Here is a 144,179-nt window from a genome sequence, read left to right on the forward strand (position 1 = left end):
CCGAGACAAGACCGAGACGCTCAATATGTAGTCTCGAGGACGGGATCGAGTACTACAACACTGCTTCTTACCTTTTTTAGCGCTCTACTTCTCCATTGTAATGTAACTGGACCTCACCACAACATCCTGCCTGAATGAACAATGGTTTACATTATTATCAACACCCTGGCTGAAAAGTCAGCGGCTGTCAAAGGTTTAGCCTTATTTTGTGTGGGCATGACTGACTGGTAGAGCAGCATTGGCTTGCAATATGATATCTTACTCAGAAATGGACCCATGCGTCTATGTATTTATTTCTCTCTCTCTCATGAATCTACTTTCATTTTAATATATATTGCCATATTCATCCAAATGTAATTAGTGATATACAGTATACTAGTTGAGATTGTTCAAAAGGTTCTTTCCATTTGGTTATTATACTAGTAAGTTGTCATAGTAGTAAATAGCAAGATACTGTAATTAGTGTATGCACTAAAATATCAACAGGTGGACCAGGGAAGTCATATGACCTCAGTGTTGACAAATGTAAACAAGGTAACAGCCCAAAAGGGAAAGGTTTTGAGAAAGTCCACTCGTTAGAAGTGTCCTACCTGGTCAGCCTGGTCAATATGTACCTGAAACTCAGGTGCGGAAATGACCCTCTTCCTTATAGCTCACATTGAAGCAGCATTGTCACTGAACATTTGTTTTCACCTTTGCTATAAAATGGAGTCTGAAAGGGGTGCGTTCACCTCAATCATGTTGCGAAGGACAAGTCAATGAGTAACTTTGTAACTACATAGGTGCACTCGCCTCCTACTTTCACTAGACCTGGCCTCAGTCAATATTGCCATGCAGTAAAGGAAGGTGGTTGCTTTGAAATGACATGCTTTGTCCTGCATGTCCTACTGTTTACACACAATAGCAGTCTGTTCTACAGATAACACTTTCCAGTTATCTGAGTTCACAGCTGAGAACCCATGTTATTTACACATCAATACAAATTCATATTTACACATTACATAGGCCTACTTATCAAAACACGGTCTATCCACAGTCAGGGTATGATATAGCACAGACAATACTGTACATTTAAAACCAGTTATTAAATGTAACTAAATGTGATCTATGTAACCCCAAAATAAAAGATTTATCACGAGAGGCCCATAAAAAAATAACTAGTAATTGAGCATACTCCAAGAAAGGTTAAAATCTAAACTTTCTGGTAAAAAAAAGTTAGGAATTCCTGAGGTGTAGTCCCTTTTGAGGACACAAGCTCAAGTGCACAGTACAAATATGAAAAATATTTTATATTGTATTTCATATTCAACAAAACTGTCAAATCAAATTATAAAACCACTAACTATAAGATTTCACCTTCCTTATAACTGTCAAATACATATTTGTATGTTTAGTGTTAGAGAAAATGTGCATATTTTCTAAAGGTCTCTCTTGATCAAAACGTCTGCCTCCATCGCTGTGAACTAATCACATAGCTCTAGCTTGGCTTCCTGAACTCGTTAGGAACTCACCTTTCATCTCATAATAATCTTGTCCGTCTATGACAAACAGCAAGTGTTTCTTTTCTTTAAAATCTATTCATTACTTTTAGATTAATGGCTATATATCGATCTCTGAATGTGCTACCGTGATGAAACCGCTCTCTCCTTCTGCACTACAATGTAACGATTGTAGGATTCAGCCAGGAGTCTGTGTCCGTGTGAACAAGGGCTATTGCTCAATGCAAGCCATTTCGATCGATGGTATACACAGATCGATTTATAAGCTAAAATATCGGTCGGGACTAGAACCACACAGGTCCCCTTTACGTCCCCTTTACATTTTATTAATAAATGACAAATTGGATACCCCACAGACACACCTTGCTTTGATCTCATAAAACCACCTCATCTCTGAACGTCTTGAGGTGAGAGAGGGGAACCGAAAATATATGTGTGAAGCGTTTTTTGTGTTTAGTTAAGAGGTTTCAGCCTTGAGGGAGAGAGCAGGCCTTCTGCAGCCCTGGAAGGAAAAGAGGGGTGACCCTGGAAACAATAGGGCCACATCCCAGCCTGCTCCAAACCTGCAGCATGCATTCCACGCCTCAGAACCTCTGTGTGCTTCTAGCAAGTTTCTAAGAGGCCTCAGTTGGTTTTAGGGCAGGCAGACGGGCAGGATAGTAGGGTCATATTTATTGGGAGGGTTTCAGATTGAGGAAATGTACGGCTTTCCTACACACAAAATGTATGCCATTCCTACACACGCCTGTCCTATAACCTCAGTATTTGCTATTCAGACGTATTCAGACTTATTCAGTCCTGTAATGCGCTCTACAGATGTGCCTACCTTCAGGGGAGGACTGGGACACTAATTAGTTCCTGGCATTTTGATCACACCAGCCCACATCAATGCATGCACCCCCATCCCCCTACCACCCACCCAGCTGGCAACCAACCATACACACACACACACCCCATCCCCACATGTACACCCTACAACTGACCCGACACACCCTACTTAGACAAAGGCAGTAGTGCTGACACAACATTGGCAGTACAGTACGGCGTTTCTCAACTATTTCTGTACCAGTGACTGACGAGACATGGTCCTCCTCCTCTTTTTTGAACCAGCTCATGTTAAAAGCAAATACAATATGTATTTGCTGGAGATAAAACTGACCAATATAACCTTGCCTCTGCTCTAGCCATTTTGTTTTCCTCCATGTTGTGGTGTCTATCTGTCTCAGCATCTTCTCTGCTGTCACTCTGTTCTTCTTCTTTTGTTGTCTGTCTGTCTGTCGGTTTAAGACTTATACAGTTGAAATTGGAAGTTTACATACACCTTAGCCAAATACAGTGCCTTGCGAAAGTATTCGGCCCCCTTGAACTTTGCGACCTTTTGCCACATTTCAGGCTTCAAACATAAAGATATAAAACTGTATTTTTTTGTGAAGAATCAACAACAAGTGGGACACAATCATGAAGTGGAACGACATTTATTGGATATTTCAAACTTTTTTAACAAATCAAAAACTGAAAAATTGGGCGTGCAAAATTATTCAGCCCTCTTAAGTTAATACTTTGTAGCGCCACCTTTTGCTGTGATTACAGCTATAAGTCGCTTGGGGTATGTCTTTATCAGTTTTGCACATCGAGAGACTGACATTTTTTCCCATTCCTCCTTGCAAAACAGCTCGAGCTCAGTGAGGTTGGATGGAGAGCATTTGTGAACAGCAGTTGTAAAAATGCCCTATCTTAGGTCCTTCTTAACACCTTTGAGCCAGTCAGTTGTGTTGTGACAAGGTACACAAGATAGCCCTATTTGGTAAAAGACCAAGTCCATATTATAGCAAGAACAGCTCAAATAAGCAGAGAGAAACGACAGTTCATCATTACTTTAAGACGTGAACGTCAGTCAATCTGGAAAATGTCAATAACTTTGAAAGTTTCTTCAAGTGCAGTCGCAGAAACCATCAAGCGCTATTATGAAACTGACTCTCATGAGGACTGCCACAGGAAAGGAAGACCCAGAGTTACCTCTGCTGCAGAGGATGAGTTCATTAGAGAGACCAACCTCAGAAATTGCAGCCCAAATAAATGCTTCACAGGATTCAAGTAACAGACACATCTCAACATCAACTGTTCAGAGGAGACTGTGAATCAGACCTTCATGGTCTTGCTGCAAAGAAACCATTACTAAATGACACCAATAAAAAGAACAGACTTGCTTGGGGCAGGAAACATGAGCAATGGCCACCGGTGTAAATCTGTCATTTGGTCTGATGAGTCCAAATTTGAGATTTTCGGTTCCAAACGCTGTGTCCTTTTGAGATGCGGAGTAGGTGAACAGATGATCTCTGTGTGGTTCCCACCATGAAAGCATGGAGGAGGAGGTGTGATGGTGTGGGGGTGCTTTGCTGGTAACACTGTTGGTGATTTATTTAAATTTCAAGGCACACATAACCAGCATGGCTACCACAGCATTCTGCAGCGATACGTCATCCATCTGGTTTGGGCTTAGTGGAACTATCATTGGTTTTCAACAGGACAATGACCCAACACACCTCCTGGTTTGTAAGGGCTATTTGACTAAGAATGAGAGTGATGGAGTGCTGCATCAGACGACCTGGCCTCCACAATCTCCCGACCTCAACCCAATTGAGATGGTTTGGAATGAGTTGGACTTCAAAGGGAAGGAAAAGCAGCCAACAATTGCTCAGCATATGTGGGAACTCCTTCAAGACTGTTGGAAAAGCATTCCACTTGAAGCTGGTTGAGAGAATGCCAAGAGTGTGCAAAGCTGTCATCAAGGCAAAGGGTGGCTACTTTGACAAATCTAAAAATGTGACCTGTTTCAGTAAACCATGTGTATGTTGTGGGTCACTACTTCACAGGAGAGCCGTTTGAACGTAAACTTCTTTTTTTTTTTATTATCAAAATGCTTTTTTTGTTGTTGCAGAAATGCCTTCTCGAACATGTGAACTTTCATGTGCCTTAATTACAAACTTGTATGCCATCTGTAAATACAAATTAAATTGTTAAATTATGAGCCTAGTTGGTTTATCCACAGAAAAAGCGAGCAACCTTCCCGCTAACCATGATTGGCTGAGATAATGAGTGGGCTGGACATGCCGAGAGATGGATTGGTCTGCCATATAGCATGCTTCTGTCTATTTGAACTGGTCAGTATGTCTAGGTAATCCTGTCTAACGAGGCTTTAAAAAAAATGTATCGCATAGTAAAACTGCATAAGCCTAATGTCAAGTTAAAGTCTACTGTTAGCTAGCTAAAGTTACGTACATGCTCTCCACTTTCTGGAGGATTGAGTTTTGAAATCAGTGGAATTCGAGTATGATAGCTAAGGAGATGGAGAAAACACCTGTCTGCGGATTTCATCTTTAAACTAAGGGCAACCATGGTATCCGACAGGAGACATGTCCATCCATGATGGGTAAGATAGTCTAGGTAGCTACATTTTCAGGTAATACACGTTTATAATTTTGACAGAAAGTGGCTTCATTTCATGTTAAAGTGTACTGTTAACTAGTCAATGTTAGCTGGCTGGCTCGCTAGCTAACGTTACGTGTATGATCTTATTATTCGTATCTCATAGCCATTTGCTTGACTAGTTATAGCCTAATGTTAGCTAGTTAATATTGAATCTGGTTGGTTAGCTACCTGCAGATTCATGCAGGGTAGTAACGTCATGAGTTGGGATTATGGTTCATTGTTTACCTAGCTAGCAACATGTCTTAACAAAAGACTCTCGTCTGAGTGTGCCAGAGCGCAGAATAACTGATGAATTTACGAACGCTCAACACCTGTTGAATATGGCCGGAGTCAGTAAACGTCTGCAAAAAAGCATAAATAAATAGTTTCCAGCAGCACAGTTATAGTCACCAATGCTCTGGATAACATGAAAGAAATTGAACCAGCTCTGCTAGGGCGAGTAAAATGGTCAGAATGGGGTGTTCTCTCATCATGTGTCTGGAAGTAGCTAGGAAGCCAGCCAATGTTAGCCAGTTAGCTTGGGTGCTTGAATGCTGTTGTCCGTCCGTTAATTCAGAGTTCTGACCTCACATTCTGACAGCACAGTTACAGTCACCAACGGTCTGGATAACACAACAGCCTAACAAGCTCTGCTAGTGCGAGTAATGTTCAGTGATCTGTTCTCTCATTTGTCTCTGGAAGTAGCTAGCAAGTTAGCTTGGGTGCTTGACTGCTGTTGTCTTATGGCTGCAGGGGCAGTATTGAGTAGCTTGGATGAAAGGTGCCCAGAGTAAATGGCCTGCTCCTCAGTCCCAGTTACTAATATATGCATATTATTAGTAGTATTGGATAGAAGTTTCTAAAACTGTTTGAATGATGTCTGTGAATATAACAGAACTCATATGGCAGGCAGAAACCTGAGGAGAAATCCAAACAGGAAGTGAGAAATCTGAGGTTGGTAGGTTTTCAACACAGTTCCCATTGAAATCCCCTTGAGATATGAATATGCACTTCTTAGGGCTTCCACTTGCATTCCGTTGCTCCTCAAGACACAAAGGAATTCTCTGGTTGGAACTTTATAGAAGATATATGATAAAAACATCCTAATGATTGATTCTGTACTTAGTTTGAAATGTTTCTTCGACATGTAATATCACTTTTTGAAGTTTTTGTCAGAAGAAAAGGTCGACCAGCACCAGCGTTTGGATAGGTGTACCAAACGCGCTAATAAAAGTAGCTAATTGGACATAAATAACGGACGTTATCGAACAAATCAAGCATTTATTGTGGACCTGGGATTCCCGGGAGTGCATTCTGATGAAGATCATCAAATGTAAGGGAATATTTAGCATGTAATTTATGGTTTATGTTGACTAAAACATGGCGGCTAATTTGACTTGATTGTTCTGAGCGCCGTCTCAGATTATTGCATGGTTTTCTTTTTCCGTAAAGTGTTTTTAAAATCTGACACAGCGGTTGCATTAACTACTTACATCTGCTTCCCCAGTAATGTTTTGTTAGCAATCTTTGTTGAAGAAAGCCACCAAGGACGGGTGGCCCGCGTCAAATTCATCATTGGAACCACTTGATATGATTGGTCATATAAAAGCCTTGGGACCCAAATGCATATTGAGTGCTCTAACTCCCCCTTGTGGTGGTCTGAAGCAATGAAGCCATGACGCTGGGTATCTCTAAGTCCTGCGGTGTAAGGTCCCTACTATTAAAGGAGGAACCACGGTATGCAATTAGGCAGAGCTGGGTTGTCGCCAGCGGAACGGCAATACAGGATCAACACGAAGAGTTGTCTTTATTGCGGGACTCTTGGTCATTTTGTGTCCTCTTGTCCTTTAAAAGACCAGGCTCACCGGTAGGAGCGAGTACTCTGGTGGGCCATATGGAGAACTGTTCTGCTTCCCTTGCTCGCATCCCTTTTCATGCCATTCTGCTGTGGGGAAACCAGTCTAAATCTCTCAATTGGCTCATTCATCCCCCTCCTCTCCCCTGTAACTATTCCCCAGGTCGTTGCTGCAAATGAGAACGTGTTCTCAGTCAACTTACCTGGTAAAATAACGGATAAATAAAATTGAAAAACTGTTCAGAACCGCTACCACTAATTTACTCGGCCTTCAAGTCACTCCAGGGGGCCACTTTTCCAAGCTGGATCTACGGAATGCCTACCACCTGGTGCGGATACGAGAGGGGGACGAGTGGAAGACCACCTTCAACATGGGCAGCAGCCACTACGAGTATCTGGTCATGCTTTTTGGCCTCACCAACGCCCCTGCTGTGTTCCAGGCTCTGGTAAATGATGTTCTCTGTGACATGTTGAACCGGTTCGTCTTTGTCTACATTGATGACATCCTTGTCTTCTCCCGCTCTCCCCAAGAAAATGTGCTCCATGTCCGGCAGGTTCTTCAATGCCTTCTGGAGAATCAGTTGTTTGTGAAGGTGGAGAAGTGCGAGTTCCATCGCTCCACCATCCCCTTTCTGGGTTACTTCATCTCTCCTGGGAGTGTCCAGATGGACCCCTGGAAGGTGAGCGCCATGGTGGATTGGCCTCAACCTACGTCCAGGGTGCAGCTGTTTCCTGGGGTTTGTCCATTTTTATCGCCACTTTATCCGGGGTTACAGCACCTTGGCTTCCCCCCTGTCTGCACTCACCTCTACCAAGGTTCCATTCACGTGGTCCTCTGCCAGTGACCGGGAGTTCCGGGACCTAAAACACTGCTTCACCACTGCTCCTATCTTGGTTCATCCTGACCCTTCCCTTCAGTTCGTGGTGGAGGCCGATACTTCAGATGTCGGAGTGGGAGTGTCCTGTCCCAACGTTCTGCCCTGGACCTTAAGCTGCATCCCTGTGCCTTCGTCTCCCACTGCCTCAGCGCCACGGAGAGGAACTACGATGTGGGGAATCGAGAGCTTCTCGCTGTGAAGATTGAGCTAGAGGAATGGAGGCACTGGATGGAAGATGCGGAACATCCGTTCATTGTGTGGACCGACCACAAAAACCTGGCAGATAACCGGTTGTTTGTGCCTGACGCTGTCCTGGAGGAGGCCCATTCCTCCAGGCTTGCCTGCCTTCCGGACTCCCGTCAGAAACCTGGCCTTCGTGCGACAATGCTTTTAGTGGCCTACTATGGTTCCGGATGTCGCCGTTTTTGTCGCACTGTCTGTGCTTAGAACAAGACTCCTCAGCAAGCTCCGGCTGGTCTTCAACCACTGCCTGTCCCTCACTGTCCCTGGTCCCACATATCCCTGGATTTTGTCGCGGGTCTCCCCCCGTCTCAGGGCAACACTGCCATCCTGACTATAGTCGACCGGTTTTCCAAAGCTGCCCACTTCGTTCCTCTCCCCAAACTACCCTCGGCCAAGGAGACGGCCCAGCTCATGGTGCAGCACGTCTTCCGGATCCATGGACTGCCCATGAACATGGTCTCTGACCGGGGTCGTCAGTTCTCATCCCGGATCTAGAAGGCATTCTGCACCCTCATTGGGTCGTCGGCCAGCCTGTCCTTTGGCTTCCACCCCCAGTCCAATGGCCAGTCATAGCGAGCTGACCAGGATCTTGAGACTACTCTGCACTGCCTTGTCTCCGCCAACCCCACCACCTGGAGCCAGCAGGAGGTGTGGGTGGAATATGCCCGCAACACCCTTCCCTGCTCTGCCACGGGCCTATTGTCATTTGAGTGTTCCATGGGGTATCAGCCCCCACTCTTCAATGAGCAGGAACAGAAGGTCAGCATACCTTCTGCCCAGATGTTTGTACACCGCTGACGTCGTACCTGGAGGAGAGCCCGGTCGGCCCTCCTCAAGACCACCTCCAGGTATTGACGACAAGCGGATCGCCATCAGACCCCGGCTCCCCGGTATTGTCTCATACAGAAGGCATGGCTATCTACCCGGGATCTGCCCCTCCGTGTGGAATCCTGCAAACTCTCACCCCGGTTTATCGGCCCGTTTCCCATCTCTAAAATTATTAGCCCCTCTGCCATTTCGTCTTCTGTTGCCCCGTACCCTTCGTATACATCCCACCTGTCATGTGTCCAGAGTTAAACCCCAGTCTTACAGTCTCCTGTTTCCAGGCCCACCACTCTCCTCAATCTCATCGAAGTCCAACCGGCATACACGGTGAGGCGTCTCCTGAAGGTTTGACCTCAGGTCAGGGGATTCCAGTACCTTATTGACTGGGAGGGTTATGGCCCAGAGGAAAGGTGCTGGGTCCACACCAGGGACATCCTGGACCCAGGCCTCATCGTGGATTTCCAACACTGTCACCCCGGTCAACCAGGTATACGCCCAAGTAGGACGTCAAGTGGACGCCACACTGATCTGTTTCACCTGTCTTTGTGATTGTCTCCACCCCCTCCAGGTGTCGCCCATCTTCCCCATTATCCCTTGTGTATTTATACCTGTGTTCTCTGTTTGTCTGTTGCCAGTTCGTTTTGTTTCGTCAAGCCTACCATTTTTTCCCCCTCTGTTCCTGTCTCTCGATTGTTCCTGTTTTCTAGTTTTTACCTTTTCTGCCTGCCTGCCGTCCTGTACCTTTGCCACACCTATCTGGATTACTGACCCCTGCCTGCCCTTGACCTGTCTTTTGCCTGCCTCTGTTGGATTAATAAACTGTTGTTAATTCGACGTTGTCTGCATCTGGGTCTTACCTGAAACGTGATACAGCATCCAGCCCAATATCATTGTGAATAGGTTTAGAAGTTATTTAAAAGAGAGCCCACGGAAATAAAATGGTGATTAAATGCATCAGTGATGAGGTAATGAGGTGTCTGAATTAATTTGTTGTGGCAAAGAGGAAGAAGTAGAACCCTTCAGGATTTAGCCAGGTTATCATTTTAATCCAAAAGAGTGGTTATTTAATAATCAGATTTATTCATTCTGATTTGTCTTACACAATTATTCCTCAGTTGCTTAAAAGCTTGCCAGTCCGGGCCTAAGCCTGTGTTCCTGGCCTTGAACCAAGCATCATCGCTTTTTTGAATCACTTCTGATAATTCCGGAGTGTACCAAGCATTCAGTCTACCTTTAACCTTATTTTTTGAAGGGAGCATGATAATCCACAAAAATATTGAAGACATTGGCAAAAAGAATTCTCTTTGTGATGATGCAAGCCTTTGATTTTTGTATTCTCACATCACTAACACAAACATTTGGGGATCAATGAAAGAAAGTAATCTAAATATATGCATACTCGTCTCAATTTCAGCACCAATTGATATATATTTAAAAATACTCTGATCTTGTAGATTATTTAACTTTAGGGAAGTATTTATAAATCATTTAAAAAAAACAGGTTTTGAAAAAGACAGAAAACGGTAGTTTGAGTCATTCTGAAAATTACCACATTCAGTTCTTCAACCCTTGCTAATGTTGGATGATTAATGTATGTATAATTATAGTAGGGAGAATACTGTACTCTACCCTCATCTATTACCTGCACTAACCATGGAACTGTGTGATGACACGACCAAGTATTGCGCCATGCAAACGGTTTCAGCTTGGTCTGCGCTCCGCTCCATAACGATTTAATTTAGCCTACATTTCTTTTTTTTTTATACATTATCAACTGTTACTAAGGATCCTCAGCCACAACTACACGTTCATGCCAGCGATTACAGAGGAAGCAACACATATTTTCTTTATGGAATGACAATGTAGGTTGTACCAAATGAAGCGAACTAACAGTAAATTGGCAGTTGAATATGTGTGGTTATTATGCCTACTGACGGTCGATACTGATAGTGGCTAATATTTAACATGATAGGAAACAGAGAAAGTCAGGGTAACCTAAAATTTTAGAAATTGTTGAGTGGCCATCCCTTGAGGTTAAAAGGCAGTACAATTAAAAAATCTGCATAATGGCACAGCATTTCATAAGTTGATATGTTGATATGCTTCAGTTTGCTGCCATATGACTGTTTTTTTCCATTTGTCTGAAATAGATGTCATTGAAATGTATATTTATATTTAAGATTCCCTTGTCCAAATGGATTACTCATCTACTTGCTCTTATAAATGGCTCTTATCAAGTTGTATATTGCAGTGCACGAATGGTGTTATTTAAGTGCAATATATGCTTTTTCCACTAGGAAAAGGTAGGTTGGCTAGTCTTTAATCATTGTTTCCTCAATGAATAAAGGTGGTGGAATTGTTAGGGAATTAAGTCGAGGTCAGAATATGCTGTATCTGTAGAACACACCTCTGTCACACCTTCATTTATTCCACCTCCATCCCAAACGAATAGCGGGTGAATAGCATAATGATTGTTTGTTTTTGTCTTCCTTTGCAAAACAAAATCTGCTCCGATGTGCCCTAATTAATGTGACCTTGCAATCTGGCCACTCAGCAGTCAAGCAATCAGGTTTCTCCAGGGGTCGAGTGCTGTTTGTCCCACTGGTATGGTGGTTGCCTCTTTTAAAGAAGGGCAAATAACAACACATGTACATGTGTATAGTATATTACAATGGAGGGCTGGGGGGGGTTCTAGCTGTTTGCATTTCACACTTAAAATGTCATTAAGAGATTAGATTAGACCTGTAGTTTAGATTCAAAACCAGAGCTGACATTCCACTACCTGTGCATCAACATGCATCACTATCACCACATCACACTGTTCTTAGATACCTCATCTTTAGCTTTTGGGAACTACATAGTCCCTTCTCCCTGGGCGGAGGGCTGAGCAAGCACCCAGAAGACCGAGAGGAGACCCACAGGATTTCCTGTCTCTGCCCCTGCTCCAGGCTGCCCATGCCTGGTTCTGTCTGACTGGGCTGCACACTGGGTGAATCCTGCCCTGCGCTCCAGCCACTTCCTAAACACATATCAGCACCTGCAGCACAACGTCCTGTGCTCAAGAGCATTCCACTGGCTAGAGCGCGAACTGACTAGCAGAGCTCATAGTTTTGTCTCTCTCACTGACATTCTTTAGCTCTGTCACTCTCACTTGTTCGCTAATTTCTTCTCGCTCTTTTTTTTGTCCTGAGTTAAACTTTTCTCTCATTTTTATCTTCTCCTTCCCTTTGTTCTGTGTCCTCGGGAACACATTCTGTTTCTTTTTCTCTTGTTTTATAGCCCTACTGCTATATTTACTACTCCCTTCTCTATTTATTTTTTTCTCTCCCCCTCCCTTTTGTCTTTCAGCCAACAACTCTCCAAAGTGTTATTCAACTTCCTAATCGACGGTAATATTCCAGAGACATTTTGGCTGGATAAAGTATCACACCACTCCCCTTCCTTGTTAATAATAATATTCCGATGGGAAAGCTATTCTATTCCTGTAAGCCTAATTACAATTTCAGCCTATCAGGCTGAGAAAGCTAGAATTTTAGTAGAACTAAAAAGTGCTGATTTGATGGCTACTCATACAACACACACAGTAATACATGTTGTTATGATTAGCACTTCCTTCGTTTATCTGCTGATTTTCCATAATCACATCAGTGGAGGTTTTGGGTGGTGTGTGTGTGGAGTTTTTGGGTGGTATGTGTGTGTGTGTGTGTGTGTGTTTGGAAAGTACATGCTTATGAGAGTGTATATGCAGACATTAGGTGTGGCCATTGTAGATTCAGGTTTGTGCAGTAAGAACAGTCTCCGTGCCTTGCCCCTGTTTGGTGCTCTGTTGCCCCGGAGCTATGGGTTAACCCTGTTCCAGAATGGGACCCATGTCACCCAATCCTCCTCCTTCCCCACCCTCACCCTCTCCTTAACCCCATCCTCCCCCTGCCCCACCCTCACCCCGGGGCAGCAGCTGGGGGGGCTCGCTGGGCCTAATGAGTACCATGTTGTCTTTCCAGGACAGGACAAACTAAGGGTGGGAGGGTACGGCTGGAAACATGGCGCCCGGTTTCCAAGTACATGGAGCAATAAAGTGGAGGCTATTTCCACTCAACTGTCACAGTACAGAGGAAACACAGAACGTGTCTAGAATGGTTTGTAATGAGAGAAGCCAGTATAAAAACCATTGCACTGTCTCAGTCCTTGTAGAGATCACTGAACTGTAGAGATGCACTTTCTTATTGATTGATAACTGATAAGTTGGTGGCAATGGATTGTGGAATTACATGAATGTCACGTTCGTCATAATGATCGGACCAAGGCGCAGTGTTGTAAGCTTATATTTTTCTTTATTAAAGAACGAACACTGAACAAAATAACAAAACGAACCGTGAAGCTAATATGAGTAGTGCAGTCGGGCAACTAAACATAGAACACGAACCCACAAACACAAAAGGGAAATGGCTACCTAAATATGATCCCCAATCAGAGACAACGATAAACAGCTGCCTCTGATTGGGAACCATATCAGGCTACCATAGACATACAAATACCTAGACCTACTAAACCCCTAGACATACAAAAACCCTAGACAATACAAAACGAGCATACCCACCCTCGTCACACCCTGACCTAACCAAAATATAAAGAAAACAGAGATGTTAAAGGTCAGAGCGTGACAATGAATGCCAATTACTTAATTGGAAAAATGTGTAATTGTAAGTTCACAAGAAAGCTGTCTAGTAAATCAATCTGATGGAAAAACATAAATATGTATTGTCATTCTACACATAAAAACAACAGTTTTACTGCAGCTGGAAAAACCTGGGATTGGGCATCGGATAGGTCATAGGATAGCTGTGTGTTGTGTTGAGCATGCTGTAAGATATACCCTATCTGCATGACTCAACACATTTGTTTGGCGATAAGAAGGCTGCTGAGGAACAGAGGAAATGGGAAGGATGGAGCAAAACCGAGCAGAGCATTCTTTCCATGGGCACTTCACTTGATTCATGAGGAGTGTGTAGTGTTTCAGCTGAATGTAAACTGTTTTATCACTGCACATTGTTTTAGAGTCTTAGAGTGATACTGACATGATATGATCATGGTGTGTGTGTGTGTTTGTGTGTGTGCAGCTTGCAGGACCCTAGACTGTTACAAGGCCTTACCCCCAATGCTGAGTGCCAAGCAGAGATGCACCTTACCATGTTTACAGTCTTCGGTATGACTCGGCCGGGGATTGAACTTGCAAACCTTCCAATCTTCCAATATACTACATACTAGCTATCGAAGCATTTAGGATGGTGGTTCACTCTACATTATGCTTACCTTAAATCCTCTTTCCACAAGACAGTGACACACGCCAACCTCACATCCCTCTGCTGACTGTCACTTCACTCGGTGTCACCCCATCTGACTAACCACAACACTGTCTTCATCTCCTCTGATGATGGAGGCGGCTGGGTGGAGGCTGTTTATTATTACACAGAGCTGTGGCCGGATAACTTCTCCAGAGCAGGCGTGGGATTCGCTGAGTGGTTTATTCCACTGGCTGCCCGGAGGAGCGGGAAACATGACAAGGCAGGCGAGATGACAAGTGTCATCACCATGCACCATGGTAAACACACACACACACGCAGACACAGACACAGACACACAGACACACAGAGAGAGAGAGAGAGCACTAGAAGTCTCCTTGACTTGTTGTTCAGCCATACTGATGACAGATAGACAGCACTCTGACTATGAAAGTGTACAAAACACAGGAGCCCCACGGCTTGAGATTCCGAGCCCGGCCATAGATTTCACTTCTTTATCTCTGGGTAACTTCCTACATGTTATATACACACTGAGAGAGGTTTAATGTAATCACTGGTTGCCCTGAAGCCCCCAGGGGTCTGGGTTAGGGTCCCAGGAGTCGATTTCCTTCCCAGACTGAGGAGAGGGGGCAAGGGAGGTAGGTGGTCTCAAGGGGCCAGAGAGGTGTACACTGCACCCCTACCCCAGTTCACAGGGGCTTGCGCGAGTGAGTCAGTGCATGTGGAATTCTGCCAGCTCTTCACACAATGGGTGGAAATGGGAATTTAATACAAAAGTTCTCACAGTCTCAAGGACCTTACCCCCTCCCTCCTCCTCCCCCTCCTCCTCACTTTCACCCCCACTCCCGACACCACTAAAACCACAACTAAATGTCCAAAAAGTACTAAAACATGGAGGGGAGTGCACAGCTATAAATTCACCTCTACGGTTTGAGATTTATTCACAGACCAGCTTTTGTCCACTAGATTTTGAGGTTTGGTGTTTTCAATTCAGATTACCTTCAAGTAATAAAATTGTAATACAGTTACAGTGCAATATGCACGATAATGGATGCTGCTGTCCAGCATATCCTACACTCTTGGGGAAAAACCTGCTATCTAAGAACATAAAAGGGTTTTTCCGGCTGTCCCAGTGGGAGAACCCTTTGTGTTCAAAAGAGTTCCACCTAGAACCAAAAAGGTTCACCCTTTTCTAAGAGTGTATTGCTCTTTACAATAACAGTAACAGAATACAATCGTCATGTGATATGAGCCAATGTAAACTCCATAAACTTGAATGTTTGCTCTCCCACTGATGACCTTGTGTGAGGCAAGCGGAGAGACGGGGCGCTTTGCCTTTTGTCTGGCGGTGCCATCTAAAGCGAACCCAAAGTAATCAGCAGAAATCGCTCTTACAACAAACACTACTGATAATTACCTCAGGACAACAAAAGAGCTCGCTGGACAATGGACCATGTCTGAGGAGGGCCTGGGTTCCACCGTTTATATCCCCCTAAAACACATCCACGCAGGAAAGCACACACGTACATGCGCACCACACATCCATGTAAATGTATGGGTGCGCACACACACACACACACACACACACACACACACACACACACACACACACACACACACACACACACACACACACACACACACACACACACACACACACACACACACACACACACACACACAAGCGCACACACAAACACCCTGTCTCATGCTTCTTGAAGCCTCACTGCAGCCAGCAGTCAAAAGTAACTATGTTGACACAGCATCCAGTCTTTTCCCCTGTGGGCTTCCTCTCAGAGTACACTCTCCCTGCAACTAGCAAGACGTCTGTTTGTCTCCCTGCATGTATGTCTGCCCATGTGTTCTACCCTCGCTCCAGCTACCTCCTGAGAGCACATGTATGAAAATGATTTATTTATTTGCATTTTTATTTTCTTCTGGGAACTAGTGGTGCAACGTTTTTCATTCTTTCTGGGAACAAGCAGTGGTAATTCGGTACTGATGCAAACAAAAGAAGTGTGGAATTCACGTGACCCTGAAAGAGTCTAGTAGTGTGGCTGATGAGATGAGTCTCTGTCCTCATTGTCTTCAGAGATAAGTCGGGTCTTGCGAGCGTCATTTTTGTGACCTTGTGTCGGGGAAATAGGAAGGCCCTATTAAGGTGATGGTCTATTTACATTTATCAGGGACATGGAGGTCTCTGTCATAGAACCAAAGAGCCAGCAAACCTGAACCAACACGGTATAGTCCTCTGTTTAGATTGTATCCAAATCTAAACGTTCTGACCTGGAGACATAACAATAGTCTCCTGCTCTGGGCACCTCATCATAGTCTTTGTATTTTCCTGTGTGTGATCACATACAATGGCACAGTGAAACGTTGTTTCCTCACCTATTTCAAGCTGTTTAGTACAATGCCATAAAACAAGCATAACAAGTGAATTGTAGATTACATCAGAAGAGTATTTATCTGAACCAAACCCTCAGAAATAATTACGCTCCGTATAAAAACAGTTACATGTAACTAAATGCAATCGAAAATGTGACCTACGGTCATCCCCAAAAGTAACTATTTATCATGAGAGGGCCATAAACAATAACTAGTAATGCTGCATACTCCAAGAAAGGTTAAGATCTCACCTTTCTGGAAAAAAATAGTTGTAAATTGCTGAAGTGTTGTCACTTTTCAGAACTCTCTCATCGAATACAGGACATTTCAAACAATTAGAAGTTGGGTCAACTTCAATTGTCTGGGGCCATCAGGAAACATAAAGAAAACATTCCATTTCAAAGCCTGCCCCTCCAGAAATGAGAGAAGTGTGTGGTACTTTAGTGTTTCTCATAATGAGTGTTAAAAAGTGAGAGAATGGACATGATCCATCTGATTGCAGCTGTAAGCATAGATACAACACGCAGAATGTTCATAATCTTTTGGACCCTAACCGAAAGGTTGCTGGATCGAATCCCGAGCTGACAGGGTATATTTATGTCGTTCTGCAAGGCAGTTAACCCACTGTTCCCCGTGCGGCGATGACGTGGATGTCGATTTAAGGCAGCCCCCCCCCCACACCTCTCTGATTCAGAGGGGTTGGGTTAAATGCGCAAGACACATTTCAGTTGTGAATGCATTCAGTTGTACAACAGACTAGGTATCCCCCTTTCCCTTCCCTGTCATCAGACTGGTTGGAGCAGTGAAGTAGAGGCCAAATAACCACAATCTGCAGGGATCACAACTAACTTACTTGAGGGAAAGAACACAGCTATTACATTACCCGGCTGTTGTTATTTCATAGATCTGACTTTGAAGTTTCGGAAACATATCTGCAGAACAACAACATTTGTGCATACTATTTGCATGGCAAAATGATGCGTCAGCATTGTGCATGTAGAAGCAGAGAGTGATAGAATATGTCTGAGAGAAATTAAAAACGCATGCATTCTTTTTTTTGGGGGGGGGGGGGGGGGGGGCATCTTCAAAAAAGTGTGCAAATACATAAAACAATGAAGGCATTTGTTCCTAGATACATTTTCTATGATTGACTAACAATGCATTTGGTGGACAAATGGAAATTGACTGTGCAAATAACTTAAATTCTATGACAAGTATAACGTCTACTCTATAAAATGGTGCAACATTCTTCTCCAGTTCCTGAAATCAAAACCAATCTTGGCTGGAGAGTAAAAGCGACCTCTTTCCCCTCGTGACGCTCTTCCTTCCTCTCCCACCCAGAGTATCCCCATTTCACGAACAACAGATTCAGAACACTCAGATTGGAGAGGAGAATGTGAAACGGCCTGGAACAGAAACAGGGACAGAGTTATCGTCAAAAACAATTACTGGAATTTATGGAAATGCGCAAAGACGCGCGCGGTTCTTTGGCACACTGGGGACCATCGATGGAATGTAGAAGTGTCTACTTTTAAGTCAATCATTGGACACAACTGATTTCGGAATTGTCGCTGTGAGGATTACAATTATGATATACGTCTTATTTTTGTTGTGCCTCGTCCATGTGTCAGGTAAAAGTCAAACTATCTTATTTGTATCCTAGGAATAAAAGGTCAATCAATTGTTATCTTCTAAAAATACAGTACATTACTCAAGGTGCTTGTCCTTATTATATTAATCATGTCGACAGAGAGTGTAACCGACAGTAACCCCAGAAAGTATAACTTTTGCACGGCAAACCTAACTACGATTTCTGAACATCAAAATGAATTTGACACAACAAATGACGGGCTACAATAAAAGTCAAAGTGAAAAGCAGAAGGCAGCAGCCCCTTGAGAGAGCAGGATCTCATAGCAGTTTCCTGCCATTGTTCTGTAGATCAGGGCTAGAATGCCACAGGGATAGAATGCCACATTTGGATTTAATGGAGCAAAATGGCCCACCATATGACTGGTTTTGTTATTTAGCTCACAATGATTTAAGATGGGGGGGAACTGATCCTAGGTCAGAATGTAACTGGAATGTGTCAAAAGGTTGTTGTGTTATGCCTCGCCTAAGGCCTTCAAATTAAAATCTGGGCCTCAAGCCAGTTCCACTGCTTATTTTCATTATTTCCTTGAAATCAGGCACTAATTTAGACCTGCGACACCATGTGGGTGCAATTCATTATTAGGTAGAACAGAAAACCAGCAGTATTCTGGACCTGGTAGTCGTAGGGTAAGATTTAACTACCCTTGCCCTAAGGTCTAGTAATGTTCATTTGGATTAAAATATATAAACTGATCTCACATCAGATTGTAATAAGCAATAGGTCATTACAGTAGCTGCCCTTTGTTGTTTTATCTCATAACAGTTTAGATGACTGTATCAAATGAGTGGCGCCATCTCGTCCCTACAGGTGCGGTGACAGACCTGACCGTCATCTCCAACGCTGAGGCCTCCACCCCTCAGCTCTTCTCCATCTCCTGCCTCACTGGGGAGCGGGATGCAGCAGAGCTAGACCTGGACATCAAGAAGGACAACAGCATCCTCATCCTCTCCTCACGGCCACGTTACAGAGTCAAAAGGCCCAAGACCAAGGAGGTGGTGGCGAACGAGTTCGTGGGTGTGATGGACCTAACAGGCATCTTCTACTGCCATGCGTCCCAGGGAACTGATCCTCTTATAAACCTGGGTAAAGTGACTCTCATCAACAACTTTGCCAAAGGTAAGAAAGAGGCTCTAACTGAAAGAGAGTGTGTGTGTGTGTGTGTGTGTGTGTGTGTGTGTGTGTGTGTGTGTGTGTGTGTGTGTGTGTGTGTGTGTGTGAGAGAGAGAGACAGAGAGTTAACTTGTCTTCTTCTGTATTGCTCCTTTCAGCCCTATTTGTCCCGGCCCACCTCACGGTGACAGCAAACAGAGGAGACACAGTTCACCTGGCCATGCAGGTCCTGAGCTCCCAGAGACGAGACGTCACCTGGAAATACAACGGTGAGTCACACAGGGATGGAGGGAGGCATGGATGGGTGGATGGATGAATGAAGGGCAGGCATTTATGTGTGAGCAGGGAATAGATTTATCTAAATGAGACGATGGCAATATAGGCATTGTTGAATCATTCCCTTTGTATTTTAGAAACAAGTATCAAGTATCCCCACCATGTGGATTATAATGTGTTCACATTATTAAGAGCTTGTCCTAAGTGCTGACTCGCTGTGTCGTAAAACCAGGTAACTATCACTACACGACCCACTGGGGTGATGTGTCCAACAGTACGGCTGTACTAACCCTGGAGGATGTGGCTAAAGCCAACGAGGGCATCTACAGTGCCAGCTTCGTGGGAGACAGTCCCATCAATGGAGCCTGGATGAGGCTGATTGTCAGAGGTGCAGTAGGGCTGTTCTCATTACACACACCTCCCACAAGACATACACACTTGATATGTGTGGATGATGGTGTTGATACACTTTACTGATGGTACACTAGTCTGTGCTGTTGTTTATCTATTTTCCATCTGGATAGAAGCTTGACCAATAAGTTTAGTTGTTTTTTTCTCCTCTGAAACATTTTTGATTGGTTGTGTCTTTGAATGTACATTATTAGTACTCAGTTAATAGTGTTATTAATGTGTTTATTACTACTGACCATGAGAAGAGTATGTATGGTGATTCACATATGGATGAGGTGCTTGTATCTGGGTGGGTTGGCCACTGACGCTCCTCCACTGTCCTGCACAGACTGTGGCAGTAAGAAGTGGGGTGCCGACTGTGACAAGGACTGTCCAGAGTGTCTCAACGGAGGGGTGTGTCACCACCGGGACGGGGACTGCATCTGCCCACCGGGGTTCATGGGGATGCGCTGCGAGACAGGTGGGTGTGTGTGTAAGGGGGGGGGGGGGGGGGGGCAATATGTTTAAAGCATAAGATTATAGTCGTTGAAACTGACACATACGACAAATTAGCAATAGTGTGTGTGTGTGTGTGTGTGTGTGTGTGTGTGTGAGAGTGCGTATAAGTGCATGTTTGTAAAGACAAGTATATTATATTGCCAAACTGTCTGAAGAAACTGTACCTGTACTGTATCTATGTGTACTGTATTCCCACCCAGCCTGTAGAGAGGGAATGTTTGGGCTTAACTGCCAGGAGTCATGCAAGCCAGAGATGGACTGTAGAGGGCTGAGGTTCTGCCTGGCTGACCCTTACGGATGCTCCTGTGCCAGTGGCTGGTCTGGAAACCACTGCAACAGATGTGAGTTAATTTGTTATGCAGTGCAGTCGGAAAGTATTCAGAGCCTTTGACATTTTCCACGTTTTGTTACCTTACAGCCATATTCTAAAATGTATTGTTTTTTTCCCCTCATCAATCTACACACAATACTCCATAATGACAAAGCAAAACAGGTTTTTAGACATTTTGCGAATGAAGCTCTTTTGGCTGGGATTACAGCTTCCTGTCTTGTTGGGTATGACGCTACAAGCTTGGCACACCTGTATTTGGGGAGTTTCTCCCATTCTTCTCTGCAGATCCTCTCAAGCTCTGTTAGGTTAGATGGGTCGCTGCACAGCTATTTTTAGGTCTCTCCAGAGATGTTAGATCGGGTTCAAGTCTGTGCTCTGGCTGGTCCACTCAATGACATTCAGAGACTTGTCCCAAAGCCATTTCTGCGTCGTCTTCGCTGTGTGCTTAGGGTCGTTGTCCTGTTGGAAGGTGAACCTTTGCACTGAACCTTTGCCCTGAACCTTTGCCCTGAGCGCTCTGGAGCAGGTTTTCATCAAGGATTTTTCTGTACTTTGCTCCGTTCATCTTTCCCTCTATCCTGACTAGTCTCCCAGTCCTTGCCACTGAAAAACATCCCCACAGCATGATGCTGCCACCACCGTGCTTCACTGTAGGGATAGTGCCAGGTTTCCTCCAGACGTGAGCTTGGCATTCAGGCCAAAGAGTTCAATCTTCGTTTCATCGGAACAATTAGTCTTGTTTCTCATGGTCTGAGAGTTCTTTAGGTGCCTTTTGGCAAACTCCAAGTGGGCTGTCATGTGCCTTTTACTAAGGAGTGGCTTTCGTCTGGCCACTCCACCATAAAGGTCTGATTTGTGGAGTGCTGCAGAGATGGTTGTCCTTCTGGAAGGTTCTCCCATCTCCACAAAGGAACTCTGGAGCTCATTCAGAGTGACCATCGGATTCTTGGTCACCTTCCTAACCAAGGCCCTTCTCGCTAGATTGCTCAGTTTGGCCGGGCGGCCAGCTCTAGGAAGAGTCTTGGTGGTTCCAAAATTGTTCCATTTAAGAATGATGGTGGCCACTGTGTTCTTTGGAACCTTCAATGCTGCAGATATTTTTGTTACCCTTCCCCAGATCTGTGCCTCGACACACTCCTGTTTCGGAGCTCTACGGACAGTTCCTTTGAACTCATGGCTTGAATTTTGCTCTGACATGTACTGTCATCTGTGGGACCTTATATAGACAGGTGTGTGCCTTTCCAAATCATGTCCAATCAATTGAATTTACCACAGATAGACTTTTACCACAGATGGACCAATCAAGTTGTAGAAACATCTCAAGGATGATCAATGGAAACAGGATGCACCTGAGCTCAATTTCGAGTCTCATAGCAAAGGGTCTGAAAAGTTATGTAAATAAGTATTCCGTTTTTTATTTTTAATACATTTGCAAAAACTTCTAAAAACATATTTTTGCTTTGTCATTGTGGGGTATTGCATGTAGATTGATGAGGAACTGTCACGTTTGTCGTAATAATTATCAGACCAAGCTGCAGCGTGATCTGGGTTCCACATCTTTATTTGAAATAAGTGAACCACACAACAAAACAATAAAGACTCAACGAAACGTGACGACAATGGAGTGCTGACATGCAACTACACATAAACAATATCCCACAAACCACAGGTGGAAAGAAATCACCAACATAGAAACAAAACTAGAACCCCACATAGAAATTATAAACTAGACTAACCCCCAGTCACGCCTTGACCTACTCTACCGTAGAAAATAAGGGCTCTCTATGGTCAGGACGTGACAGGATTTTTTTGTTATTTAATACATTTGAGAAAAAGGCTGGAACGTAACAGAATGTGGAAAAAGTAAAGGGGTCTGCATACTTTCCGAATTAACTGTATGTAGGGCTATGGCATATCTTAGATGTTCCAATTAATATTGATTGTAATTGTACAACCGACCTATCAACATGACTGCATGTGTTGAAATAGATACACAGAGTACATAACATGCATAGCCATATCAGGTAGCAATTCCATCACGACAGATCCCAACACCTTGGTTTTCCCATCCTAATGTCACCTCTCCCCCTCTTCCCCAGTCTGCCACAAGGACATGTACGGGGCAGACTGCAGGCTGCGCTGTAAGTGTAAGAACGGTGGAGTGTGTAACCACTTCAGTGGATGCCAGTGTCCCACTGGCTGGAGAGGACGGCACTGTGAGAAATCAGGTAGGTAAGCATTGCTTCCTCCTCCTCTTCCTCCTCCTTTTCCTTGCCCTCCTCCTCTTTTTCATCGCCACTGACACTACCAACATCAATACTAATAACGCCATCACCAGTTGCAGTAGCATCTTCATCATCAACACCATTAATCATCACCTCATTTATCTTCCTCTTCATCATCTGTTTCTTTCCCATCAGACCGCGCCCCCCAGATCTTGGACATGGCCAGTGGTCTAGAGTGGAACCTTCACTCCAGCCCCAAGATCCTGTGTTCCGCCACAGGCAACCCCCTGCCCAGTCACGGCAGCATTGAGCTGCGCAAACTGGACAGCACTGTGCTCAAGGTAGAGGCAATGGAAGGATGGGCGGCCATTTTTACATTTGATTATTCAATTACTGGGAAACAAACTGTGATGGTGTAGTCAGTGAGATTTGTGAAATTCAATGTTTTTGTAATAGTGAAAATATGTAAATATTTTTTATGATAATGTCAGTTGGCTCAGCATTACATCAGACTGTAAGCAGCCTTATCAAAATATTTTTGGACCTCTAATTCAGGCGTCTCGTACTACCATGGACTCCAATAAGAGCACAGCCCAGTTTGATATTCCCCGTCTGTCCACTGAGCATGCTGGGTTATGGGAGTGTAGGGTTTCCACCAATGGGGGACAAGACTCAAGGAAGTTCAACCTCAGTGTCAAAGGTGAGAAGAAAAAAGTATTTTACTGGTCTATATCAGTCAATGTGGGGTGCTTAACATTGAGGGCAGGTTTCCCAGACAAAGATTAAGCCTAGTCCTGGACTTGAACATGCTTTTTAGTCCAGGACTAGGCTTGATTTGTGTCTGGGAAACCAGCCCTAAATATACACTGAGAAATGGTCTGGCGATAAAGATTTAATGTTCTGGTTGAGACTCATCAGATCACCCATTACTCAAATTCTCACCCACTTTTACTCCGCTCTCTCGCCAGAGCCACCATGCCCCAGCACCCCTCCCAAGCTGCTGGAGAAGAGGAGTAAGCAGCTGGTGGTGATGCCTGTGGAGTCCTACAGAGGAGACGGACCCATCGACTCCACCAAGCTCCTCTACAAGCCCATGGAGACAGGAGACTCCTGGTCCTCCATCATAGGTGCATACAGATGGCGTTTGATCTCATGTAAAGTCATGGGAGTTACAACTACTATCCTGGCAACATAACATATCATCCATTTCACAGGAAAAATTGCCTTGCCTAAAAACAACGCAAGACAATTTGCCAATTTGTCATTATCAATATTAGATCCCTATTCTATATGGCTAATCCTGTCTGATTCTCTATGTCTCTGTGTTCCTGTCTTTTAGTGTACAGTAGAGAGCCTATAACTCTGATGAATCTGAAGCCATCTACACGCTACCACGTCCGTGTCCAGCTGACCCGTCCTGGGGAGGGAGGGGAGGGGACTCTGGGGCCTGAGGCCATCATGGAGACTGACTGTCCAGGTGAGCAGCAACAGTATGCCAGGGTTCATTTTTGCGGTGTTGAAATGCTATAGTCAGAGCAGAGGTTTGTAGGTAATTGGTGATGTTGCAGGTGTGTGTGTGTGTGTGTGTGTGTGTGTGTGTGTGTGTGTGTGTGTGTTTCTAAGTTGTTTCTAAGTTGTAGTAGAGCTGAGTGCAGGCTCTAAATCTGAAAGAATGGTTCTTTAATTCTGTCTAGTGACCTAATCAGAATGTTCTTTGCCCATCTGTAAACGAGAGGCTGTGTCTAAGTAAATAGGAGAAGGAGAAAGTATCCCAGGCTGGAGGACCTTTCCATGACTGCGTGTTCTGTGTTGCTGCTGTAGAGCCCACTCTTCGACCAGAGATTGACTTCAGCTCGCTGGAGGGCCGCAACGCCACTGTGCGCTGGCTGTTGCATGGCAACGCGGACAGGGCCAGCGGGTTCTTAGTGCAGCTCTTCGGGCCCTCCCCCTCAGGAGAGAAGCTGAGAGAGGAGACCACCCTGCTCAATGTGCTCTCCACCAAGTTCTACAACCTGCAGTACCACCAAGACTACACAGTGGTCGTCAGGCTGCTCAACTGTGGCAGTCTGGGGCCCGCCTCTAAGCCGTACAATATCCGCATAAACAGCCAGGGTAACTAACAAGAGCTCCTCCTATTGACTTAGCAGTGAGTGTTGACGACCGTCATTGGTGGATGGTTGGTGGATCCCCCCTGCCCTCATATTGTGTCATATTTAAAGATGGGTGCATAAAGAAAAGGACATTTAGGAATGGATGACTTACTAAGGAAACACAGAAAGAAATTCAAGCACTTTAATGGTACAATTTGGCAATCGCCATGTAGCCTAAGCTAACACCTTCTGACCAATACTAACCCAGCTGATGTCTCCTCTCTGTCCCTCTCCTCCCCTCTTTCCCCCAGGTCCCTCATCCCCTCGGAACGTCCAGGCTCTGCCCCTGTCTGTGTCTGCGGTGCAGGTGAAGTGGCAGCCCCCTGAGGACTCTAACGGGGGCATAGTAAAGTACATCATAGAGTACCAGTCGGTGGGACAGGGCAGCCTGCACCCCTGGGTCGACACAGACGATGGCAACAAGACAGCTAAAGATGTGACAGCGCTCAACGGGAGTACTCTCTACCAGTTCAGAGTGAGGGCCTTCTCTAAAGTACCCGGGGAGTGGAGCAAGTTTGTCCATGCCAGGACCCAGGGAGATGGTGAGAGACGGTTTAAATCAAAAACATGTATGGAGTAAAAGGTGTTAAACAGGTTAAAAAAAAGGCTTCAAAGTACATGGATTTAAAGTTTTCCACTTGAAAATCTTTTTTTTTTTTTTTTTACCTTTTCAGTACTCAAAAGGGGTCAAACGTCAAGGTTGGTTTGAGTCTCACACGATCTGTTGTTTAGATCAAGCAATGCTGTAATCCCAAATGAATAACAAAGAAGGGTACCTCCATCTCATTTAATCACTTTAGATTGCCAATCTTTCCCACTCGTTTGGGATTGAAGTGTAATGCTGGATGTAAACAACAGATCGTATGGGACATGGACTACTTTTGACATTTGAACACATTTGAGGTCTGAAAATGTCCCAAAAACGTTGAGTGAAATTTTAGAGTGAACATAGATTTTTGTTGTTGTTCTGAACTATCACTTTAAAACGTGAGAATACTTACATAATAAATAGGATATTGTCAATGTTCATCTGCATAAGAGTGTGCATCTCCTCATATCACCTCTCCCTCTAGGTCCCCAGGACTTCACTCCTACCACCCAGGGTGTGGGGGGGCTTCCAGGCAGTGAGGGCTACCATTTGTTGGTAGCTGTGGTGGGGTCTGTGACGGTCACCTGTGTCACCATCCTGCTGGCCCTGCTGGCTCTCTTCTGCATCCGCAAAACTCTGCTCAACCGCAGACGCACCTTCACTTACCAGTCTGGATCGGTGAGAGATAGAGAGAGAGGACTCACAAACACACAAATACGCCATAAAAAAAGCACCTAAACTGCAGTACCAGTCAAAAGTTTGGACAGACCTACTCATTCCAGGTTTTTTCTATATTTTTACTATTTTCTACATTGTAGAACAATAGCGAAGACATCAAAACTATTAATACCACATATGGAATCATGTATTAACCAAAAAAGTATTAAGCAAATCAAAATATATTTTATATTTGAGATTCTTCAAAGTAGCCACCCTTTGCCTTGATGACAGCTTTGGCATTCTCTCAACCAGCTTCATGAGGTAGTCATCAGAAATGTTTTTCAATTAACAGGTATGCCTTGTTAAAAGTACATTTGTGGAATTTCTTTCCTTCTTAATGCGTTTGAGCCAGTTAGTTGTGTAGTGACAAGGTAGGGGTGGTATACAGAAGATAGCCCTATTTGGTAAAAGACCAATTCCATATTATGGTAAGAACAGCTCAAATAAGCAAAGAGAAACAACAGTCCATCATTACTTTATGACATGAAAGTTAGTCAATCCAGAAAATGTCGAGAACTTTCTTCAAGTGCAGTCGCAAAAACTATCAAGTGCTATGATGAAACTGGCTCTCATGAGGACCGCCACAGGAAAGGAAGACTGCTCTGCTGCAGAGGATAAATTCATTTGAGTTACCAGCCTCAGAAATTGCTATATAAATGAATGCTTCACAGAGTTCAAGTCACAGTCACATCTTAATATCAACTGTTCAGAGGAGACTGCGTAAATCAGGTCTTCATGGTCAAATTGCTGCAAAGAAACCACCACTAAAGGACACCAATAAGAAGAAGAGACTTGCTTCTGCCAAGAAACACGAGCAATGGACATTAGACTGGTGGAAACCTGTCCTTTGGTCTGATGAGTCCAAATTTGAGATTTTTGGATCCAACCGTCTTGTCTTTGTGAGGCGCAGAGTAGCTGAACGGATGATCTCTGCATGTGTAGTTTCCACCGTGAAGCATGGAGGAGGTGGTGTGATGTTGAAGCATGGTGGAGGAGGTGTGACGGTGTGGGGCTGCTTTGCTGGTGACACTGTCTGTGATTTATTTAGATTTCAAGGCACACTTCACCAGCATGGCTACCACAGCATTCTGTAGGGATATGCCATCCCATCTGGTTTGCGCTTGGTGGCACTATCATTTTTTTTTAGACAGGACAATAATCCAACACACCTTCAGGCTGTGTGAGGGCAATTTGACCAAGAAGGACAGTGATGGAGTGCTGCATTAGTTGTCTTGACCTCCACAATCACCCGACCTCAACCCAATTGAGATGGTTTGGGATGAATTGGACCGCAGACTGAAGGAAAAGCAGCCAAACTGTCCAAACTTTTGATCGGTACTGAATATTCCTTCACTAACAAGTTGGATAACCTGATTAGATAAATAAACATTCCACACTATCTCAAACTTCACATATACGTAGACATGTGATGAGAAACACACCGCAAATCTGATCATTTCTATGCTTTGATTAAAAACAAATCCAACAAAATTATCATTGCAACCCGTAGGGAGAGGAGACCATCCTTCAGTTTAACTCTGGGACCCTGACCCTGACAAGGAGGCCGAAGCCTACCTCTGAGCCCCTCACCTACCCCATCCTGGAGTGGGATGACATCAAGTTTGAAGATGTGATCGGAGAGGGCAACTTCGGACAGGTCATCAAGGCCATGATCAAGAAGGACGGGGCCAAGATGAGCGCTGCTATCAAGATGCTAAAAGGTAGTAGATACCACACACACATGTACCAACGCACGCACGCACGCACGCAGGCAAGCACTCACTCACACACCAGTGGTGGTCGGTGATGTTTAAGATGGAGGATGGAGGATCGATGATATATTTTTTATGAGCATGGACTTATTTCTATTACAGCATATTGGATGACTGTCATTCATATTCCATTCACCCAGCTCAATGTAACATCGATAGGTTTAGCCTACTACATGACACTTGAATTTTCCCAATACCCATCATGATGTTGCTACAACTTAGTCTATGAATGACAGTTTACAACGTAGGTGCACAGGTTGAGAGAACATTTTGAGTAATCAAGGTGACACATTCAATACCGGCTTGCACACTATTGCTTGCATCTAGCTGATCTAGGGTGTAATCATTAGTCCAACAGTTGCAAACAAGAGTTTCTAATGGACAAATTCCGGTATGTTTATCCCAATTTTGTTCCGTTTGCTTCCGTTTAAGAAACGTTTTTCAACAGAATCGGTGGAATGAATACACCCCTGATCACACGCAAACACAGTTCACTTTCATAGCAGCCACATACAAACAGTATAAACATTTTGCTTGTTGTATAATTCCTTCTCGCATCTACACTCTCTCCTCTCAACTTTTCCCTTCACTTGTGGACTTCAGCGCACAACACATCAGCTGTCTGTGACCAGGGGAAAAAACCTTTCCAAGCCAAACCTAATAACTGCTAACCACTAAACACAGCCTACATCGTTGTCACCATATTAGCTAAAGACATTAGCAATGTCATAGTCAACATAGCTAATAGAACTAACGTGTTAGTAAACCCGCTACAATCATGCAGTACAGTATACAGTCAGCATCAGTTTAGCAGTTACACCGGCGGGCCCCGGTAGCAATAAATGAATAAAACCAAAAGCTTACCATGACTTGGAAGAGTTCCAGTGTTGGATAGCCATAGCCAGCTAGCTAACATAGCATCCCTCTCTGTTTGAGCTGGGTGTTTGAGTAGGCTAGCTAAGTGAAAGTGAAAAAGAAAATCTCTCTCTCGCATCACATTCATTTTTAAAGAAATGAATTTGTTCAAAACTGTTCAACTATTGTTTTTCGCTCTCTTTGCGTCAACTACTGACCACATTTTATGCACTGCGGTGCTATCTGTAGCTTATGCTTTCAGTACAATATTCATTTTCTGATCCTTTGATTGGGTGGACATCATGTCAGTTCATGCTGCAAGAGCCCAGATAGGTTAGAGGATGTAATCTGTAAGTTGTCATAATAACTGTGTAAGTCCATGGAAGGGGGTGAGAACCATGAGCCTCCTAGGTTTTGTATTGAAGTCAATGTACACAGAGGAGGACGGAAGCTAGTTGTTCTCCGGCTACGCTATGGCCCTACCCTACAGAGTGCTGTTGAGGCTACTGTAGACCTTCATTGCAAAGTAGTGTTTTAATTAATTATTTGGATTATTATGTGAATATACAGTATCGTTCAAACGTTTGGGGTCACTAGAAATGTCCTTGTTTTTGAAAGAAAAGCAACTTTTTTGTCCATTAAAATAACATCAAATTGATCAGAAATACAGTGTAGACATTGTTAATGTTGTAAATGACTATTGTAGCTCGAAATGGCAGATTTTTTAATGGAATATCTACATAGGCATTCAGAAGCCCATTATCAACAGCCATCACTCCTGTGTTCCAATGGCACGTTGTGTTAGCTAATCTAAGTTTATAATTTTAAAATAATAATTGATCATTAGAAAACCCTTTTGCAATTATGTTAGCACAACTGAAAACTGATGTTCTGATTAAAGAAGCAATAAAACTGGCCTTTAGACTTGAGTATCTGGAGCATCAGCATTTGTGGGTTCGATTACAGGCTCAAAATGGCCAGAAACAAAGACTTCTTCTGAAACTCATCAGCCTATTCTTGTTCTGAGAAATGAAGGCTATTCCATGCGATACAGTGCCTTGCGAAAGTATTCGGCCCCCTTGAACTTTGCAACCTTTTGCCACATTTCAGAATTCAAACATAAAGATATAAAACTGTATTTTTTTGTGAAGAATCAACAACAAGTGGGACACAATCATGAAGTGGAACGACATTTATTGGATATTTCAAACGTTTTTAACAAATCAAAAACTGAAAAATTGTGCGTGCAAAATTATTCAGCCCCTTTACTTTCAGTGCAGCAAACTCTCTCCAGAGGTTCAGTGAGGATCTCTGAATTATCCAATGTTGACCTAAATGACTAATGATGATAAATACAATCCACCTGTGTGTAATCAAGTCTCCGTATAAATGCACCTGCACTGTGATAGTCTCAGAGGTCCGTCAAAAGCGCAGAGAGCATCATGAAGAACAAGGAACACACCAGGCAGGTCCGAGATACTGTTGTGAAGAAGTTTAAAGCCGGATTTGGATACAAAAAGATTTCCCAAGCTTTAAACATCCCAAGGAGCACTGTGCAAGCGATAATATTGAAATGGAAGGAGTATCAGACCACTGCAAATCTACCAAGACCTGGCCGTCCCTCTAAACTTTCAGCTCATACAAGGAGAAGACTGATCAGAGATGCAGCCAAGAGGCCCATGATCACTCTGGATGAACTGCAGAGATCTACAGCTGAGGTGGGAGACTCTGTCCATAGGACAACAATCAGTCAGTCGTATATTGCACAAATCTGGCCTTTATGGAAGAGTGGCAAGAAGAAAGCCATTTCTTAAAGATATCCATAAAAAGTGTTGTTTAAAGTTTGCCACAAGCCACCTGGGAGACACACCAAACATGTGGAAGAAGGTGCTCTGGTCAGATGAAACCAAAATTGAACTTTTTGGCAACAATGCAAAACGTTATGTTTGCCGTAAAAGCAACACAGCTCATCACCCTGAACACACCATACCCACTGTCAAACATGGTGGTGGCAGCATCATGGTTTGGGCCTGCTTTTCTTCAGCAGGGACAGGGAAGATGGTTAAAATTGATGGGAAGATGGATGGAGCCAAATACAGGACCATTCTGGAAGAGAACCTGATGGAGTCTGCAAAAGATCTGAGACTGGGACGGATATTTGTCTTCCAACAAGACAATGATCCAAAACATAAAGCAAAATCTACAATAGAATGGTTCAAAAATAAACATATCCAGGTGTTAGAATGGCCAAGTCAAAGTCCAGACCTGAATCCAATCGAGAATCTGTGGAAAGAACTGAAAACTGCTGTTCACAAATGCTCTCCATCCAACCTCACTGAGCTCGAGCTGTTTTGCAAGGAGGAATGGGAAAAAATGTCAGTCTCTCGATGTGCAAAACTGATAGAGACACACCCCAAGCGACTTACAGCTGTAATCGCAGCAAAAGGTGGCGCTACAAAGTATTAACTTAAGGGGGCTGAATAATTTTGCACGCCCAATTTTTCCGTTTTTGATTTGTTAAAAAAGTTTGAAATATCCAATAAATGTCGTTCCCCTTCATGATTGTGTCCCACTTGTTGTTGATTCTTCACAAAAAAATACAGTTTTATATCTTTATGTTTGAAGCCTGAAATGTGGCAAAAGGTCGCAAAGTTCACAAAGTAAAAGTAACTTCAAAGTAACTTCATTTCTCAGAACATCAATAGAATGACGAGTTTCAGAAGAAAGTTATTTGTTTCTGGCTATTTTGAGCCTGTAATCAAACCCGAAAAAGCTGATGCTCCAGATACTCAACCAGTCGAAAGAAGGCCAGTTTTATTGCTTCTTTAATCAGAAAAACAATTTTCAGCTGTGCTAACATAATTACAAAAGGGTTTTCTAATGATCAATTAGCTTTTTAAAATGATAAACTTGGATTAGCTAACACAACGTGCCATTGGAACACAGGAGTGATGGTTGCTGATAATGGGCTTCTGAGCACCTATGTAGATATTCCATCAAAAATCTGCCGTTTCCAGCTACAATAGTCATTTACAACATTACCAATGTCAACACTGTATTTCTGATCAATTTGATGTTATTTTAATGGACAAAATATTTGCTTTTCTTCAAAAAAACAAGGACATTTCTAAGTGACCCCAAACTTTTGAACGGTAGTGTATGTGATGTATATTTAGTATAGTTTTATCTAAAAAGGATATATATATTTTTTTAAATGTTTCACTATTTTTATTTTTATGAAATTCACTGAGGAGGATGGTTCTCCCCTTCCTCCTCTGAGGAGCCTCCTTTGACACACACTTACACTACCACACAAGCATGTACACACACACACACACACACACACACACACACACACACACACACACACACACACACACATCAATAACTCATACTCACACACATCACAGTCAAAGAAACAAAACACACATTGTAACACAGTGATATAATGTCACAAAGCTTCTTTCTCTGTACATGTTTGTAACTTGCTGTGTGTGCTGTTTTGTTTTAAGCAGAGTTTGCCTCGGAGAATGACCACCGGGACTTTGCAGGAGAGCTGGAAGTGTTGTGTAAACTGGGCCAACATCCCAACATCATCAACCTCATAGGAGCCTGTGAAAACAGGGGTGAGCACACCACCTACTGGCCATGCTGGGCAATGCTCTTATTTGATACTATACTAATGTATGGACATTGTAATCTCAAGGGAAGACTTTTAAAGTACTGTATCTCTTTAGGAAACATTTAAATAAATACGTCTGTATTCTTATATGATAGCTATAGTATTCTGATAGTGATTTTAATATTTACATTTGAAACTCTGTTACACTACATTGTGTTAACGTATAGCCTTACTTTATATACGTTTGGACCAAGCTCTGAGCATGACATTTCTATTTCCTAGCCACATCTGACAGTTTTGGGAAATAATTGAATTGCCTGTTTCACTTTGTATAAAGATCTACGATTGATAACATATGGTGGGGAGGAAGTTTAGAGTGGAAAGTACATTACCGGAGATAAAAAAAATTTTTAAAAAAAATATATATATACATCCTACTAAACCACCGTGGTTCTCAAGTAGCCTTGACTCTCTCTCTCTCGCCCTCTCTCTCTCTATACAATTATGATGATTACAGCACAGAACTCGAATTCTATGTCTATGGATTACAGTATGATACTCAGTTAATGCCTTCCTGCCTTGAACATGATATTCTTATGGAGGCACAAATGGAACTGTTAGCGGGCGTAGGTGTGTCTGTGATGGCCAATACAGCACGGCTTGGAACACTGCTCGTCCAATCAGCATCCAGGATCCAAACAACCAGTTTTATAATGACGATCAAAGCACAGGACGAGAATTATATTTCTATGGAATACAGTATGACAATCCATTAATGCCTTCCTACCTCTCCATGGCAAACTTTAATGCAAACGGTGTCTCGCTAAACAACCTTCTCCATACAGTGTACCAGTAAATCATAAACGTTCTTTACTTTCCTCCAACTGCTTCTCTCTACCCGTGTAGGGTACCTGTACATTGCCATTGAGTACGCCCCATATGGAAACCTGCTTGACTTCTTGCGTAAGAGCCGGGTCCTCGAGACAGACCCTGCCTTCGCCAAGGAGCACGGCACTGCCTCCACCCTCACCTCACAACAACTGCTGCAGTTCGCTGTCGACGTGGCCACTGGCATGCACTACCTTAGCGACAAACAGGTAGAGTATACACATGGGCATAGCTGTGGGAAGGAGCAGTGCAGAGGGTGCGGTAGCACCCCCTGAAAAATCAGAATTGTAAAAAATGTATTGAAAAAAAAAAACACACAAAAGTAGTGGACTTGGCCTTTACTAGTCCTGTATTAGTGAACCAGTAAAAAAGGTATATTACCAAACTTGGATATAAACAACATTGGAAACGAATTGGAAACACCCCCCGCAAACTACTTCCCGCGGCTATGCACACAGGTACAGTTGAAGTCGGAAGTTTACATACACTTAGGTTCGAGTCACTAAAGCTTGTTTTTCAATCACTCCACAATTTTATTGTTAACAAACTATAGTTTTGGCAAGTCGGTGATGACATTTACTTTGTGCATGGCACAAGTCATTTTTGCAACAATTGTTTACAGACAGATTTTTTCACTTATAATTCACTGTATCACAATTCCAGTGGGTCAAACGTTTACATACACTAGTTGACTGTGCCTTTAAACAACTTGTAAACTTCTAGAAAATTATGTCATGGCTTTAGAAGCTTCTGATAGGCTAATTGACATAATTTGAGTCAATTGGAGGTGTACCTGTGGATGTATTTCAAGATCCTACATTCAAACTCAGTGCCTCTTTGCTGGACATCCTGGGACAATCAAAAGAAATCAGTCAAGACCTCAGACCTCCACAAGTTTGGTTCATCCTTGGGAGCAATTTCCAAATGCCTGAAAGTACCACATTCATCTATACAAACAATAGTACGCAAGTATAAACACCATGGGACCACACAGCCGTCATACTGCTCAGGAAGGAGATGCATTCTGTCTGCTAGAGATGAACGTACTTTGGTACGAAAAGTGCAAATCAATCACAGAACAACAGCAAAGGACCTTGTGAAGATGCTAGAGGAAACCGGTACAAAAGTATCTATAGCCACAGTAAAACGAGTCCTATATCGACATAACCTGAAAGGCTGCTCAGCAAGGAAGAAGCCACTGCTCCAAAAACCGCCATGAAAAAAGCCAGACTACGGTTTGCAACTGCACATGGGGACAAAGATCGTACTTTTTGGAGAAATGTCCTTTGGTCTGATGAAACAAAAATAGAACTGTTTGGCCATAATGGCCATCGTTATGTTCGGAGGAAAAAGGGGGAAGCTTGCAAGACAAAGAACACCATCCCAACCATTAAGCACGGGGGTGGCAGCATCATGTTGTGGGGGTGCTTTGCTGCAGGAAGGACTGGTGCACTTCACAAAATAGATGGCTTCATGAGGTAGGAAAACAATGACCCCAAGCATACTTCCAAAGTTGTGGCAAAATGGCTTAAGGACATCAAAGTCAATGTATTGGAGTGGCCATCTGTGGGAAGAACTGAAAAACCGTGTGCGAGCAAGGAGGCCTACAAACCTGACTCAGTTACACCAGCTCTGTCAGGAGGAATGGGCCAAAATGCACCCAACTTATTGTGGGAAGCTTGTGGATATGCCTGTGAACTCTAAGTTGTGTCCTTGAGTTGGGAGGGTGGTTGCCAATTCTATGTTGTTTAAATCCAAGTTTGGTAGTATCCTTCTTTTTTTTTTTTACAGCAATGCTATTCAATACACAAATGATTGATACATATGACAGGGAATCTACAGGATCCTACATCAATGTAGATTTCCTCTCAGCATAAATTCATATGATATTCCCAGATGTGAGCTTCATATTTTCACCCTCTCCTCTCTCTCTCTCTCTCTAGTTCATCCACAGAGACCTGGCAGCGAGGAACGTTTTAGTGGGAGACAACCTAGTGGCCAAGATAGCAGACTTCGGTCTGTCCCGAGGGGAGGAGGTCTACGTCAAAAAGACCATGGTGGGAGCTCAGTCACATACAGCACAGCGCATTAAGGAACAATAGCTAGGATTCTAGTGTGTATCATCATTGGTCAGCCAACATCAAGTAGCCCATTCTGAAGAGAATGTGAAAATATTGCACGGTGCCTCACACAAGAGCACTTGTGTGCATTTGGACACAGAAGCTACATTTTTATATTTGTCTCTTTACTCCAGCATTTTGGATTTGAGATGAAATGTTTAATATGAGCCGACGATACAGATCATCACCTTTCATTTGAGGGTATTTTCATGCGTATCTGTTGTACCATTTAGAAATTAAATCACTTTATGCATCTAGTCCCGCCTTTTGAAGAAGTCCAAAGTATTTGGACAAATTCACTTAGTGTATTCAAGTAGTCAAAAGTGTAGTATTTGTTCCTATATTCCTAGCACACAATGATCTATGCCTCTAACTTTCTCACTTGTCATTACTCACAATTCAGCCATGATTATCCATAACCACATTAATGTAGAAGTGTTCAGAAACATCTTCTATTCTTACTTACAATAAAATGGACTCCAAAATGACACATTATTCACCATTTTGTTGCTATTTGATCAAATATAATCCGAAAGACAACAACAAAAAAAACTGCAAATGTATCCAATGAGTTTGTGGAGTCACGAGCTTTGATGTAGTCATTGAGTGCAAAGAATATGGGACCAAATACTAAACCTTTTGAAAAACATTGCTGGAGTATAGAGCCAAATGCTAAAATGTTGCTTTACTGTCCAAATACTGTACATGTGGAGGGGAGAGTATGTCAGAAATGGGAAATAAGTCTGACATAAAAGTATCAACTGAAGAGGGCAGTAGTGTGTTTGACATGGCAACAAGTTACCTTACAAGTCCAATGTTCCCTTACAGCTAGCGATGAGAAGAGAGAAGCACAGGACTTGGACCATTATAATTCTGTACCAGACATACTTCATACTGTCAGTTAAAACCAAATTTTACAACTGAATTATACCACGTTTTCCAATGGGATGTCTTGGCTTTTTCTCTTTGTGCTGCAGGGGAGGTTGCCAGTGCGTTGGATGGCGATAGAGTCCCTAAACTACAGTGTGTACACCATCAAGAGTGACGTGTGAGTATCTGACTGGGAAACGTATATTCAACTATACTGAACAAAAATATAAACGCAACATGTAAAGTGTTGGTCCCGTGTTTCATGAGCTGAAATAAAAGATCCCAGAAATGTTCCATACGCACAAAAAACGTATTTCTCTCAAATTTTGTGCACAACATTTGATTACATCCCTGTTAGTCAGCATTTCTCCTTTGTCAAGACAATCCATCCACCTGACAAGTGTGGCATATAAAGAAGCTTATTCAACAGCATGATCAATACACAGGTGCATCTTGTGTTGTAAACCTTAAAAGGCCACTCTAAAATGTGCAGTTTTGTCACACAACACAATGCCACAGATGTGCCAAGTTTTTAGGGAGCGTGCAATTGGTATGCTGACAGCAGTAATGTCCACCAGAGGTATTGCCAGAGAATTTAATGTTCGTTTCTCTACCATAAGCCGCCTACAACGTTTTAGAAAATTTAGCAGTACACTCAACCAACCTCACAACCACAAACGTTGTGTAACCACACCAGCCCAGGACCTCCACATCCAGCTTCTTCACCTGCGGGATTATCTGAGACCAGCCACCCGGACAAACTGTCAGAAACCGTCTCAGGGAAGCTCATCTGCGTGCTCCTCGTTCTCACCAGGGTCTTGACCTGACTGCAGTTCGGCTTCGTAACTGACTTCAGTGGGCAAAGGCTCACATTAGATAGCCACTGGCACGCTGGAGAAGTATGCTCTTCACGGATGAATCCAGGTTTCAATTGTACCGTTTTAGATGGCAGACAGCGTGTGTGGCGTCATGTGTGCGAGCGGTTTGCTCATATCAACGTTGTGAACAGAGTGCCCCATGTTGGCAGTGGGGTTAGGGTATGGGCAGGCATAAGCTAAGGACAATGATCACAATTGCATACATTTCACCCATTGAGCATGTTTGGGATGCTCTGGATCGACGTGTACGACAGCGTGTTCCAATTCCAGCCAATATCCAGAAACTTTGCACAGCCATTGAAGAGGAGTGGGACAACATTCCACAGGCCACAATCAACTGATCAACTCTATGTGAGGTGGTCACACCAGATACTGACTGGTTTTCTGATCCATGCCCATACCTTCTTTTTTAAAGGTATCTGTGACCAACAGATGCATATCTGTTTTCCCAATCATGTGAAATCCATAGATGAATTTATTTCAATTGACTGATTTCCTTATATGAACTGTATCTCAGTAAAATCTTTGAAATTGTTGCATGTTGCGTTTATACTGTATTTTTGTTCAGTATAGAACAGATCTTTTAATTTATCTTTAGACACTTATGCCATGTCTTACACAGCTAAGGGCTAGAAGAAAATACAATGCCAGCAGTCACATCATTTCGCTCTCTCTCTCTTCCCGGCTGTCCAGAACAACAAATAATGTTCCCCTCCATTCTCCTCCCCCCCAGCCGATGGTGAACTGCTAATTTAGTGCAGAGGAACTGATAACAGAACCCAGGGAGCCTAGAGGCATGGCCGGCCCACTCATTAGGCAGGATTAGGATTAGGTTTTTTAGGTGAGCGCTGATGCCACCCTGTGATAAGCAGTGGCCCACTTTGTCAAAGGCAGGGGCGCAAAGTATTTTGCTTTGTCCATTCCCAGCCATTCCCAGCTCTCCTCTCCAGGCTGCTGTTCTGTCAAAGAAAAAAATAAACTCTAACAGAAATCACCTAGCAGATCGGAGGATGTGATAGAACGAGTATTGTGGCCTTTTCTGTCATCTACAGGCTGGAGATAAAAATGTGTGACAAGGTAATGAGACGGGACACTTTTGACACCGTGCCGGTTTCTCCCATCAAATAGCCAAACCTAAAATGGCGCCCAATCAACAAAAACAAATGTGCTGTCATGTTAACAAACAATATATCCTAAAAACAGGACTGGTCAAAGTAGAGTGAACAATATGGAAACGGAACGTTACAACTGTTGTCAATGAGTTTCACCCCGTTGTCATGATAAGTGGTTTCAAGTTTGCATCTGTACATTTTGGACAAGCTGATCGTAGCAAAAAAGAAAATAGGCCCGACTTCTGCATTTCCTTCTATGTAAACACATTGCAAATAGGCTCACGATAACTCCTGATAAAGTTGGGGAGCTGATATTCAGAGCTTAAATAACCACATTGATTAGTAACAGGAATCAGGACTAATGAAGCCAATGCAACAGCTTGTTTTACAAATGGTTGGCCTACTACATGGATGGGAGTTCATAAAATTCCATAGTGAGCGACATGGATGGGCACTACACCACAGTAAGCACAAGTCAATATCTTTTTGGGGTGTTTTACAAATGTTTGGCCTACCACATAGACGGGCATTCATAAAATGTTATTTCAGTCAAGCTGTAAGCACGGACCAACACTGACGCTTTTTGGATGTCCTTTTTTTGGTGCTGACCGGCCTTGATTTCTACATCCATGGTGGCTGGTTTTTGGTCTGGTCCGTACCACATCTGAGCCAGTCGTAGACGTTTATGTTTGGTTCAGATTCTTTCCGGTCTGGACCAGCCTTGACTTGGCCCAAACATAGATGTCTCTAAATGACGTATTTTCAACTTTCATTCAGAATCAAAAAGGAACCTGATTTCAATGTCCGGAAGATACAAATTTTCAACATCTGGAAAATACGTATTTTCTACTTTCATTCAGAACTTAAAATGAACCTAACTTCATTGTCTGGAAAATATGTATTTTAGACGTCTTTGACTTCATTTTGCTTACTGGGACATTTTTAGTTTTGCAGGGGCACATATTTTGGTCTTAAATAGGGGGGCACAATGGCAAGGAGCCTGCCAAGAGGAGCATAGTGGAGCGGCCACACTACCACATAGAGCCTGTCAAACACAGACTATTTATACCCGAATCAGAATTGACTGGAAGGCCTGAGGACAGCTACAGGAAGTGGAACGAACAAGGCTGGTTAGGTTAGCAAAGAGGAGAGACGTTTCTGTAGTAAATCAAATCAAATCAAATCAAATTTATTTATATAGCCCTTCGTACATCAGCTGATATCTCAAAGTGCTGTACAGAAACCCAGCCTAAAACCCCAAACAGCAAGCAATGCAGGTGTAGAAGCATGGTGGCTAGGAAAAACTCCCTAGAAAGGCCAAAACCTAGGAAGAAACCTAGAGAGGAACCAGGCTATGTGGGGTGGCCAGTCCTCTTCTGGCTGTGCCGGGTGGAGATTATAACAGAACATGGCCAAGATGTTCAAATGTTCATAAATGACCAGCATGGTCGAATAATAATAAGGCAGAACAGTTGAAACTGGAGCAGCAGCACGGCCAGGTGGACTGGGGACAGCAAGGAGTCATCATGTCAGGTATTCCTGGGGCATGGTCCTAGGGCTCAGGTCCTCCGAGAGAGAGAAAGAAAGAGAGAATTAGAGAGAGCATATGTGGGATGGCCAGTTCTCTTCTGGCTGTGCCGGGTGGAGATTATAACAGAACATGGCCAAGATGTTCAAATGTTCATAAATGACCAGCATGGTCAAATAATAATAAGGCAGAACAGTTGAAACTGGAGCAGCAGCACGGCCAGGTGGACTGGGGACAGCAAGGAGTCATCATGTCAGGTAGTCCTGGGGCATGGTCCTAGGGCTCAGGTCCTCCGAGAGAGAGAAAGAAAGAGAGAAGGAGAGAAATAGAGAACGCACACTTAGATTCACACAGGACACCGAATAGGACAGGAGAAGTACTCCAGATATAATAAACTGACCCTAGCCCCCCGACACATAAAATACTGCAGCATAAATACTGGAGGCTGAGACAGGATGGGTCAGGAGACACAGTGGCCCCATCCGAGGACACCCCCGGACAGGGCCAAACAGGAAGGATATAACCCCACCCACTTTGCCAAAGCACAGACCCCACACCACTAGAGGGATATCTTCAACCACCAACTTACCATCCTGAGACAAGGCTGAGTATAGCCCACAAAGACCTCCGCCACGGCACAACCCAAGGGGGGGGGGGGGGGGGGTGGCGCCAACCCAGACAGGATGACCACATCAGTGAATCAACCCACTCAGGTGACGCACCCCCTCCAGGGACGGCATGAGAGAGCCCCAGTAAGCCAGTGACTCAGCCCCTGTAATAGGGTTAGAGGCAGAGAATCCCAGTGGAAAGAGGGGAACCGGCCAGGCAGAGACAGCAAGGGCGGTTCGTTGCTCCAGAGCCTTTCCGTTCACCTTCCCACTCCTGGGCCAGACTACACTCAATCAAATCAGCCCTTGCTTTGACAGGAAGCCAGTGTAGAGAGGCTAGCACTGGAGTAATATGATCAAATTTTTTGGTTCTAGTCAGGATTCTAGCAGCCGTATTTAGCACTAACTGAAGCCGGAAAGTAGAGCATTGCAGTAGTCTAACCTAGAAGTGACAAAAGCATGGATTAATTTTTCTGCATCATTTTTGGACAGAAAGTTTCTGATTTTTGCAATGTTACGTAGATGGAAAAAAGCTGTCCTTGAAATGGTCTTGATATGTTCTTCAAAAGAGAGATCAGGGTCCAGAGTAACGCCGAGGTCCTTCACAGTTTTATTTGACACGACTGTACAACCATTAAGATTAATTGTCAGATTCAACAGAAGATCTCTTTGTTTCTTGGGACCTAGAACAAGCATCTCTGTTTTGTCTGAGTTTAAAAGTAGAAAGTTTGCAGCCATCCACTTCCTTATGTCTGAAACACATGCTTCTAGCAAGGGCAATTTTGGGGCTTCACCATGTTTCATTGAAATGTACAGCTGTGTGTCATCCGCATAGCAGTGAAAGTTAACATTATGTTTTCGAATAACATCCCCAAGAGGTAAAATATATAGTGAAAACAATAGTGGTCCTAAAACGGAACCTTGAGGAACACCGAAATTTACAGTTGATTTGTCAGAGGACAAACCATTCACAACTAGTAAACATGTTGTTAACAAGCTAGCTGCAGCACTGTGTGTGTGTGTGTGTGTGTGTGTGTTGAGCCTTGTGTTGAAGAGAGCAAAGGCACTAATTTGGTGACACACCACAGAATATAAACAAAGATAACCAGACCGCTACTCTGTGTTTATGTTCTAGAGAAAGGTAGAGCGAGAGAGAGAGAGAGAAAGAGAGCAAGCGATAGAGGGAGAGCAGAAGAGATTGTTTACCTCAAGCTGAGTCAATGGGTTCATCATTGTATTTGTACAGAGTGACTGGCAGTTAACTGATTAACTTGCAGTGAGTTGGCTACATTGTCTTGTTAGTTGACAATCACATAGTCAGATGGTGGCTCTGTACAGATAGTGAAGAGTACTTGTTGTTTCTCTCTCTGCTTTTACAGTTGTGAGGCTGCTCTAAAGTCCTCTGCTTTTACTAGGATGCGTTTACATTTCGTGCTATTACAAAATTATTCGGCATCAGTCAGTTGCATTCTCAAGCTAATGTAAAAATATGTCATTAACATATATAAATAATTGAATTACAAGGCCACTAACTGTTCAATATCACTTAGCTCTTCCTCATTCTCTTCCTATATTTTCCCTCTCTTTCCACTCCCTCTTTCTTTTTCTCAGGTGGTCTTTTGGTGTACTTCTATGGGAGATAGTGAGTTTAGGTAAGTTGACGTATAGTGATGCTGTGCGAATGTTGTACATATTATTAAATGAGGAATAGTAATAGTCCATATTCCTAGCAATGTGGGTTGTCACAGTGAGAAAATATATAACCAGTTCCCCCACAGCTTTCACACCAGAGCGAGAGGGGGAAGGTTCCCCAGCTGAGAGTTAACAGAGTAGGCATGCACAGAGAGTCAGCAGGACATCCCCCCTCACTCTGGGAAATATACTGTATCACATGAAAGGAAACATCTACTTTGCATGCCCGCCTGATGATGATGATGATGATGATGATGACAATCATGACCATGACAAAGAATGACTAAGACAAAGATGAGTCAATCAACTCCTTTCTCTGTGTCATTGTATCAACGTAAAAGTGACCCGTTCCCCCTGTTCTCTCTTTGTGTATCAGGTGGTACTCCTTACTGTGGGATGACCTGTGCTGAGCTCTATGAGAAACTCCCTCAGAGCTACAGGATGGAACAGCCCAGGAACTGTGACGACGAAGTGTAAGTGATGACCTGTGCTTGGACCTGTGTGTTTGTGTGTGAGAGAGAGGGAGGGAGGGGGTGTGTATATGTGTATACTGTTTGCGTGCACCGTTATAGCTGGTTCATTGTTTATTTTTTTTCAGGTATGAGTTAATGAGGCAGTGCTGGAGAGACCGGCCGCATGAGAGACCTCCTTTCTCTCAGATCTCTGTACAGCTCAACAGGATGCAGGAGGCCAGGAAGGTAAGGAGACATTCACCTACAGTTTCACTTAGGACTCATATTTTCAATAAGCTAGCAATTCCCTGATCTATCCCATAGGGCACAGAGGTAACCTGGTTCCAGACCTGTTTGTGTTGTCTTTCAGGAGTTGGCTGAGAGGGTCCTAGTTAGATAGAATTCCTCTTCAAATTGCATTCCTCACCCTAGTTCTCTAAATCATTCTACAGTCGTGGCCAAAAGTTGAGAATGACACACATATTAATTTTCCCAAATTCTGCTGCCTCAGTTTGTATGATGGCAATTTGCATATACTCTAGAATGTTATGAAGAGTGATCAGATGAATTGCAATCAATTGCAAAGTCCCTCTTTGCCATGCAAATGAACTGAATCCCCCAAAAAACATTTCCACTTCATTTCAGCCCAGCCACAAAAGGACCATCTGAAATCATGTCAGTGATTCTCTCGCTAACACAGGTGTGAGTGTTGATGAGGACAAGGCTGGAGATCACTCTGTTATGCTGATTAAGTTCAAATAACAGACTGGATGCTTCAAAAGGAGGGTGGTGCTTGGAATCATTGTTCTTCCTCTGTCAATCATGGTTACCTGCAAGGAAACACGTGCCGTCATCATTGCTTTACACAAAAAGGGCTTCACAGTCAAGGATATTACTGCCAGTAAGATTGCACCTAAATCAACCATTTATCGGATCATCAAGAACTTCAAGGAGAGCGGTTCAATTGTTGTGAAAAAGGCTTCAGGGCACCCAAGAAAGTCCAGCAAGCGCCAGGACCGTCTCCTAATGTTGATTCATCTGCGGGATCAGGGCACCACCAGTATAGAGCTTGCTCAGGAATGGCAGGAGGAAGGTGTGAGTGCATCTACATGCACAGTGAGGTGAAGAATTTTGGAGGATGGCCTGGTGTCAAGAAGGGCAGCAAAGAAGTCACTTCTCTCCAGGAAAAACCTTTCTGCAAAAGGTTCAGGGATTGGACTGCTGAGGACTGGGGTGAAGTCATTTTCTCTGATGAATCCCCTTTCCGATTGTTTGGTGCATCCGGAAAAAAGCTTGTCCTGGAGAAGACAAGGTGAGCACTACCATCATTCCTGTGTCATGCCAACAGTAAAGCATCCTGAGACCATTTATGCGTGGGGTTGCTTCTCAGCCAAGGGGGTGGGCTCACTCACAATCTTGCCTAAGAACACAGCCATGAATAAAGAATGGTACCAACATGTCCTCAGAGAGGAACTTCTCCCAACCATCCAGGAACAGTTTCCAGCATGATGGAGCACCTTGCCATAAGGCAAAAGTGATAACTAAGTGGCTCAGGGAACAAAATATCACAATTTTGGGTTCATGGCCAGGAAACTCCCCAGACCTTAATCCCATTGAGAACTTGTGGTCAATCCTCAAGAGGCGGGTGGACAAACAAAACCCCACAAATTCTGACAAACTCCGAGCATTGATTATGCAAGAATGGGCTGCCATCAGTCAGGATGTGGCCCAGAAGTTAATTGACAGCATTCCAGGGCGGATTGCAGAGGTCTTGAAAAAGAAGGGTCAACACTGCAAATATTGACTCTTTGCATCAACTTTGTAATTGTCAATAAAAGCCTTTGACACTTATGAAATGCTTGTAATTATATTTCAGTATTCCATAGTAACATCTGACAAAAGTATCTAAAGACACTGAAGCAGCAGACTTTGTGGAAATTAATATTTATGTCATTCTCCAAACTTTTGGCCATGACTATACACAATTAGAAAAAAAGGTGCTATCTAAAACCTTAAAAGGTTATTTGGCTGTCCCCATAGGAGAACTCTTTGAAGAACTAGTTTTGGTTCGAGGTTGAACCCTTTTTGGTTCCATGTACTGTCCAGCCCTTTCTACAGAGGGTTCTACCTGAAACCAAAAAAGGTTCTACCTGGAACCAAAAAGGGTGCTCCTATGGGGACAACTGAAGAACCCTTTTAGTACACTCGTAGAAGAAAGTGTTCCATCTAACTACCATTGTTTCTCCTAACCTCCCTCCCCAGGCCTACGTGAACATGGCGCTCTTCGAGAACTTCACCTACGCCGGGATAGACGCCACGGCCGAGGAGGCCTGACTACCAGCCCCCACAGCCCCCGGCAGGTCTCGTAGCCCACAGGAGAGGCCCCGTGGCTCAGCCCTGCGTTACTGCCGCCCCCCAGCTGCTGCCCAACGTGGGGACCGATGGAGTAGCAGACAATCCACCTGGACCACAAGGGTAAAGAGGGAGGACTGTGAAAGGACACTGTGGAGGTCTTATGGGGGCTGGGAAGGGAGATGTGGAACTGGACACTGCAGTCCTTTCTGAAGGAAAGTATAGAAGAATGAGGGGCTGCATGACGTGCTTAACAACCCTGCCAGGTGGGTTGGCGGGTGGGGCTGAGGGTTGCCTTTGGGCGTATTTGGGAAATGTGACACTAGTCTTGGGACACGTTGTGGTCCTTGTTTGAAGGACAGGATGGACAAGGAAGATGCTCCATGACATGATACTACACTGCCGGAGTCACATGCTATTACACTGCCAGAGTCTGACGGGTGCTCAATGAACTTACAAGCCCTTCATCAAAACGGAGAGAGGACTTTTTTTGTGGACATATGCCCACACGTGTAGTTAGCCGTCCATTCTGAGATGGATCCGACTGGGGGAGAAAAAAAACAATGTTGCACTTGTCTATTCACTTATTTCTTGTTTTGTTTTAGGGGAGAGTGGGGTAAGTTGAACACTTTTTTACATTCATTATCACTCCGTTAAGGGAAATATAGTATCTTTCCATCAACGATATCTACATATATTTCCGGATGTTGTGTATCCCTGGAAATAATAAATATGCATGTAAACATTAGTTTTGAAAACATAGCGTGAGCAAAAAAAGTAGGCTCTTGGTGCCACCTACCTCTGTACTGAATGAACTATTACCACTACATTTTTTAAATCATCAAGCATATTTTAACACAGGCTTAATACCGAACAAACACTTTATTCTCGTTTTTGACACTTTTAACATAGGCCCTGTCGTCACCTCATATCCCAGTGATAATGCCATGCATTATGCCTGGAAAGAAAACACTTGAATTTGCTCAACTTGCCATTGGCTCAACTTAACCCAAGGCAAACATTTTGACTATATTAGCCCACACAGCTACAAGGATGCACTTTCATGCTCGGTTTAGGCCCTCATTGTAACGGTTTTCTTCATCTGAAGGAGAGGCGGACCAAAATGCAGCGTGGTGGTTATTCATGTTTTTAATAAAGACAACTATACATGAAATAACTAACAAAACAAGAAATGGGAAAACTCAAAACAGCCCTATCTGGTGCAAACACAGAGACAGGAACAATCACCCACAAACACACAGTGAAACCCAGGCTACCTAAGTATGATTCTCAATCAGAGACAACTAATGACACCTGCCTCTGATTGAGAACCATACTAGGCCGAAACATAGAAATACCCCAAAACATAGACTGCCCACCCAACTCACTCCCTGACCATACTAAATAAATACAAAACAAAGGAAATAAAGGTCAGAACGTGACACTCATATTGAAGCTCCTGTAGGGCGGTGCACAATTGGCCCAGTGTCGTCGGGGTTAAGGTTTGACCGGGGTAGGCCGACCTTGTAAATAATAATTTGTTCTAAACTGGCTTATCTAGTTAATTAAAGGTTAAATATAAAAAATGTAAAAAATCTAGAAACCCCAACTGATGCATAGAACAATCTTAAAATGATCTACTTTGGTTTAGATAAAAGCATCATGAAATCTCTAACACAATAAATGTATTTGACTTTTTTTTTTTACCTAACTTGCTTATCATTTTTCCCCCCATGTGGTTTCTTCCTTCACAGACTCCGTGAAATGATGACCTCTTCCTAAATATTAGGTCAAAAATGATTCATTTTGTGTATTGTTCCCTAGAAACAAGGGTGGCTCAACTTACCCCACTCTCCCCTGTATCGCTTGCTTTACATAAGGATGTACCTCCTGTACTGTATTTGTTCCTTAACGTGTCCTTATCGAATTATATCATCCTCTTGTAAAAGTGTAGTATAAATCTTCTATACAGACAATTTGTTTACCTTTGTGACATACTGTATGCTACCTGTATCCCTTTGGATGGTGTATCTACTGGAACTACTCTGTGAGAAAAGGTTTTGTTTTCAGTTTTCTTTAATAAAACCTCTCAGTGGTGACTGACTGGACTGAGGCACATAAATAACTTGAGCTTTGAATCTAAAGTAGTACATTTTACTCTTTCATCCCCCCCCCCTGTTGGATCTAACCTAGCATCGCCGGGAACCCGGTTTTGTGACAATGACGTGATTTTGGAGGTATGCCAATGCGAGACTAGATCTAACCCATCAACTATGCCCCTATTGCCACTGTTTCTCAGAGTCCTGAAGTAAGGTAGAATAAAGTGTTGTTTTTACTCATGGTGGAGAGTGGGGGCACACTATTGGCTTACTATTGTCCCTCTGAATGTCAGTGTGTTTGGTGTCAGGGCTAAACCGCAGCCCATGCTCTGCCCGGGGAGGTCTGAGGTTGACAGGGCCCTGGCCTCTTCCCTGGTGCAGAGAGCTGATCTTTTAGGACATACACCGACACCAACACACACACACAGGGCCTGGCCTCTTCCCTGCTGCAGGGAGCTGATCTGTCAATGTATTTCCTCCTGCTGACAGGCAAAGCACTGAGGACTGACACGCAGGGCCCCGCTGACTTGAGCTTCCTGACAGCAGAACACACACACACATACCGTAGACGGTCACACACACACAGACAGACACACACGCTTGTTTTACCAAACAATTGATTCCCATTCAAACCTCACCTTCACCCTGAACCTAACTCCTAACCCTTAACCCTAACGGTGAATGTGCTTAAAGATGGCGGCTCCCATGTACTTACCACAAATGCATAGTTTGCTAAGTTCGCCATATTCTACATTGCTCTCCATTGGCACAGAAAACATTATCCAAGATGGAGTCAGTAAAAAAAATAATGAAAAGGTAGATTGTGCTGATTTACTGGCACATTGAACCAGAGCATTGTAGTTTAACTCTGTGGGTAGTGCTAAAACGATGACATCATATCTGAATTCCTCCATCTTGATGTACCTTTGCCATTCTAACCCTAACTGTAAACCTAAAATAGCCTTTTTCCTTGTAGGGCCCTTCAAAATGTCACCACAAATTTTCCTTGTTTTACTGTTCTTAGGACTTCTGTCCCCACAAGGATAGTCAAACCAAAAACACTATAACATAAACTGGACCTAAGAGACAGTGCACACAGGAGAAACGCACAGCTGTATCCTACTATCGACACAGATGACCCTTTCGAGCGATTTAAGATTTCAGCCCTTCTACCAGGAAATAGGAACTGAAAAAGGATGCAACTTCTATAGAAGCACCCCTGTCTATCATCCCTGTCTGCGGTCCTCTTTGAGGCAATGCTCCAGCTGGTCCTATGGACCTAGCTGTCTCCGGTCAACTGACCAATAGATTCGTTGGAAGAGATAGTTGCTGAATTGTGGTCACAATGTGTTGACACAGTGCCTTCAGAACGTATTCACACCCCTTGACTTTTTTCCACATTTTGTTATCTTACAACCTGAATTTGAAATGGATTACATAGAGATTTTGTGTCACTGGCCTACACACAATAGCCCATAATGTCAAAGTGGAATTATGTTTTTAGAAATGTATACATATGAATAAAAAATGAAAAGTTGAAATGTCTTGAGTCAGTAAGTATTCAACCTGTCTGTTATGGCAAGCCTAAATACGTTCAGGAGTACAAATGTGCTTAAGAAGTCACATAACATGTTGCATGGACTCACTCTGTGTGCAATAATAGTGTTTAACATGATTTTGGAATGACTTCCTCATCTTTGTACCCCACACATACAATTATCTGCAAGGCTCCTCAGTTAAGCAGTGAATTTCAAACACAAGCTTTGTTCGAATACCCATACTAACATACTGTATACTACATACAGAACGAGAATATATAACATACTATATACTATTAGTTCATTTTAGTATAGTGTTAACAACCGGTATCCTTTCAGTTGAGTGTACTAGCGCTATGTCTGTTTACCAGAAGTTGATGCTGTTGCTATGCAACCTCTTGCTAGCATGACAAATTACTAGCTAGACATTTTACAACTTTGAGTATATTTCGTAAATTCAATCTGGAGTGCCAGAGTGCGCTCTGGGCGTTCGTAAATTCAGAGTGTTTCGCTCTTGGAGCATTCAGAGCTCACACTGGACGCTCTGGCCGAGGAGTAGGACCTCACAACGGCGGTCAAGCACCCAAGCTAACTGGCTAATGTTGGCTAGCGAGAGAACACCTCAGACTGACCATTTTACCCGCCCTAGTATAGCCGGTTAGGCTGTTTTCATGTTATCAAGAGCGTTGGTGACTGTAACTGAGCTGTTGGCAACCATTTAATTATGCTTTTTTACTGACACCGGACATATTCAACAGGTGTTGAGCATGCATAAATTCAGCAGTTATTTTGCGCTCTGGCGCACTCAGACGAAAGTGCTCTGAAACCGGAGTAGATAGCCAAAGTGAATTTACGAACGCACCGAATGTTAGCATATAGTTAATATACTGGCAAGTTCGATGTATTAGTAGCCAACAGATTGTCAGCCAGCATGACATGTAACGTAACTTATTTGAAAAGTCATTACTTTATTACATTGCTCAACATTTTCTTAACATGTGTCATAATTAGTTAGCAATGAATTTGTATCCACTCTCGTCGGACTTCGGCTGTATGTTTTCCACCATTTTCTTCAAATCTGAAAAAGTTATGAAGCCATGCCCATATTCGGAAGAATTGCATTATGGGCCTAACTGTCCACTGCTTGTATTTAGGCGAATGTAGTACCACATCCGGGAACTTCTGGCATACTAACTATATCCATACTAGGACCAACAAGCATACTACATACTCAATTTACTTCACAAATAGTAGGGTTATTGCGGTTAGTATGAGTATTCGAACACAGGTACAGATTCAACCACAAAGACCAGGGAGGTTTTCCAAATCTTCGCAAAGAAGGGCAGCTATTGGTAGATAAACATTTTTTAAAAAGACATTGAATATCCCTTTGAGCATGGTGAAATTATTAATTACACAATAGATTATGTATCAGTACACCAAGGGTCTACAAAGTTACAGACCTCCTTCCTAACTCAGTTCCTGCTCAGGGATTTCACCATGAAGCCAATGGTGACATTAAAATAGTCACAAAGTTTAACGGCTGTGATAGGAGAAAACTGAGGATGGCTCAACAACACTGTAGATACTCCACAATATTAACCTAAATGACAGAGTGAAAAGAAGGAAGCCTGTACAGAATAAAAATAGTTTAAAAAAACATGCATCCTGTTTGCAACAAGGCACTAAAGTAATAATGAAACAAATGTGGCTAACCAATTAACTTTAAGGGCCTGAATACAAAGTTTTATGTTTGGGGCAAATCCAATACAACACATTACTAAGTAACGCTTTCAATGTTTTCAAGCGTATTGGTGGCTGCATCATGTTATCGGTATGCTTGTAATCATTAAGGACTGGGGAGTTTTTCAGGATAAAAAAGAAACAGAATGGAGCTAAGCACAGGCAAAATTCAAGAGGTAAACCTTCCACCAGACACCGGAGTTGCTTAACAAGTAGTCAGTGCATATTCCTGAGTGGCCAAGTTAACATTTGATTTAAATCTACTTAAAAATCTATCGCAAGACCTGAAAATTGTTGTCTAGCAATGATCAACAACTCATTTGACAGAGCTGGAAACATTTTGAAAATAATAATGTGTGGAAAGCTCTTAGATACTTACAGAGAAAGACAGCTGTAATCTGTGCCACAGGTGCTTCTACAAAGTATTGACTCAGGGGTGTGAATACTTATGTTAATTAGATATTTCTGTATTTCATTTTCAATACATTTGCACACACTTCTAAAAACATATTTTCACTTCGTCATTACGGTGTATTGTGTGTAGATGGGTGAGAAAAAAATGAATTTGACCCATTTTGAATTCATGCTGTAACACAACAAAATGTGAATAAGTCAAGGGGTATGAATACTTTCTGAAGGCACTGTATGTGTCATATAACTGACTTTTTCTGCAGACTCTGAATAAAGGATGACATGTTCAAAGATTTCCATTTCATCTGAGATGTTTGGTGAGAGAGTTTAGAGTAGCCATAATGGCTTATAGTGTAAGAGAGGTATGTATTGAGTGTGTGAAAAATATCAACTAAGTTTACAATGTGTGTCAGAGGCCAACCTCTCTTTCACCCCCATCTGGGTGCCGGACTGGCTCAATCCACACAACACACACTTCCTGTAGCATGAGGACCTGTCAGATAGGGCCTCCCCTCATTACTAACCCCCAGACCACAATGCTGTGTTGACACACAACACACTGACACTCTCGGACATAGAAGTTAATGGATAGTGATGGGGTAGGTTAGACATACCTGTCTGGATGTAAATGTCATGGATCTCAATCTCTGCGTCTGGCTCTGGACCATATTATGCTGGGTGGATGTTCTGGGGCAGGGGACCAGGGATGGGGCTGTCCCTCATCTGTCAAAGAAAGGTATGACATTGGAGCACCTGTTTTATCTTAAACAACAAAATCCAATAACAATAGTAAACTGTCCACCAGTATGTACAATATCTGAAATAGTGTCACTGTCAAAGCTACCCAAATCAAGGCAATAATGTCGATCCTCTCACAGCTGTCCCTTGTTCTCTGCTGAGGATTTATGCCAATTCGTCTGTTAAGCACTGATATGACATGTTCACAAACAAGTGCATCGGTAGACTAAAGGAAATATAGAACTTTCAGAATACAGAAAGTGTCACAGTAAGCCACAGAAAAACGCATCATACTGTGACACTTTCTGTATTCTGAAAGTTCTATATTTCCTTTAGTCTACTGATGCACTTGTTTGTGAACATGTCATATCAGTGTATTTTTGAAAGTTCTACATTTTGAAAACTTGATCGCTGACATGCAAAACATTTTGGTACTTTATCAACAGTGGACTAATGAAACAAATACCAAATGATTGTTTTTTTTGAGTAGTATTTTCCTTTAACGACCTGGGGAATTCTATGTTAACGTGTTATACTAAGTGTTATACATTATACGCATCATTTTTATGACACGGTATATTTCATGAAACCCATCCTATCGGTATGTACTACACTCCATAACAGATGTTCTGCTGTTGGCGGATGATGCAAATCCAAAGTGTTTTACCAGGACACAGTATGACTTCACCTGTTTCTGGGAGATGCCAGACAACAAGTCTTATGACTTCGTCTATAGTAACGATGAGTATGCTCAGTGTATTCTGGTCATTCACAAAACAACAATAATTTCAGCAAGAAATGAAATACACTAACAGTAGAAGTGAACCTGACACTACACTCCATTCTGCCAGTCACCGATGCCAGTCATATTCTCTCTGTCTGTTCAGTCGGGAGGAGAAGAGGTGTAATCTGATTCTCCAGAGGACAGAGGAGGGGACAGTCCTCCATGTCTGCTCCTTCCCTCCCTCTGAGGTCTTCCTGTTCACCTTCACACACATCAGAGTGATGGAGGGCAGCTCCAACTACACACTATACGCACGCACGGTCAGCGTCGAGGACCAGGGTGAGAGAGAGCGAGAGAGAGAGAGAGCGAGAGAGAGAGAGAGCGAGAGAGCGCGAGAGAGAGAGCGTGAGAGTGAGAGAGAGCGAGAGAGAGAGAGAGAGAGAGAGAGAGAGAGAGAGAGAGAGAGAATGCAAATTTTAGTCGTTTGAAATCTAAAGTTCTTACTTCCCAGTAATGGCATATCCTTTCTGCTTCATTCTTTCTTCTCTCTTATTTCTCCTCCGCCTCTCCTCAGTTCTCCTGGACCCCCCTGTGAATGTATCCCTTCACCCGACAGGGCAGACTGGGCAGATCCAGGTGGAGTGGCACACACCCAGAGAGTGGGAGAACAACATGCAATATGGGATATGTTACTCCTCCCAGAGCCTGAGGGAGAGAACTGAACTGGTAGGCCTACTGAAACTCGAGAACATCACCAATTGAACCCGTGAAACACGAAATCAACACCAATTGAACCCGTGAAACACGAAATCAACACCAATTCAACCAGTCAGATTAGCTGCAAGGGGAAAAAGACAGATGAACGGCTGGTAAAAAAAAAAAAATCTAGCATGACTGGGACATTCACTATTAGTTTGTCTACTCAACTTGATGGTTGGCTACAGGGCATCCATTTGTGCCAGAAAGTCATCATCACCCAAACCCCATGCTGGTGTAGAACTCCTATGATATCTGTACCCTCCCTGTCCCCAGATAAAGCCATTGAGGTCCCAAATCCACAGCCTGGTCTCTCTGGCGCCAGGGGAGGTGGTCAGCGTCCAGCTGAGGGTCAAACCCAACGGCTACAGCGAGAAAGAGACCAGTGGTCATTGGAGCGACTGGTCGGTCCCCAAAACTGCCATGGTTCCTCAGAGTGCAGGTCTGTGGTAGTGTTGCTGTAAATGTGGTGTAGAGAAAGTAAATATGGTCACTTTACATGACTGAGTTAGGTGATGGAGTTTTACTATAATTTTTCCCCAGCTGATATCTCATTGTTGTGCCACACTTCTGACCTGCAAAACATCACCTGCCAATGGAATGGGCAGGCCTACAGAGATGATACCTACACCATATACTACAAGCTGGGACCCAGGTATTTACAAATTCATTTATCCAAAGAGCTTAATGCAAAGCCCTCCTCAAAGTATGCTAAATGTAGTTTTACAGCCAAAACATGATCATTGGCTATTTAACCTCTCTTGTTGTGTATTCTCTGCAGTGAAGGTGAGGGCTGGAGAGAGTGTATGCAGAATGAGAACATCTCCTACCATTGCAGTTTCCATGGAGCAGAGTCCAGTGAGATACGGGTCAAACTCAGCGCTGGTCCTGCTACTCCCAGGCGGACCTTCTACACTGAGCCTTTCAGACTCAACAACAGCAGTGAGTCACACTGATAAAATACCGCTGTGAAATCCTCCCTTCATTAAAAAAGGAGGCTACCGTCTACCGGTATTCTACGTTTCCATTGAGTAAAAAAATTGAAAGTGGTCGAGTCTAGCATGCCTCTTGCTGTATTGCTGACAATGAAGTAAGATATTGATAGTCATCTGTAACAGACAGTGCACTCTGTATTGCTGGACATGCACTAATCATCTCTGCAAAACTCCTGTTATGTCTCTCTCTCCTCTCCCTATGTTGCGGTCAGTTCAAACAGCCCCTCCTGGGAGGCTGAGGGGACAATGGGAGAAGGGCAGGCTGTGTCTGAAATGGGACACACCCTTATTGGCCCTGTCTGTCCACCTGATGTACCAGCACCGCTACCAGCCTCGAGAGGAGACTGTCTGGAAGGTACAGTATTATCTAAATGATCTTCTTCTGTTTACTTCATTCTGTTGTGTGGTAGAACCCTGCCTCTGTCCATATGGCATGTAAACAGAGAACGACATGTTTTGTCACGAGTTTGTATTTATGCAGTACAGTACACATACCAATCACCCACCAATAACTGGGTGCAATTGTGTGTTGTCCTCTCTCCCCAGCTGGTGATCCTGCCGGGCCCAGAGACCAGTACCTGTCTAGACATTCAGACTGGAGTTCAGTACTATATCCAGGTCAGAGCCAGACCCAACGGGTCAGTCTACGCTGGCTACTGGAGCGACTGGTCACCCCGACTCACTGTGGACACGCCCTCAGACATAGGTACAGTAAAACAATCACTTATTATGTTTAACTTCTGGAGATATCCTCCTTTTCAAACTCTTCTAGAATTCTTTAATGTAACTCAACAGGTGCCCTCATCTCCTGCATCCCTCTCATGATGCTCGTTGGATCAGTCGTCTTTATCTCCATGTTCTACAGGTATCTCAGGTAAAATGCATTTTTTAACATTTTGTTTCATAACAAAAAATCTGTTTTTACCATGAATGTATTCTTACCACCCTATTCATGGACATGTGTGCTGAAACATGTTATCTTCTTCCACCAGTAAGCTCAAACAGTATCTGTGGCCACCAGTCCCAAACCTTGACAAAGTACTCCACGGCTTCCTGACAGATATCAACGGACAGACTTGGGTAAAAACGTAATTCATTACAGTACACCGTGGATTAACGGACCTAGATCAATTGAAAGGGTCAAGTTTTAACAATGAAATGTGTTCAATATGCACATTTAGTTTATCGTTGTGCGCACGCATTGGAAACCATTGGATCTGAGTATATCTGTACGCTCCTGTGTGACCTCCATAGGACCCTCCCTTCAACATCAAGCAGTGTTCAGAGGAGACCCCAGCTTGTGTCGTGGAGATCATGTCTGAGAGGGAGGCTCCAGGCAGAGGGATGCTTCCTTTACTACTCTCCCCAGAGCAAGGCACTTCAGGCGGGGAGGAGGAGAGCCTGCCTACCCTGGTCCTGGAGGTCAGTCCGGACTACGTGACCCTGACCACGGATGACGTCATCCCCCGTCTCGGAGGGAACGAGTACGTGTACGATGGGGAGGTGGGGGCGGAGTCTCAGAGCCTGTGGGTGGGGGGAGAGGAGGTGCTCCAGGTGAGGTGTCACTGCTCCTTTACTAGGTCCTCCAGCTTCCCATCTTCCTCCAGTACCACGGACATCCTCAACCACTCCTACCTACTGCTGGCCGAGCACCCCATTAAGAGACTGGACTATCCAGGGCAGCAGTGCGCCCCCCAGGGCAGCAGGGTCTATGTCAACCTGGAGGACACAAGCTCAGCAAACACAAATGCCTGATTGGCACTCTGGCACAGCACAACACAACAAGGGCACACAAATTCATGAAAAAGACATGGGGAAAAATAGATGAAACCAAGTACAAAATACAAGGGGGAGGCTTTAAATATCAAATGTGCTATTCTCAAAACAAGGATGTATTTAGGATATTCAACTTTGCACAATGCTGGATGAAATATCTTTACGTGCCTAGGAAAAATGTAAGACACAGCTCAAGTGTGCTTGTGGATATAAAAGGGGCTTCAGAATGGACAGTTACAAAACATCAACACAATATCCATTACATCACTAATAAAACAGGTCATTGAATATGTCATTCATTTGTAGCATGTACAGTACATTGTAAAAAGGTGTGACTATTATTATAGATTTAGTTTGGGATTTGTGGGATAACATGCCAGGTGTACCCAAATCTGGATGAACCGAGAGGGACTTTGATATTTTCCTTGGACATACTCTAAATATGTAGCTATTTTGCTTGTCTTACGCCTGGCTGTACAGTATATGTCTATCGTTATCTTTTCACCCTACAAACAATGCTTTCTTCATTCTAGCCATCAACACAATGAGTTAGCCAGATCTAAATATCCTTCCAATAGTTTGTGACAAGGGTAATTTTCAGCAAACACACACAAAACCAAGTATGTCATGATCTCTTGTGTGCTTGGATTAGAACAGAATTCCATAATAAAATACGATGCCGTTTCCCTTTCAAATGCTTCCAAAAACGAATGGTGCTGACAACAATGACAACATTGAAAAGCATTTGTAAAATAAATATTAAAAACAGAGGATCCTTGTCCTTAAAAAAACAACCTCTGCCTCTCAGAAGACAGCATCAAACCAAACTGTGAGCCTCTAAAAGAGCCACCATATCACCTTGTATATATGGTCAGATTCATTGACACAGTAAGGGGTGTCTGTGGGATTCATGTTCCCAGTCCTGAGTGGTACAGTAGTATTGGCTATGGTCAAGGGCAGGCATGGGACTATGTGGTCCAACAGTTGACATGGAGAGTTTCAGTGTGAGAGAGGGATCTTGGTTCTCACAAAACAATACATTGATCAATTGACAGAGATAGTGCTAATAGAGCCAGTTTCCTTTCCCTATCTGGCTCAGGAACTGATATACTTACAGTTTAATGCTTGACTGCAACTGAAACCTGGTGATACTGCAGCTCTCCTGAACTGAGATGTTTTGTTGTTGTTATGTTAGGACCAACCTTGTCAGAAAACACAGGGTGGACCCCTGCCTGGACCCCTGGTGGTCTCTCTGTCGGCCTTGCGTGCGTAGAGCACGTCGTCCTGGCTGACGTCGAGTCTGACCCTCTGTAGTACGTCTAGATGGCTGGCCTCCAGCAGCGGCAGACAACACGCCCTCGGGTGCTGACACACGGCTAGACCCTTGGACACACTGATGGGCTGCAGGCCCTCCACACGACACAACGCCTGGTGCTGCACTAACACCTAGAGGGAGGGTGGAGGACTTTAGATAAGGGAATCTCTGGAAAAATTCACAATGCAGGTAAAAGAGGGAAAGATGTGTGTTGAGCAAGAGCTGTAGTAAGTCAATGTTGACCTCAGTAGGGTCTATACCTGTTGGAAGGTGACCGCCTCCAGTCACAGCTGCCTGAACTCAGCGATGACCGCCCTCAGGAAGAGCTGCTCCTACACCAATGCACACCGAACACACATCGATTTCACATAGATCGACAGCTCTCTGGGCCAATGGGAACCAATTGACAGCTCTGTGGGCCAATGGGGTTTATCTTACCTGATGGCTTTGATGTAAGAGGAAGAGAACTTCTCATCCAGGGCCTCCATCACATGATACCCACCAATCCTGTGGAGGACGGGAGAGGGACAGCGGTCAGAGACAGACACACCACTCACCGATAGGTACTGCCAAATAAAACACTTCACAGTATCACTGGCAGACCTTTCCAATCCATGGTTCTAATCGATGACATTAACTGATCAATTAAGAGGCAGGAAGAAAAACAAACAGAAGGACTGGAACGCAAGGACCTGAGATGTGCACCCCTTGGGATGGATAATAAAATGACAAAAAAAGGCCTACCTTTCTAGAGATAAAGTTGAAGACCTGTCAGAAGCTCATTAGTAAGCTCCTTAATAAGTACAAATGCATATGTAATGAAGGTAGAGGTGATTGCGAGCTTGGACACACCAGTAGAACAGCGCCCTCATGTGGTGGTGGACGTGGCGCCTCTTTGGCCAATCAAACAGGTTGTACATGCTTCCTGGTCCACAGCAATTCCAGCTAAGGAGTGGAACACAGGGTCAGTCATAGAAATGGAATGACTAGAGCAAGCATCCCCATTCAAGTCAATGATGTGTAATTCTATTGCAATGGGTCCAAGAAATGTGTAGAGTAGAAATAATGAGACAAATATGGAATGGGCATAATCCTCTGTCTTGATATCTATCATCGGCATCTCCCACTTGGGGTCAACGATGGTTACAACCAAAATAAAAAGACATTCTCCTATCCTTACAGAGTCGAGACAGAGTCTCAGCCAGTGGTCTACTTCTTGAGGGCGGGGTTACTGAAACTCTTTTCCAATAGGGCTGCAGTGTGGTCAGCGGTTGCCTTCTGGTCAGTTTCTGAAGGAGGAGACCCGATCAGGACTTACACTGACTGATACACTATATATACAAAAAAAAGTATGTGGACACCTCTTCAAATTAGTGGATTTGGCTATTTCAGCCACACCCGTTGCTGACAGGTGCATAAATTCCAGCTCACAGCCATGCAATCAGTTTTATATCTTTATGTTTGAAGCCTGAAATGTGGCAAAAGGTCGCAAAGTTCAAGGGGGCCGAATACTTTCGCAAGGCACTGTATATAGCTAGCATGCTAACCTTATTCAGCTAATGTTATCTGTTGTTGCTACACCTTATTCAAAAGATTAGCCAGCTGGCTATAGTTGGTTCTGGAGCTGGATTTGTCATAAGCAATTTGTGAAATGTTCACCAGATGGATAGGGGAAACCAGTATCTTTGACTTTGCCATCTATTGTTATAGCCAAAGTCCTGGCATATTTCATAAATTGCAGCTCTGAATCCGCCATAGATATAGAAAAATCAATATGGATAGTCTAATTATTGAACGATTTGGATTAGTGTCGCGTTGTTCTACATTGTAATGGACACGGTGCCACCTTCGGTAGGCTGCTGGCAGGCTATTCAGCTGTGCTATAGCAGTGATAAGTCAGCCTGTGCTCATGTCATGGTTCTCACAGCTAGGGGAAGTCAAATCATAGGCTACAATGACTTTGCTCATGATGCACGCCGCAAATGATATGTAAAACCACCCAGTTTATAATACAGGATAAACACTTGTGATTTCTAGCTGCACCAATCAAAAGCAGTGAAGCGTGGTCAAAACCATTCATCTTGGGGTGGTGGGGGGAGCGGAGTTCCAAAATACAATACATGCAAGTTTACCATTTATAAAATGGTCATATACACTAAGTGTACAAAACATTAAGAACACCTTCCTAATATTGAGTTAGTTTAGTGTATATAAACTCAGCAAAAAAAGAAACATCCTCTCACTGTCAACTGTGTTGATTTTCAGCAAATTTAACATATGTAAATATTTGTATGAACATAACAAGATTCAACAACTGAGACGTAAACTGAACAAGTTCCACAGACAAAACTGTGACTTGTCAGTGAAGAGCACTGTTTGCCAGTCTGTCTGGTCCAGCGATGGTGGGTTTGTGCCCATAGGCGACATTGTTGCCGGTGATGTCTGGTGGGGACCTGCCTTACAATAGGCCTACTGGTGTAACTCGGGCAGTTTTTGTTGCCATCCTGTACCTGTCCCGCAGGTGTGATGTTCGGATGTACTGATCCTATGCAGGTGTTGTTACAAGTGGTTTGCCACTGCGAGGACGATCAGCTGTCCTCACTGTCTCCCTGTAGCCCTGGCCACATCTGCAGTCCTCATGCCTCCTTGCAACATGCCTAATTCATGTTCATGCAGATGAGCAGGGACCCTGGGCATCTTTCTTTTGGTGTTTTTCAGAGTCAGTAGAAAGGCCTTAGTGTCCTAAGTTTTCATAACTGTAACCTTAATTGCCTACCGTTTGTAAGCTGTTAGTATCTTAACGACCGTTCCACATGCGCATATTCATTAATTGTTTATACTTTATTGAACAAACATGGGAAACAGTGTTTAAAAGTTTTACAATGAAGATATGTGAAGTTATTTGGATTTTTACGAATTATCTTTGAAAGACAGTGTCCTGAAAAAGTGACCTTTCTTTTTTTTTGCTGAATTTATATAATTTTTCGCTGATATGAAAGATAGCGTCAGGGCTTTTAACAAACTTCCTCGGCCAGAAAATACTATTGTCAATATGTGCTAACTAGCTAGCTGCCTTCCTCACAAAGCGACAGGAACTCATATCTGAGTAAACGGCTAAATTGATCAAATTCCAAGCAGTTTAAAAAAAATAAAAGACAGGGCAAATAATAGAGCTAAATGAAGATGCACATATAATGTAGCCACAGGGCTCCCGAGTGGCGCAGCGGTCTAAGGCACTGCATCTCAGTGCAAGAGACATCACTACAGTCCCTGGTTTGATTCCAGGCCGTATCGCATCCGGCCGTGATTTGGAATCCCATAGGGCGGCGCATAATTGGCCCAGCGTCGTCCGGGGTAGGCCGTCATTGTAAATAAGAATTTGTTCTTAACGGGTAGGCCATCATTGTAAATAAGAATTTGTTCTTAACTGACTTGCCTAGTTAAATAAACTTTAAAAAAAATAGTTATCCTTAACACGTGTAACACCTTACACGAGAAAATTGCGTGTTTGGCATGTGACTGAAAAGTTTCATCCAATGAACGCCTTCACAATCTGCCCCGGAAGTGTAAATTGTTGCACCGGAAGATATACTGTAAAAATGCGAATTCGTTTCGCACAGGAAAACATTTTCATTCCGTTTTGAGCTGTGAAGATGGCAAATAGGACGGTTAAAGATGCCAACAGTATACATGGAACAAATCCACAATACTTGGTAGAGAAAATTATTCGTACTCGAATCTATGAATCAAAATACTGGAAAGAAGAATGCTTTGGACTGACGGGTGAGTTGTGGCCATAGAGAATGATAGAGGCCCTGTGTGGCCAAAATGACTTTTTAGCATGGGCCGCGCCATTGAGTGCTTCCACCATTTTAAAGTAGTCAAAGTAGTGAACCGGGTGGGGATGTAGCCTCACTGGCACTGCCCATAGACGCAATAATAACACAGATATAAGATGAGTCCTCTAACAATCTCTATGGTCTTAACTAGCTAATGCTAGTTAGCTTGAAATACAAATACCACAAATGTAAACAGAAAGTGCGCTAGTTAGCATCTAGTCAATTTTACCCTGTTACATTTGATTTGTTACTCTCAATTGAGGTTTGTGCACATCAGAAGTAATAGCTAGCGAACTATGCCTGGTACATATTGATTATTTCTTCTCACTGGTTTCTCTCTGATCAACAGCTGAGCTTGTCGTTGACAAAGCCATGGCGCTGAAGTTTGTCGGTGGAGTTTATGGCGGAAATATCAAACCTACACCGTTCCTGTGTCTCACTCTGAAGATGCTGCAGATCCAGCCAGAGAAAGACATCATTGTAGAATTTATCAAAAACGAGGATTTCAAGTAAGTTTTGGCTTTCGGGCAGGTTGTAGTATTTTTTTTATTTTATTTATTTTACCTTTATTTAACCAGGCAAGTCAGTTAAGAACAAATTCTTATTTTCAATGACGGCCTGGGAACAGTGGGTTAACTGCCTGTTCAGGGGCAGAACGACAGATTTGTACCTTGTCAGCTCGGGGGTTTGAACTCACAACCTTCCGGTTACTAGTCCAACGCTCTAACCACTAGGCTACCCTGCCGCCCCGAAGCATTTCTGTATTTAGTGTTTAAAACTTCTCATTTATCACTATCTTCTAACTCCCAGCTTGACAAATGTGATAAAAAAAAAAATCGGAACCTAAATACCTTACACACCCATTGTGGCAACCTCACTGTGATGGTTTCCACACCATAGATATGTCCGCTTGCTTGGCGCCATGTACATGAGGTTGACTGGGACATCAGTGGATTGCTACAAATACCTGGAACCACTGTACAACGACTACAGAAAAATCAAGAGTCAGAACCGAAATGGGGGTGAGTGTTTACGTGTATCGTGGAGTGATTATACAATGCAAAATTGCCTACTTTTGAGGTAAATGGCACTTTCTCCTCTCACCCTCTGTTTCAGAGTTTGAGCTGCAACACGTCGATGAGTTTATTGATGAACTGCTACACTCTGAGAGAATGTGTGACATAATCCTTCCCAGGCTTCAGGTAAGTCTTCTACCCGTGTACGTGCTCACGTGCGTTGTTTCACTGACCTAGATCACTGATTTTGTGTGTGTGTGTGTGTTGGACTACAGAAAAGGCAGGTTCTTGAGGAGGCGGAGCTGTTAGACACACGCATCAGTGCCCTGGAAGAAGACCTGGATGAGGTGGAGACCAGCGAAGAGGAAGATGAGGAAGAGGAGAAGGTAGTAGTCTTAACTTTATCCCCCTATCTGCCAATAAACTGCATAAACTTACACTAGTGTAAGTGGGTGGATGAATTCTGTTTCACTGTCCATGTCTGTCTGTTCAAATGTCTACAGACAGAGAGAGTTCAGACCCCAGAGCCCCACAGACGGAGTTACCGAGACAACGATCGGCCTCGCCGCTCGCCCTCTCCACGCTACAGACGCAGCAGTCGTTCACCCAGACGGTAACTAACCAGCCATGCATGTATCTCAGTTTATAGTAGGGATGTAATGAATGTTTAAGATATGAGTGTGTCGATCCGCGAGACCCCAAACCGATCCAATTCTAGCATGCGTCAGTCATAAAATCGATTCCAACGTTACAAATCACTTCCTTTAAAAAAATAAAAGCGAATTTTCTTTCTCCTTTCTGAAAATAACAAATCTTTTGTGACAACTAATGTCATTTTTAGATTTCTTGGGTAAAGTTAATAACTTCCATAACGGGGACCACAATCACTTTGTGAACTGCACTGCATGACCAAAAATGGAGAGAAGAGAAGCTCTGTAAAAACTTCCAAATGTTTAATAACTTTTTGTTTTTTTTAGACCGGGGAGAAATCCGAAGTTGTGCTTTTCACTGAGTGTACAAAACATTCGGAACACCTTCCTAATATTGAGTTGCATCCCCTTTTGAGGCATGGACTCTACAATATGTCAAACATTCCATGTTGATGAATTAGTAGGTGGTGATTTAAGATCAAAAGTGTGGGGGCAAACCTGCATGCCCCCCCCTTCTCTTATGGTTCAGTTTAGGTGCCGACATACACCAATAGGTGTCTTGAAAGCTTCCTAGTTCGTAGTCATTTCCTATAACATCCTCAAGACACTAAAGATTGTGCATCCTTTTTATTCCGTCTAGGAGGAGCAGATCACCTAAGAGACGAAGGTATGTAGCCATGTTTTCTGCTTGGATTCTTCTCTGCTGGATTTCATATTTTCCTTTGTTTGAATTCCAAACGGATGGTATTGAATATAATAACACAGAGCCTACTTGGAAGTGTTTTAAATTATACATGAACTGAGACTTAATTCACTAGGGTCCATGTTATTTGCAAACGGTGCCCTGTATGAATGCTGCGTGCATTGCTTGTCTCCCCTTTGCACAACAGCCCATCCCCCAGGCGAGAACGTCACCGCAGCAAAAGCCCCCGTCGCCACCGCTCCCGAGAGAGACGTCACCGCTCAAAGTCCCCAGGTATCATAGCGATGGCTACCATACCGTCCTGCAACGCACAAGATTTAAAAAGTCAAACCAGTGTTTATATTTGTGATGTGTGACATATTTTCAGCTGTACTCATTAAACTTTAAGATGTTTGGAACAATCGTTCCCCCTGCCCAGTCTGACCTCGAGCTGTCTCCATTTTGTCCCAGGGCATCACAGAAGCCACAGGCATCGCAGTCACTCCAAAACCCCAGAGAGGTGAGTGATGAAAGAAGAGAAAGATCCTCACCACTATTCTAGGATCTCCAATATATAAAAACAAAAAAAAAGCTGCTCTGTGTTCATGGTGTAGTTGAACTGTCTGAATACCATCAAATGAGAGCGGGAGACATTTTAGTGAATATATCACCAACTTTTGTCTTTCTTCATCTCTATTCAAGGAGTTCAAAAAAGAGCCACAAGAAGAGTCGAAGAGGAAACGTGTGATCCACTTTGTATTTTGTTCTCTTTGATAGTTCCCTTTTCTGACTTGGACATTAATGTGGCCAAATTTGTACGGAATCCCTTGTATTTTGTTTTAGAAAGTAATTGCATTTCAAGATATTTTCAGACCATGTAGCAGAAAGAATCCATTTCAATTTTATTTCTAAAATCTGCAGCTCATATAGAATTGTCCACAACCCTATGTATCAGTGAATAAAGTTGCTTGGTGGTTTGAACATAAGACTGAGAATGTCATGTCTGCACAGTCTCCTTGTATGCATTTTCTGGCCAAGCAGGTTAGGGACCATGGTAACAATGGTTGTTAATCCCAATTATATTAGTTTTACCAAAACCATTATTGTAATGTGATGCGTCTCACTACAGAAGTTGGGACATAGTTGCATATTATTATGGATGTCTGTCATCAATGCATATAACGATGTCCTCGTTTTGAATGTGTGATTTGTTTGTGGTATGAGTTGCACCCTGAAGGTGTTAGCCACATTTATACAAAACTTTTTTTATGTGCTTTTGACAGAACATTTGTCACAAATTGCTTAACAGTAACCCGGCAGCGACCAAAGACGATGGGCGGGAGGGACTCTGTTCCGTTTTTATCTATACAAATGACACCAGACTTTTCAGACGGACTTTGCAAGCCGCATTTTTCAGGTAACGCACATTTGGATGTCTTTCCAGAGCCTTGTGTGCAAGGTCAATCTCATCATCATGTGAAGAAATATTGCCTGTAAAAGCAAAGTAAGGGTCTAATACCATTATAGCAGCTGACAGGCTTCTTTAAAATTTGCTTCGCTAGCCATTGTGCTTCCTCTCTTCTCACCTGGCCACTCCTGCCAAGTCTTTAACAGGTAAACAAACACTTGCTACATACAAGTTGTCTGGATCATGTTCCTTGGCAAGTCTCAAGTTCTCTAGCAACTCAGACTCCTGCTTTTTAGAAAAGATAACAGAGTCTAGGACCAAGACGTGGTTCGATTGCCACTCCTTTCTCCCAGGCTCCATCCTAATAGCCATTTGGAAGTACTCTTATCGCTTTCTGTCTTTTGTCCTGGCCACACTTCATAAGGGTCCAGGCTTTTTCAGCACATACCTCAGGGTGCAGTTCTCGCTGGGACGGTGAGGGGTAATCCCGTAGCAGTGCCTCGACCTTTGTCACATACCCCTGGCTCTCTGCCAGGTTTATCCAGGTGATAGTGAAGCCAGGCTAGGTTTCCATAGAGGACCAGCAGCCAAGGACCCATTGTGTCTAAAGGACTGTTTTGGTGAAAGGCCTCCTCTGTCTTATTACTGAGGCACTGCAGGGCCATGTTAGTGGAGCACATAAGCCCACATTTTGTACTTCTGGCCCAGCCACGGATAGCTCTCGTCGCTGCCAATGTCCTCCAGGTGATCTCTGATACTGAGCAGCTTGTATCTGCTGACCTCCAGCCCCCAGGTGAAGTGACACTCCAGTTTAGTCCTCGGGGCTGTCTGAGTAGGGCTGGTTAAAACAAGGGTTTGAACAGGGCAATTCCATGGTAACGTAATTACATTGAGACTCGGGATGTTTCACTTTAAAATATATACCAAACAAAAACCATTGATTTCAAAATGTAACAACTCATACAACTATGAACAAGGATGACTTTGAAAAAGTTCCACCTGAAAACTTTACAGAAACACATTTACAGGAAGAAATGTGCAGATAATGTTTGGCAACCGAATACATCTGAGGGAGATTTTACTGTAATTGTGCATCAGCATAGTTTTTCCAGTAAATGTTTATTTTATTGTTCAAAGTAGACATTGTGCATAGAGTTGTATGGTTTGTTAAACTATAAAAAGCAATGGTTTTTGTTTGGCATACATTTCAAAGTGAAAAATTGTAGTTGCAGCGTAATTCCGTTTCATGGAAATGAACAGCATTAAACTATGTTAACATTTTAGCAGAGACTCTTATCCAGAGTGACTTACAGTAGTGAGTGCATATATGTTTGTACTTCATTCATAGTTGGGCAGTCAAGTAATTATTGTGGATGTCCCTGAGTTTCCTGGACAAGTGAGTGTCAGTGAACAGTTATTCTGCCCTGGAATTGCGTTCCCATGCAAAACTAGACAGATCGCTAATAACTGAGTCTTCAATAAAACTCCCAATGCGTGACTTTTCTTTAGAGAATATATTGAAAACGTTTATGTTGTTGAACTGCAAAAATACAGAAAATAATAATCCATTTTGAATTCAGGCCGTAACACAACACAATGTGGAATAAGTCAAGGTGTATGGTGTCTATAAAACTGTATGTAATAAGCTCACATAGTTGTCACAAACTCCAAACCACACAGTTGTCACCGAATAGTTGGATATTCATTTCCCACTGAGCAAACCATTTCTGTACTTACAGAGTTAATATAAATACATTTTCATCAGGGTTTTACATTGGAAGACTTTTTATTTATTGACATTTGTCAAAACTCATAAATGCAACTGTTTATGTTAATGTTTTGTGTTTTACGTGTAGCCCTTGTTATCCTGAAAAGAAAATTGTAAAACACTTCATTGTGAGGTGAAAAATAAGGGCTGGACATGCAGATACAGTGGGGCAAAAAAGTATTTAGTCAGCCACCAATTGTGCAAGTTCTCCCACTTAAAAAGATGAGAGAGGCCTGTAATTTCCATCATAGGTACACTTCAACTATGACAGACAAAATTAGGGAAAAAAATCCAGAAAATCACATTGCAGGATTTTTAATGAATTTATTTGCAAATTATGGTGGATTTGTATTTGGTCACCTACAAACAAGCAAGATTTCTGGCTCTCACAGACCTGTTCTCACAGACCTCTTCTTTAAGAGGCTCCTCTGTCCTCCACTCGTTACCTGTATTAATGGCGCCTGTTTGAACTTGTTATCAGTATAAAAGACACCTGTCCACAACCTCAAACAGTCACACTCCAAACTCCACTATGGCCAAGACCAAAGAGCTGTCAAAGGACACCAGAAACAAAATTGTAGACCTGCACCAGGCTGGGAAGACTGAATCTGCAATAGGTAAGCAGCTTGGTTTGAAGAAATCAACTGTGGGAGCAATTATTAGGAAATGGAAGACATACAAGACCACTGATAATCTCCCTCAATCTGGGGCTCCACGCAAGATCTCATCCCGTGGGGTCAAAATGATCACAAGAACAGTGAGTAAAAATTCCAGAACCACACGGGGGAACCTAGTGAATGACCTGCAGAGAGCTGGGCCCAAAGTAACAAAGCCTACCATCAGTAACACACTACGCCGCCAGGGACACAAATCCTGCAGTGCCAGACGTGTCCCCCCTGCTTAAGCCAGTACATGTCCAGAGGCCCGTCTGAAGTTTGCTAGAGAGCATTTGGATGATCCAGAAGAAGATTGGGAGAATGTCAAAAGTTAAATCGTACCTGAATAAATTATACTGCTATCTTTAGGACATCAGGCACCATCAGTTTGCTCTATCAGTGTTGCTGTGGACAGGTTAATTAGTAATTAGGGAGGTGTATTCATTGATCAGCAATTTATAATTAAAAGTGGCTGCATGGTTCTGCAGATTTGCAGCTTGTTCAGCATTCTTCTGTCACATTTTGTCCAAAAGAAAATTCTTACCAAGCATTGACCCACACAAGGCATAGGTGTTCATTTTAAAATTGAAAACATACTTATTTTAGAAGATAATAGCTTTAGCCAGCAAAATGTAGACATGTGTTCATTCTAAAATCGAAAACTTACTTGACAGTGCTTTTCCCGCCTACCCTCTTGGAGCTGTAGCTGTGACTCTTCAGTTGTTCATTCAAATAAAAATAAAAATCCTGTTTGGAGCAATGACATCCCCGTGTCACTTTTGAATGATCAATGTAGCCTTTTCTGAAATATAAACTGCTGTCTTTTTTAAAAAGAGTAAACTTTGCAGTATGTAGTACTCACTGGCCCATATGACATACAGTAATTGCCCTCTTTTAACATTCACCTTTGAACTCTGAAATCAAGTATGTGGCTGGACAAAATATAAAATGTAATCATTCTTACGTGTACTGTTTGGGCGTCAATTAGGGTGTTGTCAGATACTGTACAGGTGGATATTTTGCAACATGTTGATGAAAGGTTGATTGTTTCATGATCCGGTCTGTTGTTTAAAAAAAAATTTTTTTTAAACCTTTATTTAACTAGGCAAGTCAGTTAAGAACAAATTCTTATTTACAATGACGGCCTACCAAAAGGCCTCCTACACATTACGACAAGAGACACCACAACACGACATGGCTTGTTTCAGGATGCAACACTTTATCTCTATGACTTCTATGAAAGGGAAACTTGAAAATAGAACACATCTCGTGACCAGACCAAAACTGACTCCACATGAAAAAGGAATTAGATGTCAATAGATCTTCTCTTGGCCTACTCCTTTCATCTTCAATGACGTGAAAGAAGTCATACTACCATATAAAGTAGATGAGATCTGTTTTAGATCCTCAGCTTCCTGAAGTAAATGATGCTCTCTATCAATAGTAGAGGTAAATTATTATTCAATTCAACTACAACCCAGTGAACATAAAACAGGAGTGCAAAGCAACTTCTATTTTATAAGACCTTATTGTGTAACTAATCTATTTCTTATTCTTTGGCGCTCCCTGCTGACCATAACATTGTTGAACATAGCTTGCATTTTTTTTCTATGTAGTACCACATTCTGACCAGTTTGAAGAGCTGTTTGTGGAATGCTGAGTATAGGCAGGAAAGATGTATGCTACCTTTCATATATACATTCACTGATGCTACCAAAGCACTTAGCTTGCCTGGCTAGCCAGACTCCTTGCTCCGGCCAAACGCTACGCCACGTGAATGACTAGCCTCACAAAGCCACCTGATCCTGCGAGCTTACATAAAATGCAGTGCAGCGTTTTAATGCAGGGGAGAACAACTACCCCCTCTCATTGAAGCCACAAAGTTCAAGGCTGACCGACTTCATGGTACCAATAATTACTTCTATTACACCAGATGTAAGTCCTTGAACCGATTATTTACAAAAATCAAACACAGGGCCTCCCGGGTGGTGCAGTGGTCTAGTGCCACCAGAGACTCTGGGTTTGAGCTGCTTTGTCGCAGCTGGCCGCGACCGGGAGGTCCATGGGGCGACGCACAATTGGCTTAGCGTCGTCTGGGTTAGGGAGGGTTTGGCCGGTAGGGATATCCTTGTCTCACTAGCGACTCCTGTGGCGGGCCGGGCACAGTGCACACTAACTCCTTTGGTAGGATAGTCTTGACTGGATCCAGTTTATTCTCCAATGATTGCACGTTGGTCAATTGGACGGATGGTAGAGGCGGGTTAACAACTTGCAAGTTAATTCTCACAAGGCATCCAGACCTGCATCCCCTGTATCTGCGTCTTCTCTTCACAGGAATTTGGGCCTGGTCGGGTATCTGGAGTAAATCCTCCGCGTCCGACTCGTTAAATACATTTTTTTTGGGGGGGGTGCAGTTCGAGATGAGTAATCGCTGTTTGATATCCAGAAGCTCTTTACAGTCATAAGAGTCCGAAATGACAGAAATATTATGTACAAAATGAGTTACAAATAACTTGAAAAAATACATTAAATATTACTATTATACATTTTATGCATACAAATTATACCCATACACCTGATGACCATGTCAGCGTGCATGCGCCTGGCCCGCCACAGGACTCACTACAGCGCGATGGGACAAAGACTTCCCTGCCGGGCCAAACCCTCCCCTAACGGACGACGCTGGGCCAATTGTGCGTCGCCTTATGGGTCTCCCGGTCATTACCGGCACGGGTATCGAACTAGCATCTGTAGTACTGCGGTGTGGTGCAGTGTCTTAGACCTCTGCGCCACTCAAGAGGCTCCATCCACAAAGTTTTTAATGCTTATCAATTGCTTTGCACAAAGTATCAAAATACTAAAGTACTACTTAAACAGGACTCTTAAAGTATTTAATTTAAATGTTAATTACATTTTTTTGATCACAGAAACAATGAGAAAATGTGTAAAAATAAATAATGAAATGTTATATAAAGCAGCCCGTGTAATCATCTGCCAGAGAGTAGCCCCAATCGGCCCGAGACCCAAGTAATACATTTGGGCCAGATAACTCACACCGGAATCGCCCCGCGCTCAATCCCTGCATCCTAGCCGACATGGAACAAGAGGAGTGAGAGATACACTACCGTTCAAAAGTTTGGGGTCACTTAGAAATGTCCTTGTTTTTGAAAGAAAATAAAATGTTTTTGTCCATTAAAATAACATAAAATGTATCAGAAATACAGTGTAGACATTGCTAAGGTCCTTGTGTAATGTGATATTGTACCCTAGCCTAATTGTCCTTTGTATATTATTTATATATACTTGTGTTCCCACATGTACTTCCAGTATTGATTTGTTGTTAAAAAAAAAAACTCTGCCCTCACGCACGCTGGTTTGGTGCTTGTTCATTGGGCAACAATGTTACCAAAAATAATACAGCAATTACAATATACAATCTACTATTTTAACAATGTACCTGATAGAAACAGCACAAAATTGCACGGCTCACCTTCCAACTCTGCACTCCTGGTTTGGTGCTTGTTCACTGGATGGGTGTGGATGATTGATTGTCCACAACGCAAGAAGAGTACTGTTACACTCACACTCCAGTACAGTAGGAGGCGGTGTAAGCATCCCACGATTGCGATACGCCAATACAAATTTGAATAAGAAGAACGAATCGTTCATGAACCTCACGTCACTAAAGCTCGCAGGATCAGGGTGCTTTGCGAGACTAGCGGCCGACAGAGCAGCGGAAGAATTTAGTGTGAGAGTCGTCAGTCTAGCAGTTGGCAGCAGATAGCCAGCTTCCATTTACAGAAAAGCAACTCCAGCGATTGTCCTGCAAGCTACGGCCGGCGTAAGTGTTGAGTTATTACTTGCTAGCTAGATAGCTACTACAATTTAACTTGAGTTGTTATGCAAATAGACACATATCAGAAAACCAGTCAGCAACGACTGCTCTTGTTACCGTTAGCTAGCCAGCTAACGTTAGCTGCATTGGTTTGTTAAAACCTCATTACCGTTCTCCTGGCAGCAGGATATTGTTCTGGCAGGATGATCGCGGATATTTATTCAAAATAAGAGTCCCCATACAAAGACATGCTAAACTTTGGCAATATCGTTTTTTTCCACTCTAGTGCAATACAACTGTTTTCACAGCGTTGCAACAAAAGTGTCAATCAGAAGTTGAAACAATAACAAAGCCTAGTCCCCACAGTTTTTTACTGAAACAGGGAAGGGATGGGTCTGGAGAAGTGTTCCACTCTCAACTTAATTGACCGAGCTATGGATGCAAGGACGGACCATCCATGTTATCAAAATGATAGTTTTAAAGCTAAATTATTGGAACATATGGGCAACTTTTATTTTTTATATTGTATTATTTATACCAGATTTCTGTAGAAAGTGTACACCAGTACTAGTATGTTGAAAGCTATTATGTAAGGCTATATGTTGCCTAGTTAAATAAAAGTCATGTAAATAAATACACTTTTAATAAAAATACAAATATATATGTAATTGGAACTACTCCAGTCTACAAAACTTTAATTGGTCTATTGTGTTGGGCAAAGGGTTTAATAGAGTGTGCTGATGACTCCTTGTTTCCCCCTCACTCCATTCACTGCAATGCAATACGCTGCAATGCAATACGCTGCATATGAACTACATATCGGCTTATAGAGAACAAAACGACTCTGCCGATGTAAAAGTAGGGTTGGGATTACTCGGTAGGGTCTGTAGATATGGTGTTATTTCTTGGGGGACTGAGATTTACATACCCAGCAGCACTTTCAAATCCACCCATTCCAGTGGTCCAATGAAATAACTGTAGGCCTATAAATTACATATTGGCCTACATAAAAAATAAGTCCTGTCTAAAAGTGGGGTTGGGAGTACTCTAGGATCTGTAGAAACTATATATAGTGTTATTTCATGGGGCACTGAATAATACGTAGTGTTGCTGACCTTGTATGCCACCCATTACATTGGCCACAATGCAAGTCACTGTATATGCATTACATATTGGGTTAAAGATATATTATTTTTTTGTACAAATTATTTGTGCCAATGTAAAAGTGGAGATGGAAGTGTTTTAGTTGTCGCTGGTTGGCCATCAGGTGAGGTTTTAGGCTGGGGTCCCTGGAGATCTGTCCGACCTTGTCCCCACCACCATTATTAACCTTTCTGGCGCAGGCGTTTCGCTAGCGACCCACCTCGACAACATCCTGTGAAATTGCAGAGCGCCAAATTCAAAATACAGAAATAGTCATAATAAACATTCATAAAAAATGCAAGTGTTATACATTGGCTTAAAGATTAATTTCTTGTTAATCCAGCCACTTTGTCAGATTTAAAAAAGGCTTTACGGTGAAAGCATACCATCTGAGGACAGCGCCCCGCATACAAAAGCATGAAAAACATTTTCCAACCAAACAGTCAGAAATGGCGATAAAATAAATCGCTTACCTTTGAAGGTCTTCATCTTTTTGCAATCCCAAAGGTCTGTTACACAATGAATGGTCGTTTTGTTTGATAAAGTTCTTCTTTATATCCCAAAAATGTCTGTTTATTTGGCGCGTTTGATTCTGAAATACACCGGTTCCAACTCGCCCAACATGCCTGCAAAGGATCTAATAATATACCTGGAAACTTGGTCCAAACATTTGAAACAACATTTCTAATCCAACCGCAGGTACCCTAAAATGTAAATAATCGATACAATTTAAGATGGAATAAACTGTTTCCAATGCCGGAGAAAAACAACACGGCGTGCGCTCTCATTCACGCTCACCAAAAGACTAGAGTCCACCTGAGTGACACTTAGAAAGAATACGACTACTTCTTCATTTTTCAAAAATAAAAACATTGAACAATTTCTAAAGAATGTTGACATCTAGTGGAAGCCATTGTCTTTGAAATTGTTTGTCATGTTTTGACGCAACTAGTAATGGTAATTAAGGATTTACCTGAGTCCACTTCAACAGAGCAGCACAGAGAAGTTCTCTAAATGCCTTTCCTGCATTATAAGGTTGTTGCCAGGAGCTAATAGACAATGTCCGGGATAAGGCTTTGTGGGGTACAGCATTGAAGCTCTAGCTCCAGGAGTGGAAGCCAAAAGCCAGGCCAGCATGACCTGTGCGACCCTTGCGATTTGGCATCGGCACAATGCCATCCACTAAGGCACCAAGGTGGGAACCACCAGCACAAACTGAAAGAAAAGGACGCACATTATATTTAGAGATGAATGCTAAGTTTTTGTGACACTAATTATTTTATGCAAATTAAACCACTTCTCACCTCATTATTTGAGATCTGTCTCTCCATCCCCTGGTGCATGTTTTGGTTTTTGCCCTAGCACTATACAGCTGATTCAAATAATCAATTCTCGATGATGTTGGTTATTTGAATCATAAATTCCTTCTTGCATTCTTCAACACTGATTAAAATGTAATATATTTTCAATGAGTTGGCCATCTTGCAATATTTTGAAATACAGTTTTTTATTTTAAAGGTTTTTTCATTACCATAGGAAAGTGACATCTTTGTTAGTTTTGCTAGCAAAGACATTGTTAAGACCTCCTAGCTAGCCAAATACAGTATTTATGGGCGTGATGAACCTGTGGTGGTGTTTAAAAAAACAAAAAAAACAATTATAATAAATATTTCCTTTTTTTTTTTATATCCTTCATTAGTTCACTTGAATTATCTTTGTGTTGGCTAGTAGTATAACACATTAGTAGCTATGTTATGTTTATTAACATTAATGGGATATTTATTTTGCACAATCAAACATTTGTTGTTATGCTACCATTTGCTAACTGTGCACATAAACTAGCTAGCTACCGCATTCTTCAACTTCTGCTCTCTCTGCTTTCAAGATGACGATGTGATTGCAGCTAATTGGTCACTGCAACTGGTCATCAGCTTGGACTGGATGCTGTGTAGGCATATGCGTTATTGTTGTAACGTGCTCAGCAGTAGGAGGTGGCGAGGGTTTGCAGTCTCGTGCCACAGTCAGGTATGGACACCTGGACACCGAATCCTCGAGCAAAACCGTTCATCCCTCGCCAGCAACGGAGCCTCTATCTCACCTGGAAGTACAAATTAACTAACAAGCGAGCTCTCCGCAGAGGCTGCCAGGTGAACCCAGATACATGTTGTTTTGCCAGTTCAGCTACCATTCACTGTCACTTTTGGTTACCCTACATTTTGAGGTATTTTTGAGAAATCAACTTGACTTTTTCCTCTGTGCAGGCTGGAGCGGTTCTATTTCTGCTGGTCACAGTCATTGTAAATATAAAATTAATCTTAGACACAAGAAGAGTAGCCAATGAGGAAGAGGCAGTGCAGGAGTATGGTGAGTTCTTGTCAATTCTTCCATTTGTTTCACACTTTTCCATTTTCGATGTCAAAAGCTGTTTCTCACTTACTATAGCCTAACAAAGTTGTTGATCAATGGAATTCGTACTGCTGAGCAATGTTACGTCAACTTATGAAGCAACTTTCCACAATTCAAAATGGCTGAACTTTCCCATGCTCGTTTAAAGACGACGCCCTGCCCAACATGGAGACCCCGCGGAAGACGGCAAGCGGTAGGAAGGTCCTGGACATTGAGGTGTACTCCAGCCGCTCCAAAGTCTATGTGGCAGTGGACGGCACCACTGTGAGTACTTGTAGGCATTTCACTATAAGCCTACCCTTTTCACACTACTGAGCCAAACCCAGCTGAACTCCACTTTTCTGGAAAAGACAATGAATTTGAATGAAGAAAGGTCTGAGCCAGTGCAATCTGGCTCTAGTGTGAATCTGGCTTATTGTTGATGTGTGTCCTATAAACTGGGTTTCATAGTGTGATTTATGATGTAACTATTGATATTGTGTTGTCTGTGTGTCCCTCTCCAGGTGTTGGAGGATGAAATGCGGGAGCAGGGCCGAGGCATTCACGTGATAGTCCTCAACCAGGCTACAGTGAGTAAGCGTTTTTGACTCTTCACCTAGAGACACACCGAAACTGATGTTTTTTTCCCTCTGCACTTGTGAGCAGTGTTTCAATTTAGCCTTTTGTTTTTCAAGCATTCATGAACATGTCGACGACATAGTGAGATGAAACTACTAGTCTTGATAGTAGGCAATTCCATGGTAAGAGTGATACTGAGACTCAGGTTTTTCACTTTAAAATGTCAAACAAAAACCAATCACTGCAAAGTGAAACAAACCACACAACTGTATGCACAAGGTCTACTTTGAACAATTCCCACGTTTTGCTGAAACACGTTTACTTGAGGAACAGTTAAGATACAAAGTTTGTTACGGGAATGGTTTGGGCTGTTTGTGCCGTCATTCAGTTACCAAACTTTTCATTTGCACTGTTCTCCAAGTAAATGTGTTTTTGTCAGATGTTCAGTGGAAATGGTTAAAAGTAGTGCTTGTGCATAGAGTTGTATGGCTTAACTTTGCAGTCATTGTTTTATAGTTAAACATTTTAAAGTGAGAAATCGTGTCTCAGTTTGTTACTGTGGAATCGCCCTATTGCTAAACCAACCTCTCCTCTCTAGACAACGTCTATTTGTTGGTCTGCAGCATAAATGTCACTTTCTTGTGTGTGTGCAGGGCCATGTGATGGCCAAGAGGATATTTGACACCTACTCTCCCCATGAGGACGAGGCCATGATCCTCTTCCTCAACATGGTGACGCGTGGCAGGGTCCTCATTTTCACCATCAAGGTGAGTCACTCACTAACTCCCTTCCGGTTTTGCGTGTGTATATACTATAGTAATAAGCTAGTTCTTGATGCACCAGTAGTGACTTGCATCAAAGCTATTGTATTTGCATGCAATACACTTGAAGCACTCAATGGGCTAATGTAGACTAAGGCTAATAATTTAGCCTGACGACGCAGTGTTTTGTGCCTGTCTGTTTGTGTTGTATTGTTTACCTTTAGGATGAGGGGACGTTCCACCTGAAAGAGTCTGCTAAAAACTTGCTGAAGGGGCTTGGGAGCCAGGCGGGCCTCAACCTCAGCTGGAGAGACATGTGGACCTTGGTGGTGAAGAAAGGAGGTATAGGAACAGATGTTCACTCACTCTTGAAACACACACACACACACACACACACACACACACACACACACACACACACACACAGAGAGATCCATTTTCACACAAATTACAGTTACTGCTAGGGGTGTGAACGTTTTAAATGTTAAAACGTTTAAATGAAATTGGGATCTTTACGTTAAGAAAAATCCCTAACCAAAGACTTGTTTTTTCCCCCACAAAATGTAAATCAGTGCAGTTATCACAAAACATATTATTTTCCGTGTTATAGCCTAACTTGATTACCGGCTATAAAGGCCTGGGGAAAGTTGTAATTTAAATAAAACCAGAGAGGAAGAAGCGAACATAAGGCTACTTTTGGTGAATTTGCAAGGCATACCTTGACATTGCAAGGAATAGAGTAATTATTTCTGCCTGCCCCCCTCCTCCCTCTCCCACGCGCTGGCTGGCCTGCTCTTTCTCTTCAAATAATAATGTGAGTGTGTTCAGTCTTTGGTCTGTTGCATGTGGAATATCCTAAGCTATTCATTGATGATAAGCCCTGCTTTACTGAAGTTGTGTGAAATTGCAGCATATTGCATTGCGAAATACAGCTTTTTTTTTTAATGTATTGAAGATGGGCCTAGTGCACGGTCCTGACTCTGCCTGGTGGCCGACCTGCCTGTACTGTGCCCCTCCCCTCTCTCTCCGTCCCTCGCTACTTCGCTATAAAATATGCAAGCGTTTGATTAGTTGCTGTGCTAATTCCTAGCGGAATCGAATCTTGATATTCAGAAATGGGAGTCGACACCAGGAGTATGGACTCCACCGCTACGTCATTGTCTTTAAGTTGGAAAAATGCCAGAGAAAAGCAAGCGACCGCAGTGATTTCCTGTATGGCAATACTTTGAGAAGTAAATGCAAACTTTGTGAGGTGGAATTGAGGTACAGTAATGGTATTATTATTATTTTTTTATAATAATAATTGAACCTTTAACTAGGCAAGTCAGTTAAGAACAAATTCGTATTTACAGTGACGTCCTACCAGGGAACAGTGTGTTAACTGCCTTGTTCAGGGGAAGAACGACCAATGTTTACCTTGTCAGCTTGGGGTTTTGATCCAGCAACCTTTCGGTTACTGGCCCAACGTTCTAACCTCTAGGCTACCTGTACTACCATTACAACAGTAATGGTTGTACAGGTGCAATGCTGATCCATCTGAAAGGGATGTACTGTGAGACCCAAACCGCTGCTGGCAGCAGCGCAGCTGCATTGTGAAACGTTATGACATTTTTCTTATCGTTTTATCCTAGGTTTTTGTCCATTTGCGTGTCATGTGGTGTGGGTGTGTTGACGATGAGCTGCTTGGGATGTTTGTTTTCAGGTCAGTTGTATGGTGAGAAACACTCCAAGTCCCCAGCCCTGTCCACCTGGGGAGATCCTGTTCTGCTGAAGACTGAGGTGCAGCTCACTGCTTCTGAAGGTACCTACCTAGCCTCCCATCATCTCATCTCCCTCCTCACCTTGCTCCACGCTCACAAATGACCAATCATCCTTTATCTGCAGCTATTAAGAGAAATGATCTTAAATATACAGTCGCTAGTGAAAGTCTACACAACCCTTGTGCAGTCTTCACATTTTGCTGCCTTAAAAATATATCTTAAAAGGGATTACATTCGAATTTTGTTCTACTGATCTTCACACCCTACTCCATACTTTCAAAGTGAAAGCAAAATAATATAACATTTTCCATATGAATAATCAAGATGTGTTGATTGCATATGTCTTCTCTCCCCATAGTTCATAATTGGTGGAAGCTTCTTTTAAAAACGGAATAATTTTGAATAAGAGTCTACCAACCTTGCACTATTCTTAAGTCAATGTATATCAATTGTTTTTGTCAAAAATGGCTCAAACTCAGTAAATATGGTTGGGAATCTTTGATGGACAGCAATATTCAAACCTGGTCTCTAATCTTCAAGCAGATTTAAGTCAGGGCTGAGACTGGAGCATTCAGGAACGTCTCACCAGCTCTTGGAAAGTCATTGTGGTCTGTCTTTGGCATTAAAATGTATGTAATTGTCTCTCTGAAAAATAAAACTATTCTTGAGTTAGGTTTTCAAATCAAATTGTATTTGTCACGCTTTGTAAACAGGTGTAGACTAATGGTGAAATACTTAGTTGTGTGCCCTTCCCAACAATGCTGAGAAAAATAATAACCCGACAAATATACAATGAGTAACGATAACTTGGCTATATACATGGGGTACCAGTACCGAGTCGATGTACAGGGGTACGAGGTAATTGAGGTAGAGTAGTATTCACACCCCATGTCTTTTTCCTCATTTTGTTGTTACAAAGTGAGATTAAAATACAGCAAAGCAGGCTGAACCAGGTTTTCCTCTTGGATTTTGCCCCCATTAGGTTTATTTTATCCTGAAAAACTCCCCAGTCCTTAACGATTACAAGCATACCCATAGTATGATGCAGCCATCACCATGCTTGCAAATATGGAGAGTGCTACTCTGTAATGTTTTGGATTTTCCCCAAATATAACACTTTGTATTCAGGACAAAAAGTGAATTGCTTTGCCACATGTTTTGCGGTATTACTTTAGTGCCGCGTTGAAAACAGGATGCATGTTTTGGAATATTTTTATTCTGTACTGGCTTCCTTTTCTCTCTGTCAATTAGGTTAGTGTTGTGGAGTAACTACAATGTTGCTGATCCATCCTCAGTTTTTTTCCTACCACAGCAATTAAACTATGCAACTGTTTGGGATACCGGAGAATGACAACAGCAGAGGCTGTGAGGACACAGTCCGAGACTTTATGTCAACTAAACTAAAACTGCTCACCGATGTTGTGCGTAATGTCACTTTCTCCAGAGTCCATAGAATAGGTAAGGCCTCTGGGAATAGGCCACGGGCTATTATTGCATGTTTTGACAAATTTAAGCAAAAGGAAATGACGAAGAACATGGGCAGAGAACTGAGACACTGATTTTGGAATGAATGATCACTTCCCCACCGAGATCAAAGGAGAAAAAAAAAAACGATATCCCATGAAGGAAAAGCGTTGCCTGAATCAACGAGTCTCCATGGTGATGGATAAACTTTATGTCAACGGGCAATTGTATCAGGACTCTGGAGTAGCTCCCTGGCTATTTTAATTTAATGTTCAAATTTGAGTTTGTGTGTTGTGTATCATGACAACTTCAACTATAACAGATACATCCTCTATTGATCTCCACTTGACAAGGAAAGGGTTGCATATAGCTCAGGTTAATGTATGTAGCCTTCCTAACAAAATACATGAGGTTTTTAACTTGGTCATATTTTGGCTTTGAACAAAACACATTTAGATGCATCTGTAAATGATGGGCAAATTAACATTCATGCATATGGTCTACTGAGAAGAGATAGGAATGGTGGGGGTGTAGCACTGAACATTCAAAATCATATACCTTTTTAAGAGAAGGGATGACCTTCGTGTTTGTCAAGTAGAGGCACTATGGGCTCAAGTACATCTGTCTCACCAGGCACCCATATTGGTAGGATGTGTGTATATGACACCTTAGAGCTAGGTGGTCTATCTGGATAACTTATGTACTGGGTTTCACCAGGCCACAGATAGCAACAGAGATGTATTTATCTTGGGTGATTTTAATATACATTTAGAACAACATTGATGAGATATACCAAGAACTGTGGTTTGAAACAAATGGTTAATGATACTACTAGATCATCAATTAAGTTGGGTCATTGTTCAGACACATGCATTGATCTGATTTTCTGTAATATACCATTGCAATGCTTAAAAGCCAGATCAATGCCAGTGGGCTGGATAGACCATAATATTGTGACCATAACCTTGAACACCAAGGTTCCAAAGAAACCCCCAAGGATTGTGGTCAAGAGAAATTTTAAAATATTTAATCATGAGCTATTTCTAAATGATTTGGCTGCTGATTTATCTAGAGGATGATTTAAATCACGCTACACAATGTTTTATTGATTTGCTCATGGAGGTAATGGACCATCATGCCCCGATATGAAAGAGTACAGTTGGTGCTCGTCCATCTCCATGGATTGATGATGAACTGGGTGAGGCTTTTTCTCAAAGAAATATGGCAAAAGTCTTAGCAGCCAAGTCAACATTAGAAATTGATGAACAGAATTATAGAACATTACTTAATTATGCAGTTAAATTGAATCAAAAGGGAAAAAAAGTAGTTTTATTGGTTGTAAAATTGATTCTAAAAAGGTATGGAACACAGATGTACCAAGTAAGCCCTTAACTATCTCATCATGCCCATCTAGTGTGGAGGTTGACGGGATAATAATAACAAAACCAGTTGATATTGCCAATCATTTTGCAGATTTTTTTACAAAGAAAATTAATTTACTGAGCAACAATGTAAACATACATTCATCCAAACAAGCTATTGTCCAATGGATTGATGATCATATTATGAGCAACAAGACCTGCTCTTTTAGTCTGCACATGGTGCACACACCTTTTGAAGTAATTACCTGATTATAAATCTACAGGTTATGGTCTTATGGACAATTTTTTGCTTCACTGTGCTGCTCCCCAGATTGCTGTTCCACTGAGATGCATATTTAATTGATCACTGGAAAAGTGGATGTTTGCAAATGTATGGAAGCATGCGAAACTGTCCCCTATTCCGAAAGACTGCAAAGAACCCATTACTCCTGCCAATAGTCGACCAAGTAGTCTACTCCCTACACTCAGTAAAATATTGGAGGGTATTGTGAGTAGACAAATATGGGAGTACATGGAAAAGAATGATCTGATTACAGCCAATCAGCATGCGTATCGCAAAAAACATTCCACTACCACTGCATTGGTTGACATGACTGACCAGTGGCTCAATACTATGGATAATGGAAAGTTTGTGGGTGTACTATTTTTAGATTTCAGTGCAGCATTTGATTTAGTGGATCATGAAATAATTTTGACAAAATTAATGCATTATGTTTTTAAGGAGGTAGCAGTCATATCTAACTGACAGGAAACAGTCCACTTATATCAATGGTTCATTTTCTTCCCCTCGTGTTAAACTGTGGAATACCGCAGGGCAGCTGCCTTGGGCCACTATTTAATATATACCAACGACCTTCCCTATGCCTTAGCTGAAACTCAAGCTACTATATTTGCAGATGATACTACAATTTATGCAGCAAGACAATCGGTTCAACAGGTACAGCAAGCTTTACAAGGAGATTTGGAGAATATTAGGGAGTGGGTTTGCCAAAACAAACTTGCTTTAAACACCAAGAAAACCAAAGTTATGTTGGTCTGTTCCACTAGGAAAATGCCAAAACAGCTTGGGATACAATTAAGTACAAATTGAAGAAGTGGCAGAAACCAAACTATTGGGAGTGCAGCTAGACAACTGCTTATCATGGTCGTCTCAAATAACTAATCTATGTAAAAAAATATATATATATATTAAAACAGCATGCATAATCAGAAGGATAGCTAAATATTTACCAGTAAAAATTATTCAGCAAATAACACAAGCATTAATTGAGAGTCAGGTGAACTATTGTTGTGGTCTGGTGAAATGCATCATCAAGTGAAGTTAGGAGGCTGCAGAATGCACAGAACAAAGCAGCCAAGGATTGTTTTAAGGTGGCGATATGGTTCTTCTGTTGCAGTCATGCGCAATGTTCTTGGTTGGTCATCAATCGATAAGATAATTGAAAAAAACATGCTTATTTTATTTCATAATATACATAATTTACGGACAAGTTCTATTCACAACGGTATTCAGTTGGTAAGAGGCAGACATTCTGTAAATACTAGGAATATATTGCCCACCATCTATGCGTTATCCAGACAGAAAAGAGAAATAGGCAAAATAACATTGATTGAGAGCAGTAAAGAAATTGAATAAATTCACTGAGCAAACCAGAAACCTTTCAAGATATACATTTAAACATTATTTTAAAACAATTTAAAAATAATGCATAGAAATGTTGTGGGACTATAGTAGATTGAGTATTTATTGGGTCATTATGTATGTTTGTAATAGTGTGTCATATGGAAATTTGATTTGTCCAAATGGGGACTAAAAGAGATCCAAATCAAACCATCACTCCTGTGTTCCAATAGGACGTTGTTAGCTAATCCAAGTTTATCATTTTAAAAGGCTAATTGATCATTAGAAAACCCTTTTGCAATTATGTTAGCACAGCTGAAGACTGTTGTTCTGATTTAAAGAAGCAATAAAACTGTCCTTCTTTAGACTAGTTGAGTATCTGGAGCATCAGAATTTGTGGGTTCGATTACAGACTCAAAATGGCCAGAAACAAATACTTTCTTTTGAAACTTGTCAGTCTATTCTTGTTCTGAGAAATGAAGGCTATTCCATGTGATAAATTGCCAAGAAATTGAAGATCTCGTACAACGCTGTGTACTACTCCCTTCACAGAATAGCGCAAACTGGCTCTAACCAGAATACAGAGGAGTGGGAGGCCCCGGTGCACAACTGAGCAAGAGGACAAGTACATTGTTGTGAGGTGTCTGTTTCTCAAATTTGACAAGTCTTCAACTGGCAGCTTCTTTCAAATAGTACCCGCAAAATACCAGTCTCAACGTCAACAGTGAAGAGGTGACTCCGGGATGCTGGCCTTCTAGGCAGAATTCCAGTGTCTGTGTTCTTTTGCCCATCTTAATCTTTTCTTTTTATTGGCCAGTCTGAGATATGGCTTTTTCTTTGATTTGATTTAGATTTAGTGTCATGATTGTGTTATTTATCAGCAGCAAATAATTTGACCACGTGTCTTGCTGATTTGATATCGTTCTGCTTTACGTTATGAAAATAAGCTGTTAATGGACTGTTTTATTTACTGTAACTCTCTTGCTAATCACATTTATTGTAAGGGACACACACACACTACGTGTTGCAGTAGGCCTTTTAGAATATTGCAAAACATATCCATCACTCTATCCAAGTTGATGAGCAGGAAACAAACGATGCCAGTCAGCCTGCGCAGCCGGCCCATCGAAACTACACCTAAACCACATGAGGTTGGTGGCACCTTAATTGGGGAGGACGTGGTAATGGCTGTTGCGGAATAGGGGGAATGATATTAAATACAGCAAACACATGGTTTCCATGTATTGATGCCATTCCATTTTTTTGCTCCATTCCAGCCATTATCCTCCCATCAGCAGACTCCACTGACCTAAACTATACCGACACAAATTTCACACACAAATGGTTGGCCTATAGATGAGATTAAATTGACAATCTGATGAGTGACAATATTATCAGTTGTCAAATTGTACATGAAGAGAGAGGTGCGTCTTGTAATTGACAGATGCAGGGAAAGGAGCATAACTTTTTCAAATCACATGCAGGTAAAACATTTTGATTTCTATATAGTATCAGAAAGAAACTGCAGAATTTGCTCTGACACTTACCTTCGTCAAATATCGCAAAATTCTAGAGGTGCAGCTCCATTTCCAAATGTAACTTTTTCCAAGAATATCCGTGCTGACAATGTGTTCAGCACATGACCACTCGCGCGGCAGCATTGCTCTGACTACGAAGCAAAAACTAGTAACTTAATAAAATATGCTATTTTGTCTTCAATGGATGAATGGGTGATAGAAACCAGAACTGATAATGGTGCATGTGACTTCAATGAACTGAATGATGAGGGTGATTGAATTTGATTCTGTTAAGTTCATGTTTTAAGTATCCCTATATTTCTGTTATTACGGGGCTATCACTCTGTCAAGAGTGCGCCTGCGCAGGAAGTTTGGTTGTTGATGGACCTAGCCTTGAGTGGAATGGCTACATTGTAGTGTGTTCATACAGTATAGTAAACTTAGTTAAACTGGAACCTTGTCGTTGTTATTTCGAGTTAACAGACTGATCTGAATGTTGAGGGTGAAGAGGATGATTGAAATTAGAACAGTTGTGTAATGATTAAGAATTGTGAGCGGTCTACTTTATTTGATTATGAAAGCCTGGAAATGGTGTATATTTAGAACAGGGGTGGGCAAACCTTTTGGCTCGAGGGCCACATTGGGATTAAGAAATTCAATGGAGGGGCGCATTTTTTTAGGGGATTAATTGTTTGTTAAAAACAATTTGCGGAGGACTCCTGAGTTACGCAGCGGTCTATGGCACCGCATCACTACAGACCCAGGTTCGATCCCAGGCTGTGTCACAGCTGGCCGTGACCGGGAGACGCATGAGGCGGCACACAATTGGCCCAGCGTCGTCTGGGTTAGATTGTCCCGTCGCGCTTTAGCGACTCCTGTGGCGGGCCGGGCGCATGCATGCTGACACGGTCGCCAGGTGTACGGTGTTTCCTCCGAACATTGGTGCGGCTGGCTTCCGGGTTAAGCAGGCATTGTCAAGAAGCAGTGCGGCTTGGCTGGGTCGTGTTTCTTAGGACGCACGGCTCTCGACCTTCGCCTCTCCCGAGTCCGTACAGGAGTTGCAGCGATGGGACAAGACTGTAACTACCAATTGGATACCACGAAATTGGACGAAAAAAGGGCTAAAAAACATTGGGGTCGTACTTTGCCCCCCCCCCCCCCCCCCCCCCGATTTAGAACCTAACTTATTTTCACTTTATCATACATGCCAGTAATGTGGCGTGAATGCATTGTTGTTGATCCTCTGTATCTTTAAGTATTGTGGTGGCAGCATCATATTATGGGTATTCTTGTCACCAGCAAGGGACTGGGAAGTTTGTCAGGATCAAAATAAATATGAGGAGCAAAGCCCAGTTAGAAAAGTTAGAGGAAAACCTGCTGTAGTCTTCTGGAAAATTGACACTATCCCGGGGTTAGGTTTTCAGCTGGACAATGACAAATGTTAATACCAAAGGCACACCAGAATGGCTTTCCAAGAGGTGGTGAGTGTTCCAGAAAGGTGCATTCTCAGTCCTAGTTTAATCTGCTTGAAAATCATTTTTAAAAAAAATGATATTGCTGTCCGTCAATGATTCCCAACCAAGTTTACTGAGCTTGAGCAATTTTGAGAAAAACAATTGATTTGTGTTTCTCTAAGAGTTGTGCGAGGTTGGTAGTCTTATTCAAAGTGATTTACAGCTGTAAATGGCTGCCAAAGGCGCTTCCACAAAGTATTAACTTGGGTGTTGAAGGCAAATGCAATCAATACATCTTCATTTTTTATGAAGATTCATTTTCAATATTTTGTCTTTTACTTTGAAAGTGTGGACTAGGTTGTGTAGATCGGTTAAAAAAAATAATAATTTGAGGCAGAAAAATGGGAAGACTGCAAGGGTTGTGTATACTTTCACTATGCATTGTCAGGTGGTTTTATGCTCCTGCACCATGTCAACCACCATCTCAACTCCTTCTACTTGTCGTGTGTGTTTTTATACTGAATGCCACACTCGAAGTTCCCTTGTGGGGGGAAAAAATAAAAATGAAATGTGTCAGTGAATTGTAATTAATTGGGTATCATTCTCCTCTCTCTCCCCCTGCAGATGCAGAGTGCCATTGGGCTGACACAGAGCTGAACAGGAGGAGGAAACTCTTCTGCAGTAAGGTGGAGGGCTACGGCAGCATCTGTAGCTGCAAGGACCCGGCCCCCATTGAGTTCAACCCAGACCCAGTAAGGCCCACGTCCCAAATGGCACCCTATTCCCGATTTAGTGCACTACTTTTTAAATATTTTTTATAAGGGCCCGTCTGGATGATTGAACTCAAGCTTGTCCCCCCTCCCCCTCCTTTCTCTAGCTCCCCAACAACAATGTGTTCAATGTTCCTGTGGCGGTCATCGCTGGGAACAGACCTAACTATCTGTACAGGTATGACTGTGATTCTGATGGAAAGGGACAAGTCTGGAAGTAGGGTTACGACCAGCTCTTTCTTCTCCATGTTAGGATGCTGAGGTCTCTGCTCTCGGCCCAGGGGGTCAACCCACAGATGGTCACAGTCTTCATCGATGGATACTATGAGGTACGGAGTTCCTTCTCTTTATCTTCACCCTCCTCAACCATCTTCTCAACTGTATGGTATTTCATTTATTGCGCTTAAAGCTGTATGTGTGTGCTTGCGTGCATGTGTGTGTTCGTACAGGAGCCCATGGATGTGGTGGAGCTGTTTGGACTGAAGGGGGTTCAACACACTCCCATCAGCATCAAGAATGCCAGAGTATCACAGGTGAGATGTCTGTCAGCCAACTCACTCATCACACTCCGAGCAGCCTCCATCACAGACCAGCTGAAACGGAGTCAGTCACACAGTCATTAGTCAACTAGAAGTCACTTATTTTGTCAAACACCAACAAATGAGACAATCAAAGGCAATGTTGTGTTGTAATGCACACCAGTGTTTTGGCAACCATCACCCACTCCTTACCACCTCTATACATCTGTCTGCTCTCTCCTTTCAGCACTACAAAGCCAGTCTCACTGCAACCTTCAACCTACACCCAGTGAGTATTTTCACCTTTCTGTCCACCAAATCCAGGTTATTATGGTTGTGGTTGATTTCTGCCATTGTGGTCGATTTGTGATTGATTTGCAGGATGCCGACTTTGCCATAGTCCTGGAGGAAGACCTAGATATCTCCATAGATTTCTTCAGGTAAGATCTCTGTAGTTTTAGATTGAATGGATTTGGATTTCACATGACTGGGAATCACAGATACCTTTAAAAAAATAAAGTAGGGACGAAGATCAGAAAACCATAGTTTGATCGGGCTGTTAATTGTGGAATGTTGTCCCACTCCTCTTCGACTGCTGTGCGAAGTTGCTGGATATTGGTGGGAACTGGATCACAGTGTTGTTCATGTCGCTTCAGAGCGTCCCAAACATACTCAATGGGTGACATGTCTGGTGAGTATGCAGGTTGTGGAAGAAATGGGACATTTTCAGCTTGCAGGAATTGTGTACAGATCCTTGCGACATGGGGCCGTACATTATCATGCTGAAACATGAGGCGGTGGCGGTGGATGAGTGGCACGACAATGGGCCTCAGGATTTCATCACGGTATCTCTGTGCATTCAAATTTCCATCTATAAAATGCAATTGTGTTCGTTGTTTGTAGTTTATGCCTGCCAATACCATAAACACATAGCAACATGGGTCACTCTGTTCAAAACGTTGACATCAGCAAACCCCTCGCCTACACGATGCCATCTGCCCTGTACAGTTGAAACCGGAATTCATCCGTGAAGAACACACTTCTCCAGTGTGCCAGTGGCCATCGGAGGTGAGTATTTACCCACTGAAGTCAGTTACAACGCCACGGTCAAGACCCTGGGTAGGACGATGAGCACGCAGATGAGCTTTCCTGAGACGGTTTCTGAGTTTGTGCAGAGGTTCTTCGGTTGTGAAAACCCACAGTTTCATCAGCTGTCCGGGTGGCTGGTCTCAGACAATCCCGCAGCTGAAGAAGCCAGATGTGGAGTTCCTGGGCTGGCTTGGTTACACATGGTCTGCGGTTGTGGGGCCGGTTGGACGTACTGCCAAATTCTCTAAAATTACATTGGAGGCAGCTTATGGAATAGAAATGAGCATTCATGATGCAGTCAGCATGCCAATGCACGCTCCCTCAACTTGACATCTGTGGCATTGTTGTGTGACAACTGCACAGGTGCACCTGTGTAATCGTGCTGTTAAATGAGTTTCTCGATATGCCACACCTGTCATGTGGATGGATTATCTTGGCAAAGGAGAAATGCTCACTAACAGGGATGGATGTAAGCACAGCATTTGAGAGGGCAGCTTTTTGTGTGTATGGAACATTTCTGGGATCTTTTATAGCAGCTCATGAAACATGGGACCAACACTTTACATGTGTATATACAGTGCATTCGAGAAAGTATTCAGACCCCTTCCCTACTCCACATTTTGTTATGTTACAGCATTAGTCTAAAATTGATCATTTCCTCATCAATCTACACACAATACCCGATAATGACAAAGTGAAAACAGGTTTTATTTTATTTTGGCAAATTTATAAAAAAACCATACTTAATTATTCAGACTTTGCTATTGAGCTCCAGTGGATCCTGTTTCCATTGATTGTCCTTGATGTTTCTACAACTTGTGCTAAATTCAATTGATTGGACATGATTTGGAAAGGCAAACATCTCTCTATATAAGGTCCTACAGTTGATAGTGTTTGTCAGAGCAAAAACCAAGCCATGAGGTTGAAGGAATTGTCCGTAGAGCTCTGAGATGACAGGATTGTGTTGAGGCACAGATCTGGGGAAGGGTACCAAAACATTTCTGCAGCTTTGAAGGTCCCCAATAACACAGTGGCCTCCATCATTCTTAAATAGAATAAGTTTGGAACCACCAAGACTCTTCCTAGAACCCTAACCCAGCCAAACTGAGCAATCAGGGGAGAAGGGCCATGGTCAGGGAGGTGAGCAAGAACCCAATGGTCACTTGTGATAGAGCTCAAGAGGTCCTCTGTGGAGATGGTTGTCCTACTGGAAGGTTCTCCCATCTCTGCAGCACTCCACCTATCAGGCCTTTATGGTAGAGTGGCCAGACGGAAGCCACTCCTCTGTAAAAGGCACATGACCGCCCGCTTAGACTTTGCCAAAAGGCTCCTAAAGGACTCTGACCATGAGAAACAAGATTCTCTGGTCGGATGAAACCAAGATTGAACTCTTAGGCCTGAGTGTCAAGTGTCACGTCTGCAGGAAACCTGTCACCACCATGGTGGTGGCAGCATCATACTGTGGGGATGTTTTTCAGTGGCAGGAACTGGGAGACGAGACAGGACCAAGGGAAAGATGAACGGGGCAAAGTACAGAGCGATCCTTGACTAAAACCTGCTCCAGAGGGCTCAGTACCTCCGACTGGGGTGAAGGTTTACCTTCCAACAGGACAACGACCCTAAGCACACAGTCAAAACAACATAGGAGTGGCTTCGGGACAAGTCTCTGAATGTCCTTGAGTGGTCCAGCCAGAGCCCGGTCTGGAACCCGAACAAACATCTCTGGAGAGACCTGAAAATAGCTGTGCAACCTGACAGAGCTTGAGAGGATCTGCAGAGAAGAATGCGAGAAACTCCCCAAATACACGTGTGCCAAGCTTTTAGCGTCATACCCAAGAAGCCTCAAGGCTGTAATCGCTGCCAAAGGTGTTTCAACAAATACTGAGTAAAGGTTCTGAATACTTATGTAAATGTGATATCAGTTCAAAATTGTATAAATATTTTAACATTTCAACAAACCTGTTTTTGCTTTGTCGTAATGGGGTACTGTATAGAATGAGGGGGAAAACTACATCCATTTTTTAATAAGGCTGTAATGCAGTAAAATGTGGAAAAACTGGAGTCTGAATACTTTTATTCAGGCCCTAAGAATTTCCCCCTTTTTTTTATGTTACAGCCTTAAAAAAAAATATATATATATATATATATATATATATATATATATATATATATATATATATATATATATATATATATATATATATATATATATATATATATATATATATATATATATATATATATATATATATATTTTTTTTTTTTAAATACAAATTGCTCATCAAGCTACGCACAATAACCCATAATGACAAAGCAAGAACAGGTTCAGAAATGTTTGCAAATATATAAAGAATACAAGTAAGTGAAAGTTAATTTACATAAGTATTCAGACCCGCTTTCAACACCTTTTAGAGTCTTTGCCCACAACGATTTGAGGCTGTTCTGAGGGGTGAGGCGCAACTCAATATTAGGAAGGTGTTCTTAATGTGTAGTACACTCAGGTGAGAGGGAGCGAGAGAGAGCGAGACTTCAATCTCAGCACAAAGATCATTGGAAGTTTGTCAGTGAGTTTAATGTAGCTGAGTATGTGCTTTAGAATGAATATGACCATTATTGACCAAAAGGGGGCAGTAGATCCACATGCTTCCTGCTTTACTAAATCTCTCTCTCCTTTGTGTGCCCCAATCCTTAAATGTATTAACTGTTGAACATGTGCTACTTCTCCAGCTCTGTCCTCCGTTAACTAATGAGAAATGGCTGACAAACATTTGGAGTATGGGGCCAACTGAATTCAATGCTTGTTTAACCTCGCAAACATGCTCTTCGGAAGAGCTGGTAGAGATGGTTCAACTGTCCCATACTGGAATGGAATGTATTTGTGGTAGGGAATCATAGACTTGGATCAACTTTATTCATCCCCAGCATGAAGACATCTATGCGACTCTTGTCCCTCAATCAATGTGACAGATCAGTGCAGGCGGAATCGACGCGACATCTGAAATAAGACAATGGTTGGTGACATGTTATGGTTGTTGTTCCTGTCCAGTTTCCTGAGCCAGACCGTCCATCTGCTCAACGAGGACGACAGCTTATACTGCATCTCGGCCTGGAACGACCAGGTCAGTGTCCTCCTCTCGATACTTTCCACACTTTAAACGTTTTCCTTTCGTTGCTGTAGCTCAGTTGGTAGAGCATGGCTAGTGGGTTAGGGGGCCCGCCACCTCAACATTTGTGGCTCGTCTTGATGACGGACAGAGACATTTACGTTTTTAAAGTAAATTTCCTGCAATTCTACACATTTTCACCATACAGAGAACATTTGTTTTAAATGCCCACGAGTAGAATTTCACTTTTTTTCAGCTGAAAGACGATGCCAATAGCTTACCAATGATGTTGCACAACCATTTAAGTCAAGTCATTGTTTTAGTATGATATACTGTATTTGGAGTTGAAATGGGAAATCCCGAAGTGATATTTTCAGTGCCAATGCCGTGTGTTTCCCCTATATGACGTGCTAATACTTTTCAGTCTCTTTCTTTTCTGAGCTGGGTTTTATTTGAATGTTACCACCCACCAGCATGGCATTGTTTATTAATCAGAAACACCTGCAAAGTTCTTTCTCAAGTTGCGACTGAGCTGAGCAATATAATAGATAAAGATTGGCTGAGCCAAACAGCTTTTCCCATAGCCTGCACTTGGCTGCCTGAGATAGGGAGCAAATTACATTTATGTTTTTGCACCTCCATTTTTTTACCAGGAAATTATCATAATCCATTGGTTCATTTGTCAAGTTTCACTTAAATTTGAGCCAGTCCGTATAAAAATATTAACTCAGTAAAAAAAGAAACATCCCTTTTTTAGGACCCTGTCTTTTTAAAGATAATTCATAAAAATCCAAATAACTTCACAGATCTTTATTGTAAAGGGTTTAAACTCTGTTTACCATGCTTGTTCAATGAACCATAAGCAATTAATGAACATGCACCTGTGGAACGGTCGTTAAGACACTAGCAGCTTAGACGGTAGGCAAATAAGGTCACAGGTATGAAAACTTAGGACACTAAAAAGGCCTTTCTACGGACTCTGAAAAACACCAAAAGAAAGATGCCAAGTGTCCCTGCTCATCTGCGTGAACGTGCCTTAGGCATGCTACAAAGAGGCATGAGGACTGCAGATGTGGCCAGGCCAATACATTGCAATGTCCGTACTGTGAGACGCCTAAGCTATAGGGAGACAGGATGGATAGCTGATCGTCCTCGCAGTGGCAGACCACGTGTAACATCACCTGCACAGGATCGGTACATCTGAACATCACACCTGCGGGACAGGTACAGGATGGCAACAACAACTGCCCGAGTTACACCAGGGAACGCACAATCCCTCCATCAGTGCTCAGACTGTCCGCAATAGTCTGAGAAAGGCTGGACTGAGGGTTTGTAGGTCTGTTGTAAGGCAGGTCCTCACTAGACATCACCGGCAACAATGTTGCCTATGGGAACAAACACACCGTCTCTGGCCCAAACAGGACAGGCAAAAAATGATCTTCACTGGTGAGTCGCGGTTTTGTCTCACCAGGGGTGGTGGTCGGATTCGCGTTTATTGTCGAAGGAATAAGCGTTACACCGAGGCCTGTCCTCTGGGGCGGTGTGTCACGGCATCATTGGACAGAGCTTGTTGTCATTGCAGGCAATCTCAACGTTGTGCATTGCAGGGAAGACTCCCTTATGTGGTACCCTTCCTGCAGGCTCATCCTGACATGACCCTCCAGCATGACAATGCCACTAGCCATACTGCTCGTTCTGTGCGTGATTTCCTGCAAGACAGGAATGTCAGTGTTCTAGCATGGCCAGCGAATATCCCGGATCTCAGTCCCATTGAGCACGTCTGGGACCTGTTGGAACGGAGGGTGAAGTTCCCAGAAGTGTCCGGGAACTTGCAGGTGCCTAGGTGGAAGAGTGAGGTAACATCTCACAGCAAGAACAGGCAAATGTGGTGCAGTCCATGAGGAGAAGATGCACTGCAGTACTTAATGCAGCTGGCGGCTACACCAGATACTGACTGGTACTTTTAATTTTTACCCCCCCGCCCCTTTGTTCAGGGACACATTATTCAATTTCTGCCACGTCTGTGGATCTTGTTCAGTTAGTCTGTTGTTGAATCTTGTTATGTTCATACAAATATTTACACATGTTAAGTTTGCTGAAAATAAGCGCAGTTGACAGTGAGAGAACGTTTCTATTTTTGCTGAGTTTATATACACTAAGTATAGAATCTTAAAAAAAAAAAAAAAAACATTTAAAAATCGATTTCTTTCCGTGTCATAGACTGACCAGGTGCGCAACTCAATATTAGGAAGGTGTTCTTAATGTTTTGTACACTTAGTGTATATGACCATTTTAAAAATGGTAAACTTGCATGTAACTTGATTGCATTTTGGAACGCCGCTCCCCCCACCACCCCAAGATGAATGGTTTTGACCACGCTTCACTGCTTTTGATTGGTGCAGCTAGTGTTTATCCTGTATTATAAACTGGGTGGTTTTACATATCATTTGCGGCGTGCATCATGAGCAAAGTCATTGTAGCCTATGATTTGACTTCCCCTAGCTGTGAGAACCATGCCATGAGCACAGGCTGACTTATCACTGCTATAGCGCAGCTGAATAGCCTGCCAGCAGCCTACTGAAGGTGGCACCGTGTTCACTACAATGTAGAACATCGCGACACTAGTCCAAATCGTTCAATAGTTAAGACTATCCATATTACTTTTTCTATTTCTATGGTGGATTCAGAGCCACAATTTATGAAATATGCCAGGACTTTGGCTATAACAATAGATGGCAAAGTGAAAGATACTGGTTTCCCCTATCCATCTGGTGAACATTTCCCTAATTGCTTATGACAAATCCAGCTCCAGAACCAACTGTAGCCAGCTGGCTAATCTTATGAATAAGGTTAGCATGCTAGCTAAATACACTGACAGCTGTCAGGGCCCTACTTGTGATTTATCTATACCACCTGGAAATCAACAGAACATTCCCACCCCCAATTCGTGAATATGTATTAGCAGGCTTCGTCATTCTTCGGGAGGTGGAACCTAAACGAGAATTTCCTCTTTTGGACAGTAATCATGTAGAAATAGGGGTGGAATTGCCCTCTGGTGGGGGCCTTTTTAAAGTTACAATTCTACACATTTTGCCATGACTTGTGCCACGTTAATGTGATATCTGAGTGAGAATGACTAACAAAAATCAATGGGGGGCCCATGGAGGACAGGGCCCCATTTGGCTGGCGGCGAGCCGAACCAACGAGTGTGCTGACATACTCCCTTAATAGACCGCTTGAAAAAATAAAAATTTCCTCAAATTAGTCAATCTAAAATAACTCAAATGTCATTAATTTGTATGTTTTAGCAGAGGATCCTAGTTGCATATTTTTACATCTAACTAAGCTGTTTGGTGCAGTATTTCTCAATGAAAAACTTTGCATGAAAATGAGTCTCTCAATGAATGACAACAAAGACTTTATTGAAGAATCACTACTCTTGGCCAATCACTGACGAAGGGGCGTAGACTTCGGGTCCGCACTTCGACTTTCCTCTAGAAAAAATGTATTGTGCCCGAACAGCCTTAAAACCCACACCAAAGTCCAAAATGAACAAAAACGTCACGAAATGTCCCAATATATGCACAAACTCTTCCAAACTGTTGGCTGGGAAGCATGCAGACACCGCTTATTTCGCTTATGCCTTGAGCTGGCCCTGCACGCATGACACTAAGTTGCTTTGGATAAAAGCGTCTGGGAATTGGCATATATTACTGTAATGTGTGGAAATTGTGTTTTATGTAGTTTTTAATATCTGCTATGCAGGGTTATGAGCACACCGCAGAGGACCCAGCTCTCCTCTACAGAGTGGAGAGTATGCCAGGCCTGGGCTGGGTGCTGAAGAAGAGTCTCTACAAAGACGAACTGGAGCCCAAGTGGCCCACGCCTGAGAAGGTACTAGCGTGTGTGTGTCTGTGTGTATATGCGTGCGTGCAGTGTTTCCAAAACTGATAGTTAATATTTTCTCTGTGTGATCATGACAACGCGTGCGTGTAGCTGTGGGACTGGGACATGTGGATGCGTATGCCAGAACAGAGGAAAGGCAGAGAGTGTATCATCCCTGACGTGTCCCGCTCCTACCACTTTGGCATCATCGGACTCAACATGAACGGCTACTTCCACGTAAGGCCCTCTTCTTCACTACTAGAATACTATGGTATAGCCTTTCATGCCATCTGCTCAGGCTGGTATCCATTTTAAAGTGAACTTGATGATGAATCAGGATACTGACATTTTCTCAGTGGGTTTTCATAAGCTGGTTATGGGTTTGACCTGTCTTGCATTTGAGTGTTTCTTCCTAATTTATCCTCTCTAGGAAGTGTATTTCAAGAAGCACAGGCTCAACACGGTTCCTAATGTCCAGCTGAAGAATGTTGACGGCTTGAAGAAAGATGCCTACGAGCTGGAGATTCAGAACTTACTTAAGTGAGTGAGCATGTATCAGATATAGTCCACAAATTAAGCTGTGTGCGCATGTGTGGGTTTTAAAAATATATATTTCCACCGAGATTTGCTTTCAAATGGATAGTCGTTGCCTCAATAACTAAGTCTATGGGAACAGCTAGCATGTCTGCGCTGACGCTAGTAGCAAAGTACACAGCAAAGTACCCTTGTCACCACTGCTGTGAAAAAAATCATAGGGAAAACTTTTCAGTGACTAACATGTGTGTTATTCTGTGTTGTGCTCAGGGAGGCTGATGTACTGGACCACAGTAAGAACCCATGTGAGGACTTGTTCATCCCTGATACAGAGGGGAAGACCTATGTCATGTACATCAAGATGGAGCTGGAGACTGACACATCCACCTGGACTGAGCTTGCCAAGGTAGAGGGGGAGGGGAATTAAGGGGGATGGGAGATATAGAGACAAGCTCTTCACATTTCAATAGACAGTGCCTTCGGAAAGTATTCAGATGAGATGTTTCTACTTGATTGGAGTCCACCTGTGGTCAATTCAATTGATTAGACATGATTTGGAAAGGCACACACCTGTGTATATAAGGTCCTACAGTTTGCAATCCAAGCCTCTTCCTTGAGCTGGCCACCTTGCCAAACTGAGCAATCAGGGGAGAAGGGCCTTGGTCAGGGAGGTGACCAAGAACCAGATGGACACTCTGACAGAGCTCCAGAGTTCCTCTGTGGAGATGGGTGAACCTTCCAGAAGGAAAACCATCTCTGTAGCACTTCACCAATCAGGCCTTTATGGTAGAGTGGCCAGACTGAAGCCACTCCTCAGTAAAAGGTACATGACCGCCCATTTGGAGTTTGCCAAAAGGCTCCTAAAAGACTGTCAGACCATGAGAACCAAGTTTCTGGCAAAATAGAGAGATATCCTTGATGAAAACCTGCTCCAGATTGCAACAGGACAACGACTTTAAGCACACAGCCAAAACAATGCAGGAGTGTCTTTGAGAGCCCGGATTTCAACCTGATCGAACATCTCTGGAGAGACCTGAAAATAGCTGACAGCTTGAGGATCTGCAGAGGAGAATGTGAGAAACTCCTCAAATACAGTTGTGCCAAGCTTGTAGCGTACTACCCAGGAACACTTGAGGCTCTAATCTCTGCCAAAGGTACTTCAACAAAGTACTGAGTAAAGGGTCTGAAAATGTATGTAAATGTGATCAGTTTTTTATGTCTACAAACCTGTTTTTGCTTTGTCATTAAGGGGTCTTGTGTGTGTGTATATATTGATGACGAAAATAAAATGTAATCCATTTCAGAATGAGGCTGTAACGTAACGAAAAAAAGTCAAGGTTTTTCACCTTAAACTGAATCTGTATCAAACTGTTGCTGATTTGTTGTCACATGAGAACTTTTTTTTTTTGCGGACTAACGTGTGTGCTGTCCTCCTCAGTGTCTCCATGTGTGGGATCTGGATGTGAGAGGGTACCACAACGGCATGTGGAGGCTCTTCAGGAAGAGGAACCATGTCCTGGTTGTGGCCGTTCCTATCTCGCCATACTCGTAAGTTATTATAGTGTGTCACTGTGGTTATGGTTAAGACCCCTCGGCACATTTTATTCAACATTTTATTTAACTCGACAAGTCAGTTAAGAACAAATTGCAGTACTTCACAATAGAATGACAATGTATACTCAACTAAACTTTTTTTTTGAACCAGAACAGAATCCCAATCCAACTTATTTCCACCGCTAATATCTATATTTTTTTCTTCTGTCTTCACTTTGGTCAGTGTGAAGAAGCCAGTGAACGTTACACCCATCCACCTAGAGCCTCCGCCCAAAGAAGAGGGAGCTCCCATGGAGCAGCGTTAGCCCAACACCACCACACACCCTTTCACATTGCGCTCGACTGGTATTATGGTAATTCTTGCAGAGGCTTGGGGCGTCAGAGAGCCATTTTCTTTACACTACAACAACAGGGGGGTATGTGGTGTAGAAGTGATCCACACTGCCTACTGAGGTAGCTTGAGAATCTTGATTCCTGAGGTCAGATTTGGCGCCAGATCCGTTTCTTTACACTAAAAATAGTCTCTTTTGAAACCGGTTTCAAAATAGTGTAAAAGGTGGAGTAGCCCAACGCTCTCTCTAGCCTGGCCTTAACGCCTGCACCCTTACCCTACTACCAACATCACCCTCCTGGCCTTACCACAGACAGCAAGGCTTCTTGGAAGTGGTGTTTTTATGGTGGTGGTCAGATACTGACTGGACTGCACCACTGATCATCATTGGTCTTTCACTGTGTGGAGGTTCACTAGAAGAAGGTTTTTGACGAAGTGGGAGATTGACCGTATTAGGCTGTGCCACAGGATTCCGTCCAAATGGTTACGTATATAGCTATGCCACTTACTGACACTCTACCTGTGAATTCTCTGAGAAGAGGAGAGGGGACAGAGGCTGGACCAGGAATGGAGTACAAAAGGGATCCGTTAACATTTACTGCATCTTTGATGCGTCTCTTTTACGACGGTTGGATGATGTATGGAAGAAACAAACTGGATGAAAAGGAGAGGGAGGATAATTGACACTCAAATCTCACCCCCAGCTTTGTGGGGACACACCCGGATAAATAAGTGGCTTCCGATGAAACTTGCCCAACCAGAAAATATTGTATTTTTATTTTATTTTAAGTGCTTTGTCAATCCTGAATACATTTTAACTTATGTTTATTTATTTCACTTGCCAGTATATCAACCAACAAGTGGTTGAAATGTTTTATTTTTAATCAGATTTTTAATATCAAATTTTTTACTTTTTAAATTTAAACTTTTAGGCCTAACGTTTACAGATCTGATATACTAATGTAAAGTTGAAGTCAGAAGTTTACATACACCTTAGCCAAATACATTTAAACTCAGTTTTTCACAATTCCTGACATTTAATCAGAGTAAAAATTCCCTGTCGTTTCAGGTAGCCTTCCACAAGCTTCCCACAATACGTTGGGTGAATTTTGGCCCATTCCTCCTGACAGAGCTGGTGTAACTGAGTCAGGTTTGTTGGCCTCCTTGCTCACACATGCTTTTTCAGTTCTGCCCACAAATCTTCTATGAGATAGAGGTCAGGGCTTTATGATGGCCACTCCAATACCTTGACTTTGATGTTCTTAAGCCATTTCGCCATAACTTTGGAAGTATGCTTGGGGTCATTGTCCATTTGGAAGACCCATTTGCGACCAAGCTTTAACTTTCTGACTGATGTGTTGAGATGTTGCTTCAATATATCCACAATTTTCCTACCTCATGACGCCATCTATTTTGTGAAGTGCACCAGTCCCTCCTGCAGCAAAGCACCCACACAACATGATGCTGCCACCCCTGTGCTTCACGGTTGGGATGGTGTTCTTCGGCTTGCAAGCCTCCCTATTTGTCCTCCAAACATAACAATGGTCATTATGGCCAAGCAGTTCTATTTTTTTTCATCAGACCAGAGGACATTTCTCAAAAAAGTACGATCTTTGTCCCCATGTGCCGTTGCAAACCGCAGTCTGGCTTTTTTATGGCGGTTTTGGAGCAGTGGCTTCTTCCTTGCTGGCCATTCAAGTTATGTCGATATAGGACTTGTTTTTCTGTGGATATAGATACCTTTGTACCTGTTTCCTCCAGCATCTTCACAAGGCCCTTTGCTGCTGTTCTGGGATTGATTTGCACTTTTCGCACCAAAGTACGTTCATCTCTAGGAGACAAAACGCGTCTCCTTCCTAAGCGGTATGACGGCGTTGTGGCCCCATGGTGTTTATACTTGCGTACTATTGTTTGTACAGATGAACGTGGTACCTTCAGGCGTTTGGAAATTGCTCCCAAGGAGGAACCGGACTTGTGGAGGTCTAAAAAAAATTTGAGGTCTTTGCTGATATCTTTTGATTTTCCCATGTTGTCAAGCAAAGAGGCACTGAGTTTGAAGGTATGCCTTGAAATACATCCACAGGTACACCTCCAATTGACTCAAATGATGTCAATTAGCCTATCAGAAGCTTCTAAAGCCATGACATCATTTTCTGGAATTTTCCAAGCTGTTTAAAGGCACAGTCAACTTAGTGTTTGTAAACTTCTGATCCACTGGAATTGTGATACAATCTGAACGGTGTAAACAATTGTTGGAAAAATGACTTGTTTCATGCACAAAGTAGATGTCCTAACCGACTTGCCAAAACTATAGTTAACAATACATTTGTGAAGTGGTTAAAAAATGAGTTTTAAATGACTCCAATCTAAGTGTATGTAAACTTCTGACTTCAACTGTACATATAGATACATCTATCTATCTGAATAAAAAGGCTCCGCTTATTTTTTATTTTTTTCATTAACCTGTGTTTAAAGTGCTAGTCGTTGCAGATTAGGCACATAAGAGATATGGCACCCTATGTCCCCATATACTGCACTACTTTTGACCAGAGCCCTGTGTGCCCCGGACAAAAGTCGTACACTCTTTAGGGTGCCATTTGCAACGTAAAGAACAATGGTTAACATCAACCCGTGAACACTAAAGTCTTGTGTCTGTTTCTGCACATATGATGGTCTCTGCACAGTGTGGTTGAGAGACATTAAGGTACTACTGGTGGAGGCTTTCTGAAATACTATCACTTTTTTGAAATGTTGGATATGTTATCAATATCTACTGTAGGGTTGAATGGTGATGAAATTGTTTGTAAAAGTAGGTATATTGTATCAGTTTTTTTGCAGAGTTTTTTTTTGGTGTGTGTGTGCTGCAGTGCATTTCATCAGTGTGTGTGTGTGTGTGTGGGGGGGGGGGGGGGGGGGGGTGTCGTTGTCTAGCTCTACAGTCCTCTAATTTCAAAGAGAAATCTATTATAATGGAGGTTTGTCTGTTTGATAATGGTCCATAAACATTTTTTTTGCAGTTTGACTTACATGTGAAGTATTAGTCTCTCAATGAAATGAATAAATATGTTTTTTTTTAATTCTGGTGTCCAGTTTTTCTTGTAGTGTTTGTATTATTGATTTGGGGGAGTTGCGGTGAAAGAATGCTTAGGTGTGTGTGATTAACATAAGCATGCTTTGGAATATTTGTACGTTTCTCGTTCTCGGTGAGGTTCTCTCATATTCTGTCTCCATTACGGTGTGTAAAGTAATACATCAAGATTAAACTGGGCACACACTTTTTGTAGTCAACTTTCTCCATCTATAAATCAGTATATGTTGTTTTGCACTGATTCAATACTCGAGTGTGTATTATCTTTCATATGTAGGAACATACTGTTTAAAAAATAAATAAAAAATCAACATCAAGGCAACCTGACCAGGTAACAACACGTGTACATGGACCCCACCATGGCTGTCACCAAGGAGAGGGGAAAAGTGTTCGGAAGATTTAGATTACAGCATTAATGACATGGCTTTAATTACATGTAACAGCCTCTGTTTCCAACACCAGCTGTCATGGCCACAATGTTTTCCTGACAACATGACCAGACCCACGTATAACTGAACCATAACAGGACAAAGTTCTTAGTCCTCCCCTAGTCAAAATATCCTATAGGATTAGTGATTTTCCAATAGGATATGTCACCTCTATCAGAATCCTATTGGATGACTTTTTTCCCTATTGTAAATCAAAAGGTATACATCTTGTAGTGTTTTGTCACCCCATTCAGAATCCTATTAGTCATTTTTTTCTTAATTGAACCCAATACATTATAGTTTGTCATAAGTTCCAGCAGAATACAACATTAATTACATCATTTTCGTTGATCGGAAAACAACAGTTAAAGGTGAATAATTCATACTAAAGACTGACGATGTCACTGCTAGCGTATTTATTTAACAGTTAAGAACAAATTCTTATTCACAATGACAGCCTACCGGGGAACAGTTGGTTAATTGCCTTGTTCAGGGGCAGAACGACTGATTTTTACCTTGTCAGCTGGGGATTTGATCCTGCAATCTTTCGGTAACTGGCCCAACGCTCTAACCACTAGGCTGCTACCAGCCGCTCCCGTGTTAATTAACTACCAACAGCTCGCCACCTATTACCAGAAATCATGAAAAGCTAATCAAAATAATCAATCACATGTTTGAACTCAATCAGCAGTTTTCACCTCATTAAGTAGAATACCATTGAAAATAATTCTTGAAAGTTCCATTTACATACCTAAAAAATGTGTTTAAAACGATGCTGTCGCTGCTTCCCGTTGACAATAACTTTTGACAAAAAGCCGAATGTCAAAACACTGTTTTGAAGTGGCCAAATCAATAAACAGTTTGTGATATATTGAAAACCTAAACAAATTTGCCGCACTAGTAATCATATTACTTGTATTTTTATTAAACAAGCACCTTATATACTGCACGTGCACCAAAAACCCTGTTTTGAGTGGCAATTAATCAATCATATTGATTATGGGCGGAAATCAGGTTGTATGCGCTGTTGAAACTAACACAACTCAAAAACCACATGTAAACTGGAAATATTATTTGCATCACTCGTTAGAGGAAAACCTGCTGAAGAAAGCCAACTACATTTTGGAGTGATGCATTTTCACTTAGGAGGTCACCAAAACAGAAAGAGAAATGCAACACTTATTTGTTAATCACTCATTGATATCACACTCAATAGAATGAGAGGGGGGAGTCATGTTCAAACTAACCTTACTTAAAAAATCCACACACAATCTGGGAATAATATGTGCAGTACCAGTCAAAAGTTTGGACACACCTACTCATTTATGGGTTTTTCTTTATTTTGACTCTTTTCTACATTGTAGAATAATAGTGAAGACACCAAAACTATGAAATGACACATATGGAATCATGTAGTAACCAAAAAAAGTTTTAAACAAATCAGAATATATTTGAGATTCTTCAAAGTAGCCACCCTTTGCCTTGATGACAGCTTTGCACATTTTTGGCATTCTCTCAACCAGCTTAACGAGGTAGTCACCTGGAATGCTTTTCCAACAGTCTTGAAGGAGTTCCCACATATGCTGAGCACTTGTTGGCTGCTTTTCCTGCTTTTCCACTCTGCGGTCAAACTCATCCCAAACCATCTCAATTGGGTTGAGGTCGGGTGATTGTGGAAGCCAGGTCATCGGATATAGCACTCCGTCGCTCTCCTTCTTGGTCAAATAGCCCTTACACAGCCTGAAGGTGTGTTGGGTCATTATCCTTTTGAAAAACAAAATGATAGTCCCACTAAGCCTAAATCAGATGGGATGGCGTATCGCTTCAGAATGCTGTGGTAGCCATGCTGGTAAAGTGTGCCTTGAATTTTTTTTAAAATCACAGACTGTCACCAGCGAAGCACCCCCACACCACCTCCTCTGTGCTTCACGGTGACAACCATACATGCAGAGATAATCCGTTCACTTACTCTGCATCTCACAAAGACATGGCTTGATGTTTTTTGCGACTGCACTTGAAGAAATTTTTAAAGTTCTTGAAATTTTCCGGATTGACTGTCCTTCATGTCTTAAAGTACTGATGGACTGTCATTTCTCTTTGCTTATTTGAGCTGTTCTTGACATAATATGGACTTGGTCTTTTACCAAATAGGGCTATATTCTGTATACCACCCCTACCTTGTCACAGTACAACTGATTAACTCAAACACATGAAGAAGGGAAGAAATTCCACAAATGAACTTTTAACAACGCACAACTGTTAATTGAAATTCATTCCAGGTGACTACCTGTCTTAGGTCAGTTAGGATCACCACTTTATTTTAAGAATGTGAAATGTCAGAATAATAGTAGAGAGAATGATTTATTTCAGCTTTTATTTCTTTCATTACATTCCCAGTGGGTCAGATGTTTACATACACTCAATTAGTATTTGGTAGCATTGCCTTTAAATTGTTTAACTTGGGTCAAACATTTCAGGTAGCCTTCCACAAGCTTCCCACAATAAGTTGGGTGAATTTTGGCCCATTCCTCATGACAGAGCTGGAGTAACTGAGTCAGGTTTGTAGGCCTCCTTGCTCGAACGCGCTCTTTCAATTCTGCCCACAAATTATCTATAGGATTGAGGTCAGGGCTTTGTGATGGCCACTCCAATACCTTGACTTTGTTGTCCTTAAGACAATTTGCCACAATTTTGGAAGTATGCTTGGGGTCATTGTCCATTTGGAAGACCCATTTGCGACCAAGCTTTAACTTCCTGACTGATGTCTTGAGATGTTGCTTTAATATATCCACATAATTTTCCTGCCTCATGATGCCATCTATTTTGTGAAGTGCACCAGTCCCTCCTGCAGCAAAGCACCCCACAAAATGATGCTGCCAGCCCCGTGCTTCACGATTGGGATGGTGTTCTTCGGCTTGCAAGCCTCCCCCTTTTTCCTCCAAACAAAACAATGGTCATTACGGCCAAACAGTTCTATTTTTGTTTCATCAGACCAGAGGACATTTCTCCTAAAAGTACGATCTTTGTCCCCATGTGCAGTTGCAAACCATAGTCTGGCTTTTTTATGGTGGTTTTGGAGCAGTGGCTTCTTCCTTGCTGAGCGGCCTTTCAGGTTATGTCGATATAGGACTCGTTTTACTGTGGACATAGATACTTTTGTACCTGTTTCCTCCATCATCTTCACAAGGTCCTTTGCTGTTGTTCTGGGATTGATTTGCACTTTTCACACCAAAGTACGTTCATCTCTAGGATACAAAGCTTTATTACAGTCCCATGGTGTTTATACTTGCGTACTATTGTTTGTACAAATGAACATGGTACCTTCAGACGTTTGGAAATTGCTCCCAAGGATGAACCAGACTTATAGAGGTCTACAATTTTGTTTCTGAGGTCTTGGCTGATTTCTTTTGATTTTCCCATGATGTCAAGCAAAGAGGCACTGAGTTTGAAGGCAGGCCTTGATATACGTCCACAGGTACACCTCCAATTGACTCAAATGATGTCAATTAGTCAATCAGAAGCTTCTAAAGCCATGACATAATTTTCTGGAATTTTCCAAGCTGTTTAAAAGCACAGTCAACTTAGTGTATGTAAATTTATGACCCACTGGAATTGTGATACAGTGAATTATAAGTGAAATAATCTGTCTGTAAACAATTGTTGGAAAAATTACTTGTGTCATGCACAAAGTAGATGTCCAACCGAGTTGCCAAAACTATAGTTTGTTAACAAGCAATTTGTGGAGTGATTGAAAAACAAGTCTTAATGACTCCAACCTAAGTGTATGTAAACTTCCGACTTCAACTGTATTAGCATTTTCCTTTAGATAAATGTAAGGTTTTTGAGGACGTGAGTGAAGAAGGTGTAACAAATATAGGTTTTTGCTTTGTCTTTTCTATCCCTTTTATTCATGGGGAAAACAATGGCACAAAAAACAGGTACATCTGGACTATTGTTCGGTATCCCTCTGTGGGTATCTCACCCTATTACGTTTATGGGATACATCCCAAATGGCACCCTATTCCCTATATAGTACACTACTTTTGACCAGAACTTTATGAGCCCTTGTCAAAATTAGTGCACTATATAGGGGATATTGAACTATTGGCAGCCATAATCTCACCTGAACAGCACTGAGCCGTGCCTGATCCTGGCTACAGGGGCAGTGTCTAGTCAGCAGCAGTTGGGTGGGTAGCTGCCTCACTCTTTTCGGAGTAGTACGAGTCAGTAACGTCTGTGTAGTTGGTGAAGCAACAGCAGTTCATCTTCAAGGACAGGGAGAGAAAGAGAGAAAATCAGAGATACTCTGTAATGTTGTAGCATTTTCTCAGCAATCCCTTGAGTGACATGCTAACAACAATGACTGGGGAATTGAAAAGTGTTTTAGATGGATGGGTTTACTAGCTAGTGTTCACCACAATGACGGCATTCTTACATGAGTAGTTATTGATTTAGCGCTCAATAAAAAGCAACATGACATTGACAGTTATGTAACAAACAGCTTTTCTTTGGCACTCTGTGTAGGGCAGAGGTATCAAACTTATCTGTCCCGCGGGTGGTGTGTACTTTAAATGACTGAAACTGTGTAGAAATAATGTACTTACAGTGCCCTCAAAGTATTCACATCGCTTTACTTTTTACACATTAGGTTATGTTACAAAGTGGGATTCAAATGTATTTAATTGTAATTTTTTTGTCAACAATACACACACAAATCTCTGTCATGTCAAAGTGGAAGAAAAATGATATATTTTGTTTATATATGAAAAATAAAACACTAATATACACTATATATATAAAATCGAGCACACAGCCAAGCAATCTCCATAGACAAACATTGGCAGAAGAATGGCCTTAAAGAAGAGCTCAGTGACTTTCATAGGATGCCACCTTTCCAACAAGTCAGTTCATCCAATTTCTGCCCTGCTGGAGCTGCACCGGTCAACTGTAAGTGCTGTTGTTGTGAAGTGGAAACGTCTAGGAGCAACAACTGCTCAGCCACAAAGTAGTAAGGCACACAAGCTCACAGAACAGGACCGGCGAGTGCTGAATCATGTAGCGTGTAAAAATTGTCTTTCCTCGGTTGCAACACTTACTACCGAGCTCCAAACTGCCTCTGGAAGCAACGTCAGCACAATAACTGTTCGTCTGGAGCTTCATGAAATGGGTTTCCATGGCCGGACAGCCACGCACAAGCCTAAGATTACCATGAGCAATGCCAAGCGTTGGCTAGAGTGGTGTAAAGCTCGCTGCCATTGGACTCTGGAGCAGTGGAAACGTGTTCTCTGGAGTGATGACTCACACTTCACCATCTGGCAGTCTGATGGACAAATCTGGGTTGGTAGATGCCAGGAAAATGCTACCTGCACGAATGCATAGTGCCAACTGTAAAGTTTGGTGGAGGAGGAATAATGGTCTGGGGCTGTTTTTCATGGTTCTGGCTAGGCCCCTTAGTTTCAGTTTGTTTGTTTTAGTGTACTTCGTATTTTTTCCGTCTTTTCATTAAAAGATGTATTCACGTCACGCTGCGCTTTGGTCTCCTCACTATGACGGTCGTGACAGAACCTTGTTGATGACAGAATGTGGCCCCCGGGGCAAAATGAGATTGACACCCCTGGTTTAGGCTATACATTTTCCTCTGTGCTTTCTTGCCGTTTGGCTGCTTATAGATGCTTGTCATGGTTGTTGAAAATTACATACTATTCTGAACAAAAATATAAATGCAATATGTAACAATTTAAAACGATTTTACTGAGTTACAGTTCATATAAGGAAATCAGTCAATTGAAATACATTCATTAGGCCCTAATCTATGGATTTCACATGATTGGGACGGCATAGGCCCACCCACTTGGCAGCAAGGCCCAACCACTGGGGAACCAGGCCCAGCCAATCAGAATTGTTTTTTCTCCACAAAAGGGCTTTATTACAGACAGAAATACTCCTGTTTCATCTGCTGTCCGAGTCGCTGGTCTCAGATTATTCCACAAGTGAAGAAGCTGGATGTGGAGGTCCTGGTCTGGCGTGGTTACATGTGGTCTGCAGTTGTGAGGGATTCATCCGATGGCATTGAGGAGTATACCACTTCTGTCACCGGCTTCATCAATAAGTGCATTGACCGACATCCCCCCCCCACAGTGACCGTACGTACATATCCCAACCAGAAGCTATGGACTACAGGCAACATTCGGACCAAGCTAAAAGCTAGAGCTGCCACTTTCAAGGAGCGGGACACTAATCCGGAAGCTTATACATTTATAATAAATCCCGCTATGCCCTCGGATTAACCATCAAACAGGCAAAGTGTCAGTACAGGACTAAGATTGAATCCTACTACACTGGCACTGACACTCATCGGATGTGGCAGGGCTTGCAAATTATTACGGACTACAAAGGGAAATCCAGCCGCGAACTGCCCAGTAACAAGAGCCTACCAGATGAGCTAAATGCCTTTCATGCTCGCTTCGAGGCAAGCAACACTGAAGCATGCATGAGCGCACCAGCTGTTCCTGACGGATTACCAGGACGTGTACTCAGAGCATGCGAGGACCAACTGGCAAGTGTCTTCACTGACATTTTCAACCTCTCCCTGACCGAGTCTATAATACCTACATGTTTCAAGCAGACCACCATAGTCCCTGTGCCAAGAAAGCGAAGGTAACCTGCCTAAATGACAACCGCCCTGTAGCACTCACGTCGATAGTCGTGAAGTGCTTTGAAAGGCTGGTCATGGCCTCCATCAACACCATCATCCCGGAAACCCTAGACCCACTCCATACCGCCCCAACAGATCCACAGATGATGCAATCTCAATTGCACTCCACACGGCCTTTTCCCACCTGTACAAAAGGAACACCTATGTGAGAATGCTTTTCATTGACTACAGCTCCGCATTCAATACCATAGTCCCCTCCAAGCTCATCACCAAGCTCAGGATCCTGAGACTGAACAACTCTCTCTGCAACTGGATCCTGGACTTCCGGAACAGCTGGTGCTCCTCCCACAGGCATAAAATGAACACTCACCACCTGCCCAATGCAGGTAAATGTAGGTATTGGCAGATAAGAATGTCTATTTCACCAGCCACGTTGGCGGGTGGTCGATTTGCAGGGTTCTACATTGCGAGCATTACATTCGTGAATAAAAATAGTCAAAAGTCAAATAGAAGCACATGTACGATTTATAGTAGAACAATTCTGCAGTAGCTGTTTCCAAAGTATTTCTGCTGTTTTGTTTCATAGCTGCTAAATCGCGCAAAGAATTACAAATACAAACACAAATCTGCCTGGCAGGAGAGCTGTGCACTCTGAATGAAGTGCTGAAAGATACATTTTTGGGAGAGCTGCACACAGGCATAAAAGTTGGTCTAATTCCTCGTTCTTGGCTATTTACATTTTGTTCACAAGCTCAGTTGTTTTTCAACAGTAGTTTGAATCTGCTGCTTCAAATAATAGTAAAGAGATGCCCTAGTCAGATCCCAAATCTCACACAGACACAGGTGACATGACTCGAGTTGCCCCATTACTTACCACTGTCACCTCGTGCCCTTAAAGGGGCAGCTGAACATTTGGTCTCGTCCGATACGTTTGGCTCAAATGAAATGAAATGTCCCACCTAGCTATCTTAACGTGTAAGTCTGCTAAATGACTAAAATGTCAAATGTAAAGCATGGTCATCTGTTTTTTTGTGTGTATCTGTATGAACAGTGCTTTTTCCACATTTTGCTATGTTTCAACCTTGTTCTAAAATGTATTAAATACATGTTTTTCCACATCAATCTACACACAAAACCCAATAGCAAAGAAAAAAACAGTTTTTTAGAAATGTTATTGCAAATTTATTGCAAATAAAAAAAACAGATACCTTATTTACATAAGTATTCAGACCCTTTGCTATGAGACTTGAAATTGAGCTCAGGTGCATCCTGCTCCCCATCCACCCTGACAGAGCTTGAGAGGATCTGCGAGAAGAATGGGAGAAACTACAGGTGTAATACAGGTGTACCAAGCTTGTAGTGTCATACCCATGTGGACTCGAGGCTGTAATCGCTGCCAAAGGTGCTTCAACAAAGTACTGAGTAAAGGGACTGAATACTTACGTAGAGATGATACAGTGGGGCAAAAAAGTATTTAGTCAGCCACCAATTGTGCATGTTCTCCCACTTAAAAAGATGAGAGAGGACTGTAATTTTCATCCGAATCCCAGAGCCAACTAGGTGAAAAAGGTGTTGATGTTCCCTTGAGCAAGGAAACCCCAATTACTCCAGGGTTGCTGTCAATAATGTCTGATCCCTGGCCGTGATCCCACTCTCCGATATACACATTTCCATTTCACACGTGTATAATACACACTTACTACCTGCATTTACCCTTTTTCTGCACTGACTGTAAGCACACACACTGGACTCTACCCCCCCCCCCCCCCCACACACACACACACACACAACATGCAAACTGATGCCACATACACACACACACTTTCACACTCGCCGCATACACTGCTGCTACTGTCTACTAATCTATCCTGTTGCCTTGTCACTTTACCCTAACTATATGTATATAACTACCTCAATTACCTCATACCCCTGCACATCGACTCGGTACTGGTACTCCCTGTATATAGCCATGTTATTTGTTATTCACTCTGTATTTATTGCTTGTGTCACTTTCTACTTTTGTTTTTGTGTGTCTTTAACTCTGCATTGTTGGAAAACGACCCGTAAGTAAGCATTTCACTGTTAGTCTAGACCTGTGTCGTGACGTTGGTACCATTAATGCGATGACGATTATTTTATCAAATCAATTAACTATGTTTAATTATTACGATGATTAAATTAATACACAGAACAATTTTGTTTATTGAGTTACCGTTTCCTGAATTAACTCTAAAGACATAAATATGTTGTTATACAAGTCATCCAATACCTCATCAAACGCATTCTGAACCTTGTTGACTTCATATCTGCACAAACCCTTGTCTCCATGATGAATCAGCGATACACAAATTGGCTTAATTATTTATTTACTAACTAACTAAAGAATCACACAGAATTACATAAACACACACACAGGATAGATATACATTGGTTACTAACATGATGCAATGAAAAGTCCCTAGTGGACTAACCCGATATGATGGCTTGTTACACAATGAAAGGGAGGAGGGAAGAGCGGGAGGAGGAGAGACAGAGGAATTCAACTATCGTACATACAGTTGAATAATACACTCATTGTAAATATGGATATTTAGTATGCCAACAACCACTCATTCAGATTTAGAAATGCAAGGTACATATTTACGCTTGTAAGTCTTTGTCGTCTCGCTCTGTTGAAAACGCCCAATCAGTCTGTGGAGTCAGTCGACAGAAAGTCTCTGGTTGTATAAGTCTCTGGTCGTCGTAGCTTCTTGGCCTCGGAGAGTCTGGTAGAACGGTTCTTCCAGAGGTGTATCATGCAGTGTTCAATGGGCCTTATTCTTCACTCTGTTTGTTTAGAATAGATACCCTAGAGATACCGATACTGGTGAAAGGAAATTGTTCTATGTCTCTCGTCTTCAGTCGTGTTTCCTAGTCTAACAGTGCATAAGCAGCTGGAGAGGGTCTTTGTGTTGGGGATATTGTCTCAATGTCCAATCTTTTGATGTTACAGTACTGCAAAGTCTCTCTCTCTGTTGTAACAAAGGCATTTTTTACTTCCATTTCTGCAGAGATGGAGAGAGAGTTCCTGCAAGGTATTTACGACCATCATAAAACTGGCCAACTCCCCCCCCCTCCCCCTCCTCTTTGGTGGGAGGGAGGGGGGCTCTCTTTGATCCTCACCCAGGAGGGAAAGTGATGACACCTGTTGTTCATGAAGCATGTGACAAATACAATTTGATGGACTTGAATTGTGTGCAAGTGAAAACCCTATTGATGGTAAGGCACAATACAGGAGCCCTATAATAAATGAGTCAAAGCCATGTCATTATTACAGGTTAGAATGCGTTGACTAGTATATGGCAAACTCAGCAGGTATGGGTCAAAATATCAGTCATGAGGACTCCTCAAGGACTTGGATGGTTCAGGCTCACCATTCTCTAAGAACGATGGTACCTGTCTGTCTTGCTTTTGGATATACTGTGGGTAGCTGTGAGTTCACTCTGATCAGGGCAGTTAGATTTAGGTAAGCATACCTCTGTCATGGCATTGTTCCAGATCTCGGTGACATATTGCCATACTGATTCTTCAGGGCATAGGTGGCCCATGCTTTCAGGATTCCCTCGGCCTGGAGACAAGACACACACACACAAATACCTGTAGTGCACATACACACACTGCAGCACATAGGGCCACTAAACTCCTACTGTCAAGGACCGCAACACACACACAATTCACGCCACCGAACAAACCCACAATATATAGGCTGCTTTTATTGGCTTGGAGGGAAGATCTCAGGCAGTCACCTATGCATCAATAATGAAATACATTTATATCTGAACCCAACAAAGCACCTGGGAAATAAACAGCCATAGCCTGAACCTCAGAAAATTAAGTGGGCCATTTTTTCCATTTTCTCTTTTGTGCTTGTAAGTGGGCACATTTACATATATATTGATGCTTCTGGTCGTTCAGTCAGGACATTTTTTCCCCCACTGTGTTTTATACCATATCTATTTCATGCAGAGAGAGCACATCTATAAAATACAAAGGGATAGGTTCATGCCAGGGCTATTATTGTAGAGAGAGTGGATTCCTGCTTGTCATCAGCAAGGACTAGGGATTTTTTTTTAAACTCAGGTTTGTGAATACTTAAGAAAATTATATTTTTATATTTTTCATTTCTAAAAACATGTTTTCACTTTGTCATTATGGTGTATTGTGTGTCGATGGGTGAAAACAATATTTAATCCATTTTGAATTCAGGTTGTAACAACAAAATGTGGAATTAGTCAAGGAAATTGAATACCTTCTGAAGTCAGAGGGTTTTATTTAATGGAAACCAGATAGAGTGTGGTGTTCCTCAAGGCAGCTGTCTTGGTCCTATACAGTTCTCTATTTTTACGAATTACCTACCACTAGCATTGAACAAAGCCTGTGTGTCTATGGGCTCCGATGACTCATGATGATACATGTAAGCTACTATAGCAAGTTAAATAACTGCAACCCTTAACAAAGCACTGCAGTCAGTTTTAGAATGGGTGGCTAGTAATAAGCTAGTCCTAAATATATTTAAAAACTTAGCATTGTATTTGGGACAAATTATTAACTAACCTCTCTAGGATAATAACTGCAATCTCAACAGTGTTACCCAGTTCCTAGATGGCCGTACTTCTTCATTGCACAAAGAAATAACCTCAACCAAATTCCAAAGACTGGTGACATCCAGTGGAAGTGGTAGGAACTAAAAACAAAGAGACATATCGTTTCCCAATGAGAACTCACTGAACAGACAGAGACCTCAAAAAAAAGAATCTGAACGGTTAGTCCTCGGGGTTTTGCCTGCTGCATAAGTTATCTTATACTCACAGACATGATTCAAACAGTTTTAGAAACTTCAGAGTGTTTTCTATCCAAATCTACTAATAATATGCATATATTATATCCTTGGAATGAGTAGCAGGAAGTTGGAATTGGGCACGCTATTTATCCAAAAGTGAAAATGCTACCCCCTATACCTTAAGAAGTTAAACCCTAAACCTCCTCTAAATCTAGTAATCTAGTAATTAATAATGTGGTTGAGGAGAAGACTAAACTGCTTGGTGTAACACTAGTGTAAGTGCTGCAAAGAGGGACATAGGCTAATTTCAGTTGGCCCAGAACAGGGCAGAACGTCTGCCCTTAAATGTACATGGAGGGCTAATATCAACACCATGCATATCAATCTCTCCTGGTTTAATATAGAGGAAAGATTGACTGCATCACTACTGGTCTTTGTGAAAGGTATTGATGTGTTAAAAGTACAAACTGTCAGTTCAATCAGTTAACGCACAGCTCAGAAATTCATACATACCCCACAAGACGTGCCTCCAGAGGGCTCTTCACAGTCCTCAAGTCCAGAACAGAGGCTAGGAAACATACAGTACTACATACAGTACTTGGTCGACTCCATGGCTAATTGGAGCTGACCCCGCCCCCTCGTCAAGTTACAGCTGTATCCCATTAGACTCCTTCTGAAGCTATATAAAAGCCAGTGTTCTGTTGTTCAGTAGAGAGATGATTGCTGAGAGAGGAGGCTGATGGCTGTGGGTTATATACTGTGTTGGTTGTTCTCAGAGGGAGAGGATGCCACGACTTTGTTTTCCAGGTTACATTTTTTGATGACCACCAGGACCTAAGCTGCAATTTCCTCTGCTGTTTCTCCTTTCAATTCATCAAAATCAAGCAGTTTTGTTTCCACAGATGTGCTGCCATCATATATCTTACAATATCTGACTAGTATTGGCAGCAGCTTTACATGTGTCCATGATTGGACGCATCAATGGACAGGGACACAAATTCAACCTGGTCTAGGTCCTGTGTTACCTAAGTAGTTGCCCATGGTGCTAACACGTTACTCACATTGTGTCCTTAGCACATGTAAACTTTGGCTCATAAAGCTTCCGTGTGAGTTGTGCTGTGCAGTCCATAGATCTGTAACTATGATTGTGTCGCATGGTGTGGTATGCAAAGACACCCTCCTGCACAGCTAAATCATATTCTTCTTGGGAAGGCTCTACCTTCTTGAAAAATGTGGTGACAGAGGGCATACCAACACGGGCAATCAGAGAGGCTTTATGCTTTTTCGTCTGCTGATGTTCTACCACTGCCGTTCTTCCCCCGCTGCCAATTGAAAAAGAGGAATTACAAAGGGTGCAGTTAACCATTCTATCGTCTTGACCTGAGCGTATAAATGGAAATTCTCTCATCATGTTGTCATTAAAATGGCATTTCCATTTCTTGGAAAGAGCCATTGTACCTCCTCTGTCTGCTCTTCTTCACTCTCTTTGTGTCACTCTTCTTACTCTCAAATTTTTCTTCTCCTCCAATCTTTCTCCTCCTCTTTTCATCACTCGTCTTCCTGCTCTTTCTTCCTTTCCTTCTCTTTACCTTTCCACCTCACTCTTCCACACTCTCCTTGCTTCACTCTTTACTCCTTTAATTTTTCCTTCTCCTTCCTCTCCAATCTTTAATGATAAATAGTACACTATTCGATAAAATACTTTGGTTAACAGATTCCCATTGCATGCCTCATTTAAAACATAATTTAAACTCAAAAACATTATTTGGAATAATAAATTGGCAGGCTCTGCAATCATATCTTATCTTTCCTCTCTTTCACTCTTCTTCCTATCCAGTCTTCCTCCTCTCCACTCTAACAGAAAACAGTATGCTAATGTTATCCATGAAAATGTCTAAATATATTTTCACACTACTTATAATGCCAAACCATTAAAATTGTAATCTACAAATAACCTAGCTACCATGAAAGTAGCTAGTTAACCTAGCTAGATAACGTTAACTTAGTCAACATAGCTAATGTTAGCTAGCATAACCTATTTAAAACCTTATAAAGAACATAATCTATCTATATAATAAATTGTGACATAACATCATTAGCTAGTATCTCAAACAATTGTAACTTACCTGGCTTGAAAAGACGTTAGTGGTGATGTGGATGAGTTTTCGGCAGAGTTTTCCACAGCAGTTTTCTCTAAAACTAGCGCGAGCAAGTAGTCAATAGAAGAGATAATGAAGCTGCTATAGCGAGCAGCCCCCTCTGCTGGACAAAACAAGCACAACTTGATTGAGACGTCAACCGGTAGGCTTTGCTGCCCGGTCTTTCTTGCCACGTAAAATATTATTTCACTTTGCAGTCTGTTTTTAACGCACAGTTAAAAACTGGGACATTTCTGGGAACAGCTCCAGCATGATGGGACAGGCCACCAAAAACGGGGACTGCTGGTCACCCTATGTTAGGGGCCATGCCAAATTTCTTGAGGGAGAGGCTATTTTCCTGCCACCACTCCGCCAGGGCTCGTCGTTGTTGGTAATCAAACCTACCACTGTCATGTCGTCAGCAAACTTTAATCGGTGCGTCAGGAAGCCTAGAACCAGTTGCACAGGGAGGAATTCAGACCCAGTGCCCTGAGCTTAGTGACAAGCTTGGAAGGCACTATGGTGTTGAAAGCAGAGCTGTAGTTAATGGACAGCATTCTCATTTAGGTTTCCTCTTGTCCAGGCGGGATAGGGCGGTGTGCTGTGCAACAGCGATTGCGTCGTCCATGGATCTGTCTAGGTTGTCTGAGGTTGAATTTGTCCATGAACACTCCAGCCAACTGGTCTGCGCATGCACTGAGGACGTGGTTTGGGATGCCGTCTGGGCTGGCAGCCTTGCAACGGTTAACACGCTTGAAAGTTTTTTATCTTTTACAACCAAATCTCTATTGTTGACATAAATTACATGTTATAGAAGGAACCAAACACATTTTCTGTGATTTCACTTTTGATGAACTAACCCCAAACAGCAAATCAGTTCCTCATTGTCGTTGTGCAGTACGGGGGCCCTCGAAAAACATGAACAAAGGCTCCAATAACATATATGTCATTTTAGAAACAGCAAAGCTCTCAGTATAGTGATACAGGTCTTTAGATGTTGTACACATTAAATTGTGTAATCCCCAAATTTATCCGCACCGATAATTTAATGCGCCGGCATACTTGTACTTCCTCGTTCCCAATTCCTAAGGGAGAGTGCTACCGGCACAGGTATACAGTGCCTTGCGAAAGTATTCGGCCCCCTTGAACTTTGCGACCTTTTGCCACATTTCAGGCTTCAAACATAAAGATATAAAACTGTATTTTTTTGTGAAGAATCAACAACAAGTGGACACAATCATGAAGTGGAACGACATTTATTGGATATTTCAAACTTTTTTAACAAATCAAAAACTGAAAAATTGGGCGTGCAAAATTATTCAGCCCCCTTAAGTTAATACTTTGTAGCGCCACCTTTTGCTGCGATTACCGCTGTAAGTCGCTTGGGGTATGTCTCTATCAGTTTTGCACATCGAGAGACTGACATTTTTTCCCATTCCTCCTTGCAAAACAGCTCGAGCTCAGTGAGGTTGGATGGAGAGCATTTGTGAACAGCAGTTTTCAGTTCTTTCCACAGATTCTCGATTGGATTCAGGTCTGGACTTTGACTTGGCCATTCTAACACATGGATATGTTTATTTTTGAACCATTCCATTGTAGATTTTGCTTTATGTTTTGGATCATTGTCTTGTTGGAAGACAAATCTCCGTCCCAGTCTCAGGTCTTTTGCAGACTCCATCAGGTTTTCTTCCAGAATGGTCCTGGTCCTGTATTTGGCTCCATCCATCTTCCCATCAATTTTAACCATCTTCCCTGTCCCTGCTGAAGAAAAGCAGGCCCAAACCATGATGCTGCCACCACCATGTTTGACAGTGGGGATGGTGTGTTCAGCTGTGTTGCTTTTACGCCTAACATAACGTTTTGCATTGTTGCCAAAAAGTTCAATTTTGGTTTCATCTGACCAGAGCACCTTCTTCCACATGTTTGGTGTGTCTCCCAGGTGGCTTGTGGCAAACTTTAAACAACACTTTTTATGGATATCTTTAAGAAATGGCTTTCTTCTTGCCACTCTTCCATAAAGGCCAGATTTGTGCAATATATGACTGATTGTTGTCCTATGGACAGAGTCCCCCACCTCAGCTGTAGATCTCTGCAGTTCATCCAGAGTGATCATGGGCCTCTTGGCTGCATCTCTGATCAGTCTTCTCCTTGTATGAGCTGAAAGTTTAGAGGGACGGCCAGGTCTTGGTAGATTTGCAGTGGTCTGATACTCCTTCCATTTCAATATTATCGCTTGCACAGTGCTCCTTGGGATGTCTAAAGCTTGGGAAATCTTTTTGTATCCAAATCCGGCTTTAAACTTCTTCACAACAGTATCTCGGACCTGCCTGGTGTGTTCCTTGTTCTTCATGATGCTCTCTGCGCTTTTAACGGACCTTTGAGACTATCACAGTGCAGGTGCATTTATATGGAGACTTGATTACACACAGGTGGATTGTATTTATCATCATTAGTCATTTAGGTCAACATTGGATCATTCAGAGATCCTCACTGAACTTCTGGAGAGAGTTTGCTGCACTGAAAGTAAAGGGGCTGAATATTTTTGCACGCCCAATTTTTCAGTTTTTGATTTGTTAAAAAAGTTTGAAATATCCAATAAATGTCATTCCACTTCATGATTGTTTCCCACTTGTTGCTGATTCTTCACAAAAAAATACAGTTTTATGTCTTTATGTTTGAAGCCTGAAATGTGGCAAAAGGTCGCAAAGTTCAAGGGGGCCGAATACTTTTGCAAGGCACTGTAGATTTAAATGGCATTAATATTAATTTTCATATATTTCTGTTAATTCCCACGGAAAGTTTCCACCTCCCCAAAATGTACAACATTGTCCTCTTACAAGCATTTATTTTTCCACGTGTATTAGATTGCGTCTAATTTGTATACCTTACATCTCACACCCTAACATGTGGGTAGATTAACATGGTCTACTTATCTGGCATTCTACATCATGACTGCCAAGGCATAACACAGCATAGTTACCTGCAATAATAATAGATGCATATTGTACTGAATGATTACATAGGCAGTTCAGTAAAAACCTCACCAGTCATAATATATCACATTTTCTTATTCATCTCAGGCGTGTAGAAGAAGTTGCTGGCCCTGTCCAAGAAGAAAGAGAACCATGAAGTTGTTCTCTGGCTAAGGTCCATTGGGAACCATTTGTGGTGGTTGTGCTCAGCATGCAATAAAGACCCAGAGGTGAGAAATTAAAACTTGTACATCAAAACAGAAGTTTTGGGGCATAAGCAACTGTTTATTTTCCCGGGTAATCAAGGTGTTTTGCCTAATTCAGACTGCAAAGCCATTTATCAAGTTAGACACTATACAGCCAGTCACTGTTAATCAGGGGCCATGTCTTTGAAGGGTCTCAGATTAGATTGTTGATAGGATCAAGCCATCCCCGTCTATACACTGACATGGAATAATATACGAGACAAGGCTAACTTTTATTTTCAGGACTTAAAACGCCTGTGGTCAACGCTGCTCAACCATACCTGTGGAGTCCACCGCTGCATAGAAGATGGAGAGGAGCAGACTTGCAAGCACCCAAGTCTAACTGCAGATCAACAGAGGAGAAAAAAAGGGGCTACAACAAGATTCACCTGCAAACAAGGCTCTCTCCTCTGTGGTGTTTGACAGAAACCCTCAGAAAGTCCTCAATCAAATGGCCCTCTTCAAGCACACCGGTGTGTTCTCTCTGCACACAGTGGAAATGAAGGAATGTTTAGCCAAAGACAGAGAAACACAAACTTTGCTTCAAGCTCACCCTCTTCCTAACGAGCATTGTGAATAAAACACACACATTGAGGAAGTGATGAGGTAGTGAGTCACTGTTTGGGGTAAGTTTATCAAAAACAAGTGAAATCACAAAAGGTGTCTGGACCCTTCTATAACATGCCATTTACATCAAAAATAGAGATTTGGTTGTAAAAAATAAAACTACTCCTTTAAGTTTGTCTGGGAGTGAGATGTTGTTGTTCACAACGTGGCTGGTTTTTCCTTTATAATCCGTGATTGTCCCTTCCACATTTGTCTCGCATCTGAGCCATTGAATTGAGACTCCACTTTATCCCTGCAATGTATTTTAGCCTCTTTGACTTACAGAGGTCATAGCTGGTCTGTTTGTACTCATCCATGTTCCCAGTCACCTTAGTAGTTAATTGGGGTGGTTGGCACTTTCAGTATGGCTGCCATCTATCCACAGTTTGGATAAGGGTTTTGGTATAACATACAGGTTGCCTTTCTCTCGCCTCCCTCTCATGCCCTCACTCTCATTCACTCTCTCTAAGTCCCTCCCTTCCACTCACTCTGTCCCTGTTTTTCCCATTTCGATTAATAAGCCGTTGGCGTACAGGCACCAAATACTAATTTGAAGGGGAGGAAGGGTGTGTGAGTGTGTGCATGTGTATGTGTGTTCAAGGAGCGAGTAGCCCGAGGGGACGTGGAGACATGGTACAATTAAAAGTGCCCCAAGAAGCAGGAAGAGGAGCTCAGATCAGAGGGGTTATTACCAGCTAGATAATTCATCACTGTCACACTGCCTGCCCATGCCTCGCTACACTGCATTCCCTCGCACACACATACTGTACACATGCAAGCGCACACACTCAAACACACACACGTGTACACACACACACACGCAGCGCAGGGGCGCAGCTTTGGTTTTAGAAGTGGGGGGGACATAACTTGGCAGAGGGTCTAGGGTTCATCCCAGTTTTGGGAGCATCTAAAGCTCATTTCCTGCATTTCTACACAATCTAATGTGACACGCGGCCCTTCTAGCTGTCTCTATTTAGAACAATAAAAAGTAAGCAAAATTACCCACACTCATCAAGCTACAGTGGCTTGCAAAAGTATTCACCCCCCCCCCCCTTGGCATTTTACCTATTTTTGCTGCCTTACAACCTGGAATTAAAATTGATTTGTATCGTTTGATTTACACAACATGCTTACCATTTTGAAGATGCAAATTTTTTTGTTTGTTGGTGAAACAAACAAGAAATAAGACAAAAAAAACAGAAAACGTGAGCGCGCATAAGTATTCACCCCCCCCAAAGTCAAAACTTTGTAGAGCCACCTTTTGCAGCAATTATAGCTGCAAGTCTCTTGGGGTATGTCTCTATAAGCTTGGCACATCTAGCCACTGGGATTTTTGCCCATTCTTCAAGGCAAAACTGCTCCAGCTCCTTCAAGTTTGGCTGGTGTACAGCAATCTTTAAGCCATACCACAGATTCTCAATTGGATTGACTTCTGGACTTTGACTAGGCCATTCCAAGACATTTAAATGTTTCCCTTTAAACCACTCGAGTGTTGCTTTAGCAGTATGCTTAGGATCATTGTCCTGCTGGAAGGTGAACCTCCGTCCCAGTCTCAAATCTCTGGAAGACTGAAACAGGTTTCCCTCAAGAATGTCCCTGTATTTAGCACCATCCATCATTCCTTCAATTATGACCAGTTTCCCAGTACCTGTTGATGAAAAACATCCCCACAGCATGATGCTGCTACCACCATGCTTCACTGTGGGGATCGTGTTCTCGGGATGATGGTGTTGAGTTTGCGCCAGGCATAACGTTTTCCTTGATGGCCGCAAAGCTCAATTTTAGTCTCATCTGACCAGAATACGTTCTTCCAAATGTTTGGGGAGTCTCCCACATGCCTTTTGGTGAATACCAAATGTGTTTGCTTATTTCTTTCTTTAAGCAATGTTTTTTTCTGGCCACTATCCCGTAAAGCACAGCTCTGTGGAGTGTGCTGCTTAAAGTGGTCCTATGGACAGATACTCCAATCTCCGCTGTGGAGCTTTGCAGCTCCTTCAGGGTTATCTTTGGTCTCTTTGTTGCCTCTCTGATTAATGCCCTCCTTGCCTGATCCATGAGTTTTGGTGAGCGGCCCTCTCTTGGCAGGTTTGTGGTGCCATATTCTTTCCATTTTTTAATAATGGATTTAATGGTGCTCCGTGAGATGTTAAAAGTTTCAGATTTTTTTTATAACCCAACCCTGATCTGTACTTCTCCACAACTTTGTCCCTGACCTATTAGGTGAGCTCCGTGGTCTCCATGGTGCCACTTGCTTGGTGGTGCCCCTTGCTTAGTGGTATTGCAGACTCTGGGGCCTTTCAGAACAGGTGTATATATACTGAGATCATGTGACAGATCATGTGACACTTAGATTACACACAGGTGGACTTTATTTAAATAATTATGTGACTTCTGAAGGTAATTGGTTGCACCAGACCTTAATTAGGGGCTTCATAGCAAAGGGGTGAATACATATGCACACACCAATTTTCCATTTGTTATTTTATATATATTTTTTAAATTTCACTTCACCAATTTGTGTATGTCCATTACATGAAATCCAAATATAAATCAATTTAAATTACAGGTAGTAATGCAACAAAATAGGAAAAATGCCAAGGGGGATGAATATGTTTGCAAGGCTCTGTAGGTAAGAGATCATTTTTAAATAAGTCTAAGTGATTGATTAGACTGAATTAGATCTATGATAATTCAATAATCAATATTGTGTTGCACCTTTAACCAATAATCTAACAAATGAACAACTCCTACAAATAAAGTACAAACACAACTTTTGATTGTCTTTATTAATGTCACGCCCTGGCCAGAGAGGCTTTTATTTCTCTATTTTGGTTAGGCCAGGGTGTGACTAGGGTGGGCATTCTAGTTTCTTTATTTCTATGTTTTGTCCGGGTATGGTTCTCAATCAGGGACAGCTGTCTATCGTTGTCTCTGACAGGTTATAGACCTGAGCCAACACCCCGTGCTTACCGTGGGGAGAAGCGTGGTACTGGTCATGCACTGTGTTATGCGGTGGAGCGCACGGTGTCTCCAGTGCGTGTTCACAGCCCGGTGCGCTACATCCCAGCTCCCCGCATCTGCTGGGCTAGGGTGAGCATCCAGCCAGGAAGGATGGTGCCGGCTCAGCGCGCCTGGTCTTCAGTGCGTCTCTTCGGCCCAGGATAGCCTGCGCCGGCTCTGCGCACTGTGTCTCCGGTACGTCTGCACAGCCCAGTGTGTCCTGTGCCAGCGCCCTGCATCTGCAGGGCGGAGATAACCATCCAGCCAGGATGGGTTGTGCAGGCTCTACGCTCGAGACCTCCAGTGCGCCTCCCCGCCCAGTGTATCCGGTGCCTCCGCCAAGAAAGAAGCCTTCAGTGATAATCCATGGCACGAAGCCTCCAGTGATGATCCATGGCAAGAAGCCTCCAGTGATGATCCATGGCACAAAGCCTCAAGTGATGATCCATGGCATGAAGCCTCCAGTGATGATCCATGGCACGAAGCCTCCAGTGATGATCCATGGCAAGAAGCCTCCAGTGATGATCCATGGCACGAAGCTTCCAACGACGGCCTCCAGTCCGGAGCCTCCAGCGGCGGCCTCCAGTCCGGAGCCTCCAGCGACGGCCTCCAGTCCGGGGCCTCCAGTCCGGGGCCTCCAGTCCGGGGCCTCCAGCCACGGCCTCCAGTCCGGGGCCTCCAGCCACGGCCTCCAGTCCGGGGCCTCCAGCCACGGCCTCCAGTCCGGGGCCCGCAACGGGGGTGCCCAGTCCGGGGCCCGCAACGGGGGTGCCCAGTCAGGGGCCCGCAGCGGGGGTGCCCCGTCCGGGGCCCGCAGCGAGGGTGCCCAGTCCGGGGCCCGCAGCGAGGGTGCCCAGTCCGGGGCCCGCAGCGAGGGTGCCCAGTCCGGGGCCCGCAGCGAGGGTGCCCAGTCCGGGGCCCGCAGCGAGGGTGCCCAGTCCGGGGCCCGCAGCGAGGGTGCCCAGTCCGGGGCCCGCAGCGAGGGTGCCCAGTCCGGGGCCCGCAACGAGGGTGCCCAGTCCGGGGCCCGCAACGAGGGTCCCCAGTCCGGGGTCGACGGCAAGGGTCCCCGCACCAGAGGCGCCACCAACGTGGGGGGAGCCAGAGGCGTAGGGGGGTCTACTTCCCGCATCAGAGCTGCCGCCGTAAAGGAAGCCCACCCGGACCCTCCCCTTTAGAGTCAGGTTTCACGGCCGGAGTCCTCACCTTTGGGGGGAGGGGGGTACTGTCACGCCCTGTTTTGTATTTCTATGTTTTGGCCGGGTATGGTTCTCAATCAGGGACAGCTGTCTATCGTTGTCTCTGATTGGGAAACATACTTAGGCAGCCTTCTTTCCCTGTTGTATTTATGGGTAGTTGTCTTTGTTAGGGCCACTAGAGCCTTTGTAAGCTTCACGGTCATTTTAGTTATTTCTTGTTTTGTTGGCGACATCCAAATTAAAAGGAAAATGTACGCTCACCACGCTGCACTTTGGTCCACTTCTTACGACGCCCGTGACAAAACATAATCTATATCAAATTTCAGCCAGACGCCCAGCCAGCCCGAGCCGACTGTATGCCCGACCCCTACCAGTCTAGTCAATAACTTTCTCCCCAACACAACTTCCTTCCCATCTTTTTTTAATGTCTCAAGGGAAAGTTTTGGAAAACAAAAGTTCAATAAAAATATACCGACACATTAACACAGAGAAACAGTACATCCTCCATATAAATCATATCATAGGCCTAACAGTACAGTACGCACCATGGGACCACGCAGCCGTCATACCGCTCAGGAAGGAGACGCGTTCTGTCTCCTAGAGATGGACGTACTTTGGTACGAAAAGTGCAAATCAATTCCAGAACAACAGCAAAGGACCTTGTGAAGATGCTGGAGGAAACAGGTACATAAGTATCTATATCCACAGTAAAACGAGTCCTATATCGACATAACCTGCAAGGAAAAAGCCACTGCTCCAAAACCACCATAAAAAAGCCAGACTACGAACTGCACATGGGGAAAAATATCGTACTTTTAGGAGAAATGTCCTCTGGTCTGATGAAACAAAAATAGTGTTTGGCCATAATGACCACCGTTATGTTTGGAGGAACAAGGGGAATGCTTGCAAGTCGAAGAACACCACATCAACCGTGAAGCACGGGGGTGGCAGCATCATGTTGTGGGATTGCTTTGCTGCAGGAGGGACTGGTACACTTCACAAAATAGATGGCATCATGAGGCAGGAAAATGTTGTGGATATATTGAAGCAACATCTCAAGACATCAGTTCTCAAGTTAAAGCTTGGTTGCAAATGGGTCTTCCAAATGGACAATGACCCCAAGCATACTTCCAAAGTTGTGGCAAAATGGCTTAAGGATAACAAAGTCAATGCATTGGAGTTGCCATCACAAAGCCCTGACCTCAATCCTATAGAAGATTTATGGGCAGAACTGATTATGCGTGTGCGAGCAAGGAGGCCTACAACCCTGATTCAGTTACACCAGGTCTGTCAGGAGGAATGGGCCAAAATTCACCACACTTATTGTGAGAAGCTTGTGGAAAGTCACCCAAAAAGTTTGACCCAGGTTAAACAATTTAAATGCATTGCTACCAAATACTAATTTAGTGTATGTAAACATCTGACCCACTAGGAATGTGATGAAAGAAAGGAAAGCTGAAATAAATATTTCTCCATACTATTATTCTGACATTTCACATTCTTAAAATAAAGTGGTGATCCTAACTGACCTAAGACAGGAAATTCTTACCCGGATTAAATGTCAGGATTTGTGACAAACTCTAAATGTATTTGGCTAAGGTGTATGGAAACTTCCGACTTCAACTGTACATACACACACACACGTACTCACACGTTTGTGCACACAAGGACACACACCCACTCAGTGGACCAGACAATGCCCTAACCAACACAGGTTAGGAGGGGATAAATTTCCGTGTACCTATCAACATAACACTGCAGGAGACTTGCACTGTGCACAGAGGAGAGTTGTGGAGGAGAGTTTTGGAATGATAGTATTTGCCCATGCTTGTTATTGATCTAAAGATACTTGTACGGGTTGTGAACTGGTGGCAGTGAAGTCAGATGCAGGAGAGCAGAAATAGGTAATAGCCGGAGCAGTTTAATTTCAAAACCAATGGCAATAAAAAAAAGAACCTACATGGGTACAAAGTCCGACGCGCACCAGTAACATAGTGCACAAGCACTTACAAACAAACAATCCCACACAAGGACGTGGGGGGATCAGAGGGTTAAATACACAACACCTAATGAGGGAAATGGAAACCAGGTGTGTAGGAAAACAAGACAAAACAAATGGAAAATGAAAAGTGGATCAATGATGACTAGAAGACCAGTGACACAGACCGCCGAGTGCTGCCCGAACAAGGAGAGGAACTGACTTCAGTTGAAGTCTTTACAGTACTGGCCCTTGACGCGCGGCTCCTGCAGCGCACCGACCTCGAGGACGACGCGGAGGGCGAGGTGCAGGGCGATCCAGATGGAGACGGTGGAACTCTCGCAGCATAAAAGAGTCCTCCACCGTAACCCAGCATCTACCCCTCCCAGTCCACGAGGTACTAAATGTCCCTAGCCCGATGCCTCGAATCCAGTATGGATCGAACGGAGTACAATGTCCAGAGGGGGCGGAGGAACCTCCCGCACCTCAGAGTCCTGGAGCGGGCCAGCCACCACCGGTCTGAGGAGAGACACATGGAACAAGGGGTTAATACGATAATTGGGGGGAAGCTGTAACCTGTAACACACCTCGTTCAGTCTCCTCAGGACTTTAAATTGCCCCACAAACTGCGGACCCAGCTTTCGGTATGGCAGGCGGAGGGGCAGGTTTTGGGTCACGAGCCAGACCCAGTCCCCCGGTGACAACACCGGGGCCTCACTGCGGTGACAGTCTGCGCCGACTTTCTGGCGCAGCACGGCACTCTGAAAGTGAAAATGGGCGGCTTCCCATGTTTCCTCTGCACGCCAGAACCAGTCGTCCACCGCAGGAGCCATAACCAGCTGATACCCCAGTACGCACTGGAAGGGGGAGAGGTTAGTGGAGAACTGGCGGAGCGAGTTCTGGGCCATCTCTGCCCAGGGCACGGACGCTGCCCACTCCCCCGTCCGGTCCTGGCAATAAGACCTCAGAAACCTACCCACATCCCGGTTTACTCTCTCCACCTTCCCGTTACTCTCGGGGTGAAAACCCGAGGTAAGGCTGATCGAGACCCCCAGACGGTCCATGAACACCCTCCAGACCCTCGAAGTAAACTGGGGACCCCGATCAGACACTATGTCCTCAGGCACCCCGTAGTGCAGGAAGACGTGATTAAACAAGGCCAGATGGGGAAATACATATTTATGTAGTTGATAAAGTAGTAGGAAATACAGTGCCTTCAGAAAGTATTCATACCCCCCTTGACTTATTCCACATTTTGTCTTAGTCTGAATTAAAAATGTATTAAATATATATTTGTTCTCACCCATCTACTACACACAATACCCCATAATAATCAAGGGATAACATGTGTTTTGAAATGTTTGCAATTGTATTGAAAATGAAATACAGAAATATCTAATTTACATAAGTATTCACACCCCTGAGTCAACACTTCGTAGAAGCACCTTTGGCAGTGATTTATAGCTGTGAGTCTTTCTGGGTAAGTCTCTAACTGCTTTCCACACCTAGATTGTGCAACATTTGCCCATTATTATTTTCAAAATTCTTCAAGCTCTGTCAAACTTCTTGTTGATCTTTGGTAGACAACCATTTTCAGGTTTTGCCATTATTCGTAATAGATTTCAGTAAAAACTGTAACTCGGCCACTCAGGAACATTCACTGTCTTCTTGGTAAGCAACTCCAACTCCAGACCTTAATGTTACAAGCATACCCATTACATGATGCAGCCACCACTATGCTTGAAAATATGGAGAGTGGTTCTCAGTAATGTGGTGTATTGGATTTGCCCCAAACATAACACTGAGGTAACCTGCCTAAATGACTACCAAACCGTAGCACTCACGTCTGTGGCCATGAAATGCTTTGAAATACTGGTCATGGCTCACATCAACACCATTATCACAGAAACCCTAGACCCACTCAAATTTTCATACCGCACTAACAGATCCACAGATTATGCAATCTCTATTGCACTCCACACTGCCCTTTCCCACCTGGACAAAAGGAACACCTACAGTTGGGCAAACAATTATTTAGTCAGCCACTAATCGTGCAAGTTCTCCCACTTAAAAAGATGAGAGAGGCCTGTAATTTTCATCATAGGTACACTTCAACTATGACAGACAAAATGAGAAAAAAAAAATACAGAAAATCACATTGTAGGATTTTTAATGAATTTATTTGCAAATTATGGTGGAAAATAAGTATTTGGTTAATAACAAAAGTTTATCTCAATACTTTGTTATATACCCTTTGTTGGCAATGACAGAGGTCAAACGTTTTCTGTAAGTCTTTTTCACACACTGTTGCTGATATTTTGGCCCATTGCCCCATGCAGATCTCCTCTAGAGCAGTGATGTTTTGGGGCTGTTGCTGGGCAACATGGACTTTCAACTCCCTCCAAAGATTTTCTATGGGGTTGAGATCTGGAGACTGGCTAGGCCACTCCAGGACCTTGAAATGCTTCTTACGAAGCCACTCCTTCATTGCCCGGGCGGTGTGTTTGGGATCATTGTCATGCTGAAAGACCCAGCCACGTTTCATCTTCAATGCCCTTGCTGATGGAAGGAGGTTTTCACTCAAAATCTCATGATACATGGCCCATTCATTCTTTCCTTTACACGGATCAGTCGTCCTGGTCCCTTTGCAGAAAAACAGCCCCAAAGCATGATGTTTCCACCCCCATGCTTCACAGTAGGTATGGTGTTCTTTGGATGCAACTCAGCATTCTTTGTCCTCCAAACACGACGAGTTGAGTTTTTACCAAAAAGTTATATTTTGGTTTCATCTGACCATATGACATTCTCCCAATCTTCTTCTGGATCATCCAAATGCTCTCTAGCAAACTTAAGACATGCAGGATTTGAGTCCCTGGCGGCATAGTGTGTTACTGATGGTAGGCTTTGTTACTTTGGTCCCAGCTCTCTGCAGGTCATTCACTAGGTCCCCCGTGTGGTTCTGGGATTTTTGCTCACCGTTCTTGTGATCATTTTGACCCTACGTGGGAGATCTTGCGTGGAGCCCCAGATCGAGGGAGATTATCAGTGGTGTTGTATGTCTTCCATTTCCTAATAATTGCTCCCACAGTTGATTTCTTCAAACCAAGCTGCTTACCTATTGCAGATTCAGTCTTCCCAGCCTGGTGCAGGTCTACAATTTTGTTTCTGGTGTCCTTTGACAGCTCTTTGGTCTTGGCCATAGCGGAGTTTGGAGTGTGACTGTTTGAGGTTGTGGACAAGTGTCTTTTATACTGATAACAAGTTCAAACAGGTGCCATTAATACAGGTAACAAGTGGAGGACAGATGAGCCTCTTAAAGAAGAAGTTACAGGTCTGTGAGAGCCAGAAATCTTGCTTGTTTGTAGGTGACCAAATACTTATTTTCCACCATAATTTGCAAATAAATTCATAAAAAATCCGCCAATGTGATTTTCTGGATTTTCTTTTCTCATTTTGTCTGTCATAGTTGAAGTGTACCTATGATGAAAATTACAGGCCTCTCTCATCTTTTTAAGTGGGAGAACTTGCACTATTGGTGGCTGACTAAATAATTTTTTGCCCCACTGTACATTATTGAAATGGCAGTGTTCGTTGTGTAGGTAATAGATAAAAGGGATTAATGCAAAAAAAAAACAGCACATTAGATTGACTATAAACCTATCAAATTTCCCCTTAAGTAACAAAGAGAATCCATAATTCCCACCTAGGAGCTATTCTAACCAACTCAGTGGCCTTGTGGTTAATGTGTCTTCACTGAGATTGACTGTAAAATGGGACCCAATGGGTATCTGCTCTCTACTCAGCATTAAGGAGAAAGATTGTGGGTAAACCCCTGTGATAGACTAGTATGCTGTCCAGTGGGTGTACTTGGACACCAAGCTGCCACACCCTACAGAAACTGGAGATATGGCTCCTGGCTGCTCCTCTGAGCCGTCCCGGCCAGCAAGGCTACTTACTAGGATCTCTTCTGCCCCTAGACAAAAGGCTGTGTGCACACACAGAGTTTGGGGTTGACTGACACATGGGGATTGGAGTGGAGCGGAACACGTACGGTACCAGCCATATACACCCCAGGTAACCAATCCTCTCGAGTGGAATAATAAAACAAAACAAATGAGATTCTATTGCCCAGGCTGTCTCAAACCACTCATCACCTCCTCGACAAATAGATCTGCATTTGATTAGCTCTCCTTGCTCTCAGGGACTGGGATGCATTCTTTGATTGGAAATATTTTAATTTTTTTATTTTCTTTATTCGAAGGCAGTCTTCTCTAACCTCCTTTTACATACCTCATTGGAAATTGTTGTAATTATTATACATTGCACTAAACGGAAAGGGAGAAAGAGAGGGAGGGGGACCTATATATGTAAATAGGCTGATTTGCATATAAAATGCTTTAACTTCAATTTTTCGGAGTAATAACTTGCTCAAAGTGAGAGGCGTCGCACACAGCCCCAGGCAATCGGGGAGTCATTAAAGGGCCGAATGTACTGAAGTGGACATAAAGCCCAGTAATTCAATGATGGCCAGGCTATGAAGGAAAATGTACATGGAGATAAATTTGAGAAGGGAAATGAAAGGTGGAGTGAGAGAGGGTTAGAGGGGGGGGGGGGGGGGGGGGGGAGAGAACGAGAGAGAGAAAGAGAGAGAGAGAGAGAGAGACCGATATAGGGAGAGATGTACAGTACACAAAATTAAAGAGAAATGCAGAGAGGAAGCAGAGAGCGGGAGGCATGTTGTGAGTGAGTAGAGAGTGTGAGGCAGAAAGAAAGGGAAACTTACAAATAAAGAATAAGTAAGGGCCAAAACTCTGGCTGCCACTTCAGCGATTTAAAATAATCAGGATGACTTAGAAGAACGGAGGAGAACAAGACAAAGAAAAAAAGGATTGGCTTTAGACTAGACTCCAACAACAACACAACCATAATACAACCACAACACAAACACAAGACAACCACTATACAACTCCTACACTGCTCAGAGACCAGTAATCAGCCTTTGTCCTGTCATGTTATTGTAAAGGCCCTTCGATAAAGGACAGCTAGCCATTGATTTGACAAAGGAGAATGGGGGAACAGAGAAGTGATTAAATGTGAACACAAACACAGCAGATAATCAAATCAAAACAAATGTTATTAGCCACATGTGCCAAATACTTACGAGCCCCGAACCAACAATGCAGTAAAAAAAGGAAAGAAAACTAATAAGAATAAGAAATAAAAGTAACAAGTAATTAAAGAGCAGCAGTAAAATAACAATAGCGAGACTATATACCGGGGGGTACAGATACAGGTTCAATGTGCGGGGGCACTGGTTAGTTGAGGTAATTGAGGTAATATGTACATGTAGGTAGAGTTATTAAAGTAACTATGCATAGATGATAACAACAGAGAGTAGCAGCGGTATAAAATATAGGGGGGAGGGGGCAATGCAAATGGTCTGGGTTGCCATTTGACTAGATGTTCAGGAGTCTTATGGCTTGGGGGTAGAAGCTGTTTAGTAGAAGCCTTTTGGACCTAGACTTGGCGCTCCGGTATCGCTTGCTGTGCGGTAGCAGAGAGAAGAGTCTATGACTAGGGTGGCTGGAGTCTTTGACAATTGTTAGGGCCTTCCTCTGACACCACCTGGTATAGAGGTTCTGGATGGCAGGAAGTTTGGCCCCAGTGATGTACTGGGCTGTACTCACTACCTACCCTCTGTAGTGTCTTGTTTTTGGAGGCCGAGCAGTTGTCATACCAGGCAGTGATGCAATCAGTAGAACCTTTTTAGGACCCAAATTTCAGTCTCCTGGGGGGAATAGGTTTAGTTGTGCCCTCTTCACGACTGTCTTGGTGTGCCTCGGCCATCTTAGTTTGTTGGTGATGTGGACACCAAGAAACTTGAAGCTCTCAAACTGCTCCACTACAGCCCCGTTGATAAGAATGGGGGCATGCTTGTTCCTCTTTTTTCTGTAGTCCACAATTATCTCCTTTGTCTGGATCCCTTTGAGGGAGAGATGGTTGTCCTTGCACCACACGGCCAGGTCTCTGACCTCCTCCCTATAGGCTCTCGTCATTGTCAGTGATCAGGCCTACCACTGTTGTGACATCGCTAGACTTAATGATGGTGTTGGAGTCGTGCCTGGCCGTGCAGTCATGAGTGAACAGGGAGTACAGGAGGGAACTTTACATAGTCACTGGGGACGACGTCACCGATGCACTTACTGATGTGGTGTACTCCTCAATGCCATCGGAGGAATCCCGGAACATATGCCATTATTTGCTAGCAAACAGTCCAGTAGCTTAGCATCTGCTTTATCTGACCACTTTTTAATTGATCGAGTCACTGGTGCTTTCTGCTAGTGCTGGTGCTTTTTGCTGGTAAGCAGGAATCAGAATAAAGTTATGGTAAAATTTGCCAAATGGAGTGTGAGGGAGAGCTTTGTATGCGTCTCTGTGTGTGGAGTAAAGGTGGTCCAGAGTTTTTTCACTCTGGTTGCACATTTAACAGGCTGATAGAAATTTGGTAAGACGGATTTAAGTTTCCCTGCATTAAAGTCCCCGGCCACTAGGTGCGCCGCCTCAGGGTGAGCATTTTTCTGTTTGCTTATGGTGGAATACAGCTCATTGAGTGCGGTCTTAGAGCCAACATCAATCTGTGGTGGTATGTAGACAGCTACGAAAAATACAGATGAAAACTCTCTAGGTAGATAGTGTGGTCTATAGCTTATCATGAGATACTCTACCTCAGGCGAGCAAAACCTTGAGACTTCCTTAGATATCGTGCACCAGCTGTTATTTACAAAAATACATAGTCCGCTGCCCCTTGTCTTACCAGACGCCACTGTTCTATCCTGCCGATACAGGGTATAACCCGCCAGCTGTATGTTGATAATGTTGTTGTTCAGCCACGACTCCGTGAAGCATAAGATATTACAGTTTTGAATGTCTCGTTGGTAGTTTAATCTTCCGAGTACGTCATTGATTTTATTTAAATTAAATAAAATACAATTAAATCAAATAAAACTTTATTTGCCACATGCGCCAAATACAAGTGTGGACTTTACCGTGAAATGCTTACTTACATCCCTTAACCAACAGTGCAGTTCAAGAAGAAGAAAATAGTTTGTGCTAGCAGAATGGAAGGCAGTGGGGGTTTATTTGATCGCCTGCGAATTCTCAGAAGGCAGCCTGCCCTCCGGCACCTTTTTCTCCGCCTTCTCTTCACGCATATGACAGGGATAGGGGCCTGTTCCCGGGAAAGCCTTATGTAATTCCCATTGGGCTCGTCAAACTTGTTAAAAGGAAAAAAAGGATTCTGCCAGTTCGTGATGAGTAATCGCAGTTCTGATGTCCAGAAGTTATTTTTGGTCATAAGAGACGGTAGCAGCAACATTATGTGCAAAATAAAAAAATAAGTTACAAACAACGCAAAGAAACAAACAAAAAAACACAATTGGTTAGGAACACGTAAAACGTCAGCCTTCTTCTCCGGCGCCATCATAACAGATAAGCATATTCTCCTGTGCTCTGAGCTGTGAACAGTAATGTGTCCTATATGGACTCCATGCAGCGCTATCCATCTGAATGATGGTGCTCATGGGGGAAATGTCCTAGCTATGCTACTCATTAAAGCAATGGACTCTGGGGGTAGTTGGCCACATCGTTAATGAACATTAACACACCTTCCTCTTCAGGACTACACTGGAGAACGATAGTCCATCATGGATATGGTAGCTTGTTTTGTGATAGTTGGATGAGCAACTCAAGGCTTCCCAAACAAGTCATCTACTCCCAGCTCAGGGATGAATCCCATGCCCCTGGAGGTAAAAAAAAAGTGTTTACGTGACAACCTCAAAGCTCATGCGAAATGTCTTATGGATCCAAATAACTGGGAAACCCATGCCCTTGACAGATTCTCATGGAGCACCAAAATCACTAACGGAACTCAACTCTTCAAGGCCAAAAGAAGAGAAAAATAAGCCAGGAAAAAAAGCATGCCTCAAAGGACAGACACCACTGCCAGTGACAACAAGCCCTGGCCACAAGATGAACCATCCCTGCCCCCTCTGCGACAAGATCTGCTGCTCACAGATTGACCTACTCAGACATTCTCCGCACCCATGGCCAGCCAGACCCACACCACAATCCGGTACCGTGACACCTGAAGGGAAATCATACTTGACTATGAGGGATCCCATAGGAAGCAGGTAAAATGTGTAGCTAGATGAATTGGGAGTGTGGCGAAGTGGGTTTGTAAGGTCTATAATACGGGCATGAATATGTTATAGTGCAGATATAGTGAATAATGTACCTTATGGTTTTGATAATGTTGAGTTGGATGACAACTGTGAGTATAGCAGTTAGAGTAATTTAGTTGGCTATGTTCAGCAGTGTGTGCATTGTGTGTGTACTCTGTACTGTACCTACCAGTAGCAGCAGGCACTTGCTCTCCTTGCTCTCCACCAGCCCAGTAGAACCAGTACTCCGCACCAGTCACTCCCTAGCCACACCCATAGTCACTTCCTGGAGTGAGTAAAAGAGAAAGTTGTTGTGTCAGGAAGATGGAAGCTATCTCAACTGCATGTTGGTGTCAGAAACGTTTGGTAACTAGGAAACTATCCATAGTTCAAAAGCCTAGTTTCTCCATGCATACAAGTAAAAACATTCTCAAATACTCATCCAAGGGAGATTGTATTGATTGTCAAGAGAAGTTTCCTCTGTGGACAATTGCTTCTAAGGAACAAAGTTTGGAAGGCTAGTTCTAAGGCCTATAACTGACCTGGTACTAATCAAGCCTTATTTCATTTCTTGCGGCTGAATTATCTGGATTTTTTATTTCTTGCTGGATTTTGGGACTGAACTAAATTGAACAAATATACAGTAGCTACAGTATGTTTCCATTTACCTTTCCAGTGACATTTAGACGTTTTGCACAGAAAATAGATGTGACAATTGCCTGCTACTGTGCGTTTCTCTTTTAACTGTCTAGTGTCGATAACAACAGCTCGACGTCATGCAGTCAGACATACAAAGTGTTTGCATTATCCATTTAGGCAAATTGCGCAATGATAAATTGGCGATAGCCTGTGTGCACTCCTACCTATCTGTTTCATGTCTCAGGTAGAAGACTAATATTTGCCATATTCTAACAATTCTCATGTGCCAATGTTTTGCCAAGGTCCATTCCATGGTGAACATTGCAATGCTGTAGATCTGAAATAAACGAATGGTGAAACTTGAATTTGTATTTATTAAGGATCCCCAGGCAGAAGCTACTCTTCCTGGGGTCCAGCAACATTAAGGCAGTTATATACAAGGAAGTTATATACAATATTACATGACATTACATTTCATAACACTTTTCACAACACATGAAGTGTGTGTCCTCAGGCCACTACTCTACAACCACATATCTACAATAAAAAAATCTATGTGTACGTGTGTAAGCATATACATGCATGTGTCTGTGCCTGTGTGTGTGTGTGTCTCTCTTCACAGTCTCCGGTGTTCCATAAGGTGTATTTTTAATCTGTCAAATCTGATTCTACTGCTTGCATCAGTTCGTTACCTGATGTGGAATAGAGTTGTAGCCATTTCTCTAAGTGGCACTGTGCGCCCCCCATAGTCTGTTCTGGACTTGAGGAGTGTGAAGAGACCTCTGGTGGCATGTCTTGTGGGGTATGCATGGGTGTCCGAGCTGTGTGCTAGTAGTTTAACCTCTCTGCGCACCGATCCCGTTAGTGGGATTAAATTCGACAACATACGGTGATCGTTACATACAGTGCCTTGCGAAAGTATTTCGGCCCCCTTGAACTTTGCGACCTTTTGCCACATTTCAGGCTTCAAACATAAAGATGTAAAACTGTATTTTTTTGTGAAGAATCAACAACAAGTGGGACACAATCATGAAGTGGAACGACATTTATTGGATATTTCAAACTTTTTTAACAAATCAAAAACTGAAAAATTGGGCGTGCAAAATTATTCAGCCCCTTTACTTTCAGTGCAGCAAACTCTCTCCAGAAGTTCAGTGAGGATCTCTGAATGAACCAATGTTGACCTAAATGACTAATGATGATAAATACAATCCACCTGTGTGTAATCAAGTCTCCGTATAAATGCACCTGCACTGTGATAGTCTCAGAGGTCCGTTAAAAGCGCAGAGAGCATCATGAAGAACAAGGAACACACCAGGCAGGTCCGAGATACTGTTGTGAAGAAGTTTAAAGCCGGATTTGGATACAAAAAGATTTCCCAAGCTTTAAACATCCCAAGGAGCACTGTGCAAGCGATAATATTGAAATGGAAGGAGTATCAGACCACTGCAAATCTACCAAGACCTGGCCGTCCCTCTAAACTTTTAGCTCATACAAGGAGAAGACTGATCAGAGATGCAGCCAAGAGGCCCATGATCCCTCTGGATGAACTGCAGAGATCTACAGCTGAGGTGGGAGACTCTGTCCATAGGACAACATCAGTCGTATATTGCACAAATCTGGCCTTTATGGAAGAGTGGCAAGAAGAAAGCCATTTCTTAAAGATATCCATAAAAAGTGTTGTTTAAAGTTTGCCACAAGCCACCTGGGAGACACACCAAACATGTGGAAGAAGGTGCTCTGGTCAGATGAAACCAAAATTGAACTTTTTGGCAACAATGCAAAATGTTATGTTTGGCGTAAAAGCAACACCCTGAACACACCATCCCCACTGTCAAACATGGTGGTGGCAGCATCATGGGTTGGGCCTGCTTTTCTTCAGCAGGGACAGGGAAGATGGTTAAAATTGATGGGAAGATGGATGGAGCCAAATACAGGACCATTCTGGAAGAAAACCTGATGGAGTCTGCAAAAGACCTGAGACTGGGATGGAGATTTGTCTTCCAACAAGACAATGATCCAAAACATAAAGCAAAATCTACAATGGAATGGTTCAAAAATAAACATATCCAGGTGTTAGAATGGCCAAGTCAAAGTCCAGACCAGAATCCAATCGAGAATCTGTGGAAAGAACTGAAAACTGCTGTTCACAAATGCTCTCCATCCAACCTCACTGAGCTCGAGCTGTTTTGCAAGGAGGAATGGGAAAAAATGTCAGTCTCTCGATGTGCAAAACTGATAGAGACATACCCCAAGCGACTTACAGCTGTAATCGCAGCAAAAGGTGGCGCTACAAAGTATTAACTTAAGGGGGCTGAATAATTTTGCACGCCCAATTTGTCAGTTTTTGATTTGTTAAAAAAGTTTGAAATATCCAATAAATGTCGTTCCACTTCATGATTGTGTCCCACTTGTTGTTGATTCTTCACAAAAAAATACAGTTTTATATCTTTATGTTTGAAGCCTGAAATGTGGCAAAAGGTTGCAAAGTTCAAGGGGGCCGAATACTTTCGCAAGGCACTGTAAATAGTCATATTAAACATTCATGAAAATACAAGTGTCTCACATGGGTCAAAAGCCTAGAATCTTGCTAATCCAACTGCGTTGCCAGATTTAAAAAAGTTTTTACTGCGAAATAATACAATGCGATTATCTGAGAATAAAGCCCCATAAAAAACTATTTTATCCAGCACAGGCTTAACAAATTGCAATACAATAAATTGTTTACCTTTGACGATCTCCTCTGTTTGCAATCCCAATGCTCATTGTTACACAATGAATGGTCTTTTGTTTGATAAAATCAATTTTTATAGCCTAACACGAAATATTTTGTGTACGGCTTGTGTTTTAAATTCCGTCTCGTTCCATTTTCGACGACACATTCGATGTAAATACACACACTAAATGTTACTTTTCCAGTCATGTTTGGTTTCATTGCAATCAACTGGTTTGTTTATAACACAACCAAACCTGATGGGTCATTTCGCGGGACTTATTGACTGAAAGAAACCGATTTGAAGACAACAAGTGATGACATCATTGTGCACCAATTACATGACCGCTGTTTCATTGATTGACTGTATTTTAACCCAATGACCACTGATCGTCTTGAAATCTAGCTGGGTAGATAGCCAATGAGCTGAGGTAAACGGCAATATGTAATGTTTATGTGTTGGAAGACCAACACATGTAGTAAACTCCGGTGTAAAGAGGGTCATTCGCCATTGAAGATTCATACCGGAAGGAGCCACGCATGTTACGCACAGCATTGTTTTGGTAAAGCGCATCTTCAGCTGTTTATACATCAAGCAGTATGGCAACTTAGTCAGGGAAAGCTAAATCTAAGTCTAGAAATACAGATGTACACACAATTTTAGAAGAAATTGATCGGAAGAGTGAGACAGAGATTGTTGGAGGACGATTCATTTAGCGATTCCCAAATGGAGAAATATTTTTTGAACGGAGAGGACATCGTTTTGGACAGGTAAATTCTTCTCATACTAATGCCGTTGTTTGAAATTAATAATATAAAATACTATTTGTGATTTTTTTTAAATTTTAGTAGCAATATATAAAAATGTAATGTAATGAAATGTGAGATGCGTGTGTCTGCCACCCCATCCCACCCCCACATGAAAAAGCCTATTTGAGGCTGTTGAGGGGAGGGCAGGCCCACAACAATGGCCAAAGTGAAATGGAGACAGTAGATACAGCTGGTCTGTTGTAATATAATAAAGAGTAGATCTAGCTGGTCTGTCATAATATAATAGATACAGTAGATCTAGCTGAAATGTCATAATATAAAATAGACAGTAGATCTAGCTGGTCTGTCATAATATAAATGAGACAGTAGATCTAACAGGTCTATAATAATATATTCAACCTTATGTTCCCTGTACTCTCTATATACATGTATATGTTTATTATACCTGTTGATACAGGGCTCATATGTGAAACTATTCTAACTGAACATTTTCTTTCACAGTGACACTGACTCCGAATGGGAGCCCCCAGTGCCTAGGTGTCCATCCCCCACTGAAGCTGGTTCACCCAGCTCCTACCACAAGTGGTGTTCATCTGCCCAAATTTATTTCTGCAGGCATGGATGTGCCTCAGGGCGAAAAGGCCACAGCATGGAGGGGTCGCTGTGTTCTTTGCAAAATGAAGTCCCCCATCACCTGCACCACATGCTTGGTGACCCTCTGCTTTACAGCAGAAAGAGACTGCTATGGCACCTGGCATCAGCGGCACAATATTGTGTAGAGGACTGAGGGTCTTCTAAATATTGAAAGTGTTATTTTGTAAATGTATATATATATTTTTTTCATGTTTTTATCAAAAAAAATTTTTTTTGGGGGGGGGGGGTAGAATACCATTTTGGTATTTTGTATTTGTTATTCCATTCAAAATGTATAACTTCACCAATTTGGCCACTTGGGTACATTTGGGCTACTTGTGTGGGACACCTGGGTGACTTCATGATAAATGTCATGTAGCACACTCATTTTGGAAGTTATCATTCTGTAACTTTGCACAAGTACTGTTGCCCTCTTATGTTTTTCACTGAAATTGTCCCCATCATCCTATCTGAATGTTTGTTTTGTCTTGTTCATTTTAAAGATGATGAAACAACAATAAAAATGAAAAAAACTTATGTTTTTTTCATTGTATTATCTAAACCATATCTATTGTGTGATATTCTCCTACATTCAATTAACATTTACACAAACTTCAGAGTGTTTTCTTTCAAATGAAACCAAGAATTTGCATATCCTTGGTCCTGGGCCTGAGCTACAGGCAGTTAGATTTGGGTATGTCTTCAGGCAGAAATTGAAAAAAGTAGGGGGGTAGCTGTAAGAGAGAGTTTGGTACATTCAACATGTCAATACTACAAAAACAAGTAGTGATGAAGTCAACCTCTACTTTGAGCCATGAGCGATTGACATACATATTATTAATGTTAGCTCTCCATGTACATTTAAGGGCCAGCCATGCTGCCCTGTTCTGAGCCCATTGTAATTTTCCTAAGTCCCTCTTTGTGGCACCTGACCACACGACTGGACAGTAGTCCAGGTGTGACAAAAATAGGGCCTTGCCTTGTTGGTAGTGTTGTTAAAAAGGCAGAGCAGCACTTTATTATGGATAGACTTCTCCCCATCTTAGCTACTGTTTCATCAACATGTTTCGCCCATGACAATCCAGGGTTACTCCAAGCAGTTTATTCACCTCAACTTGCTAAATTTCCACATTATTCATTACAATATTTAGTTGAGGTTTGGGATTTAGTGAATGATTTGTCCAAAATAGGTTTTTTTTAAGTTTCTGAAATATTTAGGAGTAACTTATTTCTTGCAACCCATTCTGAAACTGTCTGCAGCTCTATGTTAAGTGTTGCAGTGATTTCACTCGCTGTAGTAGCTGACGTGTATTGTGTTGAGTCATCCACATTAGGTCATTAGTAAAGATTGAAAAAATGAAGTGGCCTAGACTGCTGCCCCGGGGAATGCCTAATTCTACCTGGATTATATTGGAGAGGCTTCCATTAAATAACACCATCTGTGTTCTGTTAGACAGGTAACTCTTTATCCACAATATAGTAGGGGGTGTAATGCCAAAACGCATTCATTTTTCCAGCAGCAGACTATGATCTATAATGTCAAAAGCTGCACTGAAGTCTAACAAGTCCCACAATATTTTTATCATCAATTTCTCTCAGCCAATCATCAGTCATTTGTGTAAATGTTGAATGCCCTTCCCTAGAAGCGTGCTGAAAGTCCATTGTCAATTTGTTTACAGTAAAATAGCATTGTTTCTGGTTAAACACCATTTAAAAAATATATACGGTATGTTTACCCCTTTTTCGACCCAATTTCGTGGTATCCAGTTAGTTACAGTCTTGTCCGATCGCTGCAACTCCCGGTACGGACTTGGGAGAGGCGAAGGTCAAGAGCCGTGCTCCCCCGAAACACAACCCAACCAAGCCGCACTGCTTCTTGACACAATGCCCGCTTAACCTGGTAGCCAGCCGCACCAATGTGTTGGAGGAAATATCGTACACCTGGCGACCATTTCAGCGTACATGCACCCGGCCCGTCACAGGAGTCACTAGAGCGCGATGGCACAAGGGCATCCCGGCCGGCCAAACTCTCCCCTAACCCGGATGATGCTGGGCCAATTGTGGGTCTCCTTGGAGGCCCCCAAACTCAAATTTTTCCAAAAGTTTACAAAGGGTTGGTAATAGGCTGATTGGTCGGCTATTTGAGCCAGTAAAGAGGGCTTTACTGTTCTTGGGTAGCGGAATCACTTTTGCTTCCCTCCACACTTTCTTGCAGGCTTAGACTGAAGATAAGGCAAATAGGAGTGGAAATATCGTCCAATATTATCCTCAGTAATTCTCCATCCAAGTTGTCAGACCCCGGTAGCTTGTCATTGTTGATAGACAACAATAATATTTTCAATGCTACCACACTCACTTTACGGAATTAAAAATTACAATGCATGTCTTTCTTAATTTAGTCAGTTATTCTTGGATGTGTAGGGTTGACGTTTGTTGCTGGCATGTCATCGCTAAATTAGCTATTCTTGCCAATGAAAAAATCATTACAGTAGTTAGCAATATCAGTAGGTTTTGTGATGAGTGAGCCATCTGATTCAATTGCCTTTTTACCCAAAATGTAATTTAAGATGCTCCAAAGCTTTTTACTATCATTCATTATATAATTTATCTTTGTTTCATAGTAAAGTTTATTTTTATTCAGTTTAGTCACATGATTTCTCACTTTGCAGTACATTTGCCAATCGGTTGTGCAGCCAGACTTAGATGCCATTCCTTTTGCCTCATCCTTCTCAACCATAATTTGTTTCAATTCCTCATCCATCCACAGGGATTTAATTTTTTACAGTCATTTTCTTAATGGTTGCAGTCATTTTCTTATTAGGAGCTGGAATAAGCCATTTCATAAATGTGTCAAGTGCAGCATCTGGTCATTACACACCACAGACCAGCAAATATTCTTAACATCATCAACATAGGAATCACTACAAAACTTTGCGTATGACATTTATTACACTATATTAGGCCCAGCCTTTGGAACTTTGGTTTTTCTAGATATGGCTTCTATATTGTGATCACTACATCCGATGGATTTGGATACTGCTTTAAAGCAGATTTCTGCAGCATTAGTAAAGATGAAATCAATATATGTAGATGACTTCATTCCTGCGCTGTTTGTAACTACCCTAGTAGGTTGTCTGATAACCCTAACCAGGTTGCAGGCACTGGTTCAATTTGGAATATTTGTCTTGTGTGTACAGCTTGATGAAAGCCAGTCAATATTTAGGTCACTCAGAAAATATACCTCTCTCGTCCAGTCAACCAAAAAAGCAAGGCAATTCAGGCATTCTTGAAAGTCATGAAAATCCTTGTTCTGCAAAGAAACCATTTTTTTCGCTGAACATTTTGATTAAACATGAAATGAGTCGTGGAGATGTATAGTTTACGTGATGACATCATACCTTCAAAATGATTTGAAAAACACTGTTTCCATCATAATTTGTCACTTTAAAGAAAGTTAGATCAATCCCTGTTGAACAGAAAAATTATTTAGAACATTTCTCCTTATAGCTGCCATTTCCATTGCAATATTGTTGATTCTTTGCAACATGGCTTTTTTTTAATAAACTTGGGTTGAATAAACTTGGGTCAATGGAAACCTGCCTAGTAGTGTTGCTGAACTAAAACAGACACGTGAATTGTATTTGCTGGGTCAACAACTCTTGAAATAGTAAGTGTGTTGTGAATTAGTCTTACATCACTTCCCTATAACACCATTACCTATGACACTACATCATCCTCTCTGCTGTTTAAGAGGGGTTTGGGGAGAAAATGAAAGTCTACACCCTGACCGTAGATTGCCTTGTATGTTTCTATTTTTCGTTTGGTCAGGGTGTGATGTGGGTAGGTATTCTATGTTGTATGTCTGGGTGTTGTGTTTCTATGTTTAGGCCTGGTATGGTTCCCAATCAGAGGCAGCTGGTTATCGTTTTCTCTGATTGAGAACCATACTTAGGCAGCCTGTTTTCCCACTATGGGTGTGGGTAGTTATTTTACATTTCAGTGTTTTCACCATACGGTACTGTTTCGGTTTTCCTTTATTCTCTTGTTCATTTGAATTCAGTGTTCAGTTTATTAAAGGTATCATGAACATGTACCACGCTGTGCTTTGGTCTACTCCTTCTTCCACCAACGAAAACTGTTACACACACCCCATTTTGCTGCCTTAATTTGATCTAAAAAGGGATTAAAATATATATTTTCCCCACCAATCTACACAACCTAGTCCTAACTTTCAAAGTGAAAGAAAAATCAATTTTTCTCCTAAAAACATGTGGATGTATTGATTGCATATGTCTTCACACCCTAAAGTTAATCCTTGATGGAAGCACTTTTTGGTACCCATTACAGCTGTGAATCATTTTGAATAAGATTGTACAAACCTTGCATAACTCTTAGGGCAACATATATCCATTGTTCTTGTTAAAATTGCTCAAGCTCTGTCAATTTGGTTGGGAATCATTTATTGACAGAAATATTCAAATCTTGTCCAACTTTTTTATGCAGATTTAAGTCAGGACTGAAACTTGACACGTCAAGAACACTCAACACCTCTTGGAAAGCCATTCTGGTGTGTCTTTGGCATTAAAATGTGTCTAATTGTCCCGCGGAAAAATACAACTCTGTTGCTGGGTTAGGTTTTCAGAAGACTGAGGCGGATTTTCTTTTAACTTTAGCTACTGCACCAGCCAATGAGGACTTTGCCTCTTTTGACTTTCTCTAAAGAAAACTCTGCCCTTTTCCATCTCTACGGTGAAGCATGGTGGTGGCAGCATCATGCTGTGGGGATGTTATTCCTTGTTCTTGGGGAAATGTTTTGGTACCCTTCCCCAGATCTGTGCCTTGACACAATCCTGTCTTGGAGCTCTCGGACAATTCCTTCAACCTCATGGCTTTGTTTTTGCTCTGACATGCGCTGTCAACTGTGGGACCTTGTATAGACAGATGTGTGCCTTTCCAAATCATGTCCAATCAATTGATCACAATTCGACTCCAATAAAGTTGTAGAAACATCACAAGGATGATCAATGGAAACGGGATGCACCTGAGCTCAATTTCGAGTCTCATAGTAAAGGGTCTGAATACTTATGTAAATAAGATATTTCCATTATTATTTTTAAGTTTTTTAAATAAATTAGCAAAAATAAAATTGTTTTTGCTTTGTCATTATGGGGTATTGTGTGTAGATTGATGAGTAAAAAAAGTATTTAATACATTTTAGAATACGTCTGTAACGTAACAAAATGTGGAAAAAGTCAAGGGGTCTGAATACTTTCCGAATGCACTGTAATTTAGGTTGGCATTCTCTTATTTTAGTGGGCTAATTCGGTAGATGGAATGCCACGTGCTGAGGACACCCTGTCAAACAGGACATCACCACCTGGCATGGATCACATGAAAATCAGGTTATGAGGTAAACTGGGTAAATGAAATAGCATAGTACTGAATGGAGAGATGAAATTAAACATATTAGGGTTGGATGGATTAAATAGGAGTCGTCTGAACAGAGCCATATAATGTAGAGTTGGAATGAATGGAATAATTAACGGTTGAAAGGAGAGAAAGTAGATATAGGGCAATGTTGTCCTACCCACTAGAAAGGGAATTTTCTCCTCTTTGAGATTGCAGAATGAGACACATCAGCTGAGAAAACGTCTCATTGTCCTCTGAGAAGAACTGAAATAACCAATCTGATTTAGTCCCCAGACTGACATGTGGTTCCACAGAAGCTGTTTGCAAATAATTTGCAAATAAATTCATAAAAAAATCCCACAATGTGATTTTCTGTATTTTTTTTTCTCATTTTGTTTGTCATAGTTGAAGTGTACCTATGATGAAAATTACAGGCCTCTCTCATCTTTTTAAGTGGGAGAACTTGCACAATTGGTGGCTGACTAAATACTTTTTTGCCCCACTGTATCTTGAAAACTTGATTGCTGACATGCAAAACATTTTGGGACTATATCAACAATGGACTATATGTCACACCCTGGTCAAAGTATTTTGTGTTTATCTTTATTTATTTGGTCAGGCCAGGGTGTGGCATGGGTTTTTGTATGTGGTGTGTATGTATGGGGATTGTAGCTAGTGGGGTGTTCTAGCTAAGTCTATGGCTGTCTGAAGTGGTTCTCAATCAGAGGCAGGTGTTTATCGTTGTCTCTGATTGGGAACCATATTTAGGCAGCCATATTCTTTGAGTTTGTCGTGGGTGATTGTCCTTAGTGTCCTGATGTCATTGTTCTGTGTTAGGTTACACAAGTATAGGCTGTTTCGGTTTTCGTTAAGTTTATTGTTTTGGTAGTGTTTGTGTTTAGTGTGTTCCTTCATTAAACATGGATTGCAATAGACATGCCGCATTTTGGTCCGACTCTCCTTCTCATATAGAAAACCGTTACAGAATCACCCACCACAAAAGGACCAAGCAGCGTGTCAACAGGCAGGAGCAGCGCGAGGAGATGCGCAATAAGGATTTCTGGACATGGGAGGAAATCCTCGAAGGGAGAGGACCCTGGGCTAAACCAGGGGAGTGTAGCCGCACCAAGGTGCAGCAGGAGAAGGAACAGAGGCAGCAGCAGCAGGAGTAGCAGCAGCTGCAGTGGGAGAGGCTGCACCACCTGGAGAAATGGACATGGGAGGAAGAACTGGACGGTAAAGGACCCTGGGCTCAGCCTGGAGAATATTGCCGCCCCAAGGAAGAACTGGAGGCTGCGAAAGCTGAGAGGCGCAGATATGAGGAGGCAGCTCGACGTAGCGGATGGAAGCCTGAGAGGCAGCCCCAAAAATTTATTGGGAGGGGGCTAACAGGGAGTATGGCTACGCCAGGTAGGAGACCTGGGCAGACTCCCTGTGCTTACCGGGGGGCTAGAGAGACCGGACAGGCACCGTGTTATGCAGTGGTGCCAGTGCGTCTCCTTGGGCCGGCTTACATGGCACCAGCCTTGCGCTCGGTGTCTCCGGTTCGCCTGCATAGCCCAGTGCGGGCTATTCCACCTCGCCGCACTGGCAGGGCGGCCGTGAGCATTCAACCAGGTAAGGTTGGGCAGGCTCGGTGCTCAAGAGCTCCAGTGCGCCTGCACGGTCCGGTCTACCCAGTACCACCTCCTCACCCCAGC

The 144,179-nt window shown here is 42.7% G+C and overlaps 5 protein-coding genes, 1 long non-coding RNA gene and 1 pseudogene across 11 annotated transcripts in view; 5 read left to right on the forward strand and 2 right to left on the reverse strand.

The window, feature by feature from the left end:
- The window catches only part of LOC110521819 (type III endosome membrane protein TEMP), a 9,336-nt gene extending 8,464 nt beyond the window's left edge, over positions 1-872 (reverse strand). Inside the window, exons 1-2 of one of the 3 annotated variants that reach the window (XM_021599707.2) lie at positions 591-824; positions 72-130 (exon numbers count right to left, since the gene is read on the reverse strand). The gene's annotated coding sequence lies outside the window, so the exon portion shown is untranslated. Of the gene's footprint in view, positions 1-71; positions 131-590 lie in introns of all 3 variants that reach the window. The other 2 variants (XM_021599706.2, XM_021599708.2) reach the window with 2 other exon arrangements.
- Positions 873-17,792: 16,920 nt separating this feature from the next.
- LOC110521820 (tyrosine-protein kinase receptor Tie-1) lies at positions 17,793-46,266 on the forward strand. 2 transcript variants are annotated; one of them, XM_036968777.1, is made up of 23 exons: positions 17,793-18,087; positions 18,916-19,224; positions 19,377-19,487; positions 19,727-19,882; positions 20,234-20,365; positions 20,604-20,744; positions 22,834-22,962; positions 23,155-23,300; positions 23,515-23,659; positions 23,928-24,086; positions 24,299-24,436; positions 24,781-25,071; positions 25,361-25,651; positions 26,183-26,376; positions 27,929-28,139; positions 32,558-32,671; positions 33,574-33,764; positions 35,499-35,612; positions 36,653-36,723; positions 42,283-42,323; positions 42,740-42,836; positions 42,962-43,061; positions 45,078-46,266. In XM_036968777.1, exons 1-23 carry the CDS (start codon positions 18,045-18,047, stop codon positions 45,147-45,149), a joined length of 3,396 nt encoding a protein of 1,131 aa, XP_036824672.1. In that variant the 5' UTR covers positions 17,793-18,044; the 3' UTR covers positions 45,150-46,266. The 2 variants fall into 2 exon arrangements, with proteins under 2 accessions (XP_036824672.1, XP_036824673.1); XM_036968778.1 differs by having other exon boundaries at positions 32,561-32,671.
- A 5,198-nt stretch (positions 46,267-51,464) lies between these two features.
- LOC110521821 (thrombopoietin receptor) lies at positions 51,465-58,442 on the forward strand. Of its 3 annotated transcripts, none has more exons than XM_036969224.1 (12): positions 51,465-51,694; positions 52,321-52,441; positions 52,548-52,759; positions 52,995-53,146; positions 53,453-53,618; positions 53,720-53,831; positions 54,015-54,118; positions 54,384-54,526; positions 54,718-54,877; positions 54,967-55,045; positions 55,164-55,251; positions 55,426-58,442. In XM_036969224.1, exons 1-12 carry the CDS (start codon positions 51,592-51,594, stop codon positions 55,924-55,926), a joined length of 1,941 nt encoding a protein of 646 aa, XP_036825119.1. In that variant the 5' UTR covers positions 51,465-51,591; the 3' UTR covers positions 55,927-58,442. The 3 variants fall into 3 exon arrangements, with proteins under 3 accessions (XP_036825119.1, XP_036825118.1, XP_021455387.2); XM_036969223.1 differs by having other exon boundaries at positions 51,467-51,694; positions 53,958-54,118; XM_021599712.2 differs by having other exon boundaries at positions 51,468-51,694; positions 52,584-52,759; positions 53,958-54,118.
- A 2,369-nt stretch (positions 58,443-60,811) lies between these two features.
- On the forward strand, positions 60,812-64,449 carry LOC110521822 (pre-mRNA-splicing factor 38A). Its single transcript, XM_021599714.2, has 10 exons — positions 60,812-61,045; positions 61,451-61,610; positions 62,002-62,123; positions 62,218-62,303; positions 62,393-62,503; positions 62,621-62,730; positions 63,408-63,434; positions 63,658-63,743; positions 63,921-63,969; positions 64,152-64,449. Exons 1-10 carry the CDS (start codon positions 60,916-60,918, stop codon positions 64,195-64,197), a joined length of 927 nt encoding a protein of 308 aa, XP_021455389.1. The 5' UTR covers positions 60,812-60,915; the 3' UTR covers positions 64,198-64,449.
- Positions 64,450-64,812: 363 nt separating this feature from the next.
- Positions 64,813-69,185, reverse strand: LOC118945794 (annotated as a pseudogene).
- Positions 69,186-70,953: 1,768 nt separating this feature from the next.
- Positions 70,954-97,865, forward strand: LOC110521823 (protein O-linked-mannose beta-1,2-N-acetylglucosaminyltransferase 1). Its single transcript, XM_021599715.2, has 21 exons — positions 70,954-71,122; positions 74,145-74,406; positions 74,521-74,623; positions 74,814-74,929; positions 75,169-75,234; positions 75,877-75,990; positions 76,209-76,326; positions 77,687-77,785; positions 85,807-85,934; positions 86,060-86,130; positions 86,206-86,281; positions 86,402-86,485; positions 86,718-86,759; positions 86,852-86,910; positions 90,606-90,678; positions 94,429-94,557; positions 94,660-94,785; positions 94,979-95,088; positions 95,353-95,488; positions 96,521-96,630; positions 96,860-97,865. Exons 2-21 carry the CDS (start codon positions 74,287-74,289, stop codon positions 96,939-96,941), a joined length of 1,962 nt encoding a protein of 653 aa, XP_021455390.1. The 5' UTR covers positions 70,954-71,122; positions 74,145-74,286; the 3' UTR covers positions 96,942-97,865.
- Positions 97,866-99,244: 1,379 nt separating this feature from the next.
- On the forward strand, positions 99,245-100,044 carry LOC118945792. The gene is made up of 2 exons (XR_005040910.1): positions 99,245-99,817; positions 99,848-100,044. It is a non-coding gene; the product is annotated as an uncharacterized LOC118945792 (long non-coding RNA).
- Positions 100,045-144,179: the final 44,135 nt, after the last annotated feature.

This window comes from Oncorhynchus mykiss, chromosome 30 (assembly GCF_013265735.2).
Source record: "Oncorhynchus mykiss isolate Arlee chromosome 30, USDA_OmykA_1.1, whole genome shotgun sequence".
NCBI classification, from domain to species: domain Eukaryota; kingdom Metazoa; phylum Chordata; class Actinopteri; order Salmoniformes; family Salmonidae; genus Oncorhynchus; species Oncorhynchus mykiss.

Excerpts from the sequence above, each read along its gene's own strand:
- LOC110521823 (XM_021599715.2), top strand. The coding sequence starts at position 74,287 with ATGGACACCTGGACACCGAATCCTCGAGCAAAACCGTTCATCCCTCGC. Across the intron at positions 86,282-86,401 it reads TCATCGATGGATACTATGAG|GAGCCCATGGATGTGGTGGA; the intron begins GTACGGAGTTCC and ends GTGTTCGTACAG. Across the intron at positions 94,786-94,978 it reads ACATGAACGGCTACTTCCAC|GAAGTGTATTTCAAGAAGCA; the intron begins GTAAGGCCCTCT and ends TATCCTCTCTAG.
- LOC110521821 (XM_036969223.1), top strand. The coding sequence starts at position 51,592 with ATGGATCTCAATCTCTGCGTCTGGCTCTGGACCATATTATGCTGGGTG. Across the intron at positions 51,695-52,320 it reads CCCTCATCTGTCAAAGAAAG|ATGTTCTGCTGTTGGCGGAT; the intron begins GTATGACATTGG and ends ACTCCATAACAG. Across the intron at positions 52,760-52,994 it reads GGTCAGCGTCGAGGACCAGG|TTCTCCTGGACCCCCCTGTG; the intron begins GTGAGAGAGAGC and ends GCCTCTCCTCAG.
- LOC110521820 (XM_036968777.1), top strand. The coding sequence starts at position 18,045 with ATGATATACGTCTTATTTTTGTTGTGCCTCGTCCATGTGTCAG. Across the intron at positions 19,225-19,376 it reads CATCAACAACTTTGCCAAAG|CCCTATTTGTCCCGGCCCAC; the intron begins GTAAGAAAGAGG and ends TGCTCCTTTCAG. Across the intron at positions 23,301-23,514 it reads TGGACAGCACTGTGCTCAAG|GCGTCTCGTACTACCATGGA; the intron begins GTAGAGGCAATG and ends CCTCTAATTCAG.
- LOC110521822 (XM_021599714.2), top strand. The coding sequence starts at position 60,916 with ATGGCAAATAGGACGGTTAAAGATGCCAACAGTATACATGGAACAAAT. Across the intron at positions 62,124-62,217 it reads GAGTCAGAACCGAAATGGGG|AGTTTGAGCTGCAACACGTC; the intron begins GTGAGTGTTTAC and ends CCTCTGTTTCAG. Across the intron at positions 63,435-63,657 it reads AGATCACCTAAGAGACGAAG|CCCATCCCCCAGGCGAGAAC; the intron begins GTATGTAGCCAT and ends TTTGCACAACAG.